General features: G+C 35.7%; 1 protein-coding gene across 2 annotated transcripts; it reads right to left on the reverse strand.

Annotated features, from left to right (window-relative positions):
• Positions 1–8,432: 8,432 nt before the first annotated feature.
• Positions 8,433–100,226, reverse strand: FSD1L (fibronectin type III and SPRY domain containing 1 like). 2 transcript variants are annotated; one of them, XM_063081724.1, is made up of 14 exons: positions 100,078–100,226; positions 75,036–75,131; positions 69,383–69,514; positions 59,435–59,536; positions 51,912–51,934; positions 46,963–47,084; positions 29,002–29,211; positions 27,672–27,770; positions 23,338–23,470; positions 22,652–22,684; positions 15,731–15,828; positions 15,013–15,264; positions 12,178–12,266; positions 8,433–9,372 (listed from the first exon to the last, which is right to left on the reverse strand). In XM_063081724.1, exons 1-14 carry the CDS (start codon positions 100,090–100,092, stop codon positions 9,250–9,252), a joined length of 1,527 nt encoding a protein of 508 aa, XP_062937794.1. In that variant the 5' UTR covers positions 100,093–100,226; the 3' UTR covers positions 8,433–9,249. The 2 variants fall into 2 exon arrangements, with proteins under 2 accessions (XP_062937794.1, XP_062937793.1); XM_063081723.1 differs by having other exon boundaries at positions 15,731–15,831.
• Between the last annotated feature and the right edge of the window lie 903 nt (positions 100,227–101,129).

Raw genomic sequence — 101,129 nt, forward strand, 5'->3', positions numbered from 1 at the left:
ATGGTATACAAGATCCAAGCGGACTGTTATCCTCCAGCTTAGGGCTGGAAATATACACACATACAATTCCAGACCTGGCTTTTAAACTTTGTAACAGTGTAATCCAAAGGATTATTGTTAAGGATCATCTTAATTTTGCTAAGATGTTAATGGAATGTGGCTCTGGTAAAAAAAAAAAAAAAAAAGTCATCATTGATGCATATTACAGTACTTACAGGTGAAATTAAAAAACTTTAAAAAGATGGCAAAACATGGTAAAATGTTATCTGATACATCTAGGTGATGAACATAAAGTATTCATTGTAATATCTCTCTACATTTCTGTATGTTTGGAAATTTTAATTAAAAGTAACATGAAAAGAGAAAAACTTATCACCAGGTTCTTAGACATGAAACTTTTTGAGTGCATAACATACCTTATTATGCATAAACCTAAAAAAAAAGCAGTTAAAGCAGAGGATTTACCCTGGCCATCTTCTGATTTGAGCTACTTTCTTTTTAAGTATGAATCAACTGGAGTTTCTTACTTTTTCTTACAGAAACCACAGATATAATGCATCATCTAGAATTTCTAGTTTGTTTCTGTAAAGTGGATCAGGAATTTAAAGATACAAGTGAAAGGAATCTGAATTCAGAGTCTTGGAATTTTTTTTAAATTTTCATTTTTGACAATTCTTCCGTCATTTACAGTTTATCTCGGCCACAACGAACTTGTCAGCAACTTTTTTTTTAGCTTTTCATCTCCAAAGTTTCCCCCACTTTCTTCATAAGTAACTTTTTGTACTCATTTCACTGGCTTATATAATATGTAAATTATACAATTACAACTACTATTGGCATAAACAAGTTTGGGAATGGCTAACTCGAAGTAGACATACAACTCAACCGGTGGCAGCAGTACTTCTCAAGCATACCGGAGGGTCAGCTGTGAGCCTTGAGCTAACCATAAACATCAGTCAGTATGCTTTAATCTGGTTAACCAGTACAGCTGGAGGAGGGGTACAAGGATGGGTAAAAGCATCTACTACAAGTAAACATCTATCTTTTAAAAATCACTCTTGGACCACTGCTAACATTTGTGGGACGTACGGCAACAGTACAGATGGAGGCCAACCCTGACGTATTTGAAGTACCTGAACAGCTAAAAGGTAATCATCAAAATGTTATATCCTTCTCCCTTGACAAATATTTCTTCTCAAGGAGAAACCTGTGTTCAAGTGTGGAATTCTCAGTTTCTTAAGACATGAACTGGAAAGAGAAGGCATGAAAACTAGGTTGGCCTGTCCTTCCCTGAGCCCCTGGGTCTTTTTTCTTCTGCCTTCAGCCTCCCAGAATGGTCCTGGCATGTATGCATGTGCACACTCCAGTCTACATATCTGAGCTCCATCCATACTCCCCACAAACTGCTACCCATAGGGGTATATACCCCAGTATATAGTCTTTTTTCAGGGGAAGAAGCCTGCACATATCCTGGAGGCAAGCTTCAGGGGGAAGAAGCCTGCACATATCCTGGAGGCAAGCTTCAGGCTGATGGGGCAGGGAATTCTGACATCCAGGTTATCTGGTGCAGTCTAGATGTGGGTAGAGAACATGGGATCCAATTAGGCACAATCTTCTGGCCCCTTCAATTTTTCATTCCATGGAGAGAGGAACAGCAAGTGTAGGGATCAGATGAGGGTCCCCTCTTACCAAGTATGAGCACACACACACACTCAGGGTCTCATACTATACATACTGCTGGACAATGTTTTCATATCATGACTACCCTCCCATTAACAGCATATCCTTTAACAGCTATGTAGGGTTACATGTAAGCACCACAATCTAATCACCCCGTTGTGGTCACCTTGTACAAAAGGGGCATAAACACACTATAGTACAACGCAGTGTCAGTGTAAAGTGGGGTTTAATAAGGAAAGACTTGGACAGAAAAGTAGAGTGTATATGGTTTCCTGAGTTCATATTGCATAGACATCCCAGCCCAGCACAGCAGAATTTGTATACCAAGGAAAAGGCTCTGAGGAAGCCAACTCCCATAATGGTCTACATATTCATAACATTTGCTGGGGATGGGATGTGCAGAATATATCTAGGCTACTACATGACAATGGTAACAGCAAATTAGAAAAGGGGAGCCTTCAAAATTCAGGTAGCCCATCCTTTTTGTTGAGATAACTTAGGCCTATTAAGCCAGTTCTTTTTGTTCTAGCTACCAAAAAAGAAAACGGAATTTGCCTCCAGAGCCATCCAGATTTGCCTTTCTTCATTTAACAATTAGGTTGCTTGTATTTTGCTTTTCTAATGTTGCAATAAACATTGGCTTGTGAATATATATGTAATAGAAATACTTAAAAAGGGAATTAACTTTTCAAGGGTATGTGCATTTAAAATCTTGACACTGCAAAACTGTTCTCCAGAAGTGTTGCACCTGTTCACATTCTGTCTTCTATATAAGGATACTCATTCCTCAATCACTGTCACACTCCTCTCCCTAAAACTAAAGACTATCCAGTCTCCCTTTATTCTTCTCTTGGTGAAAATGATCTTAGTGACAGGAGCTCGTCCCTTTTTTTTTTTTTTTTTGACCGGTAAGGGGATCGCAAACCTCGGTTTGGTGCTGCCTGCACCACGCTCAGCCAGTGAGCGCACCGGCCATCCCTATATAGGATCCGAACCTGCAGCCTCAGCGCTATCAGCACCGCACTCTCCCGAGTGAGCCCCGGGGCCGGCCCACTCCAGTCTCATTTTGTCATTGAATGGTTTAGTTTTTCTCCCAAACTGGTTTCAAGTTAGAATACAAACTTTAAAAAGGTTTAGTTCTGGTTCTGACTCTTAGTTACCATCTACCAAAATGTGACCCAAGAGGTAAAAAGCTCCAAAGACAGAAACTAAATTCCTAATTTTTATTACAGTCACTTGTAGCATGTTTCCTTTTCCACTTATAGCTGCACTGTACAAAACAGTAGCTGTTAGCAACATGCAACTCTGTTTAAATTAAAATTAAAAATTCAGTGGCTTAGTGTACTAGCCACATTTAAAGTGTCCAGTAGCTGCCTGTGGTTACTGGCTACTGTACTGGACAGCACAAATCTAGAACTTTCCATGACTCACTGCATAAAATTCTGTTGAACAGCAGTGCTCTAAAATGTAAGCTTTCTAGGCAAAGGGACCATGACTTTTAATATTCACCTCTCCAAGAGCACACTGTAGATATTAATAAAAGAGTTAATAAAATCAAGCACTGAAGCAAAATTAAGCAGGAAAAAAAGTTTAATTTTTAGATGAGATATTCCAGGTGCTTTTATAAAAACTTAAAAGGGACATTCTATACAGAACATACAATCATTTCAACATACCAGTTATTCCACTTTGAATACCCTATTTTATAGTTAAAAAAACATTTAAAAGGCTTTGTCTTGTTTCTAAGAAAAATGAGGCAATGTGCTTATTAAAACACTATTTTGCAGCACTGAGTACATTATAAGTAGTTCATTAATGGTCTTCATCCATAACTTAAAGGCTAAACCTGAGGAATTCAAATTTTATTATCATAACTGCATAGCAAAACCATGTCCAGATAATAAACATATCAAATCTGTAGATTAAGATAGCCTGTAAACCATTTAATAAATCCAATTTAAAGCAAAACAAATATGTCAAGAGTTGTTAAATGATATCCAGGTTAACAAGGTTTTGAAATGCTTCATTCTTATTTTTAAAAAATGACAATACTACAAAGTTTCCAAATGTTCAGTGGGCACACCTTATATCATTTATCCAGTAAAACAAACTGCTGAACCATTTGGTTTTTTGTAAAGAATTATTTAGGCCAAATTCACTTTCTGCATGTGGCACTAAGCAGTCCTGAAAGTGCAAATGCCTGCATGGAAATAAAGCTTAATGCATTTGTTTACTTATGCTACTGTTCTACACTGACACTAATACTGTGGGAGAACTTTCACAGCTGGACAAAGTCTTGAAACAGAGGTACAGGCTTGATTAGAAAATATAAAAAGGCCATAAGTCATGCACAAACTAAATGAATATTAAAAGGCATTTTAATTGGTATCTTTATTTTTCAATCACGTTTGAAATCACTGGTGATACCATTTTAAGCACATACTTTATCAAAGTAAATGGCATCCAGAAGTATCCAAACACTTAAATCCATTATTACCTAAAAATAACACTTTACATTTTATATAGCATTTTACTGTTACTGAAGCAATTTCACATACTCCATTTCATTTTATTCCTCACAACAGCCCTGTGAGGTAAGCTGAACAAGGTACAATTATTTTATGTAAGGTAACAGATGCCCAAAGATGATAAATGATTTATGTATAGAGGTCACAGATCTAGTATCTGATAGAACTACGGTGATTAATTTTAAATACTTTCAAAGAAATGATGCCAAAATCTTTTTTATATCATATCCAGAGATTTTAAAGACTAGTGGCTTTTAATGTAAAGTACTCCAGAAACTTTAGCTATTATATATCTTACAGTGTGAATTAGTTATAAATTCGATTTTAAAGAGATTCCCTTAAAAGGTAAATTACACGCAGTGCTTTGGTACCTTAGAGATATTGGAAATGTTAAAAAAAAAATGCATTATCATAGACCTTATGCTCTACAAAAAGTTCCAATACTAGTAAAAATGCCTTTTACCAATCACTTACAATTTGACTTATTTTAAAATCAGTCCAAACTTAATGAGTTCCAAGCCAAAGCAAACACGTTCACCTACCTTCTGCCCTTACATACCATGAAACCCTCTACATGTCCATTAAGAGAACCTATCAGTTTAAATTAACATAACTTAAATGTTTATGAACCAAAAATCTAAGCCTTATACTGACCCAGAAATAACAAATACACTTTTAGTTTAATAACAGGGTAGTCTTAGGAGAAAAGTACTATGGCAATTTCTGGTATTTATTTATACGTTAATACTAACTTTTATATGGCATGTCCAATGATATCTTTTCAATGAAAACAACATATACCATATATAATCCATTTAAACTCCAAGTAATTCAAAATGCTTAAAGTATTTAGGTTAATCAAATATTACAGGTAACAAAGCTATCATATGTGACATATCAAGATCACAAATAATTGCAGAATGTGACTAACGTAAAATACACACAAAACTAAAACTATACTGAACATGAGGTAATCTTGCTGTGATGATTAAGAAAACACTCATGATCTCTTATAATACTCTGGTACTGGCATTATTAAATATACATTTTGGTTAAAAATAACAAATAACTATATTGTTGCCTGTATACCAAGTGAATTTATGCTGACCACACTCTTCACTAAAAGAATATATCCAGTGTAAAAATAAAATCAAGGAAGAAACTTTTTCAGACCCATTTTATGTGACTATATAAAAGTGAACCACATTACATGCAGTTTTTTTTTTTTTACAAACTATAACAAATTACTTTTTAAAACTTCTGACTTATTAGCAAAACATTGTTTTTAAGATGCAAACTCCATCACACCACTCAAAAGCCACAAAACTATATATGCACAGTACATCAAATTTCACTAGTTATGGAAATATGAATACAAAGTAATCAAATTTGACTGCTGTATCAATAGACACTCAAATTATTTGTATGAATTAGCCAATGAATGAACACTGATCTAACAAATAAAAACAAATGTTTTTAAAATAAAGAATTATGATCTGAAAATACAGTCAATTCTTTTAGCTTGGGATCACATATTTGACAGTAAGAAGTCTATACTGTCCTCTTTTAAAATTAATACTCTTTGAAATAATTAGTTTCCATATAAATCTTTTTTCAATTTTTTTCCAGTTGTTTCCAAAAGACACAAAATTACATGAATAGCTATAATTTTATGGAAAAAGTATATAGAGAAAAACCATTCTAGGTAAGTCATAAAATAGAATATCAGAGCCATATTGTAGCCTAATTAAAAAATTTCATTACAAATATTTACTTTTATTATTATACCAAGGATCAGTCATAATGTTGTTCATGCTTTAGTTTCATAAATGAGTAAATAAAAGCAAGCCAGAATGTCTCTATATAACATGGGGAAAAAATTACTGTTTGCAGAACAGAGGAAGAAGGCCAAATCTAGCTGTATAGTTCATGGTTTGTCAAAATGATACAGATGCCATCAATTAAACTCATGACAGGCATGCCTCTAATACTTTCAATCTGTTTACCTATACCTGTTACATTCAAAGAATCACCTTATATTAAATTTCTATGTGCATTAGTTATTAAATGCTTGGTATATACAAATTTACCAAAAGTTAAAGACATATTTGACGCGATCAGTTGAACGAGTCAAAATAAATTGTAAAAAAAATTATTTTTCTAAAGTGCTTAAGGCAGCTTCTTCATTTTTATATCCAGTTTAATAAAACTGGTTTGGAATTTAACTGCTAAAAGAGAAATACAATACTTAACACGTTTTTATAAAACAATATTTTTTTACACCTGTGATACATCCATTACAGTCAATCTCTCATGCATTTCCTTTATAGAAAGCAGTCATGTTTGACCTGTCAAAACAAAAAGTAAATAAAGCAAAAAAGGATGTCTGAAAGGGTTTACCAACTTTACACAATGTATTAAATTGAGCATGTTCAATATTTTTTTAATTCAAATGTCAATGAGAATGTTTTATATTATGGTCAAGTTAATAGTTACCTTATTTTGAAACCATTTAAATAAGCACTATATTTGATTATTTTTTTAGTTTGAAATGAGGATGACAAACTTTCTCCAGTTTAACTTAACAAATAAATTTAAAACACTTTAAAACAAACTATTTTGTTCTTTACTTTTAGATACCTTTAAGAATCAGCAGTGAGAGAAAACCCTCAGATTCTTATTTTGAAGTAATAAAATATAAACTAATATTACGTATTCATGTGATGAGAACGTGGATTCTGGACTTACTGAATTTATATTTGTTACTGCAAAAGAAATGAAAACTCCTCAGGGAAATAAACACATTTTCCAAATGAACATTAGAAAATTTTATATGAAGAGTCTCAGCATGAGCACAAGAATCATGCACTCCTCCAGCCCCTGATTAATATATCCTTTTCCCCATGCCCTCATCACTACAACATAATGCTCCCTGACTTAAATATCAGTTGACACTGCATGGTGCACAGAGCAAGAGCATGCTTAGAGGAAAAAGGCACTGAATTAATGAGAAGACACAATTATATATAACATAATAGTAAAAAATTTTATACAAGAACATCTGGCTTTTTCTGTGTAATTTTTGCTAAGATATACTAAAATTCACATATAACAACCTGACCACTAAATTACTGCTTTCAGGTTTGAATCTGTGAAAGGGAATTACAAATTCCTGTTTCCTTAGGTGTTGAAACATCCAAAAATTTCTCTCAAAATCTCTATGAGGAACAAAAACCAAAATTATATTTGTTTGGAGAATCAAAAAATATCTACTAACAGTTCATTCTATAAACTACCTGATAGTCTTTAAAATTATCAATATGTCATCAGATAATAGTGCAGATATGAATGTCCTCTGGAAAAATACCCAGTTCAAATAAAATTCATTTAGATTTGTTTTACCAGTGGAACAAAACACTCTATTAATAAGCAGTAAATTTTAAGAGAAAATGAGCTATTATAACTACACAGGCCTTTACATAGAAAACAACTCAAATGTAAGCAGCAATGGTCACTTCTTGGGAGAAGGTTATCGTAGCACAAGATATTTAAAATGAAAATGAAACACAGTCAACAAGAGAAATTAAAAGTTTCAAAAACTAAAGAAAATACAAATTCACACCTCTTAAAAATGCTCAAGGAACACCTCTTAAAAATGCTCAAGGAATTCTTAAATAACTAATTACAACTTTTAATTTGACTCACAAGACTTGAATTACAAATTTTAATATACCTTTTAAGAATAGACATGTTCTGCTCAATAACCATGGGCTTTACTCACTGCTTAACATATTTTCGCCATGTTTGGGAAAGATGTCTAAGTCAATTTTGGGAATAATTTCACTCCTTTAGGAAATGAATGTAGCAAAAGGACTGAGAGAAAAATAACATCTGAATGATTGTTTGAAAAACTCAGGTGCCAATTAAGTCAGAAATTTGCAGATTTTTTTCAAAACAATTATTTAAACCATTCTGTATCTTACTAAAAAGAAGATATAAATTACTTCAGTAAAGAATACTTTTAGGCAGCTCCCTTGATAACCTATCCTTCTTAGATAAAACTTGAGTAGTGTAGGTTTTTCTACCCTCTATATAACTTTAATAAACTTTCATTCCTTCTAGAAATGTTAAAAATCAGCATAATTATCAGTGCCAAATTCAAGTAGGAATTTTACCAAAGATAACTATTAAAGGTAGGATTGAACTAGACAATAAAATGAGAAAATATAAGTCTTTTAAAAATCTTACCCATAATCCAAAGTGATGGAATGAAAAGAATTCTAATTAAACAGGGCAACTTATAAATATACCATTACAACTTGTTAGTACAGCACGTACAAATCTGAAATTTGGGTGATTTTAAGCTGTTGTTATGTCTAGAAACTCTCCACTCTCTATTTTGAGTTATAACCACAAGAGAAATAGCACAATATTTTGGAAAAGATAAAGTGATACACAATCTAGTCAATAAACAAGAGGATAATTTAGCAAAAGTCAACTTATTTATAAAAGAGGAAAAACAAACCACTGTAAGAAAACCTCTCCATCATTCCCAACCAATGATTTCAATGTTTAGAAAATCTTAGCAGACTGTTTATTTTTAAAGCTTCAGTGTAACAATCAAATAATAATAGGTATTGATGAGATAGAAAAGAGAAAATATAGAATAAAGAAGGGAAGATTTAAAAGCTTTTAACCCCAGGCCCTAGAGTTACCAAATGCAGCTAAACATATTAGAAGAGTCAAACTAATCCACAAACACAAAAATGAGTTTCTATACAAATATTCGAACACTGTCTTTTTCCCCATGTACTCTTCAAAACATGAGTTTCTTGCTCATTATCTGCTTGCTTCTATGATATTGCACAGTAGGTCCTACGAATGCTTCATACTAGATGCTTAATGCTAACAGATTCCAGGCCTTAAAGCAGAACTTAGCAAACCTGATTTCCACCACTCACAAATTTCTGTGATTAGTAACTGCACAGCAAAGGCCACCCAACCAAGAGGGAGGGTAGGGAAAGCATATTCTGAGTAGGCATTATTGAGTAATATTGTTCAGGCTGCTAGCTGAACCAGTCATTCCATTTTCACTTTTCTGAAGTGTTCTCACAGCACTTGGAACCTGCATCCCAGTACTCAAAGTAAGTCCACCACACCAAACCTAAGAAAAGACAAGAATAAAACTCAGTCATATTTCAAATCAAATCAAACTTCAGTGTTTCTTAAATTTCCATTCAAAAGGTAAAATGCCACATGTATGAATATCGATAAATCCCAAACTGATCACCTTCATATCTGAGCTGAGAAGTAAAAGGCTAACTCAAAATTCTTTTAGAACCACAAAGGCCAGAGGAAATCTTTGTGGCAGCAAAACCCACTGGAGCTGCACCCAAAGGAAGGAAATGTGGGCTGCAGAAGTTTAGAAACTAACTTGGATTAATCTAGGCAAAAGATACTGGTTATCATTACTGATGCTGATTTCACAACCAAGGGAAGTGCACTTTCTTATCCCAATTATTGCTTTCAGTTTTGATGGTAACATGTGGCCTGAGACTACAGATATCTAACCCCCCTCTCTTAATAGAGTAAACGCCATTGGTTTCTTCCCTATCTTGTTAACAATAAGAACTCTTTTATAATTCTTTAAGAATTTTTCAGAGAAATACAAATGACAATATCCAGATGTATTTGCCATGTTCTGTTATTAATTATCATAAATGTGAATGAGTTTATGAAAGATAAAACTACTTTGCTTGTGAATGGAGCAGCTATGATTCAATAAGGTGAAAAATAACAGATTTGGAACAGAGTCAAGAGAATTAATATATAAAAATATGATTAAACTATCATCAACTACCATGTATGAAGCAGAAACAAGCTTAAAGCTTGGAAAATTCTAGAAGTTGTTTAAGTATTCCCACCTTCAATTATATCCTTAAGTGTTCAATATCTACTAAGTAATTGGAATAGTATTCCAAAGAATCTACTGACCTGTGAATTTTGTAACTAGATAATTAACATTCTAAAATTTCAAAACTAGCAGACTCAGTAATGATGAACTCACACAATAAACAAACAACTCTAACTATAAAACTACTATACTACAATATTGGAAATTATTTAAGTGATTTAGAACAATATTTACTCAAAATATCTAGCATTAAAAATGCAAAGGCAAATCAAAGAAGAAAAATTAATATTTTCAATAAATGGTAATGGACAATAAGACATCCATATGGAAAAAAAATGAACCTCAAACCATACATTATACCATATACAAAAACTAACTCAAAACAGATCACTGACCTAAATGTAAAATCTAAAACTGTAAAACTTCAAGAAGAAAACATAGGAGAAAAATCTTTGTGACTTTGAGTTACATAAAATATTATCCATAAAAGGAAAAAAAATTGGTAAATTAGAGTTCAAATCAAAATGAAAAGAATTTCTCTTTGAAATGTGCAGAAAAATAAGCAAGCCACAGACCAAGAGAAAATATTTGCAAACCATATATATGATAAAGGACTAATATCCAAAATATACAAAGAACTCTTAAAACTTAATAAGAAAACACCCCACCCTCCCCCCCAAAATAAGCAAAGGATTTTAACAGATTCTTCACACCAAAGAATTTATATGAATGGCAAATAAGCATATGAAAAGACACTCAACATCATTTGTCGTAGGAAAGTGCAAATAAAACCACAATAAGATGCCACTACTTAAAACAAATAATCTGATAATACCAAATGATGGCAAAGATGTGATGAACTCTCATATACTGCTGGTGGGAATGCAAAAATGATACAGCCACTTTGGAAAGCATTTTGGTAGTTTCTTATAAAGTTAAACATACACTTTCAATGTAATCCAGCAACACTACTATTAGATATTTACCCAAGAGAAATGAAAACATATGTTCATACAAAAACCCCTATGTGAATGTTTATAGTGACTATTCATAATCGCCAAAAACCGGAAAGAACCCAAATGTCCTCCAACTGGTGGGTGGATGAATAAACTGTGATACATACTATAAATATAAATATATAAAAAACACTACTCAGCAATAAAAAAGAGGAGAATACTGGCATACACAACAACATGGATGAATTTCAAATGCATTATGCCACAGAATCGAAAGGCTACATACCATATAATTCCATTTACATGACATCCTGGAAAAGGCAAAACCATAAAGACTAAACTCTCACATACTGCTGGTTGTAAGTTAATATAACCAACCACTTTGGAAAGCTGGCAGTATTTACTACAGTTGATTATACACACATACCATATGATCTAACAACCCCAATCCTAGGTATATAACCAATGGAAATATATACATACATTTATCAAAAACATGAACAAGAATATTCATAGCAGTTGTATTTGTAAAAGCCCCTAAATGAAAAACACCCACATATCCAACTAAATCAGAATAAACAAACTGTGATATAGCCATATAATAGAAGACCGTACAGCTATGAAAATGAATTAACTACAACCACATAGAATATGGATACATTTCACAAACATAATGTTGAGCCAAAAAGATATTTATGATTCCATTTATACAAAGTTGAAAAGGAGGCAAAATGAATTTGTGGTATTAAAATTGAAGATAATGGGTACTCTGGAGGAGGGCCATTAGTGACTGGAAACGGGCACAAGGGGGCCTCTGAGATTCCAGTAATGCTCCATTTCTTGATCTAGGTGTTGGTTATAAAAGTGAGTACACTCCTATGAAAACTGATCAAACTACTTGCTTATGCTTTATGTACTTTTATGTATGAACATTGACTTCAATAAAATATACCAAAAATACTTGATCACAGATTTGGGAGAGGTTGGATTTAGAAAGGGAGAGGAATAAGGAGAAAAAGTAAGATATTCTACTTCCCCAAATATACGGCATCGATTATTCTCCTTCAAGTTGCCAAACCAAATAAAATTAGGTACTAACCATGAAACCAGGTAGTACTGGCTGAGTAAATTTTGTCTTAAAGGAATACAGCAACTGTTTTGAGTTTGCATCATAGAAAGAAAGTTGACCTAAAAGGAAGGAGGAAAAAAGCCTAATTTATTATATGAAAAAAGTAAAACATCTAATTAAATCTACATATAATCATGCAAAAGAGCAATAACTTAATACATATTTTTTAATTAATTTTTTGTTACGAACTATAAGGACTGGACTTAATAACTCTCACTTGTAAACATGATTAAGGAAAAGCCCAAATTCAGTTTTCTTTTTTTTTTTTTTTTTTTTAACCCCCTTGACTCCTCCCCATTCTACTTTCCCTGGTTTTCAAGATCTCCATAATCTGGCACTATTCTACTTGTTCAACTATCTACTATTTCTTTCTGTTATCATTATTTAACAAATGGTTTCATTAGCCCAGTAAAAACCAAGACAATTTATTCCTCCTTATTTTTAGCACAACCAACCTCTCTACTCAAATCCTATCACCATTTAAATTTACTCTACTAAACCTGGTCTTCAGTCTTCTATCTGAAGCCATACTCATACTTCAGTCTCTGAAGTCACAGTACAGTCATCATTGCCTCAGCTTTGTTCATTTTTAAAATCCTTTCCCAGTCTATCCTTCAACAGGATCACATCCTAAAATAACTCTGCTGGTCTGATCTCCTAACTGTCCAACATGATGGCCTCCTTATAACTATTAACACTTCCTGAAACTCTTCTCTGATGACTATTGTCTTGGTTTGTATCTGAACCCTAAGGACACCTTCTGTCTGTTCCTTTTTCTCCTGTTCTAAATATAGCTGCTTTATAGGGCTCTCTTTTCTCTCTACAATGCTCAACTGCCTTAATATATCAACTGCCACCAAACAAAGAGGAAAAGAAATTAACATTTATACATACTATTAAAGCACTAGGTGCTTTATATACATTACCTCAAAATATTAAGCAACCTACATATGATCACACAGTAAGCAGCACAGCAGTAATGCTTAAATACACTATTCTCTGCAATCTTCACTAGCCACTCTGTGATGCTGTCTCAAATAGAGTCATGTGCCGCTTAACGACAGGGATAATGTTCTAAAAAATGTATCGTGGGCAATTTCGTCATCATGCGAACATCATAGAGCATACTTACACAAACCTAGATGGTATAGCCTACTACACACCTAGGCTATATGGCAGCCACCATCATAAGAGTATATGTGGTCTGTCATTGACCAAAATGTCATTATGTGGCGCACAACTGTATTTAGCTTCAGCTCTACTTCTGAGTCCTAGCACCGAATTTCAAAATGTTTGCCAAAAATGCCACATGGCTGTACTGCTGGCATCTCATTTTCCCCCAGACTCTCTCTGTTCCCTATCCTGTTGACACTGTCCTCTTGATTACACTGGCTGGAACCTCAAAGTCATCTTCAACTCTTGTCTCTCCCCTTCAATCCATATTTAGTTACCAAATCCTATGAATTCTACTTTCATACCATCAAATCCATTCTTCTTGATTCCCCACCATTCAGGTCCTTGTTACCAATCACTCAACAAACACTAAGGGATTTTATGTAAAAAGCACTTGCCAGACAATAAGGATTTAGTAATTTGCAAAACAGACATGGTCCTACCCTTAACAGACAGTGCTTAAAGACTGCCTCCTGAAAAGCTATGCTTACAGTCTCTTCCAAATTTAACCATTTACTAATATTTCTCAAACTAGATTATCATATGATTATAGTTTTCTAAAACATGCAGAACCACACCTCCCCACTACTAAAGACTATTATTATTTTTCAAGGCTCGCAGAAATCTGATCCCATTGTACATCACAATTTCCCCTTACTATATACCCTGTGCTCTAGGCTAACAATTACTTCTCACTACTATCTTTGTGGAATCCGAGTATAGGGAAGGAGAGAGAAGATAAGCAAATGCTGTTGTGGTAGTCAAAAAAGAAAAAAAAAGAAAAGTATGCCAATGAATTTGCCACTTGAGGAAAATGATTTATCTGATTCAAAGCTGAATAAGTAAAAAAGAATGCAGTGAAACTGACATGTCATCACTAAAAATAAATCAAGCCAAAATTAACTTTTTTTCTTTTTGTTTAGATTATAATAGGAACAGCTAATAACGAAGGATGTATAGTCTAGAAAAACAGGGCAAGAAAAGCAATATTAGTAGTTTTTAAACAAATAAGGATTATCACGTGAAATTTGAATTACAGAACATAATTCTGCGTTTATTCAGATGGCAAAATTTAAGAGCAACAGTCTCAGAAGTTATAGAGACAAAGTGAGTCAAGCCAAGGAAAACATAACCAAGAGCCGTCCAACAATGAAAGAGGCTGCCTTCTAAGACAATAAGCTTCAAATTAAAAAGTTCTTCAAGCATAAGGGTGCCAACTACCTATAAAGATAGTGTAATAAAGATATTATACAGTGTGGCAGATGGATTGGGTAATTTCTCAGGTCTACTCCAACTAAAAAAATCTGACTCCACTCTTTACAGGTCGGTAATAAAACATAGTAAGAAAGGAATTAAAATGGACAGAAGACATTTTAGTGCTGAAGACTAAAATTAGCAAAATTTTTCAGACTTACTTAGTATATTACAAATGAATGCTTTTGTAGGGCTCCAGGCAGACATCACGCACCCTTCCAGTCAATTCTAGAACTGAGATTACGTTTGTGATCAAAGACCCGTTGGTCAAAATGTCCTTACCACAATACTAATGGAAATTCTGTTGAAATGATTACCAATGAAAATTACTAAAATACAAACAACTATGATGAAGTGACTTAAAACAAGAAAACTTACCCCCATCAAAATCACAAAATACACCTATTTTCTCAGGAACAGTAACATCCAAAGCTTTGACTTTATTATTATGCTTTGCTGCAAATGTGTTTTGTAGCCAGTTGTTGACATAGATACACCAACTAGTGTTCGTCTTTCCCAATTGGTCAAATTTCCCCAAAGTTTTATATGCTACTCCCACACTGTAGGATTTACAATCCTTCTGGGCCTTGACCTCCCAATAATGTTGTCCACTTTCAATAGCAGTGTCTCCTACAAAAGATCAGAAAGGTAGATTTGACTCATATCTCTTTTTTCATGAGTCACATAGATTTTTATCTATCATTTGTCCCACATAAATAGCACAAAAAATTTGATTCAAGCATTCTTTCTATTAGAATAATCATGTTAACAGACACTAAATGCAGAGTACCTGCTGTAACGTTTATATTTATTACTATTTTTTTCTGAATATAAAATGCTTCAGAACTTTTCTTCCTTACCATCCCCTCGTGACAGCACTATGTAAGCTATAGTAGAGTTTTTAAATTATCAATAATAAGACATTTTGAACTCCTCCCACCCCAAAGTAATTAGGCTTTAACAAGGGGAAACTTCTGCAAAGATTCATTCAACACACAGGCAGCCACTCCAGTTCTGAGTGAGTGGAAAGTTCCACCAGTGGGACTCCTAATGCCTTTAATCTGAGATAATGAAGAACTATGATGTTTTATCCTACCCAGCACTGTGTATGATTCTCCAGTAAAACGATCCCTGCTGCCTCTTACTGCTGGTGGCCTGGAGCCTACAGATGTCCTCTTGGGGGATGGTGTACCACTTCTATATAAACAGCAGCAACAACAGAAAAACCAAAAACAAATATTTTATGTTGTAAATGTTTCATAAACTAAAATTACAAATCATGGAAGAAACCTTTGAAAAGATTTCTAATTATGTTGCAGAAAAAACACCATTTAATTTGACCTGAATTATTAAAGAGAGATGTCAATTATAAACACTCAAATCTAAGAAGCCATCAATACAAAGCATGCTGAAAGCAGTAATGTCATGCAAACTAAACAAAGAACACAATGCCAAAATGAAAGACTTAATGAAGGAAAAAAAAAAAGCTCAAGAAGAATAATGGTTATACCTTACATTTTTTTGCAGTTAAATTTAAATAATAACAAAGGCAAAAGTAGGCTTCTTATAACTAAATAACCTTTATTATAATTTATGTATTTTTCTGTTCTGGATCTTTTCTTCTTAAAAAGAGAAATAGCAATTGCCCAAATACATGCGCAGGACAATATCAAGTATTATAAAAGCATTTTTCCTACTAAAATGGACAAGATCCAACCTGACCTCTTATATCAAATTATACTCCTATGATATGACATACTGGACAGTATTAGGCTTTTTACAAACTCTTAAAAATTCAAAATAGATTAAATCCCTTACTGTTGTCAGAGAACATATTTTCTATGATCTTAGTCTTTTTTTAAAAAAAACAAAAATTTAAACAAACAGTTCATGGAAAGATTTCTACTATCTTTCAATTCTATTTTTTCCATGAATTTTTTGAAGTGCCCTTGTGTTTATACTCTATTTTACTGATTTTTTAATGCAATTTATGTTGCTAAATTTAGATGTTTAATTTCTGTTCTTGATTTCTTTTTATTAAGTGGACTTGTTGATTTGCTTAGAAATTAACTTGCATTTGAAAAGTTTATTCATCTTCCTCTGCTGAAATCAGATATCTGCATGCTTTTGAAAGACTTTAGAGAGCTATTTCAAATACTAATAGAGGTTATAAAATGAATATGTAAATTTTAATTAAGTTTTACATCTCTAGTTTTTTGAAGCCCTACTTTCTACAAAGTCCTTTGTTATTCAGTTATGTATTTATTATTTGAACAAATAAATGTGCATATCCTTGTTAAAATATATTAAATCTCAAAGATGTTTTTTAAATAACATGTTAATTATATCGAATTACTGCATTTAAAGAACAAAAAAAATTTATTCAAGATTATCCTAAATTAATTATTTAAGGGAAATGAGGAAAAGTATCTGTATTCTCACAACTAATTAGAAATAAAAACACTTTCCAATATAGTTGCACTAGAATTTTTCTTCCTAAGAAAAGATCAATTTAGCAGACATTAATAAGCTATGAACTAATGCTGGAATAGAAATCCCTAATAAAGGCAAAGCAATAATAAAGATACAATTTAAAGTCATTTCACATAATTCAGTGACTTCATTCTGTATTACTGAAATGTTTTCTTGCTGTCAAAAGGCAGATTTTTCAGACAGTTTGAAAGAAACAGTGAACTCATGTGGAATATACGATAAAGCATATGTACTTCACAGGGCCTGTTTTCCAAAGACTTGCAGTTTCAAATATTAACCTTGCAGAGGACTGGAAATTTTCCTCAGGCTATAAAGTCTCTGGTGTAAGATAAAGATTTGTGGCACAGCAGGTTGCTGGCTCAAGGACAGACTAGTTACTGATTGTTATGTAAAGATACTGAGAAATTGCTGTAAGATCACTTAATTGTCTACTGGAATGTCATCTGGCTTGTTTCACTGAAAGTTACCAGCCTATATTGTTAAACTATAATCCCACCTATGTTCTCTTCCTGTAACTTCCTGGTCTGGAAAATAAATGCAGAAAGAGAACCCCAATTCAGGGTTATTTTCCCAAGGAAGCAATGCCTCTCACTTTAGGGTTCCGGTGGGAGATTAACCACTTCAGGGTCTCTCACTGCTCAGAAGAGATGGGCTTTGAGTAATCCTTTGCGTCTCCATCACCCAGGGGAAGAGGGGTGACAAATCCTTGGGGGGCGAAGCAACACAAAGCAAGAAACTCAAGATCTCCTCAACTGCCCATTTTCTAGTAAATTATATTCAGTAGCATAACTACAAGTCTACAGCGATAGCATTCACACAATTTAGTTTAATTCTTCCCAAAGGATATCAAAGGTCTTTTTTGTAAAGATATTTCTTTAAAAAGACTTAAAGCAAATGACTGTAAGTTCTATTTGAACAAACAGCATGAACAGAAGTGAATAAGGATAGGCAGATTAAAATTTCTTAGAAACATATGCTCAGGTAGGCACTTAGTAGCTTCTTCCTATTGAGAATAAAGCAAAACTTGAGGGAGGAAAAAAACCCAGAAGTATTTTTGTTCCTCCAAAACAGAGGATAGAAATAAGTTAAAATGATGAAAAATTTATGCTCTTTATTCTAAATAACAAAAATATATTTTTTAATCTCCTCAAGGTTTGGTTTGGCCAGGTTTTCTAAATTAATACTTATTATGCAATACTCTTAAAAGTCATTAAGTAGTAAGAAAGTAAAACTCAGCAACTCACTGATGATTTTTTTAAAAACCAACAAAACTGCATCAAAATTTTCTTTCTGGTTCTTTTTATACAAACTGATCAAGAAGGATAACTTTATTACAAAAGGTCTGTGTGTTTTCAAATATTTTATCTTGAACTCAAAAGAAAAGATAACACTATATTTTCCTCAAAAAAGAAAAAAAAAATTAGTAAGTGTGACTCTTTTCATTATCCTGTGGGAGGCAAAGTGTCCTGAAATGGGTGATTTTCAAACCAGGTCCTGAACTCAAGAAAACCCACAGGTGCCCCAGAGGTTGCTGTGGGCTCTGGATGAAGCCAGCTCCAAGGCAGTTACCCACTTTAACCAGCTACACTTTTCTCTTTTTAGATCAGGATTCCGGAAACACTTCATTTGAAGAAAGCATTCTGTTGCTTTAAAAAAAAAAGTGTGAAAACCACTGTTTTAGATGCAGTGTTAGGAAGCCATGAAAAGGAAGGAGGTTAAAAATGAAATTGTTCTAGTATGGTTATTAAATTTTAACAAAAAAGCTTTTAGTTATCCAGAATTCCTATGCAATACAAGAACTTAGTATAATTTACAGTTATTCTCCAAAAGTTCACTTGAAACTTATTATCTAAAATCAAAGTATACTCTCTCCTAGAAAAAATGCGTGGGCACTCAGGATGGCTCACAACTGTTTACCTAATCCATAAAGTCACCAAAATATTATCGTACATTAATCAAAAATATATTTTTTAACTTCTTCAAGGTTTGGTTTGACCAGGTTTTCTAAGTGAATATTTATTATACAATACTCTTAAAAGTCCTTCCTCCTTCCAAGATAATTCAACTGCAAATACTGGTAATTATACAAAAATAAACACAGTTTTTAAAAATTAATCTTTATGTCAGTATTTGTAGAAAATTAGTTTTTGTAACTAAAGAAGAAAGATGGGATACAGTAAAACTTTAGAACACTAGCTTTTGATTATATTTAACTTCACTTCAAACCCCCATGTGTTTTAGTATTGCTGGTATTATTTTTACACTTAACAGTCAAAACTAAAGTTTCTTTTCAGCTGAGAGAGAGATGGAGCAAAGAAAGTAAAAAAGATTTTGTTGTGGGTAACTAGGCAAGAATTAAATCAAGGAGATGAAAGGTTAGAGTACATGTTTAATTAGGGGTAAGGAGGAATTAAATGAGTCAAACCAGTGGTTCTCAAACCTGGCTGTACATCAGAACCACTTGGAGAACTTTTAAAAATGCAAATTACCAGGCCTTGCCATAGACTACTGAGTCAGAATGTTAGAGGGTGGGCTTGAGAAATACGTGTTTGTGTTTTTTAATTATGAATTTCAAGATTTTACTGCTCAGCTGGGCTAGAAGCCACTGAGGTTAAAAATCAAAACAAAACAAAACTTCCCTAACAAGGGGCAGGGACTAAAAGAGTGACGGTGAAAAGACAGTTCTTACACAATTTACTATATGGCACCCTCAGTACTTGGTTGCAGCTGTGAAGTAGCTGAGGGAAGGGAACCACAACTTCTCATCTTTGTATCCTCAGTACACAGTAGGTGTGCAATATTTGACTAAAATGAATGCAGTCGGCTGAGTAAATGAAATATATGATATTATTAACTAAGGATCACCTATACCTTCTTGAACCATAGTCCGAAATTGAAGAAACATAGGCCTTTAAGATTAAGTAATCAATCAGTGACTATCAATAGAGATGGCGCTACTGAATCAGAATCAGTGAGGAAACTTTCAAAATACACTGACAAATCACCTCCTCAGTTGGTGGGCCAGAATATCTGCTGGGAGGAAAGATGCATTTTGAAAAATATTTCCCAGGAAACAAGGGAAAGTCATATAAATAAACAGAAAATTTTCACTTAGCCCTGTTTCAAAATATGCTAAGAGCTCCTTTGATAACCAGAATAACAATTTTTTAAAGAAAAAATGTATAACTTACCAGTAGCAAAAAAACAAAGGGAAGCATGGAGAAAAGAAAAAACAGACATAATTATCGAGAATGGCAGTTTAGTTTCAGAGAAAAGTTAAATAAGGAGAACTCTTTCAATGCAACATTCCAGCCTTCCAACGCTAAGTACATTTTTGGAAAAAGTACAACCCTTATTATGTCTTATGTCAAACACGATTTCCCCCACGTCACTACTCTTAAAGACACCTTGGTCACTTTATCTGAATTAATGCTCTTTGTTATCTCTAGTCTACATTATTTTACCAGCTTCCCAAACGATCTCTTTGCTACCCAATTCATCTCATTCACTATTAACAAAATAAACCTAGCTCTGACTCCCCTAGTTTAAAATATTCTTGTCCTGTATTTCCATACTGTCTGCAAACGATAGCATTTCAGGTTCTTGATTTGATACAATCTGCCTTTCTAGCCTTCTCTCCCCTAGAGAGCACTATACAGCTAAATGTACCAGCAAGAGTGTTCTTTAAAGTCACACAATTTGCTTCAGTGCCTCTCCTCTTACTGTTCCCCCTCTCACCGCAAGTCCAAATACCACACATTCTTCCAGTTCCTCTAGAACCAGCCTAAATAACATCCCCTTAATGAGAGTCTACCAGATCCTACCAGGCTAAATAACTCTTCTGAGGAGTCTAGCTCCAGGCCAAAATCCTATGTGTGATCTTTCAGGCCCAATCACAGACAATTACAAAGGCTTCATCTGACAGGCCTTGGGGGTGGGTGGGCAGTGTGGGGGTGCATGGTGGGGTGGGCTGCCGTCCTCACACCAGACTTAGTGCACAGCTAGTGAACTGCAATTTCTAGAGGGAGTTGCAATTACACCCCTCTCCCTACCATGCTCATAAGAGTATCTGCATTCCTAGCCTAGGTACCTCTGTTCAGAGGCCCCCTTATGGGAGGGAGACCCTAGGCTGAGATATTTTTCAGTTGTCTGAGTAGAAGATCTCCTTAAGAGCGGGAGGAGTGGGTAGGGGTGGAAGTTTGAAAACACTTTTCTCCACTCTCTCTCAGTACTTTCCTACCGTCCCCCACCTTCTTGGCCCTCAGGTCCATAAACAGGAAGGTGCCTTTTATTTTGTGCTTCCTGGCAGTGATCCTCTGTGATCTGTGCTGACTCACTTGACCTTCACCTGGTGCCTTCTGTTGGGGAAAATGGAACACTATGGGAGTGAGCACCCTTTCCTTTGTAGCCTTTTTGCTTCTACTATCACACTAAATCAATAAAGGCTTGATTATTACTTTCAGTTTCGCTCATTGTCCTAACTGACCATCTCAAGATCTGGCAGCTCTGTACATCTTTCTTCCTCTGAACTCCTTTGTTTATACTTTGTTCTGAACTCCTTTGTTCATTACACATACTTGCATTATTGTTACTTGTATATATATCTCACCTACATGAGTTAGGGCAAATTTCTTGAAGGCAGAGACAGTGTTTATCCCTATAAACCCCACAACATCCAGCAGCCATCCTACAGTGAACAAATATTTATGGAAAGAATAAGTAGATGTACATAAACATTCTAGAAGTGGCCTACATACAAAATACCCATAAGAGGAGGGAAGGGAGAAAGAAATAATATAACAAAATGCTAAATACAAGCAACCTAAAAATTTCCCAGTGACCAAATGAAACTTCATAGATTCTATTAAATCCAGCAGCATTTTACAATTTATAATACACTAACTATATACACTAATAATACACTAAAAGCAAAATCACTTTTACCAATAATAAACAAACTGAAAAAAGGAAGAAATTTTGAAAACAACACATTCCTGTTTCTGATAAAGGTATGTGATATCTTCAAATAAGCACATTACTACTTGTGCAATTTGAAATGATTCATCTTTCTGGCACTGTCCTGAGAATTTCAGCAATGAACTTTTCTATCCTTGATGCTTTTGAAATTGCATGATTACTATAAAATATAGAAAGCTTCAAACCTGCCTCATGTCAGATACAACTAAAAGCAAAGCTATAATGTTAAATTGAATACAGTACAACAAGAAAGATGCCAGGTATGAGTAAAAGCAGGAAAAAAATCAGATGAGGAAAAATAAGTCAAGAAAGACTTTAAAGCAGAGCTCGTTTAGTTATCATATACAATATAATCCAAATAATACATAACACACTACAATGCCGTAAATTCAAAACATAAGCTACCAATACAGTCTACACAGAGCAGAATTTTAGCTTATAAAGGCTGCTGCAATGGCTTTTGCTTATTGGTTAAAAGAAAAAATTAAAGTTATTCAGCCAAGCTAAATATACTAAGTCCTAGAACTAGACAGATATAGATCATCACCTTGTATGTCTCTTCAGTGAAGTAACATGGACACTGTCAGATAAAAATAGGCAACTGTTAAGAGACTGACTTACAACTTAAATTTAACAGCTTATAAGAAAATTAGATCAAATGCCTCCTGAGGATTTTTTTTTTTTTTTTTTTAATTCACTGTTGTAACTCACAATGACATTTACCTTCAATTTGGGCAAAAATTTCTTTTGTTAAAAAAGAAAGAGGTTCCCATACTTTGACACTGTCTAAATAAGTTAATAACAAAAGGTCCTTGAGCCTGCCTCTTGGGTTCATTGGGTTGCTAATGGGGCAAGATTCTGGGGCTGAAATTGCAAAAAGTTGTTATTTAATGTAGACATGCAGGAAAGATCTATACATCTAAAATTCAGAAATTATACCAGGAACTTCTCTCTAAGCAATTCAAGTTGCTGTATATATGTAACTTTAAAGAAATGGAATGCTGAAATAAAAACCTATAAAGAAGAGGATTAGGAAAGAAACTAAAAAAAAAGTAATGAAAAATATTAATGACAAAATCAAGTAATGACAAACAGTATCATATTCTTCATTTTGGTGTTACTAATATATAATAAATCATATTGGTATACAGAATAAGGATTTTAATATGTTACTGTAAAGTAAGAACCAATGTACAAGCATTTCTCCATATAACATCTAATGAACTAGCTTACCTGCCGCCCTTGTTCTCTTTTCCTTTAATTTTACTTTCTTGACCTTTTCCTCCAGTAGGATCCCACTCTACACAGGTATCTTCAACTTTCAGGTTCAAATGGGATGATGAATTATCCAAACTGAAGTTAAGTGCTATCCAAGACAATATTTTTCAATTAAAAAAAAAAGTAGCATATTTCCACTTTCTGAAGCACAACTATCACCACATTATTTTCTCACTCAATTGATTCAACGCTGTAAATAGAGAATAAAGTTCAAATTCCCAATCCTAGCTTTTAAAGCTCTCAATGATTAGGCCATAATTTACAATGCGTAACTTATTTCCCATTATTCTTCTCTATATACCCTATACTCCAATCAAATACAATGTACTTGCATAGCCAGTGCTATTCCTTCTACTGGAATCTCCATCAGCATACAGTAGTCTCAATTTCCTGTTGTAAGAACATCAGTTGATTATCAGTTGATTTTTGTTACTAAATAGGAAAGAGAACTGGTAGAACCGAGGAGGAATGATACAGTATAAAAAATTATAACGCCTGGCACACACATATTTTCTCTGATGTTCTAATACTTAATGATTTCATACTTAAACTCTCATTAGTTTCAAATTAAGACACTGGAAGAAACTGGGGCCATGATGGCAGAAGCGAGAGAACTAACCCAGTTGATTGATGATTTACGTCTGCAAAGAGCAGAGGGGGGTAAAGGACCACTTAAATGAAAACGAAACAAATGAACATGAAACAAGACTATGTTTTCAAATCATTTGATATTTTGGAGAACTATCTGTACTGTTCACAAGACTTATTCCAGAACTTCTGATGTAGGAAATCAGTATAACAAGGTATTAGCTTTCCTCTTTGGAAACTGAGGGTAAATCATTAAAATGTATTGATTTATGGCTGAGCAATACACAGTTCCTTCTATTTTAAAATGTAATTCCCAGAATCTCTATCTTGCAAGGTATCTATTAAACAGTTACCAACAATCTGCTTCTGTTAGTTATATTTCCCTTCAAAGGTTCAAATTCCTGGTCATTATTTATTGAAGGAATATTCCTTTACAATACCCCATTTTACTTAAGGATATTACTCGATTTAGCTAAGGCTTCAGTGTGTCTGTGAATTATGCAACAAACAACAAAATAAGCATATAGAGAGCCTAATGTTTACCTAGTGAATGAGAAACTTTTTATCCTCTATTCATAAAGAGCACTTTAATTTCAACTATGCATCAGAGCCATTATTGTCTTTATTTATAAAACAACATTCTGAATACAAATCTACCAACCACACAACTTCCAGTAAATGTCATACCATATAAGGAAGTTAACAGCTTTCAAAACATGCATCTAAAAAGAAATGAACTTACAGAAAGAAGTAATAATGCAGCTTTTCAGTAAAAATGAAAATAGAATTCCTTAAAAGGTAGGTTACTAAAAAGTCAGGATTGGGTAACACTGAAACCCTGCATTTCCAAGATGAACTGCCTTAAGAAAACAGAATTAACCTCTATATTTAAGCTATTAGGTAAGGCCTTGTGAGGGCATCTACATTTTTTGAGAGGAAGAAAAATTGAATTTAACTCTAAGGTGTCATCAATTCTCAATTGCTTATTAAAATCCAAAGGAGGGGGCTGGCCAGTTAGCTCAGTTGATTAGAGCACAGTGTTATAACACCAAGGTCAAGAGTCCGGATCCCGGTACTGGCCAGCCACCAAAAAAAACAAAACAAAACACAATCCTAAGGCAGAAGGGAGTGGAGGGAGGGAAAGGAAGGAAGGAAAAGGAGGAAAGAAAAAAGGGGAGGGGAGGGGAACCACATAAGACCAGACTTATCAAATATCACAGCAGCCAAACAAAAAGGCATGGGCTTCAATCCTAGGGGTGTCATCTTTCATCTCTCTCTCTCTCTCCTTTTTTTTTTTTTTAATCCCTTTATGGGACCTCAGTTAAGTCACAGAGCCTCTCTAAGGTAACAGCCTCTCTAAGGTAAAAAGACTGGCCTCAAAAGGAAGATCCTATCTCTTGTATAAGCCCTGTAATAGAGCTAGATATTAGTTTTAATATCTTTAAAACTCTGTGAAGACAAGGTACCAAAAATCAGAATACTGGTATGTTTCATATATTTAATTTGTGTTAGTGGCTGCTTTCTTGGTACTGTAAAATTATATATCATAGCCACTATAATTAGAGGTTGGAGAGTAGTTTGTGATATATTGATATAATAACATTTATCTTCACAAAGAAGTAAAGGATAATATACCATAAAAAATCTGTTCCTAAAAACTTAGGTTACTCATCACTTTTGACAATTTCAATGCCATAAAAACATTGCAACATACATTGGAGGGACAGAATTAAGCAATGTTCACTATTTTCCATACCAAGGACCATAAGTGGTACAGGATATGAAATTCTGGTAGGCCTCAGCTATTTAACCTTCATCTCTCTTTCTTTACCTCCAGTACTTCTTGGTCAAAAAGGGATGCAGCAAGCCAAACAAATTAGTAAACAATTGTTCAACATACTACTTTTAAAAATCTGGACTTTTCCTATGGAGCTCTTGCTCTCAGAAGCTATGCCTATGCTATGGAATAACCCTGGAAAATCTGTGACCCATAGCCACGTGAGAGAAAAATTTTATTCTAGGATTTCCTGAAGGTCAGATCACTGTTTAATGGGTCTCAGAGTTGAGTTTCAGTCTATTCCCACCCCAGGGGGTTGATTCAACTGTGAAAAACACTCAAAAGGACTAAAATCTCTCTCTACAAATCCCAAGACCAAGAGTTTGACTGGTAAGATCCAGATACTGCTAACAGAAGCAGCCAGTCCAGCTCTAAGAAAACCACAAGCCAGTTATTCATTTCCTTAAATCTATGGAATTTGCACAGAAATGCATAAGTCACCACATTTAGGTCCAAGTTTGGTCACTGAATATAAAGGTAGATGAAAAGGAACAAAATAAAAAAGATACAATGCTCTTGAAGGAGAATAATAGTAATAGTAATGCAATTTTACCTGACAGGGGCTAAAAAGAGCTCAAGTTATGTAGAAAATATTATTTGCCTGCAAATATGACTATACTTTGAAACAATAAAAGTCTCTTAAAAAAAAAAACCCGGGCCGGCCCGTGGCTCACTCGGGAGAGTGTGGTGCTGATAACACCAAGGCCGTGGATTCGGATCCCATATAGGGATGGCCGGTTTGCTCACTGGCTGAGCGCGGTGCTGACACCACCAAGTCAAAGGTTAAGATCCCCTGACCGGTCATCTTTTTAAAAAAACAAACAAACAAAAAAAAAAACCCACATTAACACCTCAGTTTGATAACAAGGAATTCAATGTAATTGCATTTCTCAGCTAAGTTATTTAAATAAAAACATTTGCTAATCCAAATTACTTCAAGTTAATTTAGACCTTTGTGATGCAAACCTATTTTTCTGAGTCTGTCTCATCAATAACTTATGTGCCTCATATTTTTTTATTCTAATATTTTTATATCAGCCTCTAAATCATATGAAATCTAGGGTGCAAATCTATTCAAATGCTATATGAACTAGTGGTCAATGGAACACTCTAATTTACAATTACCTACAACAATGTGTAGAGTCTGATTCTGGGAAGATCTCTAGCATTATGGCCTTCAAATTGGTAAATACCTAATAATCTTCTCCCTTCAAATATGTTATTCTGGTCAGTTTTAACTAAATCCAAATTGCTCTCAGAGACCACAATAAACTAGGTTCCAGGCCTATGATGAGGGCTGAGACAGAACTTGGAAAGAGATTCTTATCAACACCTTTCTAAGCTAGATCTGAGGATTGTGGGCAAGTCATTTAACATATTTGAACTTCACTTTCTTAATCAATATGGATATCAATAATATCTAGTCTACTGATCTCTCAAGATGATTTTAATGATCAAATAAAGAGCTGTGACAGTGCTTTGTAAACATTAATTAACCACATAAATGTTAATTACTACAAAAAGATTCAGGAAAACAGAAGGGACCTGAACTAAACAGGTACTTCCCTATTATTGTTTTCGTAATCCATTCTCTGGGAAAACTCTGGGCAAATCTCAGCAATGCTTATGCATGTTGTAAACACACAACAGAGAATGTAACACCATCACCTCAGTCTATTTTACCCACATGAATACAGCCATAAAGGAAACCCAATATTACAGTCCTATTTTCCCCCGTCTTGTAATTCCTACAGTTGGGAAAGCCAGAAGTGGGGAAGGAATAAAATATTTCCTATCACAAAGTCTTGAATAACTTCAGGTGTTAAGTTTTGTCTTATTATGTATAAATAGCTACTGATTTTACCTTTGGTCTCTAGAGTCACCGGATCAGAATACTCTCCAGCCACAGCCTTGTTACAAGCTCGCACTCTGAAATTCATATACTTTGAATCAAATTTTAAACCTATAAAAATAAGAAAGGTTTTCAGACATGAAAAGTAAAGGACTCCATCCCCAAAAGTAGGAATATCAACTTTTTTTTTTTTTTTGGTGGCCGACTGGTATGGGGATCCAAACCCTTGACCTTGATGTTATATAATATCACGCTCTAACCAACTGAGAATAACTGGTCAGCCCTGAGTATGAACTTTCAAACAGACATTTTTTTCCTCTTTGGAAGTATCTCTATTTAGAAAGAGTATGAATTTATGTTAAAAGGGAAATAATGCTTGAAATAAGAAAACCCATGATTCATCTATTATATTCTTCGAAAGAAATGAAATATACAGTTTATAAACTTTTTTATTAACCCGGTTACAAAAAGATACCCTTTCAACTCTCAGTAAAAGTAGTATTTCATTCAAGGACAGATGTCATCATTTAAAATAACATATTCAGTTTCTGAAAAGTAGATCCCCTAAAGAATTTCTATACTTATGAAACATCATCTTTTTCTGTGAAAAATGAATTTAAAAAGGAAGTAAAACATGACATTAATAACAAATACTCTGAAGTTTATTCTAAAATAAAACCTCAGTCCAAAAACTTCTAGCTATGGAAACTTCAACAACCCCTGACTAAGCCTCAGTTTTCTATCTGTAAAACAGAAATGATAAAACCAACTTCATAATTATTGTAGACACTAAATGGATATATTGTACTGATTAAGAAGTACTATACATAACACACTTGAGCCCAGCTCCTGACAAATACTAATTGCTCAGTAATGGTAGCTCCTAATGTTACTGCTCATGCATAACAAGCATGGAACAACTCAGACTATGTTTGGCCATTTCAAATCTCCAAAGTTCCCTATACAGTGAGACATCTTTTTAAAGGCATTCAAAAGGCCAACACAAATTTCTAATACCTAGTTACACGTCTACTTTAAATATTAATGTGAAGCTAATACTAAGGTAAAAACCAAGGTAAAAATTAAATGTTACTCTGAAATACTGTTTCCAGAACATCCCTTCATATGTTTTATATACATTCTGTTTTGCCAGGCTGCAAATGTCCAGAGGTAATTAAAACAAAGGTTTCCTTAATGTCTTAAGCAAAATTCACTTCCATAATGAATATCTAAAAAGTCAGTTTGGCTAAAGAAACTTAATAACTTTATCCTTTAAAGTAACTCAAAATATATTTTATAATTACATTTATTTTCTGAGATTTCTAAAATGCAGTCATTTTACCTGCTAGTGTATATTCAGTACTCTTAATATTATCAATTATCTCCCAGCATCGCTCATCCTTTACACGTGGAAGGCCATCAAAATTAGTTTTCCTATATTCCAGTATAAAATGGTCAATTTTATTATCTTCTTCTGGCATTCTCCAAGCTACTGTTACAGAGTTGTCAGCCACCAAACACTCTCCTGGATCTATCTCTGGAGCTTTGGGGACTGAAGAATAGGAAAAAAAAAAAAAAAGGCTCATTTCTCATTTATTATAAAACACTAATCAAATACTTATGTTTGTCATTCAATGTATGCTTTTTCATCCTGCTTTTGAACTGTTTAAAAGTGAACCAAGAGAGAAGCTACCCTATAAATGCAAAATAACCATTTTCAAAGCTAGATTATAGCTTCATTTATTGCTAGATTATAAAAACATCATGTTTCAAAGTTTTTTCATAAACTTATTCAAAGTATATTAAAATTTTAGATGGCAAAAAGCAAATTCCAACATGCTAATGATAAAGAATCAAGAATGACTTGTTACTTCTGAACACTTTATACTTTTAATCTGTTATTTCAAACAGCTGTAGAATATAAATTAAATCAATACTGACAAATAGAATGAATTGCTTTGACAATAATTAAAATTCAGTATTGTATTTTCAATGTATCATTAAAACCTTGTTTATATAAGAACTGTAATTTCTCAGCACTAAACAAAAACAAATTCTCCAACCCCCCAAGATACTTATAGATTTTTAAATGTTTCTCCAAGAGTTCTATGATTCATTAAAATAAACTGGAGTAAAGGAGCCACATTTAGCATGTATGAACATTAATCAACTTCCTTTCCATAAAATAGATTATTTTATAGTTTTTCAATATTAACAAATGTTCCATTTACAAACAGGCTCCCTATCACTGTATCCAGTGATACAGATGTGTCTGAACTGTGTGAAACTTCAGTCTAGCAGGTATTGTATTTAAACTTTTTGTCACACACAAAAAAACTTTAAAGGACTTATTCCTGGTATGTAAGGCTACTTCAACATTTGAAATCAATTAATGTAATCTATCACATCGATAGAAGAATTATATCATCATAACGGAGAAAAATTTGACAAAATCCAACACCCATTCATGACAAAAACTCTCAGCAAAGTAGGAAAAAAGGGGAACTTTACTTGATAGAGAACATCTTCAAAAACTATAGTTAACATAATACTTAATGGTGAGAAAGAAGATACCCTCCCCTAAGATGGAAACAAGGAGAGGATGCCCGACCCCTCACTATTCCTATTGAACATTTTACTGGAAGTCTTAGCTAAATACAATAAGAAAGTAATAGGTATACAGATTGCAGAGAAAGAAATAAAATTTTGTTCAGAGATGACATGATTGTCTATGTAGAAAATCCCAAAGGATAAACAAAAAAAATCCTTTGAACTAATAAGTGATCTTAGCAAGGTTGCAGCATATAAGGGATGAATAGGTAGAGCACAGGGAATTTTAGGGCAGTGAAGTTATTCTGTATAATGTAATGGTGGAGATATACAACATTATACATTTGTCAAAACCCACAGAACTGTATAACACAAAGTAAACCCTAATATAAACTATGGACTTTAATTAATAAAAATGTATGACTATTGGTTCATCAACTGTATCAAATGTACCACACTAAGACAAGATGTCAATAATAGGGGAAATTGTATTGGGGGGGAAGAGGTGGATATATGGTAACTCTCTGTACTACCTGCTCAATTTTCCACAAAATCAAATCTGTTATAAAAAAAAACAAAGTATTAATTTGGGAGGAAAAACCCTAAAACAACAAAATAATGATATGCAAAAATTAAAATACAAAGCAATATGAGAGCTAGCAAATAATAAAGTAAACCAAATACCTCAGTAAAATAATCAACACTAAGATGAAAGGAATTTGACTTAAATTTTAAATCTTCAAGGTTTACTACTAAGTAAGAAAGAGAGGGAGGGTGATCTACCTCCATTAACTAGAGTCTTCTCAAAGTTCAAATCTTTCATGTGTGTAATTACACAATAAATACTTGGACTCTGATAATATCTCATTAGTAAGACAAGAAGTATTTATCATTTATCATTACCATCAATTTCCTTCAGCTGTCCTATAGGGTTTTTGTCCCTATAATGCATAACAGATGTTAGTCTCTATTACTGAAACATAAGAAACATAGACTATTTTTGCCAAGAGACAGACCAGAGGCATTCCTAAATTTAATACGGTCTGCTTTGCCTACATGTGAAGAAATGTAAAAGCCTGTGATATGTAGCAATTTTATAATTTTGCTGAGTCATTAATCTGTACTCAAGTACCAAGAGGCTGGTATAAAGAGAGTCACTTCATTTGTGAGTAGGCCTAGCTAACTCCCCACTATCTACATCTCAATTCTACTGCCATCCCAGTAAGATTTTATTGGCAAGCAGACTGTTCTTTCTCATGAATAATGGTCTCCAAAAGAAAGCTAAATGCTAAGGGGAAAACTGAGGTTAAAAAGAAAAAAAGCTAAGAAAGTGGTGATATTTGGGAAGGAAAAAGAAAATTTAGATAATTTAAGAGTGGTATGTCAAATTAAGGTTGACTTGGATCTAATATGTAGAAAGAAGTAATATGTAGAAAGAAGTAATATTCAATACAGAAGTAAGAAAACAATCCATCAGATGAACGTTACAAATTCAGGAGAAGATGAAAAGTAGTCAAGTTGTAACATAAAATATTACTTAGGAAATGCAAAATTATCTTTGGAAATGAGAATGGAAAGTAATCCACACATCTATCTACCTTTTACCACAAAGCAACACTTGACTAGCAAGAGCATGGAAACTGGTCAAAATAATTTACTAATGTTTTCTCGGCATGTGAATGTAAAAGGGCAAGTGTCATCAACACTGCCACAAACATCTTTCTTTTCTTAACTGCAGAAACTCAAAGGAGAAAGTGTGGAGTATACTAACATTTATAAAGCAAATGTATTTCACAGGGTCTAGTTTCCAAACCCCTGTAGTTTCAGGTTTAACCTAACTTTTTAAAATTACATATAGAAATGTTAAGCTTGCAAAAGACAGGAAACTTTCCTCAGGCTAAAGTCTCTGTTGTGGATATAGAATTGTAACACAGCAAAGTTGCTGGCTCTCAAGGACAGATGTCCTTGGAGCAGGTTAACCTACTGATTGATATGTTAAGAAAGTTGCTTTATTGTTATGTAAAAATACTGAGGAAACTGCTGTAGGAAAACACAGTATTTGCTAAGAACAAGCTTTTGTTGGGGGATCGATTTAACCTTTTTCAAATTGCATTATGGAATATCACGTTGTTATTTCACTGATGTTACCAGCTTCTATTGTTAAACTATACTTAACCACAACTCCACCAATGCTGTTTTTATGTAACTTTCTGGCCTGGAGAATAAATACTGAGACAGAACCCCAGTTCAGGGTTAACTTCCCAAGGACGAATGCCTCTCTCTTGATGGTTCCGGGAAGTTAACCCCTTCAGGGTGTCACACTGCTCAGAAGAGATGGGCTTTGAGTAATCCTTTTTGCATCTCCATCACCCTGTGTGAGGCAAAGCAACAAGAAAGGATTAAACCCAAAGTTTCAATGTATTAAAAACATGGCTTAGAGTAGATAAAAATGAGTTTGTAATTACTACCACCATCATCACTTCCATTGTTCAGACTGAGATCAGTCCACAACTAACATTACTATATGTAATGCAGGGCAGAGTTGATTTTAGTGGCATTTATGAAGTTAATTAAGGGATGGAGATATTTTTTCATAAGTTAAATTGATCGCATCTTATGAGAAATTTTTATGCTACAGTAGAATATAAAACAATAGAGATTTAAACGCATCTTTCATGAATTTTAAAACCAATTATACTTTTCCTTCTGGATGAAACTCCTCCACAAAAAGATTTCATTTTTTATTATAACTCATTCCTTCAGACTTAACAGTTTTCCAAAAAAGGACATCCTAACTGTTCATGCAATCTACTTGAGTATAGAGCAGGCATGGTATTGGTATGTTACACCATCACAGAAACCAAAAAGAAAGAGAGTAATAGTGAAAAGATTGCTTTTTTAAAGTTTTCTTTAAAAAAAAAAAAAAATCAAAGTAATAATATTCAGGTATATGTTCATGATATACTGATCCTGACTCTTAGTCAGAATTTAAAAGTGGTGGGAAACGTAGATTAAGAAACTAAGGATGTATACACTACATTTTAGGATTAAAAAAAAAACTTCTAAAAAATTCTGCTTACAACAGAAAACATTATGAAAAAGAAAAATGTTATCAATATCAGTGATTCGCATGAGAAAATGGAGAAGGGAGTTGAAAACCATAGTTAAAACCTCAAATGCCTATAAATCACTATGCAAATTCTCAAAGTACGGGTAAAAAATATTGAGATAATACTAAGTGAAAAATACAATTTCCCAAGCATCAAAGAAACTGCAAGTTTTCTTTGCAATTTAAAAAAGAAAGTAAAGGGCTGACCCGTGGCTCACTCGGGAGAGCATGGTACTGACAACACCAAGTCAAGGGTTAAGATGCCCTTACTGGTCATCTTTTAGTTAAAAAGGTAGATAGATAGACAGACAGACAGGCAGACAGATAAAAAGGAAAGTAAAAAAGAACAATGGTAGACAATCGCTATCATTTAGTGAGGGTTTCCCACTTCAATCCTCACCATCACAACACGATAAGCTTTACATTACTATCACCATCATTACTGTTTGGGCTCAAAGATGTCAAAGCAACTTGCCCAAGATTACAAAGTTAAACAGTGATTGGAATGTTTAACCCCTTTACATTTAAAGTAATTATTGATAGTGGAAAATTTACTATTGCCATTTTAATTGTTTTCTGGTTGTCTTATAGTTCTTTTGTCCCTCTTTCTCTCGTGCTGACTTCTTTGTGTTTCATTCTTTTTTTTATAGTGATAAGCTTTGTTTACTTTTTCTACTTCTTTTGTGTAATAACCAGAGATATTTTCCTTGCAGTTACCATAGGACTAGCTTAAAATATCTTACTGTTCTAACAGTCTATTTTAACTCATAAACAACTTAATTTTACTTGTGTATAAAAACTCTACACTTTTACTTCTCCTTCCCCCACATTATATAGTATTGATGTCACAATTAACATTTGCTCATATTGTGTATCCATGCACAATATAAATTATAATACATTTGTCATTTAACTTTTATACTTAAATTAAGTGATTTACCTACCACTGTTATAATAATATTTTTGGTTATATATTTACCTTTACCAATGAGTTTCATACTTTCTCATGCTTTCATGTTGCTATTTAGTGTCCTTTTGTTGCAACATGAAGAACTCTCTTCAGCATTTCTTGTAAGGCAAGTCTAGTGGTGAAGAAGTCCCTCAACTTTTGTTGTCTGAGAAAGTCTTTACCTCCCTTTCATTTTTGAAGAACAGGTTTGTAACATAAAGTATTCTTGGCTGGAAGTTTTTTTCTTTCAGTATTTTGAATATAGGGTCTCACTCCCTTCTGGCATGTAAGGGTTCTTCTAAAAAAAAAAAAAAAAAATTTGCTTATAGTCTTATGGCAGTTCCCTTGTACACCATACGTTACTTTTCTCTTGCTGCTTCAAAATTCTCTCTCTTTAATTTTGCAATTTGATTATAATGTGTTTCAGTGTGGGTCTCTTTGGAGTAATCTTATTTGGTGTTCTCTGAGTTTCTTGGATCTGGATATCTATTCCCAGTTTTGTAAAGTGTTCAGCCATTATTTCTTTGAATAAGCCTTTTGACTCTTTTCTCTTTTCTCCTTTTGAAACTCCCATAATGTGTATATTTGTCTGCTTGGTGGTGTCCCATTAGTCCTTTAAGGTATTTTCACTTTTTCTTTTTGATCCTCTGAGTGAATGATTTCCAGTGTGCTGCCTTTGATTTTGCTAACCCTTTCTTCCTATTGATCCTGTTTGCTGTTGGACCCCTCTACTGAATTTCTCATTTCAGTCATTGTATTCTTCAGCTCTGTGATTTCTATTTGGTACTTTCTTTTATATTTCCTTTTTGTTGAAATTCTCACTTTGCTCATGCATTGCTCTCTTGATGTCAGTATGTATTTTATGACCATTATTTTGAATTCTTGGTAGGGTAAATCACATATCTGTTTCATTAGGGTCTGTTTCTGGAGATTTACACTGTTCTTTTATTTGGAACATATTTTCCAGTTTCAGTTTCCTTAACTGTCTATGTTGGTTTCTGTGCATTGGGTAAAACAGCCACCAATCCCAGTCTTTGCAGACTGGCCTAACGCAGGAGATGAACATCACCAATTAGCCTGGCCAGAGCTTCTAGGTGCTTCTCAAAGCTTTGTGTCATACAAACTGCCGTCTTTATTCTCAGTGGCTCCTAGGAGACTAGAGTATGCCAACTCCTGTAAGTGCCCTGAAACAGGAGACAGAGGAACCGGTCCTTCAACTACTAGTTGAAAAAGTTGGAGTGTTAGATGTGTGGCTCAATTCGAGAACCTGGGAATTCGAGTTTATCACCCACTTGTTATACACAGGGCCAGAGAGGAGAACTGTAGCAAATGTCTGCAGATTTGTTCAGACAGACACTCTTTCAAAGCATTGCTCTGTTCTCTTTTGCCACCAGAGGCCTAGAAAACTCCAGGTCCCATCAACACTTGGACGCAGGTGGGTTAGAGGTCAGTTCCTTTGGGAGCAGCCAGAAAAGTTAGGGGGCTAGGTGTGTAGTCTAACTCCTTCTAAGGAGAAGTTAGAGCCTTGGTTTTATCATAAGAGGAAGCTGGGGGAGAAAGTGCAGAAAGTGCCCACATAACCATTCATTCCCAAGGGACTAGTGATTGACTGCCGTGTTAGCTTCCAGAGACAGATGAGTTAGAAACCAGATCCTCAGGCAGTAGTTGGATAAGTCAAGGCATTAAATGTACAGTCTAATTCTTTGAAGAGAGAAACTGGAAGCTGGGCTTTATTGCTAGAGTGAACCAGGGTGAGGAGTTGCAGGAACAGACTGCACAGCCATTCAAAACCACCAATTTGTTCTCTATAGAACCCAGGAGACTAGCAAATGCCAGACTCTGTCAACTCCCAGATATAGGCAAGTTAGTAGTCAGACACTTTAACAGTAGTCAGACACTTTGACAGCAGCCAGTAAAGTCAGGGTGCTAGATGTATAGTCTAACGTTTTCCAGAGAGAAGTTGGAGACTTGGTTTTTTTTCCCCCTCAAATTGAGCTGAGGGGAGGATCTTTGGGATATGCCCACATGCCCATTCAAGCTCACAGAGGACCCCATCAGCTCCCTGAGTCAGGCAAGTTAGAATCTTGGCTAAATTTTTAATATCTTATGTACATTTAGACTATCATATCTAAATACTACATGGTTTTTTCTCTTCTCCAAAAGATAGACTAATTAAATAAGCAAGATTTATACTTCATGTGGATTTTACAGTGAGATAAAGAAAAATTATGGGTGAGAAAATGCATTTTTTTAATATTTTATTTTAAAATAGACTTTAGGTTTTAGAGCAGTTTTAGGTTCACTGCAAAACTGAGTGAAAAATAGAGATTTCCCATATAATCCCACTCCTATACACACACAGCCTCCCCCACCAGAGTGACACATATTTTACAATCAATGAACCTACACTGACAAATCATTACCACCCAAAGTCCACAGATATTTTCAAAATTCAACTGAATCCACAGATTCTGTACATTTCAGTGTTTTAGTAAACCTATAAACAGGCTTCCAGTTTCTGATCTGGCACAAAAGTAATGTGGAAGTTGCCACTCAATCCTAACAACAAATAAAAAGTTTAATATACTGAAAAATCAACAATTCTTCTTAGATCTATGTGAGAAGTGAGGTTACTGGGCAAACCACTGCCCCCAAAATTGGAGAGACAAACAGGCAAATCCAGAGAATCACAACTTAATGAAGCAGAACCTTATGCAGAAACCAGTGCCAGGGCAGAGAAACCTAAACTATAACTGATGAATTGCTGGAGGCTCAGTATGGATAAGCCTGAGAGTCAAAACCTCCATGGTGACCCATACGCACATTTGTGAGTTTTACCTCCAGCAGCTCACCAGGTTTTCACCCTGAATAACAGAGAAAAATTCCCCCATGCTTCCAGCAGTGGGAAGGGAAAAAAAAATCTTGAAATACACCAGAGTTTCTGTTCTTTAGAAGGTCTGTCCTCAAGAGAAACTATTTTACCAAAGCCTAACCTACTGGGGTTTTATCAGAGCCTAACTAACCTGTGCAAAGAAAAATACCTAACCCTTGCCCACTCTATCCACCCTGTTCCACCTAAGGGTGGGGGAGACTGAGAAACACCAGTGAAGTTCACAGTCCAGAGGCACAGGCTCATGAAAGACTGACACCTAATCATAGCACTACAGAAAACTTCCGCTCCCCACACACCTTACCACCACATTAAAAAAAAAAAAAAAAAAGCCTATTTATACCAGCTTCTTTAACCCAATACAACATGTATGTCTATCAGAAAAAAAAAACTTACAAGACACGCTAAAAGGCAAAAAACAGTTTGAAGAGACAGAGAAGCATTAGAATGAGACTCAGATATGGCAGAGACATTCAAATGATCAGACCAAAAATTAAAAACAACTACAATATACTAAGGGCTCTAATGGATAACATAGACAGCATGAAAGAACAGATGGACAGATGGGCAATGTAAGCAGACAGATGGAAATCCTAAGGAAGAACCACAAAGAAAGGCTAAAGATGCAAAAACACTAACAAAAATGAAGAATGATTTGATGAACTTATTAGCAGACTGGACACAACTGAGAAAAGAATCTCTGAGCTTCAGCGTATCTCAATAGAAACCTGCAAAACTGAAAAGCAAAGAGAAAAGAGACTAATAAAACCCAGAATATTCAAGAATCATAGGATAACTACAAAAGGAGTGACATATGTGTAACGGAAATTACAGAAGGAAAAAACAGAAAGGAACAGAAGAAATATTTGAAACAATAATGACTGAGAAAGTCCTGCAATTAGTGTCAGACACCAAACCACAGATACAGGATGCTCACAGAACACTGAGCAGAATAAATGCCAAAAAAGCTATACCTAGGCATATCATACTCAGACTACAGAAATCAAAGACAAAAACCAAAAAACAAAAAAGCCTAAATGAAACCAAAAGGAAAAAAAACACCTAGATATATAGAAGCAAAGGTAAGAATTACATCTGATTTCTCCCCAGAAACCATGCAAGCAAGAGGATGAAGTGAAATATTTAAGTGTTGAGAGAAAAATCCCACCAACCCACAACTCTGTATCCTTTGAAATTATCCTTCAGTAGTGAAGGAGAAAAAAAAATTTTCTCAGACAAACAAAAATTGAGGGATTTTGTTCCTAGTATACCTGCCTTGCCAGAAATATTTTTTGAAAGTTCTTTAGAGACAAAATTAATATAGGTCAGAAATATAGGATCTACATAAAGGGAAGAACATGAGAGAAGGAGTAAATGAAAGTAAAATAAAAACCTATTTTTCTTTTTCTTGATTGATCTAACACATAACAGTTCATTCAAAATAAAAGCAACAATGTACTTCACTCTGTGTGTATGTGTGTGTGTGTGTGTGTGTGGTGTGTGTACACTTACGTATGCTTATGCATAATAAGTAAAATAAATGACAGCAGTGATACAAGGGACAGGAGGAAGGAATCAGAATTATTTTGTTATAATATGGTATGTGGTTCTACTCACGAAGTAGTACAGTATTATCTGAAAGTGGACATGAATTAGTTGTAAACATATACTGCCAACCCTGTATAGGGAATCCAGTAAAAAAGTGAAAAAAGAAGTATAATTGATATGGCAAAAAAAGAGGGGAAATGGAATCATATAAAATGCTCAAAACCGCAAGACAGAAAAAAAAGTAAAAGACAAAAATAGGAACAAAGGACAAGAGTAACAAATGGCAAACTGTAACAAATATGGTAGATATTAATCCAAGTATATCAACAATCATTTTGAAGGTGAATGATCTATGTGCACCAATTAAAGGATGAATATTGTCAGAATGGATCATAAAAAAATAGACAACTATATGTTGTCTACAAGAAACCCCCTTTAGTGTAAAGACATTTATACATTAAAATAAATGAATGAAAAAGGTATGCAATGCTAACATTAACCAAAGAAAGTAGGATTAGTTTTATTAATTTCAGAGAGAGCAGACTGCAGAGCAAGGAAAGTTATCAAGAATAAAGACAGCCATAAGATAATGATAAAGGGATCAGTTCTCCAAGGAAAAAAATGACCATTCTTAATCCTTTAGCACACCTAGCAACAGAGCATCAAAATACTTGAGGTAAAAACTGATATAACTGCAAGGAGAAACAAACGAATCATCTATTACAGTTGAAGACAAACACACCTCTTATCAGAAATGGAAGATCCAATAGACAAAAAATCAGTAAGAACACAGTTCAACTCAATGACCCCATCAATTAACTTCATATAATTGATATCAATAGACTACATCATTCAACAACAGCAGAGTACATATTCTTCTCAAGCTCTTATTGAACACTCACAAGTAGAGACACATATGGGACATAAAACACACCTTAACAAATTCAAAAGTACAGATATCACACAGTATCTGTTCTCAGACCACAACAGACGTAAACTAGAAATCAAAACAGAAAGATAGCCAAAAAATCCCAAAATACTTTCAGATTAAACAACATATTTCTAAATAACACATGGGTCGAAGAAGAAATCTCAAGAGAAATATAAAAATATTTTGAACTACATGAAAATAAAAACTTACCAAAATTTGTGGGATGCAATGAAACCAGTGCTCAGAGGGAAATGTATAGCACTTGATGTATATGTTAGAAAAGAATAAAGATCTAAAATCAGTAAGCTTTCAACTTAGAAAACTAAAAACAGCAAATTAAATCCAAAGTAAGCAAAGAAAAGAAATAATGAAAATTAGAACAGAAATCAATGAAACTGAGAACAGGAAATCAATAGAGAAAAATCACAAAACCAAAAGCTGGTTCTTTGGGGGAAAAAAAAAATCAATCCAATCAATTGTCAGGAGCCATTTTTAACAATAGCCACCATTTTAACAAATAACAGCCATTTTATGTAAGCCTTTCTCTTCCTCCTCAGAAAAGCCCGCGCGTGCCTAGCCAACACCTCCCCCACCTCCTCTTCTCATACCACGCCACTATCACCCCACTGCTTTTCCGCCTATCATAAGCTGCCACACTCTGTGACAGCCCACCCCTTCTTTCCCCCACCTCCTCTTCTCATACCACGCCACTATCACCCCACTGCTTTTCCGCCTATCATAAGCTGCCACACTCTGTGACAGCCCGCCCCTTCTTCACTATGTATATAAGCAATCGCCTGACAATAAAATTTTGAGGCTTGATCAGAATTTTGTCTTGCCTCCATTCTGTGTGTCTCCTGTCCCTCCCCCTTCTCACCAGCTACAGGTAGTCCTCCTCGAGCCCACGTTCTTATCTGTCCCGCAGGCCGGGACAATCAATAAACCTACATATAGTCAGGCTAAGAAAAAAGAGGACACAAATTACTAATATCAGAAATGAAAAAGGAGGCATCACCAGATCCCATGGACACTAAAAAGGTAATAAATGCTCTGAGCAACTCTACATCCACAAATTTGATAACCTAGATAAATGAACCAATTCCATGAAAAACACAATCTGTCAAAACTCATTCAAGAAAAGTAGACAATCTGAATACACCTGTATCTATTAAAGAAATGGAATCAATAATTAATACCTTCCCCAAACAGAAAGCACCAGGCTCAGATGGGTTTGCTGGTGTATTCTACCAAACAGTTAAGAAAGAAATTACAGCAATTCTCTACAATCTCTTTCAGAAGAGAGAAGCAGACGGAATAGCTCCTAACTCATTCTATGAGGCCAGCAACTACCCCAATACCAAAACTGGAAGAAGACATTACAGGAAAAGAAAACTTCCGACCAATATATCTCACAAACATAGATGTAAAAAATCCTCAACAAAACATTAGCAAATCGAATCCAACCATGTATAAAAAGAATTATACACCTTGACCAAGCAGAATTTTATTCCTGATATGCAAGGCCAGTTCAACACTGAAAATCAGTTATTGTAACCCATCACTTCAACATGCTAAACAAGAAAAATCACATGATAATACCAACAGATGCACAAAAAACATTTAACAAATTCCAACACCCATTCATTACAAAACTCTCAGTAAAACAGAAGTAGAAGGGAACTTCCTCAACTCAATTTGATAAGCAGTACCTACAAAAAAACCTACAGCTAATGTCATACTTAATAGTGAGAAACTTGAAGCTGTCCCACTAATATCAAGAACAAAGAAAGGATGCCTCCTCTCACCACTGCTTTCAACATCATACTAGAAGTCCTAACTAATGCAATATGACAATAAAAAGAATTAAAAAGTATTTAGATTGAAAAGGAAGAAATAAAACTGTCTTTGTTTGCAGATGACATAATCATCTATATGGAAAATCCAAAAGAATCAACAACAACCAAATTCCTGGAACCAGTGATTATGAGGTCGCAGGATACAAGGTTAATATACAAAAGTCAATCACTTTCCTATACACCAACAATGAACATGTAGTATTTGAAATTAAAACACAATTTACATTAGCACCCCAAAATATAAAATACTCAGGTATAAATCTAACAAAATATGTTTAAGATGCATGTGAGGAAAACTATAAAACTCTGATGAAAGAAATCAAAGAAGAACCAAATTAGGGGAGAGATATTCTACGTTCTTAAGATGTCAGCTCTTCCCAACTTGTTCTATATATTCAGTTAAAATCCCAGCAAGTTATTTTGTAGATATCAACAAACTGATTCTAAAGTTTTTATAAAGAGGCGAAAAGATCCAGAAGAGCCAACACAATATTGAAGAAGGACAATGTTGGAGGACTAAAATTACCCGACATTAAGACATAATGAGCATCTTCAAAAAGTTCATGTGAAGATTCACATTATCTTTTAATTCTATTTTTCCACAAACTTTTTGAAGTATTCTCATACTATAAAGCTACAGTAATCAAGACAGTGTGGTACTGGCATAAGAAAAGACAGACAGATCAACGGAACAAAGTAGAGAGCCCAGAAATAGACCCATGAAAATACACTCAAGTGATTTTTAACAAAGACAATACAATAAAGACAGTCTTGTTAACAAATGATGTTGGAACAACTGGACATCCACATGCAAAAAAAAAAGAGTCTAGCCATAGATCTTACACTCTGTACAAGAATTAACTTAAAATTGGGCTGGCCCATGGCTTACTAGGGAGAGTGTGGTACTGTCAACACCACGTCAAGGGTTAAGATCCCCTTACCAGTCATCTTATTTTAAAAAAAAAAAAAGAATTGCTCAAAATGGATCAGAGACCTAAATGTAAAATGCAAAAGCATAAAACTCCTAGAAGATAACAGAGAACACCTAGATGATTTTGTGTTTGACAACGACGTTTTAGATACAACGCCAAAGGCACTATTCATGAAAGAAATAATTGATAAGCTGGACTTCCTTAAAATTTAAAATTCTGCTCTGTGAAAGACACTGTCAAGAGAAAATATTTCCAACAGTAACACTTGATAAGGGCTTTTACTCAAAATATACAAAGAACTCTTATAGTTCAACAATAAGAAAATAAACCAATTAATAAATAGGCCAAAGACCTTAACAGACACCTCACCAAAGAAAATATACAGATGGTAAATAAATATATATATAATAAGACGCTCCATATCACATGTCATTAGGGAAATGCAAGTTAAAACAGCAATGAAATACCAAATCACCAACAAATGCTGACAAAATGTGAAACTTTCATTCTTTGCTGGTAGGAATACAAAATCATACAGCCACTTTGGAAAACAATTTGGTGGTTTCATATGAAACTGAACACCCTCTTATCAAACTATCTATCAATCACACTCCTTGGTATTTACCCAAAGGAGCTGAAAACTTATGTCCACATAAAAATCTGCAGCAGCTTTATTATTTATAGCAGCTTTATTCGTAATTACCAAAACTTGGAAGCAAACAAGATGCCTTTCAGTAGGTAAATGAATAAACAAACTGTGGTACATCCAGAAAATGAAATATTATTCGGTACTAGCTACCAAGCTATGAGAAGACATGGAGGAAACTGAAATGCATATTTGTGGGACCACAGGAGCCTGATTAGAATAGGGAGTACACCGGGGCCAGCCCGTGGCTCACTTGGGAGAGTGTGGTGCTGATAACACCAAGGCCACAGGTTTGGATCCCTATATAGGGATGGCCGGCTAGCTCATTTGGTAGAGTGTGGTGCTGACAACACTAAGTCAAGAGTTAAGACCTCCTTACCGGTCATCTTTAAAAAAAAAAAGAATAGGGAGTGCACAAAGGGCAAAAGCTTTAAGTGCACAGGATCAGAACTATACATGCTAAAAACAGCACACACTGAAAGCAGCAAAAATGTTCTGATTATTTAGTAGGGAACACTGAGATCATTTGCTGTCCTGTTCACACACTCCTTTCTGTACTTCTTTTGATACTACTAAGAGAAAATAGCCAATCTTAATGCTACCTACTGTATGATTCTAATTCTATGATATTCTGGAAAAGGCAGAAGTATGGGGAGAGTAAAAAGATCAGTGGTGTCAGAGGAAGGGAGGCAGGAGGGATGGAGAGGTGGAGCATAGAGAATTTTTAGGGCAGTGAAAATACTCTGTGTACTATAATGATGGATACATACCAGTATACATTTGCCTAAACTGACAGAATGTACAACACCAAAATTGAACCTTAATATAAACTATGGAGTTTGGGTGATAACAATGTATCAACACAGTTTCATCAATTATAACAAATGTACCACTCTGGTGGGGGATGTTGATAATGAAGGAGTTTATGTATGTTTGGGGATTCATGGGAAATCTCCACACCCTCCACTCAATTTTGCTATGAACCTAAAATTGCTCTAAAAAATAAAAATCTATTTTTAAAAAGCTATAAACATCCTGTAAGAAAATATGTATATCTTTATAATCTTGCAATGGGGAAGGACTTTCTAAGTAAGTCCTTTCTAAAACCTAAAAGCTGGGCTAGCCAGTTAGCTCATTTGGTAAGAATGTGGTGCTGATAACACCAACGTCAAGGGTTCAGATCCCCAAACCAGACAGCAGCCAAAAAAAACCCCAAAAAACAAAAACTAAAACTAAAACCTAAAAGCCACAAAAGAAGAGTGATACATTTTACTGAATAAAAATTAAACATTTTTGGTAGAAAAAAGATTACCATAAACTAATTCGATAGACAAATTACTAAGGTGGGGAAGGATATGCAACACATACGACAAAGGCTGACTCCCTTAATATAGCCTACATATCATTAATAAAAAGAAAAATGGACAAAATGCATAAATATGTAGTCCATTTTTTAAATTGGCTTATGAAAATATAATAATGTACAAACTCATTCATACTTAAAGAAATGAAAATTTAAAAATCCCATAATCCATTTGTTATCTATCAGAACAGAAAAAAAAACAAACAAACCCTGAAAACAATGTTTGCAGCAATGTTAAGAATACAAGCATTCAAATATTTTCAGGGACGTACAAATTATAAAATCTCTGACAACTTCGATATCTACTCAAATTTAAAATAAGCATACACTTCCAATTCCAGGAAGTCACCCTCAAGGCATAGTGGTAACATCTTTGCAAATATACCTAAGCAGTTTGTTCACTGCAGCACTGTCTCAAATATAAATGACTATAAACCCAAGTACTCATCAATTAAATTCCTACTATACAGTCATGAAAAAAAAAAAAAAAGAAAAAAATGAAGTAGATCTATAGGGACCTGGAATGAACTCCTACATACTATTAAATGGCAAAGCAAAATTATTTAACGGTGTATACGTATGCTACCATACAGGAAGTAGCTTATATGTTAGGTTTAACCATATGAAATTGCCATTTTGGGGGTCAAAATTGCCAAGTATTAGCAATTGCACAATTCTGCCCATATGATGTGCTTGTAAAGGCAAAGACTTTCTGGAAAGATAAGTGGATGCTAGTAACAATGGTAGCTTCTAGGGAAGAAAATTGAAAATGTGAGATGAGAAAAAGAGCTACTCTTTATTTTATACTCTTTTGTACTATTTTAACTTTTTTACCATGAGTATATATTCCCTTTTCTATTAAAAAATATCCCCCCCAACCCAAAAAATAGCCAATAAAAACACTGTAGTAGTTTTAATACGTGAACACGTAAGTGGCAAAGGACAGCTTTCCTCTCCCTAGGTTACTGCAATTTTTCTTTGCTCTTCTGATGATGTGGAAATTACATTAAGAATGTTCTACATTTGATAGCTACATAAAAAAGGGAGAAATTCTGAAGTTTTAGGGCAATACTAGTGGTAAACAGAGACATACAGTCATTGTGATTGCTAAAATTATTTCCTATTTTCCTTTCTATGAAAGCTTTAGAAAGGCCATTCTTTAGTAAGAAACTTCTCATTTAAGATAAAATTCCTAGCCTTAAATTTAAGTCCCTATCCCCCATAAGCAAACATTTGAGTGTTCTACTTAAAAGTAAAACCTCTGTTAACTGGTAATTGGTGAAATTCTGATACTACTACCTCAAATTTTCAGAACTAAAATAAAATCCAGCCTCTTGCCATGAAATTCTAAGTGTCAAACTAAAATGACGAAACCATTTAAAATTATCAGGTATTCTAAATAAAAACTCCGAAAAATGTTTATTTCCCCCTTTAATGTCAGTTTCACTCTTAAATAAAGCTCCATGAATGAAAATATATGAGTAGTAATTCTGAAAGGCCAATGTGTGGGTAGATAACCAATGACAAGTATACTTTCTTTCTCGGTGGCTAAGTTCCTTCTCTCATCTTTTCCTTCTATAAATTCCTGTAGCACTGCTAATCTATATCCCACAAGTTAATACTTCACTTGTGATAACATTATATTAGGTTCCATTATAGTGTATAACTACTAACCTTGTCTTTCCAATCATATCTCAAAGTCCCTAACCATATATTCAAAGAAAAAACAGCTAAACTCCAACAACAACAAAGTAAAACACTCCACTTTCAAGAGAGTCACTGATCCCCCAAATCACCATGTCCAAATAGATTTAGCTATCAAATTAAAAACATTGATTAATGCTAAAAAAAAAAAAAAAAAAGAACACTAACCAAAAGGTCCTTAACTGGCTCTTTCACATATGTGGGCAATAATTTGCGACTCAATTTCAAATGGTTTTAGCTATTGTAATATCCTCATACTAACACTCTAATAAACCAATATTAATATATTATTAATGGAAGTAAAGTTTCAACTGAGTCAACAACAGCCACAATTATAGTAATGATAGCAGCTAACATTCACTGAGTTTTAACAATATGCCAGGTACTATTACAAGTGCTTTAGAGGTATCAATTCATTTAATCCTTATAAAAGCCCTAGAAGAATAACATCACATTTTAAAGACATAGAAAATGAGGTAAGTGAAGTAACTTGTTCAAGATGACACAGCAACTAAGCAGCAGGATTCAAATCTAAGAAGTCTGGCCTCAAGACCCACTGATAACCATCATGCTATACTGCTTCTCTCTGCCAAACTAGCAATAAACGATATCCCTTAACAGAATTCCTAAACTATAATTTTTACTACAAATAAAATAAATAACTCTGTAAAAACAAAAAACTAGCAAATTTAATTATTCCTTAGCTGAACAAAGAAACTAAAATTACACTATACTACTTTATATTTATCTACCAATGTTCATTACAGAAAAATCTTCCAGGAAAAAGTTTTTATACAAAACTTTACATACAATACATGTACTTACCTGGCAAAAACTTCAACATTTGCAGCATCCGTCTTTCCTGAGAGAAATCCACCATTAAATGAGTCATGTTGTCACTGACCTTTGGTTTCAAAGAAAGGCGAAAGGCTGAAGCCATTGTGACTCTACGGTAAACACAAACATACTTTTTAAAATAAAAGAATGAAAAGTATCAAATTATATTTAATTTATAAAATAAAAAAACAGAAATTATTTCACTCTAAATGACTTTGGAGACAATAACAAAGGTAAACAGACTTTTGTTCTTAGAGTCTTTTGAAAATTAAGTAAAAAACTGCAAAATGCCTTTTGACTTAAGGACATTCAGGAGAACTTCTGGCAACTTTCCTCCAGCCAGCTTTATAAAATTGCATACACAATCATGTGTCACTTAACAATAGGGATATGTTCTGAGAAATGTGTTCTTAGGCAATTTCATCATTGTGTGGACATTGTAGAGTGTATTTACACAAACCTAGATGGTGTATAGCCTACTACACACCTAAGCTATATAGTATAGCCATTATAATCTTATGGGACCACCACTGTATATGTGCTCTATCATTGACCTAAATGTCATTATGTGGTACATGACTGTATATGCAAATATCACAAGAAACAAATATCCAATATAAATAATCTTTACCAGACCTTACATTCACCTAAAACTCTGTACATTTAATCTCACTGACTTCCTGATGCCAACCTCACTCCTTTTCATATGCCAAACAATGAACTGCATAAACATCTAGTAGTTATAGCTACCCCATGTACCCTCAAATAAGAATAGCCATAGATTGACCTAATTTTGTATAGGTTGGTAGCTGCTAAGGACAGGTCATGGATGAGAAAGGAGAGAAGTGAAATCACAACCAGTGGATACCATACTAGTAGGTGTCACTCAGATCTAACATCAGTTACATGGAAGGATACTATGAAAAAGAGCCCTTTGAAAATATATGCCATGGAAATAACAGGAGTTCAATAAACATTATTAGATGAATGTGGAGTGGAAAACAAAAAAAGAATGAAGCCATACCAGACCTCACTTTATCCAAAGTATGGAGAAACTGTTGTCAATTAAAGCTGATGATTAAGGGCCAGCCTATGGCTCACTCAGGAGAGTGCGGCGCTGGGAGAGCAGCGGCACTCCCACTGCTGGTTCGGATCCTATATAGGGATGGCTGGTGTGCTCACTGGCTGAGCGCAGTGCGGACGACACCAAGCCAAGGGTTGCGATCCCCTTACCGGTCACAAAAAAGGAGGGGGGGAAGCTGATGATTAAAAGAAACTCTTTTATTCTACTAATTTGTAATTTTATCTCAAATTTCATTTTTTCACATTACAATAAATTTTCACAAATATCACAAATTAAGCCCCTTACTATCTTTGGTCAAAGAATGATACAGAAGTACTATTCACGAATTTTGCTCTCCAAGAACAAAATTTCGGAGAGGAAGTTAATAGAGCTGGAGGGAAAAAGGAAATACCAATCAGATCTGCAAATGTGCCCTAGAGATCAATGGAACAAAAGATGTCAAACTTATGTATTCACTTATTTTGACACGAAAGATGTCAGATTGTTGCTGTATTCAGTTATTTCATTTTGTTTTAAAACTAGGAAAGTAATCACCTCATTTACTAGTAATAATCAGTAAACAACAGTTGATTTATTTATCAAGAAGAAAGTGCTATACTATATCATTTATGGGGAAGAGAACTCACACTTACGGAATTTCTTACTATAATGCCAAATATAACACAGAGTATTTTACACATATTACATTGAGCTGTTAATTCTCAAAGAATAAAATTTCAAATTATATCAATAAGGAGGTAGGAACATAGGCGAAGTCTTACATATGTTGTTCTTTACAGCCCCAAGTATCTTTTGATTTGAAGACTTCTGAAAGAGCTATATTCAGATAGGTACTTAATAAATGCTCAGTGAATCAGTGAATGGGTTTGGATCTACTTGGTTTCTTCTAAGCCTGGCCAAGCATTTAGATGTGTGTTAAGAAATGTTGAGGAAAAATATCTGAAAGTATTTGAGAATTTTAAATCTGAAACCTGTAAAATCTGTAAAACTTGATTTAATCACTATGATCACAATGAAAAAGAATGTCTCCCAAAAGTGCATTAGAAAGGTTTATCAAAGCCTACAAAACAAGAATAACGCTCATTTTCTAGACAATGAAAATTTTAAAAGTTTTGATGAATTAAGTTAATGTACAACAATGTTAAATTCTTTCAAAAGACTGAACTTTTATTTTGAAACTGAATATATTTAGACAACTGTGCCTCAAAATCCAAACAAAAAATCTAAAATTCATAGACCATTCTCTAAACTATACTACAGGATCCATGTGGTTAGGTATGTTTTAATTCACCTTGACTTTCTTGGTTTATTACTAAGAATATGACAAGATGAATTCAAGGATCCCTTCCTCCTAGTTTTATTTTTGCAAAATGAAAATAATTACAAAACATGTGAATACTTTTAATTTCCTCCAACTACCTAATTAACTTGACTCTCCCTCACGACCCTTCTTTTAAGAACCAATAACTCTCCTAATATACCTCAACTATATATACCTCTTCCAATATTAATAAGAACCCAGAAGTAGACACCAGCGATTTGTAAAGTTATAGAAATGTGCTATTATCTTCTCATTTGTCTTTAGTTTTCCCTTTCACTCCTACTGTTCCTCTTCATAACTTCTATCAAAGCAAATAATAAATACTGAGTTTTCAAAACTTTCATTTTTTATATTTGATTCCCTGCTCAGATATGTTACTCTCATTTAAAATCCATCTCTGCCCTTATATTAATTCTTTCTTCACTTGGTGAAAATAATTATTTTATCATGACTATATGTTTAAATTATTTTTATATTATAAATGGCAATGATCGAATTCTAGAAGTTTATTTCCTGGGAGAGCAACTAAAACTACAACAGGGAAACTTGGTCATTATGAAGCTAAAAATCAAGCTTAAAAAATTAAGCCAAGGGCTGGCCAGTTAGCTCAGTCGGTTAGAACACAGTGTTATAACACCAAGTTCAAGAGTTTGGATTCCTGTACAGGCCAGCCACCAAAAACCAAAACAAAACAATACAACAAAAAATTAAGCCAAGACCCAGAAATGTTCCTTAGGCAGGGAGTGAAAATGCTGTGGTAACCAGGGAGGGAAAAAAAAAGTGTAGGCTTTGAACAAAACAAAACAAAAATGGAGTTTGCCTGAACCCTGACTCTTGAGATCATCTGGAGATAAAAATCAAGCCAAAAAAAGGATGACATAAAAGAGAAGGCAAAGAAGTCAAGCCTCACAGAAAAATAAAGCTATGAAAAGCTGGCCATAGGGCCGAGCCCGTGGCGCACTCGGGAGAGTGCGGCGCTGGGAGCGCGGCAACTCTCCCACCGCGGGTTTGGATCCTATATAGGAATGGCCAGTGCACTCACTGGCTGAGTACCGGTCATGAAAAAGACAAAAAAAAAAAAAGAAGAAAAGAAAAGCTGGCCATAAAATTCAGTTCTGACAAATCTGGGCAAAGAGAGAGGTCAGTGGTAAAGACAGAATTGTGGGAAGCACAGAGCCATTCAGAATTTTGAACAGAAGGAGTGAAGATTTTGCAAGGTTTCTCACAAGATCTTTGAAGAGCCCATAGCTGATTAGCAAGTGACTTCTAATCCAGAAAATCAGAAACCAGAGCAGGATGTAATGGAATAGGAAGCTAAACAGAAAGTATACTCTAGCCAGTGTGGAAGATGGATCACTCATAAAAATTTGAACAGATATAATCCAAATATACCTTATCCAAAAAACTGACCTATCTAGCATCCATTGCTCACACAGCCAATATTTTTCACCTTCAGACTCTCATAGTCTTCATTCTACATCCAAGATTTAAAAGAATGATCCACCCATCTTTAACCACTCACTGCCTGATATAAAATATACAAAAAATATAAAAATTAATGCTTGTGCTAAAAATTCTATAACTACCACGTGAATCTTGCCCCTAAGACAAGTAAAAGATGACGAGAGAAACCCAGAATTGAAATTTTTAGCCAAGATTAACAGCAGAGACACTGGTTGTCACACAATCCATAATGAATATTTCTGTAAATTATCTGATGAAGAATACTTTAGGATTCAGAGTGGTGTTTGAAGAACTGTGCCTTTCAGAAAATTTCATTATCCTCAGATTTTTTTCAATTTCACTACAGACAAAATTCAGTGACTTGACTGGCAGATCAAAACCATTCCTTCTGTGTAAACAAAACCCAAATGTTGCCAGCAATTCCCTTTAGCACTGTGATGCGTTCAGTACAGAAGGTACTTAAAATCCCTTTCTTAATCTTAGCTCTACCAATGAGAAATACCTTTTAAGCCAAACCCTTGAGTAATTTAATTTTCTCTTTCCATAGAACATAAACTAGATAGTGGTGGCATTAGAAATAGAAAGAGATGGCACCAGGAACAGGATGAAATGAGAATACAAAAGTGTTAAATAGGAAGGCAGTGAAGTAAAAGAGCTTTAGCTCTCGAGGACTATTTAAAATACTATGACTTCTCAGAAAATAAGAGTACTTATATTTAAATTTAAAACAACAAAAAATGCATTCCAGGAATATGTATTTTTAAATTGTTCAAAATATTTCTTTCTCCATAAGAATAATTAAGGACTGTTCTAAAACAAAAACTAACTATATTATTATGCCAGAAATGAAATTCTTTTGGAAGTACACAATTGTCCACAACTATGTTTTAAAAAATCTTACTGATACATTGGTTATTCCAAGAAGATACAGAAAATAATTTTATTCTGTAATTGGCCACTGGGCATTATTATCTTAACCAAAAAGATTCTAATAAAAAAGTATTTCTGAATTTCATTTCTGACTTCAATATTAATACTTAAAATAAAAATGTAGGTTTTATACCATACCTATCCTTGATCTGTCTGGCAGCCTTGGAGCAAATCAGGGAGAAGAGAAAGAAGGCAGTTAGTGCTTTTCATGCAAGTTTCAACGGCAGTGACATGCAAGGAAAGTTAGGATATAAACCCTACAATAGATTAGTTCATATTCACCAAAACTTAAGTTACAGAAAATTTGTATAGTTCACATAAGCTTGCACAATGTGATGTTAGAACTACAGTAAAAATTCAGACCCCATATAAATTACCTTAAAAGAGGAAAATTTAACACTTCAAACCAATTCCAGATGACTCTAAATGTTTTTCTTACCTTAACATCATCAAAACACACCTCCACTTTCATTTAGACACTCTTCAACTAGAATAATCAACTTCCTTCATGGGACAAACATTTCTATGTATTCTGATGGTTTTCTTATACATTTCAAATCTGCTTTCTAATTTTTCTTCAGAGATCTCTTTCACTATTTTATAACGGTTGTTCCAAGTTTTCTCCATATACTTTCATTGGGCAAGGACTCTGTATTCTGAGAGCCTGCCTGCTAACAAATAAATCTACTCTGCAGTTCTACAATCCTTTACTCCAAAGAATGAAGTTGTAATAGCAGAAATTCAGACAAGGAGAGACCAGAAAAACACTTCCAGCAATAGATGATTTCACAGAAGCTGCCAACTTAAACCTATTATACATAAGATGTATCTTTTTTTTTTTTTTTTTTTTTTTTGGAAAATGCAAGCACTACTTTAGGACAGGGACACAGCTATTTCTTGGGGCTATTAAGTCATAAAAAAAACCAAAAAATACACGTAATGACTGTTGTCCCCTTCACACCTACATACAATATAATATATCCAGCAAAACTTTTTTCCCATCCTAACCAGCAGCACAGTTAACAACATATCTGATGTAAAACATGGCTGTTTTGCTCAGCACTATCACCAGTGCCTAGCATAATGCTTGGCATACAATAATACTTAATAATTATTAAACTTAATTCAATGTTAATTAGATGTATATAGCAATATTTCAGTGATCTGTCTTCTTCAGTTCTAACACTGCTCCTACTTGCTACTGCTCATTTACACCCACCCTAAAATATTTTGGTCTGAGTACCTTTCTAAACAAAAGAACATAATTTAAGAGATCAGCATATTATACAGTTCCAGCACTACCATTAATCAATTCTGTGACTTTGTATAATAATCATTCAATTTCTTTACCAAGAGATTTTGTTCCTTAATGTTTCTAAAAATCCTTTCCAAGGTCCACATTCTACAGCAAACAACCCAATTCTGTGGCATCTCTACATATATGCCTTAAGTCATGAAACTACTTTGGTACCAAGGATAAGAAATAAGAAAGCTAATTATACTGATTTATTTTAAATTGCTGCCACTATAGGTAGAATTATTAAACAAAGATCTTAATATAAGTCTTAAGCGAGGATAAGGGAGGGTGTTCTCTGCCCATGATGTTTCTTTACATACGGAGGAAGTGCCACCAGCATTACTCCCTTAGACCCTCTATTCCCTCATTTCTCCTAAGGAAGTGATATGACTTAACTATTATGAGTTTGAAAGGAGAAACTAGAAACAATAGCTGAGCACTTTCTACTTCTACTGGCAGCTTGCTTGCCCCCCAGAGAACATATATTTTATTCTTTCCCACTATGCCATATGTTTCACTGAAAGAGGTCCCCCACACACAGAGGTAGCCTCTGCTGACCATACCTGAGTGGGTAAGTCTGTCTAATTTTGGGATTCAGTATTAGGAAGCTTGCCCATCAATATAAGACATATTCTCCAATATCGTTTTATCAGTATTTTACCTCTTAATTGGTTTTACTGTTTTATATTATTTCCTAATTAGTTTTGAACTTTGTCAAAGGAATATTACTTACCAGTTGCCCTCATTTAATCCTCACATAACCCAATGATATGAAGACCATTACTGTTTTTTAAACCAACCATAATGACTCAATTTTGTGTCTAGTAATGTCTTAATTTTGTAAGGTGGTATTTTTTAGTGTGTGCGCGCACGTACCCACGCATGCAAAGTACTCATTGTATCACTTCATGTACCACATTGTGAAAAACCAGAAAAGGAATATACGAAAAGCCAGAAAATCTAGGAAAAACTGTTGTCCCACATATTTATATGTAATACAATATACCCAGGTGGTAAAACTAAAAATTCCGTGGCTCCTCTTCCATTTAGGTTCAAATTTTATTATATCTACATTGTGTAAATGAAGGAAGGGTTGAAGAAGTTATTCTGTGCAATAATAAGAGGACAGAGTCTTGAATTCTGAATATAGTTCTCTAAAAGGGCCCAATTTCAAGTAATGCCTTAAATGGAAAACTAAGATAATTTTTTTTTCTGGAATTTCTTCCCCCAAAGCAGAAAGGTGCCCAAAAGATACATATTACTATGTAGCTTGATTTCTCTAAGTTTCAATTTTAAGAGTAGGGAATTTTGTCAATTACATACCACCTGATCCACGGATTTACCTCTGCTCTGTTACCAACACATTTATTTGTACTACATAATTCCACTTAGTGAATTATGAAGAAGCCTTGGTGAATACTTATATTTATTTTTAGGTTATGATACAGTATATTATTAGAAAATCTCCAAGAAGGGCCGAGCCCGTGGCGCACTTGGTAGAGTGCTGCGCTGGGAGCACGGCGACGCTCCCGCCGCGGGTTCGGATCCTATATAGGACTGACCGGTGCACTCACTGGCTGAGTGCTGGTCACGAAAAAACGACAGAAAATCTCCAAGAAGTATTAGTCATATTACTTTGTTCAGCATCATTATTTAGATCCTCTACTGAAATCCAGTTTGCCAACATTTCATTTCTCTGTATTTGTATCAGAGATGGCTCCTTCCTCTTTCCCACTTCTTCCCTCCTTTTCCTCCTTCCATCTCTCAGTTCATTGTTTTTAAAATAAATCTTACAATTCTGATCCTTTAATTTATCAGTCATAGGAATCTGTCACCTGAGACCAAACTTCCTTAAGTAGAATTGTAATAAAAGTACAATGTAGGAGTAATCAAATAGTTCTTCATAATTGCCAATTAAATATAAAGAAGTTAAAACCAGATCTTTTCCCACTCTCTCTTGTTTTTAATCTGCAATGAGTGGATATAGAAATGATTTTCTTCTGTGAATTTATCACACACTTTGAAGATTAAGCACCTTACTGTTCCTATATTTCTCTTTAATATAGTTATTTTTCTCTTTTTATAGAAAGAGAGAGGGAAAAAGAGATGGCTTTAAAATGCTATTTTTTAGGCAAAAATAGCAGCCTTTGAAAAAAACCAAATTAGAGGTTTCATGTTTTCTATACTTATACAAGTATTTATCTGTTCACAAAAAAACTGTTTTTCAAAAAGCACGATCATTTAAAAAAGTCTTTGGTCACAAAGCCACAATAAGAAACTTGAAAGAAACTTTGAAATACAGTACTGCATACATCTGCTCTTTAAGTACTTAGTATAAAAGGAGACTGAATTTCTATAAAACATAAACATCCACAATTGAAATAAAGGTGAAAATTACAGTTTAAGCTATGCTTAACAAATATTTAGATTTGCTTTTAAATTGCCTTCAAAGCTGAAACATTCATGCTTTTGTTGATGGTCGTCTCCTCTCCCAGAATTCCTGACTTCAGCCTAGGGAAGGAGTTTCTGCCAATACTTCCGCTCCCCTGAAAGTACTGAGTGAGCTTCCGCCCTTCCCCTTATTCATTCCTGCCAGTGGTCAGAGCCTTACACTCGCTGAACAATATTCTACTAGTGAATTATTGTGAGTCAGAAGAGAAAAATACAGTAAACCCATTCTCCCTTTTCATCTGTGATCAAATGCAGAAGACACTGTTCCCCTTTCAACTTACTCTGTACTTTTATTCCATTTATTCCTTTTTTATCCCATAGGTGCGAGGCACCCGTGGGAAACCATTCTCTCCTTTCTAGTCCAACATCTAGATTATGTACAGCCATCACTGTGATGAGGTGGCTAATTAGCTATATTGACTTGGAAACTGTTCCACTGGCCTAGCTCTTTTCATAGGGAGAATTCAAGGTCTAAATTCAGGGTAGCAATAGGAATATTAATTTTGGCAAAGAATCCAAGCAGTGTTCTACAGGCCAGCTATTAGCAGAGAACTCAGATTTGGTGGAGTTTTGCCTACATGTCCATCCAGGAATAGATCTAATGATCCAGAATCCATTTGCTAGTGATCTTTTTGCATATATTTACTATCAACCAAACTTCCAGCAGTTTAAAAAGAAATTGGTGAAAGTATGTTCTAAAATCCTTTTCTATTTGTGCTATTTTTACTTGTTCACTTTCAGACTGTATAATGATGGTAAATAGTCTAGTTCTATATTCAGTTTTCATGCTGAGGTACTGCAATGTGATAATTTAAATATTAATACTTAAAAACACTCTTTTTGAAAAAAATGAAGTATGAAAGGAAACATTTTAGTATGAATTTTAGTATGTTACTTTTTGTCCCTACGAGCTATTTATATTAATCTGATTTAAGCACTTTAATATAAGATATTCACAAACAGTGTATCTTAAAAGATTTTTTTTTCCAGATACCTAACAATATACTGCTAATCTAATAATTTGTCTTCAAAGGCATCTGTCCGTATTCTGTCAGCAACTAGGTATTTGAAAAGGCTTATACTCCATGCAGCTGGCTAGGAAAGTGAACCTAGTTTCTGATTTGGAATCAAACCATTATCTGAATACTATTTGGACATACCATGATATAGGTTAACTGTCCCCTCCAAAGCTCATGTGAAAGACTTATCTACAATGTGGAAGTGTTGAAAGGTAGGACCTTTAGCAGGTGACTGAATCAGGAAGACTGTGCCCTTTGTGAACAGATTAATCTATTCATGGATTGATGGGTTAATGGTTTAATTGGTTATCACGGAGTGGCTCTGATGGCCTTATAACTAGAGCAGGTGAGTACTTTAGCTCTCTCTTGCTCATGGCATTCTCGCCACGTGATTGCCTGTGTTGCCACAGGACGCTGTAGAGAATTCCCAGAACAGAAGAAGGCCCTCATCAGATGTACCCCCTGGACCACAAATTTCCCAGTCTCCAAAACTGTAAGAAATAAACTTTGTTTTCTTAAAATTACCCAGTTTCAGGTATTTGTTATAAGCAACAGAAAGTGGACTAGTACATACTAAGAAATTACAAGCAGCTCTCAGTGAAGAACTTTTCTTGAACAATAAACTCAGATTTCTGGATAGGAAACACTGACAAATAATTCATTTAACCACATCTTCAAATGGTTTAAGCTACTAAATAGTACTACAAAGTGCTAGAACACAAGACCAAAATATTAAGATAAAAGAAACAAAGTAGTATACTAAGAAAATATATTTAACCATAATGTGACTTATTTTATCAGAACCTTTCCAAGTTACAATCTGTTGTGAACAAATTTTAACAGAAACAAAACTGGAAAGAACAAAGGAGAGAGAAAGAGAAAAGGGTACCATTTGAGAGGAAGGGGAGAGAAAATCTCTGAAAACATCAGCAGAAAGAAAAACTCGGAAGAAACAAACTTTTATCACATTTTTTCCAAGCACCAGTCCCTATTTAAATGCAACTGAATTCAAGTTATTTTTGAGTTATCTGTGCCCACATTTTATAGTTTTCCTGTCTTCTTCCTCACTCTCAGGCTGTCAGTTGTTAATTCTTGCTGCTATGATTATGCCTGTCATTAACAGCTGCCCTACTCCATTAGAAAGAGAATCTTTAGACAACTAATGAACAGAAAGCAAAAAACTTAAAAATTTGGTTGAGTATTCCCTATCTGAAATGATTGGTACCAGAAATGTTTCAGATTGAGATTTTTTGAATTTTGGAATATATGCAGAACACATACTAGTTGAGCATCCCTAATCCGAAAATCCAAAATCCTCCAACGAGCATTTCCTTTGAGCATAATGTCAGCAATCAAAAAGTTTGGAATTTTGTGGGCTGACTGGTTAGCTCAGTTGGTTAGAGAGCCACCTTATAACACCAAGGTCGAGGGTTCAGATCAGTCGCCCCCCCTAAAAAAAAAGTTTTGAATTTTGCAACATTTCATATTTTAAAATTTTTGGATTAGGGATGCTCAACCTGTAGTACTATGAACAAATTAACAGTCAACAGATTCTGTGAAACTTGTGAATAGAGGATATTACTTCCTGAATGAATTCCATGGCACTGATTTTAATATCTCAGAAATCTTTTGCTTTCTGCATGTTTCTTGGCTATGTTCCAGATACTTAAAGTTATCATAAAACTGCCCTCTGGATAGGTGACATATCATACTCTTAAAGTACTTTACAGTATGATACATTTCCCTCATAATTCCTCTCGTACAATAAGTTCTCCCAAGTGCAAAGGTAAACTACACAACTCACCTCCAAATTTAAGAATTAATTAGTGTACTTGTTTATATCAAAAGAATTTTTGGTTTGATACATTTTGTTGAAGAATTCGATTATTAAAGTTCAATTTTAAAATGCAAAGTTGTAAGCTGGCAAATGTTACCTGCTCAAAAGTTTTTTCTGCATTCAAATTCACAGAACTCATAAAATGAAAAAATTAACTGGACACAAGTGGATTATAAAACCACCTTTCTAGCATTAATGAAGCTCATTACATAGTCCACAAAGATGAAGTAAATAACATTAAACTCAAATCTTACCTTGATAACTATATAGTAATATTTTGCTAATTATATAGCTTAATTTCCCACTCTTTTCATACAATTTTTTGTATATTCTGTATCCCTGAGTTTTGATTTGATAAGCTGGTAATCATTTAAAAATGACCCTACTTAAAATAAGAATTACAATTTAGAATTCACAATCTCTTAAACACCAGGGTTTAAAGTTAAAACATTACCAAGCTTCTTGCTCTATTCTTTATATTTTATACTAAACATACCCGCCTTCAACAAGGACCTACATTTTTGTATTTTAATAAAACATTCAAATGATTACTTAAGCTAAGGAGTAGAACATTTGTCCCTAATAATAAATTTGACAAGGTTGCAGTGCTCATATGCATCAAGTATGTTCTCAGTCAGCTCCAAGAATGAAAACTAATTTAAACATTTTAATAGCAATATCAATCTTCTTTCCTTAGTCATAAAATGTTATAACAAAGGTACTGATTCAGTTAAAGTACACAAGTACTTTTAAAACAAATTACCAATAGGGGTGTAACTGAAAAAAAAAAATAACTTGACTAATCTGAATTGAGTACTAAAGAAAATTTAAGCCAAAATTAATTTGTTCATGATCCCAAAGCTACATACTTCTAAGTGTCTTTTTGGGGATAAATGAATAATAGCTAGCACTTTACTTATCAAGAAACCCAAGACTTTTAATATTAGAAATGACTAAACAAATCAAAAAATTTTTTAAAAATACTTTTTTTTTTAAAAAAACACCATTTTCCCTTTTAAGTGTATTAGTGTAATTTTTTTGGTTGGTTTTTTTGTACCTTTGAAAATTCTTCAGGTTCCTTTATCTCTAACGACCTTGTCGCAAATTCTAGTAGTTCTTCAGAGTTCTCCAGAGCATTATTACATTGAGTAAGCTGACTCTAGGGGAAAAAAACTAGGTCATTAAAAGGAAGTTTCCTGTTGCTATCAGAATCTTTAAATAGATATTGTGAAAATGAACTTACAAATATTTTTAATAGCAATAACTAAAAAAAATATTTCAGAGAGCTACTGAAGCAAGATACTCATGATCAGTCATATATATAACAAATTTTAATTATTTTAATACTTTGTACTTCTTTCCATAATTTATCTAAAACAGCTTATCTGCATACAGATAGACATACTCATCATTTAAAACAAAACAACTATTATAAATAATTGGGACCAAATTTACTTAAAGATTCTTCTTAATCAGAGTAGTCAGAAAACTGTCTATAATTTAAACTAAAATATCTAATTTATCTAAAGGCAACATCCTCTGTAATGAAGACCAAATTTCTTGATATTTAACCATTTAAGTTGAAGTTTGTGAATCTAATTACAGGTACGTTCAGTTAAGCACAATCTTAGTACTGCATTTATCACAGTACTCAGGTAATGCACACTAATATACAAATGTTAATTTATAGTTTCCAAGACTGGATAGCACGGGAACCACAAATGCAAGAATTCAAAAGGAAAAAAGAGGAACAAAAGACAGCAACTGTTACAATGTCGTGCTCTGTCTTCATTGCTCACATATTAATTCCACTTAACACAATCTTTCTTATTCAGTTCTATTATTTGTAGGTAAAGTAAAAAGACTGTTAGTGATACCTTCAAACAAAAAAACATCCATATTTAAGCTTTTAAATATATCCAAGATTCTTCTTCAAAATATTTGTTAATAACCTATTCCATATTCAAATCTACTTATTTTTCCCTTAAGATCAGCACTAAAGATAAGCCATGGCTCATTTTATTGGTTTCTGATGTGTTCTATTATTTTACTTTGGAAAAGTAGACTAGTTCAGTCATATTTGGGGTTAAAACAGGTTTTTATATGTATTATTATAAGAACCAAACCATAATTTCATAAAAATACTGCTCTTCCTGTGAGTAACTATGAGTAACAAACAAAAATTAACAAACCACCATTTCAAATATCCCATTTGTACATGAGTTTTATGAAAGGTTTAAGCAAAATCACTGAAAACGAAATAGTTACAAATGGTCTACATAAGATGAATGGGGCAGACAAAGTCAATGTAGTGTTAAAGTCAAAAATACCAAGAATAAGGAATACATCTCAAGGGATTATTAAAAGTAAGAGTCCAATCTGAGGTCAAAGTTTGAGATTAAATAATATCTTATTCTAAGAAAATGCTATATATTTTTGCTTTGAAGTCAAGGAAAAAAGCAAAAAAAGGTGGTGTGCAGAGGAATACAATTTAAAGGGCACTGATTTACCAGTTATTCAGAAGAATTATGAATAACCTTGTGAACCTTAAGGAAGAACAGAGTTTCTCTATACCTCCAACTGAAGAAGGAAACGGCATCAGGAGCCAATGTATGATACTTTTTTTCATTTGCTTTTTAAACTATCCCAAGAAAGCTTTACATCTGAATTTCCAGTAGGCTGATATCACCATAGCTTTTCCTTTGAATCATAACACAAGAATATGTTCAAGAATGAACAGTTATGTTTGCTAAGTTTATGTTTACATAATTCAGTCTAATTTTACAACCACCTATTTGTCCCCTTGGTAAACTTTGATCTCCCCTAGATCACCATTCCTATGAAAAAAATTGCCAAAATTTTTGTGGTACTGAGGAGAGATAAATATTAAAAATCACACAGGATAATAAAGTGTAAGATAAAAGAAGAAAAAAAAAACTAATGAAATCATTGGAAAAAATGTAGTGCTGAAATGGTGACACACGAAGAGAAGATAGTACTAACATCCTTGCTTTCACCACTTCCATTTTCTGCCACATTTGAAATTCCCCATTGAAAATCAACAGCTAATAATAAACTTGATATGATACTTAATCAAAAATTTAAAGTCATCCCATTTAAAAATAGTCTAAATACAATTTTAATGGAAGACTTCTATGAATCAGATCAGTTGCAAAAAATCATTACTTTCATTACTGTTATTAACATTTAGAAAACTCAAAGGGGACAGGGTTCACCTAAGACTCTAAGACAAAAAGAATTTAAATAAATTTATATGACCCAAGTATGTATTGCTGAGGATTTAGTAAACAACTAAAAAATATAAATTCAATAGTTTACAAGAGCAATATGCAACCTGTTCTAAGAAAAGCATTAACAACATTGTAGATTTTACATGCGCACACATATATCCAGCTCTATATAAGGCTGTCAGAAAATAAGTTCAGATATGAAAAGAAATATCACACTACTTCTGGACGTTTAAAGACATATTTTAAACCAGAAATCCACAACAAGTAGAGAGTGTCAAATTCTGAAAATCTTCAACATCTTGAATTAAGAAAAGACAACACTCTTAAAGATCAAAACCTACATGCCATAACATGAATGCTATTAGAGCTCTCCGCCAAATCAGCACTGACTTTCTTTCAAAATAAGACTCCTATAGACTTTTAATCTTTTATTATCTCAACAAGTGACTCTCTTTCTTTTATTAAGTAAGCCATTAATCCCTCAAAGCTCTTCAAACCAACTTCTACAGAACTGCTCCTTATCTCATGACCCCTTTGTATTATGAATAGCTCCTTTCACGACCCCCTTGTATTACGTATAGCTGTACAGTGCTTTTATCAACATTATTCTTAAATCAGATATTTATCTTATATAGATTTTTGCTTACTCCTATAAATTCTAATCTCTTTGACAAAAGGATCTGATTTTCCTTTTTTTGCACTTCTTCCAAATTACCTTCCATTAGAATGTGAATTCCATGAGGGTAGGAGTTGCTTTGTTCACTAACTCTATACCTAAAATCCATCATAGCCCTTTTTTACTGAATTACTCAAACTTCACTGAATGAATGCATAAAAATGAGACAATGGTAATTAAATATTATCATTGACTTACCCTAAAAATTGTGCTAACAGACATATGAATCTAGGTTCTCAAATATGAATTTTAATCATTACAATGTAGAATGTTTTCAAGGCTTTTCAAATTCCTTTACAACTCTAAACTATGTTCAGGGCAAGCATAACAATACATGATGAAGATGATAAAAACAATTTTTAAAAATCTAAAGAAATTTTTAAATTTAAAATTTAAAATTTTTAAAGATCTAAAGAAAGAGATAGACACTAACACCATAATAGCAGGGGACCTGAGAACACCCCACTCTCATCATTGGACAGATCATCTAGGCAAAAAATCAATAGTGAAACACAAGATCTAAACAATACTTTAGACCAATTGGACTTGGCAGATAACTACAGGATATTCCATCCAACAACCTCAGAATATCCATTCTTCTCATCAGCACATGGAACATTCTCGAGGATAGATCACGTTAGGTCACAAAACAAGTCTCAACAAATTCCAAAAAACTGGAATTACTCCATGTATTTTTTCAGATCACAATGGATTTAAATTAGAAATCAATAGTTAACGAAACTCTGGAAACTATATAAAAACATGGAAATTAAACAACATTCTACTTAATGACATATGGGTCCAAGAAGAAATTAAACAGGATATCAAAAAATTTCTTGAAACTAATGAAAATAATGACACATCATACCAAAACCTGTGGGATACTGCAAAAGCAGTATTAATGGGGAAATTTATCACATTAAATGCTTACTTCAGAAGAATGGAAAGATGGCAAATAAACAACCTAACGCTTCATCTTAAAGATCTAGAAAAACAAGAACAATCCAAACCTAAAGTTAGTAGACAGAAAGAAAGAATTAAGATCAGAGCAGAATTAAATGAAGTAGAAACCCGAAAAACAGTACAAAAGATCAATGAAACAAAGTGGTTTTTTTGAAAAGATAAATAAAATTAACAAACCTTTAGCAAGATTAACTAAGAAAAGAAGAGAGAAGACTCAAATAACAAAAATTAGAAATGAAAAAGGTGATATTACAACTGGTACCTCAGAAATACAAGGAATCATTCGAGACTACTACAAATAACTATATGCCAACCAATTTGAAAATCTGAAGGAAATGGATAAATTTCTGGATGCATACAAACTATCAAAACAGAGCCAAGAAGATATAGAAAATCTAAACAGACCAATAACAATAAAAGAGATTGAAGCTGTTATCAGAAGGCACCCAACAAAGAAAAGCCCATGACTGGACGGGTTCACTGCAGAGTTCTACCAAACCTTCAAAGAGGAACTGATACCAATACTCTACAAACTGTTCCAAAAGATTGGAATAGAGGCCATTCTCCCACTCATTCTATGAGGCAAAAATCACCCTGATATGAAACCAGACAAAGATGCCAGACAAAGTAGTTTTCAAACATAGAAAATTAGTGGCCAATATCCTTGATGAATATAGATGCAAAAATCCTCAATAAAATACTAGCTAACAGAATACAGCAACACATACACAAAATTATACACCATGATCAAGTGGGATTCATCCCAGGGATGCGAGGTTGGTTCAACAAATGCAAATCAATAAATGTGATACACATCAATAAAAGCAAAGACAAAAACTACATGATCATCTCTATAGATGCTGAAAAGAAAGTTGAATTTTGTCAAATGCTTTCATGAAAAAGACTCTCTACAAGTTAGGCATAGCCAGAAAGTATCTCAACATAATTAAAGCCATAAACAATAAACTCACTGCCCATTTCATCCTAAATAGGGAAAAGTTGAAAGCTTTTCCCTTAAAAATAGGAACTAGACAAGGATGCCCACTCTCACCACTCCTATTCAACACAGTGGTGGAAGTACTAGCTGAGCAATCAAAGAAGAGAAGGAAATAAAAGGCATCCAGATTGAAAAGGATGAAGCCAAACTGTCCCTGTTAGTGGACGATATGATCCTATTTGTTGAACAGCCTAAAGCCTCAATAAAAAAAACTCCTAGAGTTGATAAATGATTTCAGCAAAGTTGCTGGACACAAAATCAATACACAAAAATCAGTAGCATTTCTATACTCCAACAGTGAACATGCAGAAAAAGAAATCAAGAAAGTTAGCCCATATACAATAGCCACCAAAAAAATAAAATACTTAGGAATAAAGCTGACCAAAGATGTAAAAAATTTCTTCAAAGAGAACTACAAACCACTGTTGAGAGAAATTAAAGAGGACACAAGAATATGGAAAGATATCCCATGCTCTTGGATCAGAAAATTAACAATGTGAAAATGTCCATATTATCCAAAGTGATCTACAGATTCAAAGCAATCCCCATCAAAATTCCAGTGACATTTTTCTCAGAAATGGAAAAAGCTATCCAGACATTTACATGAAACAACAAAAGACCACACATAGCCAAAAGCAATCCTGAGCAAAAAAAATAAAGCTGGAGGCATAACACTACCTGACTTTAAACTATATGACAAAGCTAAAATAACCCAAACAGCATGGTACTGGCATAAAAATAGACACACAGATCAATGGAATAGAATAGAGAACGCAGAAATCAATCCATATGCCTACAGCCATCTGATCTTTGGCAAACACAGCAAATCTGCATACTGGAGAAGAGACTGCCTTTTCAACAAGTGGTGCTGGGAATACTGGATACTCATATGTAGGAGAATGAAACTAGACCCGTACCTTTCACCATGTACCAAAATCAACCCAAAATTGATTGAAGAATTAAATATACACCCTGAAACAATAAAACTCCTTAAAGAAAACATAGGGGAAACATTCCAGGAAGTAGGAGTCGTACAGACTTCGTGAATAGGACCCCAAAAGCACAGGCAACCAAAGGAAAAATAAACAAATGGGATTATGTCAAATTAAAAAGCTTCTGCACAGCAAAAGAAACAATCAACAGAGTAAAAAGACAACCAACAGACTGGGAGAAAATATTTGCAAAATATACATCTAACAAAGGATTAACATCCAGAATATACAAGGAACTCAAACAACTTTACAAGAAAAAAACAAATAACCCAATTAAAAAATGGGCAAAGGAGCTGAATAAGCATTTTTCAAAAGAAGATATATGAATGGCCAACAGACACATGAAATAATGCTCAACCTCACTCAGCATTTGGGAAATGCAAATCAAGACCAGATACCATCTCACTCCAGTTAGGATGACTAACATCCAAAAGACGGAAAATGATAAGTGCTGGAGAGGTTTCAGAGAAAATGGAACTCTCATACCCTGTTGGTGGGGCTGCAAAATGGTACAGCCTTTATGGAAAATGGTATAGAGGTTCCTTAAACAATTATAGATCAATCTACCATATGACCCAGCTATTCCACTGTTGGGAATATATCCAAAGGAATGGAAATTATCATGCCGAAGGGATACCTGTACTCCAGTGTTTATTGCAGCTCTATTTACAACAACCAAGAGTTGGAACCAGCCCACATGTCCATCATCTGATGACTGGATAAGGAAACTGTGGTATATCTACACAACGGAATACTACTCTGTTATAAAAAAGGATGAAGTACTACCATTCGCAACAACATGGATGGACTTAGAGAAAATTATATTAAGTGAAACAAGTCAGGCACAGAAAGAGAAATACCACATGTTCTCACTTATTTGTGGGAGCTAAAAATAAATAAATAAACACACAAACAAATAAAGGAGGGGGAAGAAGACAGAATAACCACAAAATTTCCTTGAACTATTTAAGTCAAGTGAACAGACATGATGGGGTGGGGGGGGGGAGAAAAGGTAAAGGGGCATGAAAATCAACTACAATGTATATTGAGAAGTAAAATAAAAAAAAATTTTTTTTAAGTCCAATGTAGTAGAATAATTATGAGTTCAATTCCTAACAACGCTTTTTAAAGTCATTATTATAAGACATTCTTATCTAATGTATGTTAATTTTGAGGAAATGGAGACTAGAAAAAAAGACCTAAGAAAAGCTAGTTAGTCAACTGCCATTAATTAAAAGCTAGCAATATAATAAGATACATGAAAAATATGGGACAAATAGGAAGTATTTTTCTAAACCTAAATGGCAAAGTTCCTGCTCTAAAGATGGATGCTAACAACAGTTTACTTTTATCTAGAGAATTTCATGTTTTAAAAAATGTGTCTATTGGCTGCTTCTAGCTCCTCTATAACAGTGCCAAAAACACAAACTGTGCACACACATTTAAGCAAAAGAAGATTGCAACAAACAACAGACATCAACCAGGTATTTGGAAATTAGAGGTAAGCGAACAGGAAAATACTATCAGGAGCATTGGAGTATAACTTACCCAGATTTGGTTAAAGAGGGTTGATAAAAATAGATGATGCAGATTCAAAATGCATGAGATTTTTGTCACTTGATGGGAAGTGGGGAAAAATAGGAGGAAAAAAATACGACTTATGGCCACTTAGGTGGCATATTTAATATGTGGTATGGGCTAGGGTGACAGAAATGTTGTCTGGTGGTAAATGAAGACAATTAGAGATGCTCTGGCAGAGTAAATGTATGGGGAGGGAGAAAAGGAGGTTGGAGATCAAGCAAATTGATTATTAAAGGACTTCCAAACTGGTGCTGTGAAGAAGGATCTGGTTCCAGACATAAGAACAGAAATGTGCACAGCATGAGTTGTGGGTTACATCTTAAGAAGCTAAGTTTTCCTTTCTTCTCCAGTGTTATTTGTTTTTTAAGTTAATATATTTCTTATTTATTGAAATCTACAAAAACCTTATGATTAAGTGAATAATCTTTTAATGATTTAAGAAATAAAATCCTCACTCCCAAATATAAACAACAAACCTCAACCTTGGAATTTTTTGTAAATTTGAAAGGGTATTTGATCCTGGGAAATTGTGTTGTAGTGTGTTTCTAAGAGAGAAAGAGAACATCTGTATTCCTCCATAGTTTTCAGATTCTCAAAGATATCTATAATCAAAATCAACACAAAAAAATCAGCTGCATTTCTATATACCAATGATGAACAATCTAAGAAGGAAATTAAGAAAACAAACTCATTTATAATAGCATCAAAAAGAATAAAATACTTTAGAGTAAATTTAAAGGAGGCAAAAAACCCGATACACTTAAAACTACAAAACACAGCTTCCTGATGCCCATACTGCCCAAAGCAATCTACAAATTCAATACTGCCCAAAGCAATCTACAAATTCAATGCAATCTCTATCAAAATCCAATGATATTTTTGCAGAAACAGAAAAAAGTTCTAAAATTCATATGGAATCTCAAGGGACCCTGAATTGTCAAAACAATTTTGAAAAACAAAGTTAAAGGTCCCAACATGTCCTGATTTCAAAACATATTACAAAACTCCAGTAATCAAAACAGCATGGTAATGGCATAAAGACAGACACATAGACCCAATGGAATAGAACAGAGAGGCCAGAAATAAACCCTCACATATATGATCAAATGATATTTCACAAGGGTGCCAAGACCACACAATGGGAAAAGGACAGCCTCTTCAACAAATGGTGATGGGAAAACTGAATAGCCACATGCAAAAGAATAGAGTAGAACCCTTACTTTACACCATATGCAAAAATTAACTAAAAATAAAGAACTAAATGGAAGCCCTAAAACTATTAAAACTCCTAGGTGGAAGAGCTTCATAATACTGTGTTTGGCAATTATTTCCTGCATATGAGAACAAAAACAAAAATAGTCAAATGGGACTACATGAAACTTAAAAACTTCTCCATATTAAAGGAAAAAACCAAAAAAGAAAAAAGGCAACCTACAGAACAAGAGAAAATAACTGCAAAGCATATATCTGACAAGGGGTTCATATACAAAATGTAGAAAGCACTCCTCCTATAACTCAACAACAAAAAACAATAAACCAAATAAAAGATAGGCAAACAACTTGAATAGACATTTCTCCGAAGAAAATACACAGATGACTACAGGCATTTGAAAAAATGCTCAGTATCACTAGTCATTAGAGACTATCACTAGAATTGCAAATCAAAACCATAATGAAAAACTACCTCACACCCATTATAATGGCCACTATCAACCCCCCCCCAAAAAAAACCCAGAAAATAATTGTTGGCAAGGATATGGAGAAACTGGAACTCTTGTGCACTATTGGTAGGAATTTAAAATGGTGCAGCTGCTATGAAAAACAATATGGCAGTTCCTCAGAAACTAAAAAGAGAATTACTATATGATCCAGCAATTCTACTTCTGGGTATATACCCCAAAGAACTGAAAAAGGGATGTCAAAGAGATATTTATATAGCCATATTCATTGCAACATTATTCACAATACCCAAGAGACGGAAGCAGCCCAAATATCCATAGACAGATGAATGGATAAAGAAAATGTGATATATACATAATTGGAATGTTACTCAGCCACACACACGAAACAGAGAAAATCCTGGCACATGCTTCAACATGAATGAACCTTGAGGACATTAGGCTGAATGAAATAAAAGAGTCAAAAAAAGACAAAAGAATTCCACTTATACAAGATAACAACAGTAGTCTAAATCATGGAAACAGAAAATAGTATGACAACTGACAGGGGCTAGCACGAGGAGGAAATGAAGAGGAGTAGTTCAAGGGGTATAGAGTTTCAGTTTTATATGATGAAAAAGTTCTAGAGATCTGTTACACAACAATGTGAATATATTAAACACTATTAAATTGTACACTTAAAAATGTTTGAGTGTAAATTTTATATTTTTTTTTACTGCAATTTAAAAAGATATTTGGCAAGACAAAATTAAGAACAATTCTTCTACAAAGTGAAGGTAGTCATACTCAGAAATTCACTTATTTTTGCTTTTAATAAATCAAGCATTAAATAGACAAAAATTTCTATGATAGTTCTATGATCTCACCTTTAACTCCTGTGATTTACGGACTTGTTCCTGCTTGATACTGTTAATCATACTCTCTTTCACCTCATCCAATATAGAGTATAAACTATCAAATTCTTCATCTAACTCTGAAAGTATGTTAGAAGACTTTTCCTGTTTAAAAAACAAAACAAACAATGACTTTACTGAAGAGCTATCAAACATTTTAAAACTAAGAGGTATACTAAAAAGAACAGATTACTTATATTATAATGATCTTAGCCTAAAATAACAAAATTCTAATATTTGTCTTAAGGCTTTGTTTTTTTTTTGTTTTTTTTTTTTGGCAGCTGGCTGGTACAGGTATTGTAACCCTTCACCTTGGTGTTAACAAGGCTGGGTGCTAACCAACTAAGCTAACTGGCCAGCCCTATCTAAAGGCTTTAAAAAGAGATAAATGCAAGAAGCTGGCTGCTCCTACTAACAGTACTATTTCAGCTATGCTATGAGTGAATAAGCTGTCTTTTATCAACTAGCCCTTACTCTCTCTTCAACTTTTATAATACTGTTTCCACAGAACAATGTGAAAGGTTGTTCTAAGGTTCTGAACTTCATCCAGACCTTTAGGCTCTAAAGCAAACCCTAACCTGGTGGTTCTTAACCAGTGTATATCAGAATCACTGGTGAGACCTTTTCATAAAATACTGCAGAGATTTTAACTCAGTCACTCTGAGGAACAGTTTGGGCACAGAGGGATGAGGCTGATTTAGTGTAAATTTTAAAATCTTTCAGGTTCCCTAAAACACTTCATTTACATAAGTTACACAGAACTTAAGAGACTAAGCAATTCCTTGCTGGATCCTACAGATTTATCAAACATTGAATTTTGGTGCTATGAAGAACATCAGAAATCACCTAATGACTAGAATTTGTAGTCAAACTTCGACATTTTATGAATTAAAATACAGATAAGTGATTGCCCATAGACACACAAGTAGTTACGACTAGCATAGTCAATAATGCATTTAAAATCTCCTGACTTCCAGAGTTCCTCAGTCTCATTAATGCTGCTATTTCAATAAGAAATAACTTTAAATATTTGTGAAATCCCTCAATAAGCACTATCCACACCTACAACAATTATGCAACAGAAGAAATTCTGTTAAGGCATTTTTCAACTTAGATGAATTATTAAGAGAAGCAAATTGGCACTGATTAAGAGAACTAATAATATATACAATCTACAGTAATACCTTATGTCCGAACTTTTGCTTACAGTAAAAATTTTTTATAAAAAAACCACACATCATCTCACTGGAGTCTCACCCAAAGTGGTGTTTATCATTTTACTAGTTTATTTATAGTGTTAAGAACAAGCTGCAGAAGAAGGAACATGCAGTCTGGAAGGCAGAAGACCTAACTCAAATCCCCACATTAACCATTCAGTAACAGTGTGAAACTAAACTTGTACGGCCACCTAAACTCCTGGACCACAGTTTATTCAACTATAAAAAGAAATTGGAATAATCTTTTCCTCTCAATCACCAGTTGAACATTCTTTCTGTTTCTTGCCCACTATGGTAACAACGGTGCAGTTATGCCCCCATCTATAAAACAAGGGTGTAGTTCAATTCCCCCTCAATTTTTTTTTCCCCTGGAATCTAAGGTAGAATTGTAATAATGTGTCAATCAGAAGAATAGTTTGATCCTGCTCTATCTTAAAGTCTTTTTTTCCAGATGTCAAATGTGATGATTTTGTTGTCCACAGATGAAGAGTTTAAGAATCACTATTTTTGCTTATTTAAAGGAAGTTGATTCACCAAATTTTCCAATAAAATAATTCAAGAAAGATGGTTAAAATGATAAGGATCATAATCAACTAACTTCAATCACAGCAAATTCGGAAATAAAGGAAATATAAAGACTATGAAACTATTATTTAACAGGCCAAGAAACAAGCAATTACCTAGGTTAAAACAAACAACCTTTCCTATTACAATAAAAAAAAGGATTTATTGTCTACAAATCTTCCATGCTTATTACACAAAGAAATGACCCTTATATTCACTGAGGCACATTCATGGAAAAGCATCACCAGGTTATGTTTTTTAAAAACTTATTTTATTTTTAATTGACAAATAAAAAGTGCATGTATTTATGGGATACATACAATATGATATTTTGACATATGTACACACTATAGAAAGATTAAATCAAGCTAATTAACATATCTATCACCTCACCTACTTATCTTTTTTTGTGGTGAAAACGTTTAAAAACTGTTATAGCAATTTTGAAATATATATTATCATTAACAATGGTCACTATACTATGCAACAGATCTCTAGAACATATTCCTCCTAACTGAAACTTTGTATCCTTTAACCAACATAATCCCTTTCCCCATATGTCCTTACCCCTACACCCCAGCCTCTGGTAACCTCCATTCAACTCTCTGCTTCTGTGAGTTCAACTTTTCTAGATTCCACACACACAAATGAGATCATGTAATATCTGTTTTTCTGTGCCTGGCTTATTTCACTTAGCATAATGTCCTCCAGGTTCATCCACTTTGTCGAGAATGACAGAATTTCTTTCTTTTTAAAGTCTGTATAGTATTCTATTGTGTATATATACCAAATTTTATCAATTCATCCACTGATGGGCACTTAGGCTGCTTCCATATCTTAGCTATTGTGAATAATGCAGCAATGAACACGGTAGTGGAGATATCTCTTTAACATACTAATTTCAATCCCTCTGGATATATATACCTAGAAGTGGAATTGCAAGATCATATGGTAATTCTATTTTTAGTTTTTTGAAGAACATCCATAATGTTATCCAAAATGTTTGTACTAATTTACATTTCCACCAACAGTGTACCAGGGTTCCCTTTTCTCCATATCCTCACCAAAACTTGTTATCTTCAGTCTTTGATAGTAGCCATTCTAACAGGTGTGAGGTGATATCATTATTCTACACGTGGATATCCAGTTCTCATAACACCATTTACTGAAGAACCGATCCTTTCCCCACAGTGTCCTTGTACCTTTGTCAAAAATCAATTGGCCTTAAATGTATGAGTTTATTTCTGGATTTTCTGTCCTGTTCCACCAGTTGATGTGTTTGTTTTTATGCCAGTACCATGCTGTTTTGATTACAATAGCTTTATAAGATATTTTGAAATCAAGGAGTATGATACCTCCAGCTGTTCTTTTTGCTCAAGATTGGTTTGGCTGTTTGGGGTCTTCTGCAATTCCATACAGATCTTAGGATTGTTTTTCTATTTTTGTGAAAAATGACATTAGAATTTTTATAGGGATCACATTCAATCTGTAGATTGTTTTTAGTATAAAGATTTTAACAGTATTAAGCCTTCCAATCCATGAAAATGGATCTTTCCATTTATTTATGACTTCAACTTTTCATCAACGTTCTATAGTTTTCTGTACATATCCATAGATCTTTCACTTCCTTAGTTAAATCTACTCCTAATAAGACTGGCTGATTAGCTCAGTTGGCTAGAGCACAGTTTTATAACCCCAAGGTCTCAGGTTCAGATCCCTGTACCAGCCAGCAGCAAAAAAAAAATAAAAAAATTTACTCCTAATTATTTTTTTTGGATGCTATAGTAAATGGGATTGTTTTCTTAATATCTTTTTTGGATACCTCGTTGTTAGTGTGTAGAAGTGCTACTGACTTTTGTGTGTTGGTTTTATATCCTGCAGCTTTAATGAATTCATTTATCAGTTCTAATAGTTTTGGTAGAGTCTTCAGAGTTTCCTATATACACTCATATACTGCATAACTACATTTCAGTCAATGACAAATTGCATATACTATGGTGGTTCCATAAGATTATAATGAAGCTGAAAAATTCCTACATCACCTAGTGACAATGTAGCCATCAGAAGGTCACAGCATAATCACTTTTTTTATAAAGAGTAGACTAAGTGTACAGGGTTTATAAAGTCTAGTGTTCAATATTGTCCTAGGCCTTCACATTCAGTCATTATTCACTAACTTTCTTACCCAGAGAAACTTCCAGTCATGCAAGCTCCATGGTAAGTGCCCTATACATGTGTACCATTTTTATCTTTTATACTGTATTTTTGTTGTATCTTTTCTATGTTTAGATACACAAATTCTATCCATTATGTTACAACTGCCTACAGTATTCAGGACAGTAACATGCTATACAGGTTCACAGACTAGGAGCAACAGGTTATATACCATCTAGGTTCGTGTAAGTATGCTGTATAATGTTCACACAATGACAAAATCACCTAATCATGCATTTCTGAGAACGTATCCTTGCCTTTAACTGACGCACGACTATACAAGACAAGTCATCAGCAAACAGACAACTTCATCCTTCCTTTCCTATTTGGATGCCTTTTATTTCTTTTTCTTGCCTAATTAATTGGTCTGTCTAGGACTTCCAGTACTACGTTGAATAGAAGTAGTAAGAGTAAGCATCCTTGTCTTGTTCCTGATCTTAGAGAGAAAGCTTTCAACTTTTCTTCACTGAGTATGATGTTACCTGTGGGATGGTCATATATGGCCTTTACTGTGTTCAGGTACATTCCTTCTATACCTAATTTGTTGAGAGTTTTTATCACAAAAAAAATGTTGAATTTTGTCAAATTTTTTCTACATCTACTGAGATAATCATGTGGTTTTTGTCTTTCATTTTGTTAATACAGTGTATCAAATTTATTGATTTATGTATGTTGAACCATCCTTCCCAGGCTAAATCACACTTGGTCATAATGAATGATCGTTTTAATGTACCACTGAATTTGGTTTGCTGATATTTTATTAAGGATTTTTGCATCTATGTTCATCAGGAATAATGGCTGGTAGTTTTCTCATCTCGTAGTGTCCTTTGTATGCCGTTGGTATCAAGGTAATGATGGCCATGTAAAAATGAGTTTGAAGTATTCTCTCCTCTTCAGTTTCTTGGAAGAGTCTGAGAAGGACTGATATTAGTTCTTTAAATGTTGGGTAGAATTCAGCAGTGAAGCCATCATGTTCTGAGTTTTTCTTTGATTGGAGACTTTATTACTGATTCAGTCTCTTTACTCATTATTGATTTCTTCAGATTTTCTATTTCTTCTAGATTCAGTCCTAGTGGGCAGCATGTTTCTAGGAATCATCAGATTATCTCTAGTTCCCTACCACAATCAATATTTGATTACTTACAGCATGGATTCTCCTGAGACCATTTCCTTAAGTATTTCTCTCCCTCCTCACTGGGCACTTTACCTTTTACTTTCATGTTTTCCTTTCATCTACTTCTACTAGTAAACCTCTTACCATATACATTTTCATTCCACTATTTACTGTAAAAGAAATGCTTTACTTCCTAGTACTTTCGAAAAGGTACAACTTGCTCTAATCAGAGCTAGAAAAGAAAAACCTCAAATGGAAAAAGACAAAAGTGAGCACTATAATATTCACTAGTAACTACTACTCGAGAGTTTTCCTTCTCCCTTGCTATTTGATTTTTCCATGGAGAATGCAAGAACAGCAAGGAAAGCATTTTTACTCTATCAGCCATTTAAAAATCCTGCTCTCACCTCCATTAATTTACAACTTAGAGTTGACAGAGTATATTAATACTTCAAATAGGACTCAATCATTCATTGTGACATATTTACACAAATTTTTTAATAAAAAAGATTCATACCTGAACTCCTTTTAGTGTATGATTTAATGTATCTATAAAGTTCTGAATTTCATCATTTTTATTTGCCAGTGTTGAAATGATCCTTTGCAGAGCTTCCTAGAATTAAAAAAATTAAATTATATTTTAATGAAAGAGAATTATAAACCTCATAACCACCATTCTCTAAGCAAATTTTATGCAACAGTATACTGTATGATAAATAAGAGCAACATAAAGCTTCTCATTGTTCAAAATTTCCAAAGGCTCATAATTACAAAAGATGGGGTATGTATTTGTACTGTTTTTAAACCCTTCTATTCTTTGTATACAACTTAATCGACATATCTTTCAGATGGAAAATGATTAGTCTTATTTAACATCAGCAGTATTTTTTTTTAGGTCATAAGACCATGGCAGTGGAATAGAGCCAAATCCTTAAATGTTGCAAAAACAAATGGAAACTTCTAGTACAACACCAGGATATAAGGGATAAAAGCAAGGAGACACTGAAATTCATCAACATTTTATTTATTTATAAAAATGAAAAAAATATTTTAGGAATATGAAACTAGATAATAAATTTGTACCTAGAATGACAACATTCACTGCAATACTTACAGATACTATATAGAATCATAATAAATAAGGTAAGCAATTTTAGTAGCAAATATCCCAGACTTTGATATGCTTCCTATTTAAATAGAACATGTGTTTATTTAATTTTCTCACACTCTCTAGTTCAGTGCTGTTCAATTAAGATTTTCTGCTATGATGGAAATGTTACATATGTGCTGTCCAATATGGTAGCCACTAGCCATATTAAAGTTAATGAGGTAGCACAACTGAGGAACTAAATTTATTTTTTTTTCAACTTTAATTAATTTCACTTTACACAGCCACACATAACCAGTGATGTCCTTTTAGACAGCACAGGTCTAATTGTTAAACTCTTCATGCATAGCAATAGCAAAAACCAAACAAGGTACTTATATTCTCAGTTAAAATCAAATGCAAGTACTTTTACCTTTTAACTCTTCCAGAAGCATATGATTTGTTTCTATAAGCACCTACAAGCTTAAATATTTTAATAAAACCCATAAGATTTTGTAGGATAAAGGTTCTCCTTAAAATATTATCAGATATTGATAAAAGATTACATATAAAGTACTCAGGAAATAATCTGAAAGAGGATAACATTTTATACAAATGTTCACAAAGCATTATAGCAGTGAAAAATTAAAAATAATTACAACAGTTTTCATTTAGTTCTCACAATAATCCCTGGAGATACGGAGGCATCATCCCTGGGGCTAAGGGTTCTCTGTTGTATTCACTTACCTACACTATTTCTTCCCATCCTCACACTGATTTTATTTATAAAAACACAATGAAGTTATGCTATGAAAGAAGACCAATGACACCAAGAGTTAGCTGTTTATCTTGCCAGGGCGCTTCCCCGAAACTGGTGCACCAAGATTTGAATACAAAGACAGCAGCAGTATAGCAGAATGCGGCCAGAACGTGGGAGAGAGGTGGACCCAGTTGGAGGGGTAGTATAGAGATGTAGAAAATGAAATCAGATGACTTAAGAGAGAAGAACCTTTAAAGTACTCATCCAAGATAGGCTATCTATTTTAAAGCAACCCAGTTGAACAGTAAAAACAGTTCTGCACAATCCTCAGACTCTTTTAATAAGAGACTTCAATTAATAAGACTGGGCTCTTTCTGGCTAAAAGACTGTATCTATCTCCCCTTCTATCCCTCATAATGGCAGGGTTACATCCATATTGTACAGATGAGAAAATGGAGATTCAACCAGTTGCCCAAAGTGACTTTGGCAAATTAGATTACAGTAAAGATTACGCTGAGTCTATCTCCAAAGCCCATGCTCTTAACCACTTTGGAATAGTGCCTCTGAATCCAACCAATACAGAATACATCCATACAATAAATTATAAATTCTTAAAACATTTAGTTTGCTCAGAGTTTTCAACGATACAGAAAACTGCTGGAATTTTCACAGTACAGAATCACAGTTTGAATTTAAGCTTTCTCCACTGCTAGGCTTATCAAGTGAACTTCAAGGTAATGATAATACTCTACCACAACAGAGTGAAGGAGTCTTCTGGAAGAAATCTTATCCTATGAAAAAGAGAAGCCAAGTTCTTTGCACTATTCTTGTAACTTTTTCTGTAGGTTGGAAATTATTTCAGAATAAAAGTTAAAGATTTAAGAAACAAAAAAAAAAGAAAGAAAAAAAAGCCAAGCGCAATGAATTCAACCCAATAACAAAATCTCAATCACCATGATTTATGAGTTCAATAAAAACTGAAAGAAACTTCACAGAAAAAGTGAAACACTGGTACATAAAAAAGACAAATCTGGGTCAGAGGAAAAAAAAAATCTCCCTAACCTTCCACATTTACTTATTTTATTTTGTCTAAATAGGTTTAGTAGCAAACTTGCATGTGAGAAATTCTGAAAACTCTGGAGACAACTGTAGTATATTGCCCCAACCAGGTAAGCGCTGAGGCCCAAAGATCTTAAGAAGCCTACTTTTTTAAAGCTCTATTATTTACTGAGTATAGTCAAAAGACATCTAAATGCTCTAATTTTTATCAGTTCTTCAAGCTAAGTCCTCTATATCTTTAAGAGTTAATCACCTGCTTAAAGTTAATAGTCTCTGTTCTAATACTGGTGTTAGAGGTCAGAATAAAGCCTTTACCAACTGGAACATTGTTGTTGTCCTTAGAGCAGCACTGTCCAATAGAAATATAGTATGAGCCAACAGCAGTCATATCAAAAAAGTAAAAGATAAACGAGCGAAATTAATTTTTTTTTAAATTTTATTTTGTCGATATACATTGTGGCTGATTATTGTTGCCCCTTACCAAAACCTACCTCCCTCCTCCCTCCTCCCTCCCCCCTCCCCCCACCGATGTCCCCTCTGTTTGCCTGTCCTGTCAACTTCAAGTAATTGTGGTTGTTATATCTTCTTCCCTTCCCCCCCCCCGGTTTTTTTTTTGTGTGTGTGTGTGAGTGTGAATTTATATATTAATTTTTAGCTCCCACCAATAAGTGAGAACATGTGGTATTTCTCTTTCTGTGCCTGACTTGTTTCACTTAATATAATTCTCTCAGGGTCCATCCATGTTGTTGCAAATGGCAGTATTTCATTCGTTTTTATAGCTGAGTAGTATTCCATTGTGTAGATGTACCACATTTTCCGTATCCACTCATCCGATGATGGACATTTTGATTCTTCTTGGGTGTTTATGGCAGTGGTAGTTATTTTTCAGGAACCAAACCCAGTACTCCCTTGAGGATTTCTTGTAAGGGTGGTCGGGTGGTAGTGAACTCCCGCAGTTTTTGTTTGTCTGAGAAATATACTATTTGCCCTTCATTTCGGAAGGATAGCCTTGCAGGGTAAAGTATTGTTGGCTGGCAATCTTTGTCTTTTAGTATTTTGAATATATCATCCCATTCCTTTCTAGCTTTTAGGGTTTGTGATGAAAAGTCTGATGTTAGCCTGATTGGGGCTCCCTTGTAGGTGATTTGACGCTTCTCTCTTGCAGCTTTTAAGATTCTCTCTTTGTCTCTGAGTTTTGCCAATTTGACTATGACATGTCTTGGAGAAGGCCTTTTTGGGTTGAATACGTTTGGAGATCGTTGAGCTTCCTGGATCTGAAGATCTGTGATTTTTCCTATACCTGGGAAGTTTTCTGCCACTATTTTGTTGAATATGTTTTCAATGCAATCTCTGTTTTCCTCCCCTTCTGGAATACCCATGACTCGGATATTTGAGCACTTAAGGTTCTCTGATATCTCTCTCAGATTTTCTTCAATGTCTTTGATTCTTTTTTCTTTCCTTTTGTCTGCTTGTGTTATTTCAAACAGCCCATCTTCAAGTTCAGAGGTTCTCTCTTCAACTTCGACAGGCCTGCTGGTTAAACTCTCCGTTGTGTTTTTTATTTTGCTGAATAACTTCTTCAGTTCAGCAAGTTCTGCTACATTTTTTTTCAGGACATCGATTTCCTTGTTCATTTCCTCTTTCAGGTCCTGTATACCTTTCCTCATTTCATCATGATGTCTAGCTGAGTTTTCTTGTATCTCATTTAGTTTCCTTAGAATTATCACTCAAAATTCCTTGTCAGTCATTTCAAGGGCTTCTTGTTCTATAGGATCTAGAGTTTGAGATTTATTAACTTTTGGTGGTGTACTTTCTTGATTTTTTGTATTTCTGGTATCTTTTTTTTGATGTTTATTCATTGTGGCATGGGGTTTCACAGTCCACCTGTTTGAGACTATTGACTAACCAAGATGTTGCTGTGGTTGCCAATTTGGTATGGCTACCTCCGTGACTGCTCAGTTGGCCTCTAGTGCCCTGTGTGTATGGTTGCCTCGGGTCTTGGGCCTCTCTGGGGAGCCACCTCTCTGGTCAGCTTGGACTCTGCTGGGCTGCTGGATCACGTACCACAGGGTGTGTGATCTCTGCTGAGCTTTCACTTCCCGTGCAGGACTTCTCCCTGTTCCATGAGCTCTGGCCCGGGCTGTTGGATCGTGTAGTGGCTACCCCACAGGGTGTGTGGTTTCTGTTGAATCTCCGCCTCCCTAGCCGGACGTCTCCCCGCTCTGTGCGCACTGGGCTGGGCTGGGACGTGTCTTCTGCACCCCTCGTCTATCAGCTGGGACTTCAAGACCCTGCTCAGCACTGCCTCGCCCAGGAAGTCTACCAGGTTTCTGCTAGGCACAGACGACCGGTCACTCTGGGTGCCTTTGTAGCACTGTGTAGATCTTTCTCAGGACTAATCACCTTCCTCCTGGTATCGCGGTTATTTGTGTACTCGTCCTATCTCCCACACCAGAGCGTGAGCTCCTCGGGGGAGGAGCCCGCAGCACATGGTTCACCTTTGTACCCCCCGGCATGGACCGAGTCCGGTGCCCGCCCGCAGTCAGCTCTCCGGCAGGTTCAAGCAGACTTGGGAACTCTCCAACTGCACTATTGCTAACCAGAAGTTGATTAGGCGTTTTTCCAAACTGGTGGCCGCAGAGATGGTATCTGCCTCCCAGTAACAGGAAGTTTACCAGGGGCCGGAGCCCAGGGTGCAGTGGAGTGACAGTCGGCCCCGCCCATACTTCCTTGCCCTCCCGACGATGGCCAGGGACGCCCCACACCACCAGCCCCACCAGAGAACTGCGGAGGGGGTAGCAGGGGAGGCCAGCCCGCAGGCCCCAGGAAGCCCCGCACCGGGGCAAGCAAGTGGGAAGGCTCAGTGAGGAGCCGAGCCGGGCGAGGAGGACAGGCTTGGCTGAGCCGGGCCGGAGCTGCCACCACCTGAGAAAATGGAGGCAGCCCCGGGGGCAGTGAGTGGCCCGGTGATGCAGGTGGAAGCCGGGCGGGCGTCAGCCCCCCGAGCAGGGCTTGGTCAGGGGTCTCTCACAGGGCTGTGCCAGGTCGGGTGCTCACTCTCTGCCTCTGGTTTGTCGCCTTCCCCGTTCTCAGCTCCCGCCACCTCAGGCTGCTCGCTCAGTCCCGCGGCGCAGCTCGGGCACTCCCAGGAACCTTCTTCTATGCCGGCCTGAAACCTCGAATCATGAATAGGGCAGCTGGCCGCCTTCAGCGCGGCCCCGGCCTCCAGGATCCTGGCTGCATCCATGGCAGCCCTGGCGCCGTGTTCCCTGTTTAGAGACTTGCTTTTGCAGCTAAGAAACAGTTCTTTTCCTGCTCCGTGCTTCAAAGCTGTTGCCTGTAAATGAGGCAGCCTCTCCTGCTAAGGGCAAAGTGGCGGTCAGCCCCCACGACCGGCCACTAGCAGCGGTCCTCCCTTAAGAGACGGCAAGAGGAAGGTCCACAAGTTTCCCGGCTGCCTGAGGCCCAGTGGCCACCTTTTCCACCTCAGCTACTCCGTGCCAACCACCGCAGCCTCCGCCATCTTGAAACTCTCTTAAATCATTATTGAGTGAAATTAATTTTAATATTTAACTTGACCCAACAGATTCAAAGTATCATCATTTCAACATGTAGTCGATATTTAACAATTAGTGAGTTTCTTTTTCTCTTTTTTTTTGGTACTAAAACTTCAAAATCCAGTGTGTATTCATATTTTACATTTACAGCATATCTCAGTTCTAACAGCCACTTTTCAAGTGCTCAAAAACCACATGTGGCTAGAAGCTAGTATACAGGAAAATACTGTCCAAATAATCCACATATTATTAAGAGTAGAGATAAGGCAGAGATCCTCTATTGATCTTATTAATTTGCTATTAAAAATAAACAATCTAAAAGCTTCCTGAACATTTTCCTTGGAAGCCCAGAATTTCTTTAAGTGCTCATTTTATGCTAAATTCTTGAATTATAATACATGTATGTGGATATAAGTTAAAATGTTACAACGAAGTTCCTCTACCAGAATTTCATTAATTTCTCAATTTTTATTTATATAAATATTACCTCTAGAAACTGAAACATAATAAATATAAAATTACCAACTCAAAAAAAATCGGTATATAAGTAGCACACTCCTTTGGGATCCTTCTAATACCATAACAAAAGTGACAAATACACTTCTCTCCTCAAAAATTTACCCTGCTCATTTATGTTTTTGATTAGAGAAGATGTTCTGAGGATTACAAAGTCCAAACCCCCATGTCAAGGTTGGAAGTTGACAAAAAAAAAAAAAAGACTGGACCTGAGAGCAGCTCACATGTAAGTTATACAAACTCAACGAATCACAGGATGTCATCCATTTTGTATGGTACTGTTCCATACCTCCAAAAATAACACTCTTAGATTACAACTAATATTATCTTTACCATTCCCCTTTAATTCATTCAAAATTCTGCTATTATCAGAGAATGAAAGACCCTTTTCAATTTGTATTGGCCTAAGTACTATTAATAACAATACCTCTGGAAAGAAAACCTACAGTCTATGTGTTAAAGCCTTTGGGGGAATGGCATTCTAAATGAATTGCCTACGGCTTTACAAATACTAAACTTCTCCAGAAAGTGGTTGGGAAGGAAAGGTCTTTAAAGGCTGATGTAGGGCCGGCCCGTGGCTCACTCGGGAGAGTGTGGTGCTGATAACACCAAGGCCACGGGTTCGGATCCTATATAGGGATGGCTGGTTCGCTCACTGGCTGAGCGTGGTGCTGACAACACCAAGTCAAGAGTTAAGATCCCTTTACAGGTCATCTTTAAAAAAAAAAAAAATGGCTGATGTAATATTTCTGGAAAACATAGTCTCATTCTTTGAAAAGAGAACACTCTATAGCTCACATTTTGAATTTAACTGGGAGTTCTGGTACAGCATGAGTGTCTGTCACACATACCTAGATAAAGAGCTTACATACTGAGAAAAGCTTACAATCAAAGCTACAAAAATTAAAGGCCTAGATTATTTTCGGGGGATGCACTCCAATCTCCACGTGGGGAGAGATTTAGGGCTTTGGCTGTAATACACCACTAAGATGCTATCACAATGGACAAACTGGCTGTACAGGGCTTGGAGCCCCAGCATTTAAGGTCACCGATATTTTCAAAGCTACCAAATGCATTAGTAAACATGGCTACAGATGCAGCACCATTTAGATCAGTAAGAGTCAGAAACCTAAAGCAACCAATTCGACTTTGGTAACTAATGGAGATAAAGTACTGCCTCTCTCCTAAGCTTTTCTAAGCTTACAAGGGGGAAAAAATGGAAGGGGATGGGGGCAATATCCTGAAAGTTTCCCAAAGGCAGACTGCTGAGGACCAGGACTCCAGAAGCTCTGAGTCCACCTGCCCTCTAAATCCATTGTGGAGAGGATGAGCAAATGGAAGACTGTAATCAAGAACCCATATTTAGTATTCTAAAATAGTGAAAGTTCATCAGAGAGGGCTGAGAAATTACAAAGGGGACCAGTGCTTCAACCATTCTGGTCCGCACAAGCATGGGGACTGGCTAGACCTAAAGTAGAAACAGCATGAAGATAAAAATAACTAATGAACTTAGAGCTCAGTGGAACTGGAAAACAAGTTACAAGTAATCAAAATATTTAAGACAAACTATCCCAACACCAAAACTTATAAAAACTAAAGGATTAGAATTCTAAGAGCTGGGCTAGCTGGTTAGCTCAGTTGGTTAGAGCACAGCCTTATAACACCATGGTCATGGGTTTGGATCCCCATATCAGCCAGCTGCCAAAAAGAAAAAAAAAAAAAGGATTATAAGAGCTGAGTTCTGAAACTTAACCTTAGCTTGTATATGTGACATGAGGCCAAGGTTTTCTCTAGGACAGGAGGAGCCAGGGAATAGTTGTATATAGGGATAATTTGTGCCTCATCTAGGATGCATGCAAGGGGAGGCTGGCTGGATAGTACCAAATCCAGCAGTTTTTAAAAACTGTTTCCTAAATATGGCAGATATCTATGGATTCTGCATTCAAAAAACTTAGTTCAGAAAAGGACTAAAAGATACCATAATGCAATGAGTTTTCTACTCCAGTCTATCCCTCCAGGGCTCCAAATTTAATCAATAGCTTTTAAAATGGAAACACAAATAACTGATAAGAAGTTGATCCAGAAGTTTCACTGAGTGTGATGTAAGCTGTGCACAAATATCACCATTAGATACAACGCTGTTAGACAGAGGCATCTCCTCTGAGTTCTATACCATCTTAACACAACTGCCCACTTGAAATTTCCACTTGATCATCTCACAAGCCTTTCAAAAGTCAACATGTCATAATCATCCCCACTAAACCTGGGCCATTCTCTAGTGTTCTATCTCTGCAAATGGCATTGCTAGCTATAAGGCCAGAAACCTAGGCCATCATCATTTCCTCTCCTCTAATTTGTGTTCTACATGCAGTCATAAGGTTCTTTAGTTACCTCCTAAATAGTTCTAGAATTACTACTACTATCTTAGTACAAGTCACTATCATATCTCAACCTATACTCTAGCAAAACTTTTTAACTGACCTCTGATATTCTTTCTCCCCAATAATCAGTTCTCTATACTGCAGCTATGGTAATATGATAGAATCACTGTTCCTGCTTAATATTCTTCAATAGCTTCCCACCACTTGTTGGATAAACCAAGTATCTTCAACATGACCTCTAAGACCCTGCATGATGTGCCCATTAACTACCGTGCCTGCTTCTACTCACACCAAATATCCTCTCTTGCTGTACTCCAGCTGTAGTAGCCTGCTAAGTTTCTCTAATATGCCTTGCTTCCCACCTGGGAGCCCTCACATTTATCATTTTCTTTGCCACAGTTCTAAAACACATACCCAAAGTACTGTTAAAACAACTTCCAAAAAAGTACTTATAGAATGAGGCCATTGTGACATATATTTGTCTCATTTCTTTCATTATCAAAGACTCATCTCTAAAGGAGGGCAAAGACAACGTTCATCTGCTCTGCAGGATTCTACCAACCTGAAAGGATGCCTAAAAGGGTCTCAGATTTCATTAGACCTCAAGTCTTCCATTACCTTCCATATAATGATGGATAAGTGATAAATAAACATAGATGCATACAGGGAATATAAATTATCTGAAGCTTTTTCCAAAGCACAATTATCTAGATAATTGTATTTTGCAAGACTTCAGGTGACCACAACTAGAAGTTCTAGGTGATGCAGGTCTAAAGATATGCTATATATTTCACTGTGATCCAGCCAGTTCTGCTGGATCACAGTGAAATATATAGGACATACGACTAGAGAGGAAGTGTGAACAGGCAGTCTGTCATTTGTCCTTCAGTCATGCAGCAGAATTATCAAAACCTCAAAAAGAACCACTTTATCAGAAATAAGACTCTCAATTACTTGACTTTGATTTGGACTGAGGACACTGCTACACCAACAAGAAAAAGGGTTTTATACTCCAGCCAAACACAACTGCAACCATTCCCATGGAATGAATCAAAGTAATCTGGGATATACAAGACATGAGGTACTTTCTTCAAAAGAGCAAAGCTTAAAGCTATGCTTATAATCACTATCAATCATGTGAAGTAAAAGCACAATCAATAGACTCTGAGCAAAAGAACAATAACACTTTTATACTCTTAAGGGCCAAGCACTATCTTAAGTTCTTTACATATTATTAATTCATTTAATCCTTTCAAGAATCCTATGAGGTAAGGTTTTAATATTACAAGCTGAGAATCCCTGATCCAAAAATCCAAAATCCAAAATGCTCCAAAATCTGAAACTTTTTGAGTACTGATAAGATACTCAAAGGAAATGCTCATTGGAGCATTATGGATTTTCAGTTAAGGGATGCTCAAACAGTAAGTATAATGCAAATTCTCTAAAATTTTTTAAAAATCTGAAATATTTCTGGTCCCAAGCATTTTGATAAAAAATACTCAACTAGTATCCCTACTTTCCAAAGAAGAAGCTGAGGCATGGAGAGGTTAAGTAGCTTGCCTAGAATCTCAGAAATAATATGTAGCAGAGCCGGAATTCAAACGAAGGCAGTTTAATTCCTGAGTCTGTGCTCTTAACTATTACACCGTACTACTACCTGATAAGGTGAAGATCAGGGGTTCATGAAAAGGAGGATATCTAAGGGCACAAAAAGGACTACGATTTTACTTCAAGATCAGAAAAAACAAACTGATCGACAGGTTGTAAAATGTACCACCCTGACAGATAAAATAGCAACAGAATTCTTACTACAGGCATATTCTTACTACAGGCATATTATCTCATGAGTCTGAGAACATGATCGTGTTCACCATTTCGAAATGGTATGGTTCTACTGGTTTTAGCCTAATATATGTAAGGATGCCAAATTCAAATGTGACTTTTAATTTTGCTACATCCAACAACAATAAAAAAAATCTGCCAACTTGTGCTATTTATCTTGAAACTATCTAGGGCAACAAGCCCCTGAAGTGGGCTTGTTAATGCATAAACTTCCTGTTCTTAGAACCAGTGGCAGAAAACCATTATACCCAGGTTTAATCATTATACCCTAATCAGAGGGCATCAACATCCATGTGGTCATAATTAGACAACATTCTGACATACGGGTTTCCCACCAGCATCTACTCAGAGAAGGGGATTTCTGAGTCAAATTCTACATTACTATTCCACACGGTTGAGATACACAAATCTAGCACCACTGCAAATACCACTAATGGATCTACAGTTTAAAGAGTCAAACTATTTTTACAGCCAATTCACTTAGTATTTATTGAGCACTTTCTATGTGCCAGGTACTGTGCTAAGCTATTAACATGGAGTAGATAAAAAGTAGTATTAGCCTTCATATTTTATGGTTGAAGAAAGGGGAGGTACAAGAAGTTAAGAAAACTGTCTTAGGTCACACAGCTACCAAATGGCAGTCACAATTTAAATCCAGGAAGTTGCCTCCAAAGCCTCTTCTTTTACACTATCCTATGCTTATTACACTATGGGAGACTATATGAAATAATCACAGGGTTCCTGTAACCAGAGCAAAGGGATCAATGAAACCAGCATGTAGCATTCCTAGTAAATGCCTAGCTGGCACCAGAAATGATGCCACTTGAATCACTCCACACTATAGACCTCTCCTTTGAATTTACATGACAAGAGTTAAAATCCAGAAAACTCCATCCAGCTGGTAAGCCAGACAGAGTCTTACCAGTTGACTATAGCTATGGCACCATTAACACCAGATGTAAGAAAATAAAAATGGAATTCCTAAGAAATTCAAGAATCTGATAATCATAAATTCAGGAATCTGATAATCATAAAATAGCTAACTGGAGGAAAGCTATACCCTCTTTAACTGTGAAACAACTGAGAACACTACATGTATACAGAATAACCAAGACTGAACCAACAATCAATTCTGATTGTCTAGCTTACCAGCTGGAAAAAAAAATCTACTGCAAGTAAATGAACTAGTGAGGAAGGCTGCCTTTCCACCCTGAACTCAGTCGTAAGATATCAAGGCAAGTGTAAGATATCAAAGCAGAAGTCTTCCCTGTGGGACTTGAGGGATAAGCCTTAACCATATGCAGTGGCCTGTAAACAGGCTGTTCCACCCAGTGAAGTCAAGGACGCCCTTATTGTCCCAAAGAAACCAGAGGTCCCACCATCTAATAAAAGGAGGTGGAGTGGGAGATGAGGGTACTCTCATGTACTACTGGTAGTATAAATTGACATAAACTTTCTGAGAGGCAACTTTGCAATACATATCAAAAGATTTTTTTAAGTATATACACATTGACCCAGTAATTCCATTTCTAGTAACTTATTCTAAGCAAATCATTCAGGGTATAAGCAGACTTGGCTACAAGGATGTTTATTTCACTGTTATTTATAAGGTTAAGAAGGTGAAATCAACATAAATGGTATTGATTAAATAGAATCAAGTAATACATCGATACAAAAAATTCTGCTAAATCATTGAAAATGTTGTAATATGATATAAACCTGGGAAAATATCCATGATATCACATGTAAAAGGCAAATTATAAAGGTACACATAGCGTGATACCACAACTTTTTATTGTTTCCATACGCATAAAAGAACACTGGATGGTAACACAAATGTTGGAAGAGGTTATCTCTGAGTAGGATTATAAATTATTTTTATTTCATTTTCATTTATCTACATTTCCCATTTTCCTACAATAAACTTGAGTTACTTATATTTATAATGTAACAAATGTACACAGGCTGACTGCGCTAACACTTTTTGTATAAATTGGTTCCAAATATAACTATCAATCAACAAGCATCAATAACTGAGACCAGATTCTATCAGAACTGTGTGATTGGGAGGAAGTGCTAATGATGAAAAACATACAAAAAGAAAACTAGAGACAAAATCCACCAACTTCAAAATATTGTCCAGACTAGGTTGGAATGGAATACCTATCAGTATGGTAAATATAGTGTGTCTGCTGCATGAATAATCCTGCTGACATTCAGCCAAGCAACGCAAAGAAGGATTGTGTTAAAATTTAAAAAAAGAAAAGCTCTGCCCCACTAATTTTTTTTTTTTTTTTGACTGGTAAGGGGATCACAACCCTCTGCATGGTGTGGTCTGCACCACACTCAGCCAGTGAGCGCACTGGCCATCCATATATGGGATCCGAACCCGTGGCCTCGGCGCTAACAGCATTGCACTCTCCCGAGTGAGCAACAGGGCTGGCCCCCCACTAATTTTTTAAAACTGCCAAGTTTAAAAAAAAGAAGAACATATTTATATTTAAATATAGTGATAATATGTCAGTATGGTTTTCATTTATACTTTCTTATTCACAGATCCACTTTAGAAAGCTAAGACTCTCCCTCAGAAAAAGGAAAGTTGGAAGGAAGGGAGATATACAATCGTCCCTTGGGGTCCACAGGGAACTGGTTCCAGGACCCTGTGGATACCAAAATCCATGGATGCTCAAGTTCCTTATATAAAATGACAAAGCATTTGCATATAACCTATACACATCCTCCCATATACTTTAAATCATCTCTACATTACTTATAATACCTATATAATGTAAATGCTATGTAAATAATCCTCATACTGTATTGCCTTTTCTTTGTATTATTCTTTATTGTTGTATTGTTATTTTTCATTGTTTTTTTCCTCTGAATATTTTTGATCCAGGGTTGGTTAAATTCGCGGATGCACAGCCTGCAAATATGGAGGGCCAACTGTATACAGACTACAGAAAAATAGTGATTTTATTTGGGGAAGCAAAATAGACCAAATTCAAGGTTTTTGTTTAAAACATGTTCTATACCATTTATAAACTATTTTCACTAGTTTCTTAAAAAAACAAACAAACACTACTTTATAGGGGTTTATCCCTGTTAACATTTTAAGTTTTAATTACTTGAATCACACCATTTAAAGGCAAAGAATTCAGGCGGTTTCAAGATGGCGGTGGCTGCGGCGGTTGGCGCGGAGTAGCTGAGGTGGAAAAGGCGGCCACTAGGCCTCAGGCAGCCGGGAAACTTGTGGACCTTCCTCTCGCCATCTCTTAAGGGAGGACCGCTGTTGGTGGCCGGTCGTGGGGGCTGACCGCCACTTTACCCCCGGCAGGAGAGGCTGCCTCATTTACAGGCAACAGCTTAGAAATATGGAACAGGAGAAGAACTGTTTCGTAGCTGCAAAAGCAACTCTCTAAACAGGGAACAGGGTGCCAGGGCTACTGTGGATGCAGACAGGATCCCGGAGGGGGTGCCGCGCTGAAGGCGGCCAGTTGCCCTATTCATGATTCGAGGTTTCAGGCCAGCATAAAAGAAGATTCCTGGGAGCTCTTGAGCCACGCCACGGGACCAAGCAAGCAGCCCGAGGCGGCAGGAACCGAGAACGGGGAAGGCGACAAACCAGAGGCAGAGAATGAGCACCCGACCTGGCACAGCCCTGTGAGTAACCCCTAGCCCGGCCCTGCTCGGGGGACTGATGCCCACCCAGCTTCCGCATGCATCACCGGGCCACTCACCGCCCCCGGGGCTCCCTCCATTTTCTCAGGTGGTGGCAGCTCCAGTCCGGCTCGGCTCCTCACAGCCTTCCCACTTGCTTGCCCCGGCGTGGGGCTTCCCGGGGCCTGTGGGCCGGCTTCCCCTCCCACTCCCTCCGTGGTTCTCTGGTGGGGCTGGTGGCATGGGGCGTCCCCAGCCAGTGTCGGGAGGGCAAGGAAGTACGGGCGGGGCCGACTGTCACTCCTCCACACCCTGGACTCCACCCCTGGTAAACTTCCTGTTACTGGGAGGCAGATACCATCTCTGCGGCCAACAATTCAGAAAAAGGCCTAACCAATTCCTGGTTGGGAATAGTGTGGTCGGAGAGTTCCCAAGCCCGCTTAAACATGCCGGAGAGCTGTCTGCAGGCGGGCACGGGACTCGTCCAGGCCAGGGGGGGGATAAAAAGGTGAACCGTGTGCTGTGGGCTCCTCCCCCGAGGAGCTCACACTCTGGTGTGGGAGATAAGACAAGTACACAAATAACCGCGATACCAGGAGGAAGGTGATAAGTCCCGAGAAAGATCTACACAGTGCTACAAAGGCACCCAGAGTGACCAGTCGTCTGTGCCTAGCAGAAACCTGGTAGACTTCCTGGGCGAGGAGGTGCCGAGCAGGGTCTTGAAGGCCCAGCTGATAGAAGAGGGTTGCAGAAGACATGTCCCAGCCCAGGCCAGTGCGCACAGAGCGGGGAGATGTCCGGCTAGGGAGGCGGAGATTCAACAGAAACCACACACCCTGTGGGGTAGCCACTACACGATCCAACAGCCCGGGCCAGAGCTCATGGAACAGGGAGAAGTCCTGCACGGGAAGTGAAAGCTCAGCAGAGATCACACACCCTGTGGTACGTGATCCAGCAGCCCAGCAGAGTCCAAGCTGACCAGAGAGGTGGCTCCCCGGACAGGCCCAAGACCCGAGGCAACCATAAACACAAGGCCTAGAGGCCAACTGAGCAGTCACGGAGGTAACCATACCAAATTGGCAACCACAGCAACATCTTAGTTAGTCAATAGTCTCAAACAGGTGGACTGTGAAACCCCATGCCACAATGAATAAACATCAAAAAAAAGATACCAGAAATACAAAAAATCAAGAAAGTACACCACCAAAAGTTAATAAATCTCAAACTCTAGATCCTATAGAACAAGAAGCCCTTGAAATGACTGACAAGGAATTTTGAGTGATAATTCTAAGGAAACTGAATGAGATACAAGAAAACTCAGCTAGACATCATGATGAAATGAGGAAAAGTATACAGGACCTGAAAGAGGAAATGTACAAGGAAATTGATGTCCTGAAAAAAAATGTAGCAGAACTTGCTGAACTGAAGAAGTTATTCAGCAAAATAAAAAGCACAATGGAGAGTTTAACCAGCAGGCCTGTCGAAGTTGAAGAGAGAACCTCTGAACTTGAAGATGGGCTGTTTGAAATAACACAAGCAGACAAAAGGAAAGAAAAAAGAATCAAAGACATTGAGGAAAATCTGAGAGAGATATCAGAGAAACTTAAGCGCTCAAATATCCGAGTCACGGGTATTCCAGAAGGGGAGGAAAACGGAGATTGCATTGAAAACATATTCAACAAAATAGTGGCAGAAAACTTCCCAGGTATAGGAAAAATCACAGATCTTCAGATCCAGGAAGCTCAACGATCTCCAAACGTATTCATCCCAAAAAGGCCTTCTCCAAGACATGTTATAGTCAAGTTGGCAAAACTCAGAGACAAAGTGAGAATCTTAAAAGCTGCAAGAGAGAAGCATCAAATCACCTACAAGGGAGCCCCAATCAGGCTAACATCAGACTTTTCATCACAAACCCTAAAAGCTAGAAAGGAATGGGATGATATATTCAGAATACTAAAAGACAAAGATTGCCAGCCAACAATACTTTACCCTGCAAGGCTATCCTTCCGATATGAAGGGCAAATAGTATATTTCTCAGACAAACAAAAACTGCAGGAGTTCACTACCACAAGACCACCCTTACAAGAAATCCTCAAGGGAGTATTGGTTTTGGTTCCTGAAAAATAACTACCACAACCATAAAAACCCAAGAAAAATCAAAACCCACTAGTATAATAAAAATGGCATTCATGAAGAGAAAACAATCAAACAAAAATGCTATCTACAACCTAAGGAACCAACAAACACAGAAACCAAACAGTAAATCAGAAAGCAAGGAACAAAAGACACCTAAGACAACCAAACAACCAATAAAATGCTAGGAATAAATCAACACCTTTCAATAACAACTCTTAATGTAAAAGGCTTAAATTCCCCAATCAAAAGACACAGACTGGCTGACTGGATCAAAAAGCAGGACCCAAATATATGCTGCCTACAAGAGACCCACCTTACCCATAAAGAGTCACATAGACTAAGAGTGAAAGGATGGAAAAAGATTTACCATGCAAACAGAAAAGAAAAACGAGCTGGAGTAGCTATTCTTATATCTGACATAATAGACTTCAAACTAAAAACCATAAAAAGAGACAATGAGGGACACTACTTAATGATAAAAGGACTGATCCATCAAGAAGACATAACAATCATAAATATGTATGCACCCAATGTTGGAGCAGCCAGATTTATAAAACAAACTCTATTAGACCTAAAGAAGGAAATAGACACGAATACCATAATAGCAGGGGACCTGAACACCCCACTGTCAATATTAGACAGATCATCTAGGCAAAGAATCAGTAGAGAACCACAAGATCTAAACAATACTCTAGACCAATTGGAATTGGCAGATATCTACAGAACATTCCACCCAACAACCTCAGAATATTCATTCTTCTCATCAGCACATGGATCATTCTCCAGAATAGATCACATATTAGGTCACAAATCAAGTCTCAATATATTCAAAAAAATTGGAATTACCCCATGTATTTACTCAAACCACAATGGATTAAAACTAGAAATTAATAACAAACGAAACTCTGGAAACTATACAAACACATGGAAATTAAACAGCATTCTACTTAATGACATATGGGTCCAAGAAGAAATCAAGCAGGAAATCAAAAAATTTTTTGAAACTAATGAAAATAATGATACATCATACAAAAACCTGTGGGATACTGCAAAAGCAGTATTAAGGGGGAAATTTATTGCATTAAATGCTCTCCTCAAAAGAATGGAAAGATGGCAAGTGAACAACCTAACACTTCACCTTAAAGAACTAGAAAAACAAGAACGATCCAAACCTAAAGTTAGCAGATGGAAAGAAATCATTAAGATCAGAGCAGAACTGAATGAAATTGAAACCCAAAAAATAATTCAAAAGATCAATGAATCAAAAAGTTGGTTTTTTGAAAAGATAAATAAAATTGAGAAACCATTAGCATGGCTAACAAAAAAAAGAAGAGAGAAGACTCAAATAACAAAAATTAGAAATGAAAGAGGCGATATTACAACTGATTCATCTGAAATACAAGGAATCATTTGAGACTACTATAAACAACTATACGCCAACAAATTTGAAAATCTGGAGGAAATGGATAAATTTCTGGATACACACAAGGTCCCAAAATTGAACCATGAAGACGTAGAAAATTTCAGCCGACCAATAACAATAAAGGAGATTGAAGCTGTGATCAGAAGGCTCCCAACAAAGAAAAGCCCAGGACCAGATGGATTCACAGCAGAATTTTACCAAACATTCAAACAGGAATTGACACCGATTCTTTACAAACTATTCCAAAAGATTGAAACGGACGCAAATCTCCCAAACTCATTCTATGAAGCAAACATCATCCTGATACCAAAACCAGGTAAAGATATAACCCAAAAAGAAAACTACAGGCCGATATCCTTGATGAATATAGATGCAAAAATCCTCACTAAAATACTAGCAAACAGAATACAGCAACACATACGAAAAATTATTCATCACGATCAAGTGGGATTCATCCCAGGGATGCAAGGTTGGTTCAACATACGCAAATCAATAAATGTCATACACCATATTAATAAACTCAAACACAAGGACCATATGATCATCTCTATAGATGCCGAAAAAGCATTTGATAAAGTTCAGCACTCATTCATGACAAAGACCCTCTATAAGTTAGGTATAGAGGGAAAGTATCTCAACATAATTAAAGCCATATATGACAAACCCACTGCCAATATCATCCTGAATGGGGAAAAGCTGAAAGCTTTTCCTTTAAGAACAGGAAGTAGACAAGGATGCCCACTCTCACCACTCCTATTCAACATAGTGTTGGAAGTACTAGCCAGAGCAATCAGAGAAGAGAAGGAAATAAAGGGCATCCATATTGGAAAAGATGAAGTCAAACTGTCCCTGTTTGCAGATGACATGATCCTATATATCGAACAGCCTAAAACCTCTACAAAAAAACTGTTGGAATTGATAAATGATTTCAGCACAGTAGCAGGATACAAAATCAACACACAAAAATCAGTAGCATTTCTTTTCTCCAATAGTGAACATGCAGAACGAGAAATCAAGAAAGCCTGCCCATTTACAATAGCCACCACAAAAATAAAATACTTAGGAATTGAGTTAACCAAGGATGTGAAAAATCTCTATAATGAGAACTACAAACCACTGCTGAGAGAAATTAGAGAGGATACAAGAAGATGGAAAGATATCCCATGCTCTTGGATTGGAAGGATCAACATAGTGAAAATGTCCTGACTACCCAAAAGTGATATACAATTTCAATGCAATCCCCATCACAATTCCAAAGACATTTTTCTCAGAAATGGAAAAAACTATCCAGACATTTATATGGAATAATAAAAGACCATGCATAGCCAAAGCAATGCTGAGCAAAAAAAATAAAGCTGGAGGCATAACACTACCTGACTTTAAGCTATACTACAAAGCTATAATAACCAAAACAGTATGGTACTGGCATAAAAACACACACACTGATCAATGGAATAGAATAGAGAATCCACAAATCAACCCACACACTTACTGCCATCTGATCTTTGACAAAGGCACCAAGCCTATTCACTGGGGAAGGGACTGCCTCTTCAGCAAATGATGCTGGGATAACTGGATATCCATATGCAGGAGAATGAAACTAGATCCATACCTCTCACCATATACTAAACTCAACTCTAAATGGATTAAGGATTTAAATATACACCCTGAAACAATAAAACTTCTTAACGAAAACATAGGAGAAACACTTCAGGAAATAGGACTGGGCACAGACTTCATGAATACCACCCCAAAAGCACGGGCAACCAAAGGAAAAATAAACAAATGGGATCATATCAAACTAAAAAGCTTCTGCACAGCAAGAGAAACAATTAACAGAGTTAAAAGACAACCAACAGAGTGGGAGAAAATATTTGCAAAATATACATCTGACAAAGGATTAATATCCAGAATATATAAGGAACTCACACAACTTTACAAGAAAAAAACAAGCAACCCAGTTAAAAAATGGGCAAAAGAGCTAAGTAGGCATTTCTCTAAGGAAGATATCCAAATGGCCAACAGACATATGAAAAAATGATCAACATCACTCAGCATCCGGGAAATGCAAATCAAAACCACACTGAGATACCATCTAACCCCAGTTTGGATGGCTAAAATCCAAAAGACTCTGAACGATAAATGCTGGCGAGGTTGCGGAGAAAAAGGAACTCTCATACATTGTTGATGGGACTGCAAAATGGTGCAGCCTCTATGGAAAATGGTATGGAGGTTCCTCAAACATTTGCAGATAGATCTACCATACGACCCAGCTATCCCACTGTTGGGAATATACCCAGAGGAATGGAAATCATCAAGTCGAAGGTATACCTGTTCCCCAATGTTCATCGCAGCACTCTTTACAATAGCCAAGAGTTGGAACCAGCCCAAATGCCCATCATCAGATGAATGGATACGGAAAATGTGGTACATCTACACAATGGAATACTACTCAGCTATAAAAACGAATGAAATACTGCCATTTGCAACAACATGGATGGACCTTGAGAGAATTATATTAAGTGAAACAAGTCAGGCACAGAAAGAGAAATACCACGTTCTCACTTATTGGTGGGAGCTAAAAATTAATATATAATTCACACACACACACACACACACACAAAACCAACAGGGGGGGGGGAAGAAGATATACCAACCACAATTACTTAAAGTTGATATGACAAGCAAACAGAAAGGACATTGTTGGGGGGAGGGGAGAGGGAGGAGGGAGGGAGGTTTTGGTGATGGGCAACAATAATCAGCCACAATGTATATTGACATAATAAAATTTAAAAAATAAAATAAAATAATAAAGGCAAAGAATTCAGGCAAGAAGGGCAGTAATAAAAAAATTTATTATCAAGTACTTTTTGGCTGTGAAGAAAGACATGGTTTGAATCTAGACTAACACTTGCTACCTATGTGATTCCGAACAAGTCACTTAACCTCTCTAAACTTCATTTTCCATATCTAAGAGCCGTTTATGAGAGTTTAAAGTAATTCACTGCAATTCTGAATACAAAACAATACTCAAATTTCATTTCTCTTTCCTTTCCTCAGGAAACAATATGTTTTGACTGAGAAGGAGTAATGTTGGAACATGGTGGGGGTCTTTGAACTGTTGGGGTACGATATGAAGGCAAAGAATAGCAAATACTAGGGCTGGTCAATTAGCTCACTTGGTTAGAGCATGGTGCTGATAACACCAAGTTCAAGGGTTCTGATCCCCTTACTGGCCAGCCACCAAAAAGAAAAAAAAAAAAAAAGCAAATACCAGGGTAGAGGAGGAAACTGGGATAAGGAAACCTAGTACAGATATGCTACTTGCTGCACACTGTCATGCTTTAAAACTCTTCCTGCTTAGTTCAATCTCCCCAATCTAGGTTTGTCCAGTCTTGCACAGACAAACCTCACCTGTTACTACCCCTTTTCAAGGAGGAAGTAAAAAATATGCATGAAAAAAGTGGGGAAGAGCAAACAACCGACAACGGATGCTCTTGGTGCCTTCCTTCCTCTGGGATCTCTTCCCCTTTCCTCTCCATCCTTTATTGTTCCTGCACTAAGTACCTTTCCTAGAAATAGCAGTCCCTGTGAGTGAAGGATCTATACAAAAATTTAACTTAAACTATCAAATTCCAAGCTCCAAGATTCTAGAAAGGTGCACGTTTAACTGTTTCAATGTTTTCTTTGAACATGCACATTTCATCAGATAAAGACACCTTTGGGATTTTACCTTAAAACCATTTAAGGATATACTCAAAACTTTGGAGTTACCAAACAAAGCCACCTATCCATCACACATCCTGTTCACAAAAGCGTCCCAGAAACTTGATATAAACAAAATCCCTCTGTCTGTTTCTAGTAGATAATACTGTGGTTTTCTGTATCCAACAGTATGCCTTACATACCCAAGGCAATTATGGTTTTCTTCCTCTACTCAAACAAAGCATCTGTTGCTAACATAACACTGAAGTCCAAGTTATTTTCACAGACAAAAAAGCAGCTGGTCAAGCTAAACCATTTGTTGACTAGCCAACAACAAGCTTCTGTAAGACTGTCCAGTTAACTTAACCTCTTGTCAGATTACATGAGTCAGAACTTCCAATCCTCTTTCAATTAGGATTTAACAATTCTTTGGCACCACCATTTGAAATCATTTCTTACAGATATAAAAGCAGAAAACATACTATAAAGGTCAAAATGTCTAGACTGGGTTAGAAAAGTAGAAAGTTATTTTGAAGTTGGGGTTATGAAATTAATAATAGCTAACAGACAGTCCTTATGTATGCTCAGCACTGTTAAGTGGTTTTTAAAAATGAAAACAATCCTCCCAATAACCCTCTGAGGTAACTGTTATCTTTATTTTATAGATGAAGAAATGGAGACAAAGAGCAAATTACCCAAGCTCACACAGTTCATAAATAGTAAAGACTGGAGATCTTGCTCCAGAGTCATCCTTAATAATTTTAAGCCAAATCCCAAAGCCTACAAACAGGCATATATTCAAGCCATCCTCACCACTTGCAGTACCTATTTTCCTTACACTTACTGAGGTATCTTACCCCTGCTACTATTTTCAATGTAGCATTCTATAACAGGAAATAGTCTCTAAAAATCATGCCCCTGGTGTACTACCGTCTTATTTAAAGATAAATAATTCAGTTTAGTTCTTACTATTTGAGGCATGTAATTGATTCCACAGTAATTCATGTGAGAAAAGGAAGCTCGAATTCAGAGCACTAAATTGGTTATGAGCATTAACGCCAGATCCTCTTTTTAAACTATAAATTTTTTTTTCATTAGAAAGATTATTTGAGGGACTGGCCGGTAAGTTCAGTTGGTTAGAGCATGGTGTTGATAACGCCTAGGTCCAGGTTATAATCCCTGTACCTGCCAGCCACCAAAAAACAAAAAATAAATAAACAATTATCTGATACCACCAATAATTTTCAACATATTTTGTAAAATTGAGATTCTCAAAGTTATCACAAAAAAGATATATTCGTACCAATAAGGAAAATGTGCTACATATATACAATACTACTCTGCCATAATATGGAATGAAATTCTGCCATTCACAGCAACATGGATAAACTTAGAGAAAATTATGTTAAGTGAAATAAGCCAGACATGGAAAGAGAAATACGTATGTCCTCACTCCTAAGTGGGAACTAAAAAAAGAAAGAAAGAAAGATACAAAAATCACAATAATTCAGTGAACTTTCAAAAGAAGAGAACAGAACTGTAGTTACTGGAGGTGAGATAGGGGAGGGGAAGGAAAGCTACTGAGAAACTGGTAAAGAGTCACAAAGAATGATCACATTTTGTAATGATGAAGATAATAATTATTCAGATTTGATCACATATGGTACATAGGTACTGATATTCAACCCTGTACCCCACAATTATGTTTCAAATTTTAAAAAAAGGAAAAAAAAAGGGAACAACTAATTCTTCACTACCTCTAGGGAAACCACACATCAAGTACTAAAATATAATATCATTTGAAATAAGAACAAATAGGTTCAAGTCTTAGCTTTATGGTCAGAAGCATGACCCTGCAAAAGTCACAATCTCCAACTCTTGATTTCTTATCAAAGTGAGGGATAATGAATGCATCCCTAACAAAATAAGATGATCCAATATTAAAATACTTTTTGTATTTTACAGAACATTATTTTTGTAAGCTTTAAAATACTACAAGTGATTTCACAGCATTTTATCAATTTTTGCAACAACACTATAGTCGAAGTCTTACTTCGACTGCATAGATGAGGAAATTAGTCACATTTAAGCGACTTGCTCCATATCACCGAGTTAGCAAAGAGCACCCAGGAACACAAGTCTCTGGACTCCAAGTCTTTGCTCTCCCATTTGACTTCTGCTAATGTCCATTCGGATATCACATGACCTTTATCTAATAAGCTGAGATGTTTTACAAATTTATGCAGATAATGTTTTAAACGTATACATATTCAAAACATACAAAATGTAATTTTTTTAAAAGTCTTAGTAATAGTCATGGAAATAAAAATTGAAACCCAACTGAGTTTCAAGATGAATGCATACAATGAAATCGTGTGCACTTTTGTTAAATAATAGAATAGTCAACACTTAACACATCACTATTCTCTCATGCCCCCAGCACTTCTCAAGGTGAATCCAGGCAAAATTATAGAAAACGTTGTTCTAGTAAGTCTTTCTAGTGCTTCCTCTTTAATGATAGAAAAGAATGGCCTCTTAGATAAGCCCTTGTTTTTCCCTGCTACATTAATAACGCTTGTTTTTCTTTCCTATCCTGTACTATATTTCAGTTACACTATAATCTAAGAAAAGAACAGAGTGGTTGATTTCTATATAGGGATTATAACTGAATATTAATAATCCATTCTAACTGTATTCAAGACATAGGCTATGTTCTCTAAATATTTTTTCTTAACTGAAAAGGCTACTCTGTACATCCTTTCCTCAAGTATAAGACCTTCCACAACGACCACTAGGTAACTGTAACCAGCAACACCAACTGATCAAAGAGGGTGGGACCGCTGCCCCGACAACTCTTTTCCCTCAGTTCAACAAACACTAAAACCTGCTTAGGAACAAGTCACGGGAACGGGAGGGGAGAGACGTACAAAGTAGATTTGATCCCCGACCTAAAGAGCACGTATTGTGCCAACAGAGGAAACTTGGTCGAGCAAGAGGAAAGCACCAGCCTGGGCGGCAGCAGGGAAACCCCAAACAAGGCTGTGCCTTGGTTTCCCCATCTGCTGAGGATAGATACACCCTCTCCAGCACGCTGGTAGGTTGCGGGAATCAAAGGGGACCTAGATCGCTGCAAAAGTGATTGATTAAAAAAGGGGATGACTCCCTATTTCTCTTCAGGGGTCAGGGCCCAGAACAAAGTGCAGGGCAGAGGCCAGCTCCGATCACCTGGCGCGGCTCCCGCACCTCTGCGGGCGCCCCTTCGCTCTCGTTGGAGAAAGTGACCAGGCGGCCGTACCCTCGGCCACCGCAGGCCAGAGGGCCAGCCCGGCCAGCTCGGCCTACGCGCCCACCGCCCACCCGGCCCGGAGCGCCCCGCCCACCCTCGGCCGGCTTGGCCCGCCTCGCTGGTTCCGCGCTCCCCTTCCCAGCTTACTTTCTGGGAGTCCATGGCGAGGCGCTAAGCCCGTTGGACCAGAACACGCGATGAGGTACCGTGTGAGGATACAGAGGTAGGTCGGACACGCCAATAACGCTACTCGCGGCAGCTGCCTCAGCCCGCACCGGCGCCGCCCAGCCCCGCCCGTCTGTGCCCAGCCCGCGACCAGGCCGAGCGCGCGCCGTCGTCGCGCCGCGGTTGCCAGGGTGAAAGGGCGGCGCGCAGAAGGGGAGGGGCGGGGAGCGACGCGCCTGCGCGCTGCCGCCGAACCGGACCCTGTAGGGTGTCGGGCGCCCGGCGCCCGGGAATGCGAGGCTGAGAGGACCGGACCGGGTGGTGCCCGTCGGCCTCCCGCAGGTCCTTCTGCAGCCTCTCTTCACTTCCCCCATTCTTTTTCCTCCTGCGATCGCGATCTCTATCGCTGCAGGCCTTGGAATGGGCCGTGGGCAGCTAGGCGCGTGGGGAGGGTACAGGAAGGAGAGCTGCCGCCCTGGAGGGGGACGGGCCATCCAGCACGCATCCGAAGCACCTCCCCGCGCTTGCCTTGAAGGGGTGGCGGGGCTATTGCAGGCCCAGATGCCCCTTGAGAGGAAAAGGGCTGGGATGGGGATGTAGCGGAAACGTGGGGAAAGGTCTTTAAGGGATGACGTGGTGGCAAAGTGGGAGAGGGCCACAATGACAAGGGGAGAATGTGGCCGGAATGTGGGTATGGAACGAATATGGGCTTGGGGCCTGGGAGACCTTTCCCAGAGAGTCGCCGCTGAGCACCTTGCTTCCTGTGAAGTTTTGAGTAAATCACTCTCTCTGAGCCTGTTTCTTCTTCTGTAAAGTCAGAGAAATAATGCGGACTTTGCAGAGGATTGTGAGGATTAAATACATATTCGAGGTGCCCAGTACATAGTTAGTGCTAAGAAAGTTATAGTTGTTATAATGGGGAGTTAGAAACTGCTCGGACTTGCCTGAGAGTGCAGCGCAGACTTTAGAAAGCTTGGGAAGGTAGTAGGCTTGAGAAGCTCTTTCCCAAGCAGACAAGCCTCCTCTTCCATTTG

Source organism: Cynocephalus volans, chromosome 17 (assembly GCF_027409185.1).
Source record: "Cynocephalus volans isolate mCynVol1 chromosome 17, mCynVol1.pri, whole genome shotgun sequence".
Taxonomy (NCBI): Eukaryota; Metazoa; Chordata; class Mammalia; order Dermoptera; family Cynocephalidae; genus Cynocephalus; species Cynocephalus volans.

Excerpts from the sequence above, each read along its gene's own strand:
- FSD1L (XM_063081723.1), bottom strand. Across the intron at positions 59,537-69,382 it reads GTAAATCACAGGAGTTAAAG|AGTCAGCTTACTCAATGTAA; the intron begins GTGAGATCATAG and ends TTTTTCCCCTAG. Across the intron at positions 15,832-22,651 it reads TCACTGAAGAGACATACAAG|AAGTGGTACACCATCCCCCA; the intron begins GTGATGATCTAT and ends CTGTTTATATAG.